Source organism: Melopsittacus undulatus, chromosome 6 (genome assembly GCF_012275295.1).
Source record: "Melopsittacus undulatus isolate bMelUnd1 chromosome 6, bMelUnd1.mat.Z, whole genome shotgun sequence".
Lineage (NCBI taxonomy): Eukaryota > Metazoa > Chordata > Aves > Psittaciformes > Psittaculidae > Melopsittacus > Melopsittacus undulatus.
In genome coordinates, this window is record NC_047532.1 from 11,031,256 (window position 1) to 11,174,949 (window position 143,694).

At 43.9% G+C, this 143,694-nt stretch overlaps 5 protein-coding genes across 8 annotated transcripts; 1 reads left to right on the plus strand and 4 right to left on the minus strand.

Annotated features, from left to right (window-relative positions):
* Positions 1-2,163: 2,163 nt before the first annotated feature.
* On the minus strand, positions 2,164-30,628 carry PGM1 (phosphoglucomutase 1). Its single transcript, XM_005151179.4, has 11 exons — positions 30,274-30,628; positions 15,487-15,649; positions 14,686-14,832; positions 12,952-13,077; positions 11,817-12,007; positions 11,244-11,398; positions 10,684-10,799; positions 6,800-6,935; positions 5,256-5,439; positions 3,887-4,021; positions 2,164-2,855 (listed from the first exon to the last, which is right to left on the minus strand). The coding sequence occupies exons 1-11, from the start codon at positions 30,517-30,519 to the stop codon at positions 2,766-2,768; spliced, it is 1,689 nt and encodes a 562-aa protein (XP_005151236.1). The 5' UTR covers positions 30,520-30,628; the 3' UTR covers positions 2,164-2,765.
* A 2,182-nt stretch (positions 30,629-32,810) lies between these two features.
* On the minus strand, positions 32,811-62,582 carry EFCAB7 (EF-hand calcium binding domain 7). Its single transcript, XM_005151177.3, has 15 exons — positions 62,258-62,582; positions 61,926-62,029; positions 59,803-59,990; positions 55,300-55,511; positions 52,448-52,534; positions 51,511-51,706; positions 50,295-50,419; positions 45,500-45,641; positions 44,674-44,783; positions 43,516-43,673; positions 43,031-43,164; positions 40,711-40,859; positions 38,903-39,112; positions 35,134-35,241; positions 32,811-33,539 (listed from the first exon to the last, which is right to left on the minus strand). Exons 3-15 carry the CDS (start codon positions 59,987-59,989, stop codon positions 33,465-33,467), a joined length of 1,893 nt encoding a protein of 630 aa, XP_005151234.2. The 5' UTR covers position 59,990; positions 61,926-62,029; positions 62,258-62,582; the 3' UTR covers positions 32,811-33,464.
* ITGB3BP (integrin subunit beta 3 binding protein) lies at positions 62,211-95,120 on the plus strand. Its single transcript, XM_034063512.1, has 10 exons — positions 62,211-62,439; positions 66,497-66,539; positions 70,157-70,288; positions 71,085-71,094; positions 77,135-77,207; positions 80,568-80,646; positions 81,796-81,886; positions 84,314-84,370; positions 92,981-93,034; positions 94,928-95,120. The coding sequence occupies exons 1-9, from the start codon at positions 62,435-62,437 to the stop codon at positions 93,031-93,033; spliced, it is 543 nt and encodes a 180-aa protein (XP_033919403.1). The 5' UTR covers positions 62,211-62,434; the 3' UTR covers position 93,034; positions 94,928-95,120.
* Positions 95,121-98,081: 2,961 nt separating this feature from the next.
* ALG6 (ALG6 alpha-1,3-glucosyltransferase) lies at positions 98,082-121,354 on the minus strand. Of its 4 annotated transcripts, none has more exons than XM_031050789.2 (15): positions 121,301-121,354; positions 118,339-118,450; positions 114,780-114,864; positions 111,343-111,432; positions 110,328-110,416; positions 108,046-108,128; positions 107,343-107,407; positions 104,947-105,132; positions 104,345-104,480; positions 102,027-102,112; positions 101,132-101,216; positions 99,985-100,055; positions 99,380-99,448; positions 99,035-99,233; positions 98,082-98,570 (listed from the first exon to the last, which is right to left on the minus strand). In XM_031050789.2, the coding sequence occupies exons 2-15, from the start codon at positions 118,418-118,420 to the stop codon at positions 98,373-98,375; spliced, it is 1,524 nt and encodes a 507-aa protein (XP_030906649.2). In that variant the 5' UTR covers positions 118,421-118,450; positions 121,301-121,354; the 3' UTR covers positions 98,082-98,372. The 4 variants fall into 4 exon arrangements, with proteins under 4 accessions (XP_030906649.2, XP_030906650.2, XP_005151233.2 ...); XM_031050790.2 differs by lacking the exon at positions 121,301-121,354 and adding an exon at positions 121,197-121,245; XM_005151176.4 differs by lacking the exon at positions 121,301-121,354 and adding an exon at positions 121,051-121,242.
* Positions 121,355-128,737: 7,383 nt separating this feature from the next.
* Positions 128,738-130,609, minus strand: FOXD3 (forkhead box D3). The gene has a single exon (XM_034064003.1). It carries the CDS (start codon positions 130,570-130,572, stop codon positions 129,364-129,366), a length of 1,209 nt encoding a protein of 402 aa, XP_033919894.1. The 5' UTR covers positions 130,573-130,609; the 3' UTR covers positions 128,738-129,363.
* Between the last annotated feature and the right edge of the window lie 13,085 nt (positions 130,610-143,694).

A 143,694-nucleotide genomic window follows, 5' to 3' on the forward strand; every position in this document is an offset into this window, starting at 1 on the left:
TCAAGTAGATTTAGGCTTGGTCTTCAAGTGCTCAGAAGAAAGGAGACTCCCCGGATCAATTTGGAAGCTTCCCCTTCCTGCCCATGCAGCTCATGCTTCCAGAGGGATTCGTTTGGCAGAAGTCATTGGAGCATCTATGCTAACACTGCCTGACATGCAGTGTGGAAATGGAGTCGTGGCTGCAGCCCCAACTATGCCAAACAGTTTCTCCATAACAATTACAAACCTTCTCTGCAGCTTAAAAAGGGAAGAGTGAGCCGGGAAGCAGCAGCAAAGAGGAGTTTTAATCATAGCCCAGCACCCAGTACTCTCAGGGAACAAGGGCTTCGATTAGAGACTGAAACCTGAACTTGCCAGTAACAATGTAAGCAAGGAATCACAGAATCCCAGCCTGGTTTGGGTTTTGGAAGGGACCTTAAAGCTCATCCAGCTCCAACCCCTGCCATGGGCAGGGACCCCTTCCACTGGAGCAGCTTGCTCCAAGCCCCTGTGTCCAACCTGGCCTTGAACACTGCCAGGGATGGGGCAGCCACAGCTTCTCGGAGAGGAGGTTTCACAGCAGTGACTTGCTTGAAAATGGGGGTTTAGCCCTTTGTCCCCTTGGTGTTTGCTGGGACTTTGGATTTCTTCTGTTGTGTTTTACTCAGTGATGTGGCATGGCTCACTCGGGGCAAGGCTCTGTGCGCCCTGGGAACAGCAGCCTCCTGGAGCTCTTGGCACCTGCGCTGCCTCCAGGGGTTTTCCTTTCACTCGGCAGATTGTGAGTGGCAGGAATTGGCAGCGCCATGGCAGGAAGGAGCTGCAGGAGCCCAGCACTGGCACACAGCGGTTTGGTGATGGCCCTTGGCACTGTCAATACATGGACTTCGGAGACTGACCTTGGGCATCTGGTTTTGTGAAGCACTCACCACCACATGCTGGGGTGGAAGCTTGTCTGTCTCCACACACATGACTTGTTTGGGTTTGGTTTTCCCTTTTTCCTCTGAGTGGGAGGAACCCACACTCCACCCCTGCTATTTTTCACTGTCAAGAGGAATCCTTGTTGCCATGGTCTGTGGCCAGACTCCAAGCACAAGCATTGCTTCCTCAGACAACTGACACAGCATTTATCCAGATAAACTCCTGGTGTTCTCCTGCGTTGTTGGCCTGAGTCCATCCAGCACAAAGGCCGTGGCTGGTCCAAAACCAAAGCACAAGGAGGACAGGGCTGCAGTGGAAAGGACACGGTGGTGGCTTTCCCCACCCATTTGGGTGACAAAGGCATACCGAAAGAGGAAAGTCACCTGCATTCATTCCCACTAACACTTTACTAACATAACTTAAGCTATAACAGCCTTGAGATGCAGAGAGTAAACCAAAGACATCTTGTGGCTTTATCGGGGGTTGTTTTCCAAGACCCCCTGTTGCTGGAAGGTCTCACCTCCAGGGATGAAGAGCACTGTATCAGCAGGTCTGGTCCTCTGCAGGGCAAAGTCAGCCAGTTGGACCAGGAGCAGGAACGCAGCTCAGCTCCAAGGGGATGGCTTCCTAGAACAGGGTTGGAAGGTGCAGCTGCAAGGTGTTAACATCGGAGCATGACAACTGTATCCAAAGTGACCCTCCTCTGTGCCCTTGGGAAAGATAGTGAGCATTAATGCCATCAAATCTGATTATTCCAAGGAGAGCTGGGCTGGTTCAGCCTGGAGAAGGCTCCTTAAGAGGAGACCTTAGAGCAGCTCCAGTGACTAAAAGGGCTGCAGGAAACCTGGAGAGGGGCTTGGGACAAGGGCCTGTAGGGACAGGCCAAGGGGAATGGCTTGAACCTGCCAGAACAGGGGAGACTCAGATGAGCTCTTAGGCAGAAGCTCTTCCCTGTGAGGGTGCTGAGGCGCTGGCACAGGGTGCCCAGAGAAGCTGTGGCTGCCCTATCCCTGGCAGTGTTCAAGGCCAGGCTGGACACAGGAGTTTGGGGCAAGCTGCTCCAGTGGAAGGGGTCCCTGCCCGTGGCAGGGGTTGGAGCTGGATGGGCTTTAAGGTCCCTTCCAGCACAAACCAGGCTGGGATTCTGTGATCTTGCCATCCACATTCAACCAGATGAGCTCATCAAAACAACCTTTTGTTCTTCCAAAAAGAGCCTTTCAAGACATAAGGGAGGAAAAAGACTAATAGAGCACTGCACAGTAATTGTGGCCTATATCACTTTAATAACCTGCAACGCTTGTTATTGCTCATTTCTGTGTGGAAGGTTCGTTGTGACTTTTTCTTATAGAGCAGGCAAAAAGAAAGCAATTTATATAATTTGTTTTGAAAGAGAAAAATCCACTTGAGTGAAAAATACTCAGCCCTAATAGACAGCCTTCACTGGCTCAGAGACATCACAGTTAAAAGACTCTATTAACAGGGGTAGCGCTTGTGTTTCTTCTCCAGAAAGTTTCCAAGACAAAAAAAAGTCTCTGTATTATTGAGGAATTTTGTGTCTTTGTGATTTCTAGAACCTTTTGTTGAAGCAGAAGAAAGAGAAGTGCATCTGCTAAAGCAAAAGGCTGGGCTAAGTAGCACCACACAAGCTGCCAGCGGTGCTGTGCGGCGCGGAACAGCAGCACAGCCATGTGCGCAACAAGCGTTGACAGGGGCAGGGCTTTATTGGCTATTCTCAGCAGTTCAATAGTGTTCTTACATATAGAGATAAGACTAATATTCCTCTTTTAGTGACAGATGTGACAATAGAATGGGACAGGCTGACTTCCTTCACTCGTGAGCATCCAGCGCAGTGTCTGACCAAGCCTTTAGGTGATGACAGTCGGACCGGTGCGGCCAGTTCTTTCATGGAGCTGGGAGAGTTTCAGTGCAATAGAAATGAGAGGTGCCAACATGACCTGCAGAAAGGAAAGAGGTGGCTCAGAACCATGGAACAGAGTGCACATCGTGTCCACCCTTCCCTCAAGGGCATCTGGTGTCAGCCAAGGACACCCCAAGCCTGGCACTGCTGGTCAAAGGACTGCTTTAGGTTCACAATGGGAGCTGTGGGACCACCACAGTGAGGGATGTGGTGTTACCACCACGTACAGGTTCAGAGAGAAAACCCCAGCACAGCTCCAGTGCTGCTGGTGCCACCCTCACTGTGCCATACTCCAAACTCTGCTGCACCATTAGCACCATTAAATCCTGAGTTCAGTTTGTGCCTCTCAGAACATGGGGTTCTGAGTCCTTTGTCAATAACAGCACAGTATGCAAAAAGAGCTCGAGGACTGCTTGCTGGGGAATAGAAAATGAGAATTCTTTTCCTCTTGTGCCTACAAGAGAGGTCAGCAGCATTTCTAAAGGATGCTGTAAAGAATGTGCATTATTCAGGTCTGGGGCAGTAGCACAAGAGGGACGTGGAGCTGCTGGAGTGAATCCAGAGGAGGCCATGGAGATGCTGCGAGGGCTGGAGCAGCTCTGCTCTGGAGCCAGGCTGAGAGAGCTGGGCTGGGGCAGCCTGGACAAGAGAAGGCTCCTGAAGGGGAGAGCTGAGAGCAGCTCCAGTGCCTAAAGGGGCTGACAATTCCCACATTCTGTATCGGAACGAGCTGATTTTATCCCCAGTAATGCAACATTTCAACTACAAGGTGAGTTCAGGACTGAAACGGTGTCTTCCCACACCTGCAACCAGCCACAGCTGTAACATAAACAAACAGGAATTCTCATGTGGGATTGCAGGAGCAGCTGTGAGGGATTCCGAGTAACACAGGAGGTTTTTAAATACATCTATTGTATAAATAGATGAAAGATTGGGATTAAAGGTACTAAAGCCAAAACACCTCACACCTCCACATCGCTCTAAGCAATGCAGTGCTAAGCAAAGGTTTAAGCTTGCTGGGGAGGCTGAAGGGAGCCAACGGTGCCATGGCTGAAGCTCAGCGCTCACCTGAGGGTCCTCATGGATCTTCTGAGGGTCCTTCTCGTAGCTGTCGATGTAGAGCCGCACGGTGGCCCCCGCGCTGCCGGTACCGCTGAGTCTGAAGATGATGCGGGAGCCATCAGAGAAGATGAGCCGCAAGCCCTGGTACGAGAGGAGGGGAGGAAAGAAGCCTCTGAGCCTTGAGCTTCTTGGGAACCCAAGGCGTTTTCCATAAGGTCCAGCATGGCTGTGCCTGAGCTGCATGATCCCTAAGCTCCTCCTTAGGGAGCCACAGAAAACTCCATTATCCTCTCCCCACTTCCAGAGGAGCTTGTGTCCCTCCTAATCCACCCTGGAGAACTTGCTAGAGCTCCTGAGCACAAAGTATGTTGCCGCTCTAAGATCCCTCACCCCAGCACTTGCTTGGATGGAAATGAGCCAGGTGCTGCCAGCCATTGGAGTAACCTCCCCAGGGGAGTGTTGCGCTCCCCAGCATTGGACACTGTTAAGATTTGGCTGGGCAGAGTACTGGGGCATCCAGTCTAGGTCTTACTTTGCCAGGAAAGGTTGGACCAGATGATCCTTGAGGTCCTTTCCAAGGATGGTGTGATTCTATGATTCTCTGTCACACACAGCATTACCAACCCACCGCTCTTCCACAAAAATTGGACATAAAGAAAATGCTCCTGTCATCCCACAGGCAGGGGAATCATTCCTGCAGGATTTCTCCATTATTCCTTCCCACTTACTATGCTTCCACATTATGCTGCTGAACCAGTCCATCTACAGGACATTTTTATGTCAATCTCTGGTCACAGGTTACTCTTCTCACATGTATTTAATAGTCCAGTGACTTCTGGAGCCTGGAATTCCATCCCCATTACAGCCTTTCTGCACAGGACAAGCACATGGGAGTGGCACCAGCTTGGGGACAAATACATTGAGGGGATTTGCTTGCAGCAACCTGGGGGTCTGGTGCTAGAGACAAGATGACACTTGAACAGGGGGGAGTTGTTCCTCGTGCTCCAGTGGGGTTTCAACCCTTCATTCAGCACAACCTATTCCTCAGATGGTGGCCCATGACCCGAAGGACCCCCCTTCAACTCAGCTCCATCATTCCTTCCCCTTCAGGGTGGCTGTATAGAAGCTCTGCTCCCCTTCCAAGCCCTGCTAGGGCTGGAGCAGCCTCCAGACCCTTCCCTTTCCAAGGCAGCAATTTCCCTCACTTGGAGAAGGAATCACACCAGCAAACACAGGGCAGAAACAACATTCCAAGGGACAAATGCAGTGTTTGACTTTGTCCATTGCATTTGTGTTGCTTTAAAGATAAGCCCAAAATCCACAGCACAACCCCCCCCTCTGAGGCCACGTTCAGCCCAGGCCAGGCTGTGCCCACCTGGTTTTTGGAGACGCTTCCATCCACGGGATCATTGTACTCAAAGTTATCAGCTTTCTCAACCGTGTAGACTTTGTCACCACACGAGAGCTGCTTCCCCACAAAGGAGCGGTCAAACATCACCGCCTCCAAATCCTTCATCATTTTGTTAGCTGCATCTGCATCCACCTCCTCATAGTCGTATCTACAAGCAGGCACCACAAAAGAAAGGTTAGGAAGGGGAGGCTGCCATGAGCAGGAATGTGCTGTGATGTCCTTGTTGTAACACTGTGGTCTGCCCCATGGATGTGCTCTACTTCTTTATTGGAGGAGAGGACAGGCAGAAAAGAGAGGAGGATCTGTGTGCAGCAACATGGCTATGATCCAACACAAATCCATGGGATACACCACAACACATCCCCAAGCATTCAGTGCCAGGAGAGATGAAAGTGCAGGTTGTGTTGTGCTATTGTACATTGTGGTGGTGTACTCCAGCAATACTGACTGCACAGAATTTATCCATGTCAGGATCTCAGCAGGTTCCTCAGGATAAAACCTTTGCCTGAACATCCTCCTGTGCATCCACAGCAAACTGCAGGAGTGACTGCAGCCAGGATAACGTGCCAGTGCCAGCTTTGATCTCTCTAACCCAGGAAAGAGAGGCAGCAGAGAGCGGCTGAGGTGCACATCAGAATGTGAGACTTTGCATTCTGATTCCCAGCATGATCTCGCCTGCTTTTATTCCCCAGCTGGTTGGCTGGAGCACGCATGGGCTTGCTAACCTGCTACTACTGCACTGCTCGCTCTGCAGACGTACCTCTGGTGCTGAAAGACTGCCTTTTTATTCAAGGCTTTGGCATTTTTTCCACATTCAGCTGTGTGCTGGCTTTGTGGTGTTGGGGGGAAGAGAAGGAAAAGGCAAATTCCTTCATTTGGCAATCTGAGACACAATTTTCAGGCAGGTATTCCCAGCTGAAAGATTTCTGCCTAATGCGTTCACCCCATACAGCATTCCCACCTCTGCTTGGTGCAGGCTGGTTCTCCCTTCCCTTTCCATCTTCCATATCTACTGCAGTTGAAATTAAGGGTATTTTGGGACTGGACAGAAATTCAACCAGGTGAATAACAGGCTAGGAGCCATGCATCCATTCAATAAGACATCACTGAAGACATTACAGGTTAACTTGGGATTTGTAGTCTCCAGAAACATCCTGTTCCAATGGCAAAAAAGACTCTTGCAAGGAAAAAATATCCATTAAAAGAACAAAAAAAAAGGACACTTTCATATATAAAAGGCACAGCCTTTGATACTGATTAGATTTATGTTTAGAATAACAAATCCTAAACCAGATACTGGGACAGGTTAAGGTGAGTACCTGCTGGCTTATTTAACCCAGTTATGGGTCCATACAGCAACAACCTGTTGGGGGGGGGGGGGTTAAATCACTGCAATCAGCACGTGTAAGGAGGCAGGAACTGTGCTGTGGTGGTGCCAGCAGTGCGTGGGGCTCTGACCTTGGAAGGCTGACCACAGGACAGAGGTGAGCACGTGGTGTCTGCCCCACCTGGTGAAGAAGTTCCTGCCGTACTTCTGCCAGTGATCCTTCATGATGTCCTCCACGCTCTGCTTGCGGGTGGCCAGGATGGAGAGCCAGGCCAGGACAGCCCACAGCCCGTCCTTCTCACGGATGTGGTCAGAGCCTGCAGAGAGCCGCAGCACAAACACGTTTCCCACCTCTTTTCATGCAAGAGCCTGTGCTACAGCCCTACCTTGTCTTCCCCATCCAACTGGCAGCCGTACAGACACACAAGTGGAAGCCATTCCATGAGCTTGATCCCTGCTGTATTGTTAAAATGGTTCAAGATATCATCTGCTTTTAGCTATAGCCCAAATAAAACATTCAGCCTCTTTTAACGCACACACACTCATTGTTCACAGATCCTTAATTCTGTTCCCAAGGAAGCAATGGGGATAAAACGGTCATCAAAAGAAAGAAGTTAAAAACAGAGGGAAATGCAAAGGAACAGCTCAGGAAGGACTAACATCAACCTCCTCAAGCAGCTGTCATGAGCTGTCTGCCAAATCAGCATACCCTGAACAGCACATATTCTGGCTGAGCACCAAGAAAAATGTCTGCCCTTGCTGAGGAAGCCAAACTCTAACGACTCCGAAATTAGCATCCCAGAATCCTTGAATGGTTTGGGTTGGAAAGGACCTTAAAGCTCCTCCAGTTCCAACCCCTGCCACAGACAGGGACACCTTCCACTGGAGCAGCTTGCTCCAAGCCCCTGTGTCCAACCTGGCCTTGAACACTGCCAGGGATGGGGCAGCCACAGCTTCTCTGGGCACCCTGTGCCAGTGCCTCAGCACCCTCACAGGGAAGATATCACCCCACAACAGAGAGAAAAGCCCAGACAACACCGGGTCTGGCAAACAGCAGTGCAAGGAAACACTCCATCACATGTGGAGACCCCAAGGAGAGCCCTGTGCCCCCTCTCACCCATCCCATAACGGCTGTCAAAGACCCTGATGTGGCTGGAAGAGGGCTCCTCCAGAGCAAGCACTGCACAGAGAGCAGGAATCCACCAGAGGCTGGCCCAGCCTTGCCCTGGGAGCACACTGGACAGGGATCTCACGGCACCAGGGCCCTTGGGAAACCAGAGAGGGTGTTGCAACTTATCCAGCACTCTGAGCACCTAAATTAAACAAGGATCAAATGGCAGCCGAGAATACACCCAGGCCAGACCCCAGCCTTTTAGCTTGCGAGTGCTCCACAGATGCACAGCTTCTGGCTTTCATCGTTTATGCTCAGGAAAACCTCCAACCAGGTATTAATTAATCCCAAGGAGCCGGGGTATGCAGAGAGCACTCTGGAGCTCCCACTCTGCCCTCTCAAGGGTAGCCAGAGTGGGCAATCACCTGGGGAAAAGGCAGGGGCACGGGTTATGTGGGGCTTTGCATAAATCCCACTACTGTGGACACAGTGATAAATGATCTTCAGGGTCCTTTACAGCAGAGAGAGCTGTGCAGAGGTGATGGAGAGGAATGCTACATAAACACAAGTCCCATGTGATGTATCAACTTATTGCTGGAATCAAATACTCAAGGAAGCAAGCAGGAATTCTGTCATGTCGCATTACTCTAATTGCTCCTGGACTCCAGTCCCACCGGGGCACAGTTTGTTTCAATTTTTACTGGGTCTATTTGCCTGCTCCTTCACCTCTCTCCCCTTCAGCACTCACATTCTGGCCGGCTCCAAACAGCTCCTCATTAACTTGCTATCAAACAACCTTCCTTGCCCTTTTCATTCCTGAGAGTGTATGTGCCAGATGGACAAACCCCTTTTGCATTGCAGGGGGAGGGTCCAGCACTCCTGGGCCCTTTCTGTCCCCCCCCAGACTGATTCAGTTCCTGCCCACTCGTGCTGCTGCATGGCCAAAATCTCAGCCCTTGCTGCAACTGGAGTCACTTTAGTTTGTAATGCAGAGTCACTCAGCTACTGGGGGAGGGAGAGAAGCTATGAGCTCATGGCTCATACAGTAAAAGATGGAAACAATTTTAGAGAGCTGCTCATTAGAGACCATCTCCTATCAGCAGCTGCATGAATCATTTGGTGCTTTTTGTTGTTATTTATTTACTGAAATGCTGGTGCCCTCTCATTAGCCAAAGTTCAGAATGTAAACTTAATGCAGGCTGAAATCAGTCAGGGCAAAGCTCCAAAATCTGTCTTTGCTCATACTTCAAGATTTCTTTACACAGATACCATGTTTTGTGAAACTCCCCCTTTCTTCCTGAGGCCATATCCCATGTATCAGAACAGCATTTGATTGCAATAGCATTGCCACTGAAGACTGCTTCAGCCCGGTAGCAAACTGTGGGCACCCAGTGGTGCCATTTCCTCAGCTACAGAAAAGCTGGGGTAGTCCTTTCTTGTCAAGTCCTGCACCCCAGTTCCACACAGCACAGTCATAGCATGGTTTGTATTGGAAGGGACCTTAGAGCTCATCCAGCTCCAACCCCCTGCCACAGGCAGGGACCCCTTCCACTGGAGCAGCTTGCTCCAAGCCCCTGTGTCCAACCTGGCCTTGAACACTGCCAGGGATGGGGCAGCCACAGCTTCTCTGGGCACCCTGTGCCAGCGCCTCAGCACCCTCCCAGGGAAGAGCTTCTGCCTAAGAGCTCAGCTCAGTCTCCCCTGTTCGGGCAGGTTCAAGCCATTCCCCTTGGCCTGTCCCTACAGGCCCTTGTCCCAAGCCCCTCTCCAGGTTTCTTTCCTGCAGCCCCTTTAGGCCCTGGAGCTGCTCTCAGGTCTCCCCTTCAGGAGCCTTCTCTTGTCCAGGCTGCCCCAGCTCAGCTCTCTCAGCCTGGCTCCAGAGCAGAGCTGCTCCAGCCCTCGCAGCAGCTCCATGGCCTCCTCTGGCCTCGCTCCAACAGCTCCAGTCCCTCTTGTGTTGGGATTTGAGACCATCCCTTTTCTGTGAGACACCCCCACACAGGCTGAAATGTTTTTGTGAAATACGGGATGATGGAATGAAAACACGCAAGGTTTGAGCCTGAAATCATCCAACCTTAATTCCCTCAGGACCCTGTGCCTTGTGTGTCCTACCAACTGCCCCTGGTCTTCAGAGGTCTTTAGGGAACAGGAAAAACAAGACCTTGGGGGGTATTCAGACCTGATAAAACTCAGCCTTTGTGCATGAATTAGGTGCTGACCTAATGGGAAGGTTGCATTTCCACAGTCAGGACATTAAAACCATGTGGTAGATGCCACAGGAGAGCTCAGGAAGAGCTGAGGCCTCACAGGAACACTGCGTGTTTTGAACACGCCGCGCCGACGCAGAGCAAAACCTGCTCACTTCTACTTCCCTGCACAAATAATGGCTGTGTCACGTGCACACCCCTAGTAAATTCCTTAAGATGTTCACTTTGTTTCTCAGTAACCCAATAACTTGCTCCGACTGTTCAAAGGCAAGTGTTAATTTAAACTTTATAAATCATACCTTGTTTTTCGAACAGGAAAATGAGGGCCCTATTAAGCTCAGAGATTTAATAGTGACCTGAAACCTTCCCTAATAAAACTGCATGCTCCAAACCATATTTCTTTCCAGAAATGAAAACATTTAGAAGGTTTTCCTGGCCACCAAGAGTTGAAAAATACATTTAACATTGCACTTAATCCCCATAGACTCAATGACCGGGCTAGTAAAGAGGCCCTCAAACTTCCTGCATATCTACATATGCCTTCCTAACTAACTGAAAGGAGAGCTAGCTCCTGCCTGACCAAACTTGGTGTTTGTTTCCACCAAGGATTCTTGCAAGCTTTTTTAAGATGTAATTAATTAGAAGCATTAATAACTATATATGAAAGATATATCCCAAGCTACCCACCACAACAAAGAATTAGGAGGAATAATAGCATCCTTGGTGAGATCAGGAATGCTGACTTACCAGTACCAAAGCTTTCCTCTCCACACAGAGACAGCTTGTTTGCATCCATCAAGTTTCCAAAGAACTTCCAGCCAGTTGGAGTTTCATACAAAGCAATCTTTGTAGCTTGGGCCACCCTTCAAAGGTGAGAAAGGCTAAAGTCACATCATAGCTGGAGTCTCAGCACTCCCATGTGTAATACTGCAGCAGGAGCTTCAGCTGGTACCAAGCATTGCTTTTGGTGTAGCACTGAATGCCAGTCATGCCACTGGCTTGGTTTTTTATAATGAACAATTCTTTGTCCAATAAACCCATTTCATCCTGGTATGAGGCTTGGAAATAGGTGGGATCATGCAATCTCAGCCTGGTTTGGGTTGGAAGGGACCTTAATGATCATCTAGTTCCAACCCCTTGCACAATTAAAGAGTAGATATAAACATAACAGCTCTGGCTCTGCTTCACCCCTCAGATGGACCACGAGATGGTCCCATGAGATGCACTCATTCCCACTGAAGACAAAAGGACAGTCCCTCTCCTTGGCTGGGCTCCCCTCTCCCACCATGCACAGAGGTGGATGTTACCTATCCAGAGCCCCGCTGGTGGGCATGCTCCGGGCAAAGCCACGCACTCCAGTCTGCTGGAAGTACGGGATGCTGAAGATGTTGGCAGCAATGACAGCAACGGAGTCGGAGGGGTTCACAAAGAAGCCGTGTTTCCCAAGAATCATGTTGCGATCCTGGGGAAGACAAGAGAGGAACAGCTCTGATCCATGCTTAGTATGGAGCGACTGCAGAGGCAGAAGTTGTTCTGCTTGGCAGACACAGCCCATAAAGCCAGCGACTCACAGAGGGTTTCTTGACTGCACTGAAATAAATGCAGAGTTTTGACACAGTTAAATAGCACCTGGATAGGATTTCACTTTCCTGCTGATTTTTCACAGCCTTTAAAGCTATTTAAACACAGTTTGGACTTCAGCATCGACATAGGAGCCAGCTATTGCTGTGGTGGCAAATTGCAGCAAGCAGTTCACCTCCATTCACAACTGGAAAGAGGAAAAATAAAAGGTCTTTGCCCTCATTCTCCTCTGCTCCTGAGCAGTCACTCCCCATAGCTGATTAGAGGGCAAAAAGGTGAATAAGGAACAGCCTATTTACCCCATCTCCATCAAAGGCAGCTCCAAAGTCGTACTCTCCTGTCTTCATGGTCTGAACCAGGTCAGCAGCATAGGTTAAGTTGGGGTCAGGATGGTGGCCACCAAAGTCCTCCAGTGGGGTGCAGTTCACAGCTGAGTTTGCTGGGGCTCCAAGCTCCTCACACAGGATCTTTTTTACATAAGGGCCCACAACTATCACAGCAAAACATGGAAACAAGTCAGCCTCTGCCCCTCGCTTTGCACCAGCCACATAACCACCCAGCTCACCAGTAACCACTACATAACCACCAGTCTGGTCAGTTTGGGTGGGTTTATGTAGTTTATGGAGTAAAGCACAAATGATTACATCAAAGACCCAAGCAGCACATAGGTGTGTTTAACCCTGATCCACGCAGGCACACAGGCTCTTGCCAAAGCAGCTTCTCAGCTGGGGGGTTGTCCCACTAAATAAGGCAAACCATTCATGGGTTTAGAAGAGAGGATGAGCCTATGCCAGGGGTTCAGTGTGTGAGCCAGGACCCCACTGTGAAGGGCTTATGCCACGAGGGCACCAAGGTATTAGTATCACCACATAATAGACCAAAATGCACACGTGCTTCACAGATATCCAGCAGTACAATAGAATTTACTGCTCTCAAACACTAATAATGTAGGCAATAAAAAATAAGTGAGCATTGGAATGGGAATGATCTAGAGACAAGAGAAACAAGATGCAGGAAAGCAAGGGTGCTCCTGAAAATGTCTATTGAAAGAGACTCACAAGCTTGGCTTCTATATTCAATCATATAAAACAGTCTAATGGTATTATTGCTGTACTCAGACACCTATGGGAAGCTCTTTGCCTAACTGCTGTGACCTCAATGGGACGCTGACTGATGTGGGGTCCTCCAGGACAGCTCTGATGACAGCACCAGTGCTAACCTCTTCCACCTCTCAAGTGTGGATAGATATGTGTGAGCCATTCAGCATCCCCTCCAATCTCTGCCTAGGTCAATTCCTAAATCCAAACATAACAAAACCCAGATTTACAAGTGATGGATAGAAATTCCAGAAGATAACCTTGCTCTCTGAAGTAGGTGGTAAAGCCCTAGGGATATCTGCCCCCAACAATGTCTCAAACCCAAGTCCACCCCTACCTCCATGCATAGCATCTATGCGAATCTTGAGTTGGTTCTTCCCTGAAAGCAGTTCCTTTAACGCATGGAAGTCAAAGATGTTCCTCAGCATATTCGCATAAGCTTCTACCGAGTCCACAATCTCCACTGGAAGGAAAAAAGACAAAGTAAATGGAGACCAGTTCTCACAGTTCAAAATCTTTGGACAAAAGCAACTGTCCAGACTGTTCAGCCTGGAGAAGAGAAGCTGCGTGGAGACCTCAGAGCAGCTTCCAGTATCTGAAGGGGGCCAAAAGGATGCCAGAGAGGGACTCTTCATCAGGGACTGTAGTGATAGGACAAGGGGTGTTGGGTTCAAACTGAAACAGGGGAGATTTAGGTTCTAGATAAGGAAAAAGTTCTTTAGTGTGAGGGTGCTGAGGCACTGGCACAGGGTGCCCAGAGAAGTTGTGGCTGCCCCATCCCTGGCAGTGTTCAAGGCCAGGTTGGACACAGGGGCTTGGAGCAAGCTGCTCCAGTGGAAGGGGTCCCTGCTCGTGGCAGTGGTTGGAGCTGGAGGAGCTTTCAGGTCCCTTCCAACACAAACCACTCTAGGACTCAATGCTAATTTTGCTACACATGGCACTGTGCTGGCAGTCCTTGGTACAAAGGACCAAGGCTCACCATAAAGCCTTTAAACATCCCATAGAATCATTTCATAAAGACAGTAATAATGGTCCTGTATTTAGAATTTAATCACAGGCTGTCACTGCTAATCAGGTTACAGACCAAACAGACCAACAAAATCCTTAAGACAAACACTGTTACAGCTATGGCTCCCTGGACTTCTTTCCAGAGGGCTCAGTCCCACTCTGCTTACCTGAAGAGTGGGATTAAAGGAAAAAGGGAAGCAAATATTATATATATATAAACAGATATATACAAATATTAAAAATATATTAATATGTATATTTATACTTTTTAATATATACATATAAAAATATAAATAGATCTCAGATTTCCACCAAACTCAATGAGAACTGAGCACCTAATAGTTGGAAAACATTGCACCTTTACAACTAACAGGCAGTATAAAGACAGAGCCATGAAAACCCCATTAACATAAAAATTCCACTACACAGAGATGGGAACTGAGAGAAATACCAACTGTTAGAATCTCTGAATTTACTTTTTTCCATTCCAAGCACATGGCACCAGGAGATGGGAAATAAATCCTCACAGCAAGTGTTCTTCAAAAGCCTTTTTAATGCATTTCGGGTTTCACTGCTGACTGACAAAAGTCATGTGTGAAATATAACGGCTTTCCCACTCACAGAGACAGCTTTTATATGTGAAATTATGGGAAAAGAAATCAGTTACACAGATTACACACTGTGATTTTTAATCAGGAAAATGCACATTAACTGCGGAGTTGTCTGATTTTCAAGCACAGGTTAATGCTAGATTTACAGACAAAACAGTGTCTGGGGAAGTTTGGGGGAGCAAATTTACCTGCTGAAGTCCAACCTTCTCTAGGACAGAAACAGTAATGTAATTAAAGTATCTACATAAGATAAGATGCAGGCCAAAAAAAAAAGGATAGGAATAAATGCCAGGGAGAGCAGGAGCAATGTCCCTGTCTGACTTATCCAACAACTGAGGAGGATAGGTCAGAATGGCCACATCTGTCCTCCAGAAACATCAAATGCCCTTATGGCAGGCTCACACTAAATCCACCTGAAAAGAAACTTTCCAAAAGGAAGACCTGTCATTTACCTGTAAATGGTTTAAATTTGTTTTCCAAGTCAAACTGCTGTTTCCCAATGGTGCTCAGGTCCACCTGGAGATCCGGGCAGATTGCATACTCCTCGATTTTCTTGCTGATTTGGAAGATTTTATCGGTGATACCTTCAGGAGCAGGACCTGCAGGATGTAATGGGCAAGGGAGAAGATGTTAAAGAATCAGAATGCAAGAGGAGAGTGCTTCAGAAGCACAGCAAAAGATCTGGGCCTGGGAATACCTCCCTAGGAGAGGAATGTCTCACAGAGCAGGGATGGCCTTAAATCCCAACATGAGGGGTGTGGAGCTGTTGGAGTGAGTGCAGAGGAGGCCATGGAGATGCTGCGAGGGCTGGAGCAGCTCTGCTCTGGAGCCAGGCTGAGAGAGCTGGGCTGGGGCAGCCTGGACAAGAGAAGGCTCCTGAAGGGGAGAGCTGAGAGCAGCTCCAGTGCCTAAAGGGGCTGCAGGAAAGAAACCTGGAGAGGGGCTTGGGACAAGGGCCTGTAGGGACAGGCCAAGGGGAATGGCTTGAACCTGCCAGAACAGGGGAGACTGAGATGAGCTCTTAGGCAGAAGCTCTTCCTTGTGAGGGTGCTGAGGCGCTGGCACAGGGTGCCCAGAGAAGCTGTTGCTGCCCCATCCCTGGCAGTGTTCAAGGCCAGGTTGGACACAGGGGCTTGGAGCAAGCTGCTCCAGTGGAAGGGGTCCCTGCCTGTGGCAGGGGTTGGAGCTGGAGGAGCTTTAAGCTCCCTTCCAACACAAACCACTCTGGGATTTTATGGACAAAGCAAACTTACCTCCATTGGCAATATTGAACTTAATGCCAAAATCTCCATTGGGGCCACCAGGGTTGTGGCTGGCTGTCAGAATGATGCCACCAATGGCTTTGATTTTTCTGATGATGCAGGACACTGCTGGGGTGGAGAGAATGCCATTCTGCCCAATGACCAAGCGGCCAATCTGAAAATGAAAGAGCAAAAGAAACTTCCGTGAACTCCAAAAACTAAACCCAGCAAACCCACGAAACCCCACTGGTGACTGGTAAAGCAGAGCCCCAGGAGCATGCTGATGGCACAGGTGCTGCTTCTCTGCAAACAAACAGCTTGTTCTGGGAGGCTGCTGCTCCTCACTGCTGTGTACAGTGAAGGGCAGCATCTGACCCTGCCAGCATCTGAAGGGGGCCTACAAGGATAAGGGAGAGGGGCTCTTCATCAGGGACTGTAGCGATAGGACAAGGAGTGATGGGTTAAAACTTGAACAGGGGAAGTTCAGGCTAGATATAAGGAAGTTCTTTACTATGAGGGTGCTGAGGCCCTGGCACAGGGTTCCCAGAGAACCTGTGGCTGCCCCATCCCTGGCAGTGCTCAAAGCCAGGTTGGACAGAGCCTTGGGTGACCTGGTTTAGTGTGAGGTGTCCCTGCCCATGGCAGGGGAGTTGGAAATGGATGATTTTTAGGTCCTTTCCAACCCCAACTATTCTGTGATTCTTTGATTCTGTTGTGCTTTTTTAGCATTTTCCTTTACAAGCACTGCAGCCAGGCTGGAAATGGCAGCTTGCACTGGAGAGCTGAACTTTCCAGGGGCAGCTCAGCAACAACTAAACAAAGCCCCAGCAAAGCAACCCTTTGGCTGTGGTACTGAACTTTGCTTTCAAAAGACACAATGGAGCTGAGAGAAGCCAAAACAGAACAAAACTTGAATATCATCTCTATTCCCTTGGGAGCAGCTGCAGATTGTCTGACTCACAGTGGGTAACTCATCTCCTTCCCATGAATTCAGTTCTATCACCACTATTAAATCCAGAACAATGTGCTAAGCAGTACAACGTGATCAGGATCTGGTTGCTGGAGTTGATGTAGTAAAGCAGAAGATGAATATTTATCTGGAAGAATGTGTTCCTTAACATAAGCCATGTTCCTTAACATAGTCTTTGTTAATGAGGTGACAGATGTAAGAGAATACCAGGCTACTCTCCGTCAACCACAGAGATTAAACTCTATAGATGACTCAGGAAAGAGGAGGAATTTCATCCAAACACAGAATAAAGCAGCAGAGAAAAGCAGCATTCCCAGACTGAAGGCCCAGGTCCAGTGCTAAGCCAAGGGCACTGGATGACTGTGATTCCTCTCCCATGGCACTGCCCAGTGCTAAGCCCCAGCTTCACTGCCAACAGGTTCTTACATGCTACAGCTGTCACAACAGGGGATGGGTGAGCAAGGTGCTGCTGAAAGAGCTGCATCCCCACCAATGAGCATAAACATCAAACAGCAGCTTAAAAACCCAAAGTGAAAACTTTCCCCGAGGTCCCTTCCAACATGGGATTCTGTGATTCTTTTGTTTCCCAGCTTCCCTTTGCAGGTCACATTGAGCCACAAGACCCCTCTGCATCAGTGCTCTTCCAGGCCTCATGTGCAGCTCAAGCGATGCTGGAAGGACTGGAAAAACAAGGGAGTTTCCCTCCCAAACAACACATCAGCTGCAGAAGAGCTGGTGAACACATCACATCCTTTGGCCTTACCCAACCTGACCTCCCCATGCACCTGAACTGCAGCTTTTGCCAGTGCATTGCAGTTATGAGGAAAGAAAAGAATGAAAACTTGTCTCTGGATGTGCTACTTGCTGATTTGGGGTCCTCCTTTGCTTTCAGAGGTTTCCAGATGTTATTCCCACCCATCCAGTGCTAAATCCTTTGTGGAAAAGGTTGCTCAGGATAGCAGCATACTGACCAATTCACACTCGATCTTTTTCAATTCTCTGGAAATTCTCAGAAGAAAAAACTAAGGATGAAATAATGGAATCCCAGATCAGTTTGTGTTGGAAGGGAGCTTAAAGCTCATCCAGCTCCAACCCCTGCCACAGGCAGGGACACCTTCCACTGGAGCAGCTTGCTCCAGGCCCCTGTGTCCAACCTGGCCTTGAACACTGCCAGGGATGGGGCAGCCACAGCTTCTCTGGGCACCCTGTGCCAGCGCCTCAGCACCCTCACAGGGAACAGCTTCTGCCTAAGAGCTTAGCTCAGTCTCCCCTCTTCTGGCAGGTTCAAGCCATTCCCCTTGGCCTGTCCCTACAGGCCCTTGTCCCAAGCCCCTCTCCAGCTTTCCTGGAGCCCTTTTAGACACTGGAGCTGCTCTCAGGTCTCCCGGGAGCCTTCTCTTCTCCTGTTCACAAACAGACCCACTTTGTGCAGTGATTCTGAGCCACAGCACTCTGAAGCAATCCAGGCAACACTTCTACCCCATTTTTTCTGAAAGCCCCACTAATATGCACACAAGCAAGATACCTCCTGCAGCCTACCTCCTCCCCCAGTAACACAGACTGATGCTTTCACATCAAAAACATGTTTTCCAGGCCAGGGAAACTGGTGTCCACAGCTTCACTGGGCCATCAGCACACTCTTCCCATCCTCTTGCTGTAAACCAGATGCATCACAAGATGCACCAATCCTATACACTGTGGTACAGTTACAGCCTCTGAATAGAGACACTTCTCTTTATGCAAGTCAGGTTAAGTGAACAAACTACCTTGACAATTTCCTGTAACCAAATAATCATCATTAAAAACGTGGAATGTGATGCTATCAATATGCTTGGTGCAATTAGGAAACCCTGTTGATCCCACAGTTGTAGACTTAACAGTACCTGTCTCTGGTACACACCTCCAAGGAGATTTTCACATACTCAAAACACAATACACATGCCCTCCTTATGGGTTTTTTTTATACTGGAAAGAATCCTTGGACTCATGCCTTCTATTCTATAAAGCACAGTGCTGATAGTCACAGGTATTAACCAGACTGTAGAAAACCAACAAAAAATACCAGAACCAGCAGTGAAACTAGATTTTAGCCAGACAAGAGCCACATTGCTGGAACGAAACACATGAGAAAAGCCTCAGCTGGTGAAGATCAGTGTAATCTCACCTATACCAGCAGATCTGTCCTAGCGTCATGCACTCCAAGCAGCAGGCCTGGCTCTCTGTGCACATTTCCGAGCTCTTCTGCTCAGCCCATACACTGACTTTAGAGCTATACATTAATTTGCAATGCCAAAGGATATTTTCCCCCAAAAAGGTTGAAAATATCTTGATTTAAGAAGCAAAATAATTCTCTCCTATTCTCCCAGTCACTCCTTATTACCCTGCTGTGATCAGATAGGTTTTTCTGTCAAATACCTAAGAGCCAGGTCTCTCAGCATAAAGCTTACTCTGCCCTAAGAGATCCAGGACAGACAGCAGAGTCTTTTCTTCTTAAAAAGCAGAAGGAAACAAAGAGAACCCCCCAGTGCCCAAGAGTCTGCTGCAAACAGACAAGCCTTCTGTTCTGCTCCCAAGACACAGTTTTCCACACAGAGAACACTGTAAAGGTTGCCACTCGGTTCCTAACTCTCATCTTATTTCAGTTTTCAAAGGCTCCCAGTGTATTTTATCACACAGCCACAACTTAACCACTGGGAAAGAAACCACCTTGGTTTACCTTTCATTTTGCTGAGCAGCTCAGACCCATGCTGAACAACCTTCTGCCAAGCTGCACGGAACAGTGAGCCATGGCTCCACCAGATACCTAACTTCTGAACAGGATCTGATGGGGAGGCTATGAACTCCACAGGTGCCAATAGCTTGTGGCATGTCAAAACACAAAGCAAGAGCACACAAACCCCAAGCAGCGTTTCTCTTCTTTGCTGCACGTGTATTCTCACATGCTTCTATCCAACCACATCACTTCAAAGTGAAAAAACAGCAATTTCTGTACTACCAAGCTGATTTCCCATTAAAAAGTTAACTATTACCACTTGAGTAAAGTCTTTGGGGAAATTAAATCATGCAGTGACTAATTTACTATGGTTTTCTGCATTTATCAGCTACACAACTATAGGAATTTAGGCATTTAACATTTACCAACCCCATTGGCAGCAGCCATTTGGACTATGAGTTCCACTGCAGACTTATTAAGGTATCTCCCATCACCTCCAACTACCATAGAAGATCCTTGTCGATCTCTTAGGTCTATGGAATAAAATATACTCTGGATAAAATTCTGCAAATAATTCATCTTGGATTCAAAATAAAAGGTCTTCTTCCGTAATCCACTGGTTCCTGGTTTCTGGTCATTGTAAGGAGCTGTTGGCACAGTCAACAGAGGCAGAGGAGCATCTTCCATGTTCTTTTTCCACACAAACGCATTTAAAAAGCCAATTATGACACAATACAAAAATCAATCTTGACACCAGCAATGGCCCACCTATTAAACAGAAGTTCAGTGAAGTCGTTGAGCTTCCAAAAATAACTCCCTGAACCTCCAGCTGAATGTGGTTTCTGTAACTGAAGACGTTTTCTTGCACTTGTTGTGGAGGATCAATGTCACGGAGAATACACAATTCCACGCTGCCATCCCTCACTGGGAAAGGAGTTTTGCCTCCTTTATCATCTTCTGGCTTCCGCAGGCACAGCTCCTCGTCCTTCTGTGCTATCATCCACTGAGCCCAGCACTGTCAACCCATCCTGTTCTCCCTTAGGACAGGGGAAGGGGAAGGAAAGCAGCTCAGCCCTCAGCTCAGATGCACTGATCATTGCCCTGGCACGGTCACCACCAGCCAGGCAGAGCTGCAGGGCAGTGCCAAGCTGCTGGCCAGGGCCACTGTCACGCTGCACCCGTGAGGTGAGCCTCCAGTGGGCACTGCAGCACCCAGCCCAAGGCATCTTGCTAAGTCTGGTGAGTTAAAGGTCACTCTTAAAATGGAAGGCAACAGATCTGTTACCTACAGTTTGCTCATACAACCCCTGCTCTGACAAGACAACTTTTCCATGGGTTCCCCCTCAGACACAGGGGTATTATCCACAATGAATAGTGGAGAAATCTTCATATGACCAAGAAAACCCCAGAGTAGCTAAAAAGCCATGATCAATGGTTTCAACTGAATATCCACACAAGTCTCACCAAGGGCAGTATAAGCACCCAGAGTTACTAAAACCACAAAAAACAATTACATCTGTTAAAGCTATTTGTTTTGGAGCAGCCTCAACACATACAGAAGAGACTCGTACACCAAGAAACTTTTACGAAGCATCACCTTCCTAAACATGGGGAAGGTAACCCTGAATGCTAGACTGACATCAGAGTTTCCTCAAAACATCTTCAATAACATTAGACTCCTCTGCCTGAGCTGCTGGAAGCAATTTATAGACATTACTGGAGCAATTAAAGAACACATACTTGGTAATGACTCAGCTTGTCCTATTAGTAAAAAGCAGGGGGGAAAAGGAGATGTGTACACAGCTGAACAGTGGCAAATTAACTCCTAAGGAAGAAGCATTTCATTCAGGCTTACTCTCAGAACACAAAGCCATTTAAGGCATCTGTTGGAACCCCAAAGATTGCTGCCCCACCACAGCCCATGGGGCAAGCACTGGCTTAGACAAAAGCTGGGACGCTGCAGGATGCTGACCAGACCACAGCACACATGAACCAAGCTGCCTGATCCACCCAGAACCCCTTATCTCAGAGCCTCAGAAGCAATTTATGTGCTCAGAATTTGATTCCTTAATTCCTCTCTTTTCCCCACCAAACCACACGGAGGTATGACAACATACATTTTACACCAGCAGCGGCATTGCCTGGGATATGCAGCGTCCTGAGTTTGGCTGGGTTTGTACACATCCCTACAAGCTCAGCATCCTGAAACTGAGACGCCCTTTCTTCTCATACAAAGGCACAGGTTTCCCTCTAGCGGCAGAGAAAACAAACTCCAGCTCTCAAGCCTCACACCAGACAGTTCCCCTGGCAGGAAAGGCGCCTAAGCAAGCTCTTTCCCCTGTTATTCCCAGCGAGATAACTTACTGCTCGCGAAATGCCCCGGCATTAAGCGACAGGAGGAAGGCACAGGCCACCTACCGACTTCCATGGCTACACAGAGGAGATGCACATGGACTTCCTGCTAAGGAAAAGGCCTTTGGAGGGTTAGGAATTTGTTTAAGTGTACATGTACTGGACAGAGGAATCAAGGTAAATAAGGCTGGAGAGGAAGGTGTTGGTCATTGGACTTCACAACTTCTCTTGTCCAGAGAAGCTGTGGCTGCCCCATCCCTGGCAGTGTTCAAGGCCAGGTTGGACACAGGGGCTTGGAGCAGCTGCTCCAGTGGAAGGTGTCCCTGCCCATGGCAGGTGTGGGAACTGGATGATCTTAAGGTTCTTTCCAGCACAAACCATTCTATGTTTCTGTGATTCTATGATCTGTGATCTGGGAGGCTTTGCTTGGGTGACTGATCATTACAGATCACTTACAGGCTGGAAAGGAATTCAACAGATCACCTGCTCCCTGCAGAAGCAGTGCAGGATCAAATACACCTAGAGCATCCTCCAGAAAGTTGATAGGACTTGTTCTTGCAAGCCTCCTCACCAGGAAGCCATGCCAGTACATAGTTAACCTAGCAGTTAGAAGAGTCTTTCTACAATCTGCTGTGCATCTTCCTTGCTGTGGTTTAAGTCCTTCTGAGCTGTCACAGAAAACAAATTGATCATAACCCCCTTCTGACAACTTCTCACACATTAAAAAGCCCTTTAGTTTACAGACTGCATGCCCTCTCTTTGCTACAGTAAACAGCCCCAATCTCCTTAACTTTTCCCTGTGGAGATATTTCCGGGTCTCTTATTCCTCATGGCAGTCAGAGGCTGGTGAGGGTATTTCCCTACCAAACAGCCCATCTGCCACAGGCAGGGGACATCTGCTAGCTTAGGTCCCCTTTTACCATCTTGTGCTTCAGACATGCAAGAATAGAACTAAGACTATGAACTAGCTGTTGAATTTTATGTTTTAAAGACAAGACTATTTAGAGAGAACTTAAACTTCAGTAAAACACTGCAGCTCCTCCCTTGCCTCCATCACTGCCCCATCTCCTCTCCCACTGTGTAAGCTCTGCCACCTTACCTCATTGCACTGTGGCCTATGGCTCTCTGGAGCCTTCCCTAAGCCTGGGACCAGGCAGCCAGGCTCTCCTGGCTTCACACTCTGATGTTAACTCATCCTTAGCACAGCCTTACTCCAAGCTACAGTGCTTCATTTTGACATACAGGCAAGCCAAGTATTTGATGGGGGAACTCCCTGTGCAAAAGCCAGTCTGAACAGTAATTCTCTCTTCTCATCCCTTGCAAACACTCCTGGGGGGGTCAGGCTTCTCCAAAGTCCAGGACGCCTTCTCCATCATGAGCAGCCCTTCTTCTCCTTTCAGCTTCTTCCCATTCCTCTTCTCTCCCACATTCAGTGGGCTGATAAAGCCAATGTACCCTACCTACCATGGAGTTGGGTTCAGCTGCAGTCTTCCTTTTCCAGCTACACAGGAATTTTTCTGACAGCAACTGGCATTATCTCTTTATGCTCTTTTCCTGTGATTAGTCACAAAGGTGCACAGCATGAAATCCCAGGGAACAGGTAGAATCAGGTATTTTACACTTATTTTGTGACTGTTTAAGACAGAAATCACATTCCCTCAACTTCTGCCCTCAGAACAGTCCCTGCACTGCTGCCTACACACTCACCATAAGAGGGTGCCAAAAGCCCTAAGGAACCTGCTGTTCAGCTGCCAGAAAGAGGCACTTTCTGCCTTTGGTCCAGGCAGCCACTTGCTGTGTGTGACATTTGTAATTCCAGGACAAGTGGAGCCAAAGCAAAATAAATAGACCAACTGCAAGCCTATCAGCCATACAAGGAGTGCTGCTCCACCTGCAAAACTCTGTTTCCATACTAATTAATTCAAAACTAGGGTTTGAAGTTGCTGTAGAGATGACAGAAAGGCAAAATATGTGGCACCATCTCGAAAGCATGGGGGCACATAAGTGCAACCACATACATAAGAGTCATTCCAGGATTAAGAGACACTGTTCTACACCTACATTGCACCCTAGTTAAAGTTAAGACACAAGCTAGATGGGTGGCCTGAAAGGGCTCTGCAGAGCTGGGAGTGAAGCCACCATCTGCAAGATTGCTGTAGGTGAGCAATGGGCCCCAGGTCTGTCACACTTGTAGGGGCTGATCCTCCCTTTGCCTTGAGAGAAGCACACACCAACACCCATTACTGAGAAACACTGTTCAAAGGTCAGCTGCTCAAAGCACACCCATTTTACCTTGAACTGCCAGGGCATTTGCTGTCCTGCTGCTGCAGCGTGGACATGAGAGAGATTCCACGTGGTTTACCTTGAGCAAACCCAGGAATGGTCCAGGATTTCTGGCCCAGCCTGCTGAGAGATAGCCCCTGACCCTAGATACTATTATTAAAACCAGCACCTGAACCCAAACACTTTGGAACTACAAAATGCAGACTATGCTGTGGAGCAGAGGGAGGGCACTGACTGGCTCAGCCTGATGCTAGTGTGAGGTGCACAGATTTATCTGGTTAAACCTTGTAGGATCAGGGATAGAAGCTGTGGTTTGAGGTGTACAGAGCTAAGCTGCTGTCTGGAACCCACAGTATGTATATGTGATGGCATGGTGGCTATACAGAGCCAAGAAAAGTGCACATAAAGGAGAGGAGAAGACATACACGAGTGTTTTCTCACAGAATTGAATGTGCTTGAGAAGCTTTGTCTGTGGCCCAGGAGTAAAAAGTGGCTCAAGTACATTAGCAGGAAAGAGGGCTGGAAGGGCTGTAGAGAGGTCACTCAGCCTCTGCCCAAGGCAGGGTCAGCCCAGCCCAAACCCTTCTCAGTAGAGGTTTTTCCAGACAAGAGACTCAATGACCTCCCCAGGCAATTCACTCCTTTCATTAGCCTTAAGCTTCCAAAATGCTTTCTAATGTCTAACCTAAACCTTTGCTGTTGCAATTTTAATTCTTGCCCTATCGCCATCAAGCCAGAGAACAATTTGTTACCTTCCTCCCTGCAGCATCATTGCAGACATATGCAGACTCCCAGCATGCTTCCACATCTCTAGACTAAGTTCATTCCTGTCTCACTGGCCACATCTTCCCACCCTCAGGTCATTCCCGCTGGAGTCTGCCCCAGGCAGATTGCATCCTCTCTGAGGGCTAGGATCCCAGATCAGATTCCTGGTGACACTTTATTTCCTGGGTTTCTTACAACAACCTTACTTGAAAATCTAGGAATGACATTTGTTTTCCTGAGTACCTTTGCGGTTACTCATCAGATCTGTGGCTTAGTATGTTATTCTCCAACTTGTACTACAATTATAAATGTATGTATTACATTCATATTTCATTACTTCTGCCTATACAACCTTTGCATTTCTTCTTACTGAAATCCTGTGTTATGTCTCTATTTTTAAGATATGTTCCAGTTCATCATTTGAAACAGTAATCAATATATTGGTTAGCTCATAGAGAAGCACAACAGGATGTCAAGGACCACCATAGTGGATTTCTTGATCCTAGTGCAGCTCAGTCATGGCACAAGACATATGGGTAGCACCTATTCAGTCCAGCTCACCCATCCCAAACTTTGCCTTGACAAAGACATTAGACCCCATCCTGCTACCCTACCAGCACAGCCAGAGCTGAGGCTTCTGGTTAGAGGGAGTCATTGTTGCAGGAGATTACAGTTAAACCCCTGTTAGTACGGATTTCAACTCTGGCTGCTGGATTTGCAGAGATTAACCCTAAAACAACTTAGCCCTTCCTTTCAGCTGGAGTTTCATTAGTGCAGAGCTTAAAATTCCAAAAAGGAATTGTAACTGGATGCCCTGATCACTGCCTTAATAACCCTCAGTTGTAAACTGATATAAGCCTATTCACTTCACAGGCAAAAAGAAGCTAAAGTAGTGTTAAAGCAGTCTCAAAGCTGCAAGAGCTGCTGCATGCATGGTTGTCTTCTAAAACTCACCATAATCTGAAGCCAGGATATATCTGCATGGGAATGCTCATGGCACAATTGGTATCTATTTCCTTACTTCAGATGGCACAGCTCAATTTCCACTTCTGCTTCTGAGAAAACCAGTAAGGTAAGAAAGATCAGAAATTGAGGTTTTTCTTAATGCCCATAGCATCTAGTTCTGGTACATAGGGATTGCTTTTTGGAAGAACTTTCTTTGTGATCACTTTAGTTCGATGGTTTTAATACCAAGAGCTTTTAGTTAAAGGCAAGATCTGACCCTGAGGATTGAAGGAGACTATTCTTCGGGATAATGATGCCAATTGCTGAATGGATTAAAGTCTGTAAACAACAAGGCTAAGGCTGACTACACAGTGCTGTGCAGAGATAAGAACAAGAAGGGACATTGGTAACAGGTTTCTTTAAAAACTACGTAAGAAAAACAAGGCTCAGATAGCGATAACAAATGCTTCCCATCAGCAGGCCTAAAGCAGATCACAGATGTGCAAATCCCACTATGCCCCTTCCACAGCTGGGATGCTGAGACTCGGAAGGTGAGCACGCTCTAACTGGGACCAGAATGTAGCTCTGCAAGCCTGTGCCACATCGTACTGCTTATTATGGGCTCGGTGACACTGTCAGAATGGAAACTGGTCTGGAGGCTATGGCAGAACAACACAAACAAAAAGAGAGCAGAGATACAAAGTGGCAAATAAAGAGCTGCTGAGCAATGCAACACAGCTTAGAAGCCTGGTTTCCCTGGAATAATTTAGCAGGGAAAAAAGTTAACAGCAGCCAAGCCAGGAAACCAAAACTTTCTGGGGTTGAGAGCACTGTTTGTCCTGCAGCAGTAAAACAAAACCAGGCTAGTATTTAACATGCAAAGTGCTGCCTAGCATTCAAAACACCTTCAAGCTATTTTCTTTAATGTAGCTACTTTGCAGCACTTTGAAACCTGTTTATTTAAGAAGGAACCAGGAGCACAGTAAATCAATTGACTAGCAGGTGACAATGTTACTGAATCAACCTGGTGCACAAAGCAGAGCTAGATTTAAGCCTTCCATTCTGTAATTTTAGTATGCTTCTGACATAAAGCTATTGTCCAGCCACATAAAGCTACTGCACAGCCACAATTCTCCTTTTACAGGAGCTTTTAAGCTTTTCTTCCTGTAATTAAAGAGTCAGAATCCCTGTTTGGGAATAACATCAAGGAAACCTGGCACAACAGTACAAAACAAACTAGGTAGGATACACTGGTTGCCAACTGAGAAAGGCAAATCCAACAACCTCCCTTTTAGTTTACTTATACAAATGCAAGTTTATAAACAGGATAAAAACTCTTTAATCATGCAAGTACAAATTGGGTTGTTGCTAGACAGTTGCAACTACTCAGTTATATATTAACCATTCCAGATGCAGACAAAACTAAACCTGACTTCAGCATCCTTTCCTTTCATGTTGTAAAACTAACAATCAAACTGCGGTCCTCAGGCTCCAGAGGACCATGAAAACAGATCTTAAACCCACAGGATTTTTAAGTAACAATCCAATCACCTTTTAATCCCTAGGACCAGAAATACAGTTTTCCAGCCCTTGCTTTGGCACACCTGGGTGGCTGGCTGACTTTAGATGAGTGAATACAGCCTGGTACAACATACCTGTCAATCAAGAATCAAAAGAGCTATGTTAGGAAGATTGTAGCCCAAACTTACCTTCATTATCTCCTTACTCCTTCCTTCTTGTTTTCAGTTTTACCACATTCAGGTTATAACTATATACCCTCCTCATATGCATTGTAATGATCTCTTCCCTACAGACAAAACAGCACTGTGGGTGGATTCAGGTGTCCAGACAGAGCAGTGCAGCCACATCTGGAGTCTTCCCTGTATTACTCAGTGTTTCTCAGCATGACATTACAGAGTCTTTCTCTGAGACCTGGCTGCTGGAATCAGGAGAACCCCAGCACTCAGACAAAACCACAGCCTCCTGGAGCAAGTTACCATGTGTTCTGCAGTACACTTCCTTACCCATTAACAGAATCAGTCCATCCTTCCCTTTGCAGGGTAGGTGACTTCCAGTTACTTCATATTTATTATGAAGAAACAGGATTTTCATCGGTTCTTACTCAACCACACTGTGGTAACCATCAGGGAACTAACACTTTAGTTCCAGAGAAAAACCACAAAGCAAGCATTTCCTCACCATTCCAAAACAGGAAAGCAAGTAGATAGAAATTTACTCAAAACCAGCGTTTTGTATTCCCTAAAGAAACTACTTTCAGTCACCTCATTTCTCGGGACCTGATGGTTTTGCCATTCTTGAGTTTGGCAATGCAATACTTGCACTTATACAAGCCAGTGCCAGTCAAACTTAGCCAGCAGCTATGGATCAGGTTTTCAGTGACTGTATCCTGTAGATCACCCCACTGTTCCTCCTTGTGGTTACTTAATTAGGCTTTATCTGCAGTGCATTTAATGAAAAATCTGGGGGACATTTGCTCTTCTCAGTGCTCCCTTACGAGGTTTTTTCCTCCTCATTTCTAAATGGGATACTTACATCTACAGTTTTGCAGGGCTTTTGACCTACCAGCTCTTTGAATCTCTAGGGAAGAGAAAGGGGTAATTTCATGGCACTCTACAGCACTGTGGCAAGCCTGTAACACTACCTCTGTCCTGAGACAAGGGTATAGAGAGCCTGCATCAGTAGATGACTCGTAGTGCTGTAATATTGCCAAATTTGTACTTGAAATGGTCTTACCATTCTGTCTCAGGCCATGCCAGTATCTTGTTTTATAAATTAATGATTCAGAATGAAAAGCTTTTGAAGTAAAGGTTCTCACTTCAGGTACTGGTGTCCTGGCTCTTCATCCATGTATTCTTTCACCTGCTTTCCTCCTCTATCTCCTATTTCCTCTCTTGCCTTCCCAGAACATTTTTCTGACTTTAGAGCTAATTCTGTTCTAGTACTTAGAATTCACAGACTACTACAAGGCAAATGCCTGTGAGAAAGCACATCCATTGGGATCTGCTTATGCAACTGTGACAGAAAGCTCAAAGCCGTAGTGCTGCACATACGTGAGTGTCTGCCTGACCAGGGTGGAGGATTTGAGCAGTGACTGGTCCTCAACCCACTCCAAGAAGACACCTAAATCAGACCCCAACACAGTTTTACCTTCAGGCCCTTGCTTATTTCTGGGATTCAGTTGAGGTGCAGATGACTGAGAACTCCTCAGCACCTGGAAGGCTGCCACATCCCACCAGGCCCTGGGTGAACATCCAAAAATCTGCACAAACTACAGCTTTATTCTGGGGAACAAGACTCCCAGTCTGCTTATTCATAGGGATCCAAGGTGCTGTCTGTGTGTGCAGTCAGGCATGAACACTTCAGCTCCAACCCCTTCTGAGAACAAATAAATAAACCAGTGCCTGCTGCTTTTCCCATCAGGGAAGGCAGCACTATCCATCATTTCCATAGGAGCACACAACAAGGCTGGTGCTGGGATGCTGAGACAGGGACTGACAGTTGAGGAACTACCACAAATCAAAAAAGATGAATTTCCATATGGCTTAAAAAGAAACCATTATTTCCTTCTTTCACAGAATCCCAGCCTGGTTTGAGCTGGAAGGGACCTTAAAGCTCATCCAGCTACAACCACCTGCCACAGGCAGGGACACCTTCCACTGGAGCAGCTTGCTCCAAGCCCCTGTGTCCAACCTGGCCTTGAACACTGCCAGGGATGGGGCAGCCACAGCTTCTCTGGGCACCCTGTGCCAGTGCCTCAGCACCCTCACAGGGAAGAGCTTCTGCCTAAGAGCTCAGCTCAGTCTCCCCTCTGGCAGTTTTTTTATGCTATTAGAAGGCAGTGATCTCTAGGTTTACTTTTTTCTTAAGAAGCCAGACACCTAACGGCACTGAGGCACCTGATTGCTACTGAGAAGCTGAAATAGGCAATGCTAGGTTATTACCCTAATGTCCAAACCTAACCACCAAGCCCACTCTCCTTTTTTGACTAGGAGGAAGAAAGCTTGCTGCTGCTGAGGATGAGTCAGGTGTCCCAGGAGAAGTGAATGTTTTTCCTTTGGAGAAAACACTAAATGTAGGGAAAAGCCTCCCATTGCAAACTCAGTTTCACCACAGTGATCCCCACTTACATCACACTCCCTGCTGGGCTCCTCTTGGCCTGACGAAGTGACAGGACCAAGATGAACTGGTGGGGATGGGCGTCTCCAACAGTGAGACACAGTCCAGCATCATGAAATCACAGAATCCTAGAATGGTTTGGGTTGGAAGGGGCCTTAAAGCTTATCCAGTTTCAACCCCTGGCACGGGCAAGAACACCTTCCACTAGAGCAGGTTGCTCCAAGCCCTGTCCAACCTGGCCTTGAACACTGCCAGAGATGACACGGTGCTCCACACACTGTGCCACTTGTGTGTGCTGGAAAACACAACTATTGCCTGAAGACAGAAAAAGCTGGAACAGGGAAACCGCACGCACTTCCCCACCGCTGCACTCGCTGATTCTACAAGCGATTGCTGCTGCACGTACCCACGGGAGGTAAAGATTTCCAGGTGATTTTTAGCGCCTGAAAGGCGAGCTGTCCCCACGCTGAGCCTCACCAGCTCTCCTGTCATTCACCATTAACACGCAGACACGACACAGAGCTCCTGCCACCGCCAGTCCGGCAGGGCCCTGCCTCCCCCCCGGGGCTATACGATGCCGCTTTCCCGAAAGGAAGCTCCATTCAGCTGAGGCCGGCTCCCCCCCTCGACTTACCCCGTTGGCAGCAGCGATGCGGACGATGAGGTGGATGGCGTCCCTCATGTAGAAGCGGCCGTCCCCCCCCACCACCAGCGTGGCCTCCTGCCGCTCTCCCGGCGGCACAGTGTCCAGGATGCTCTGGATGAAGTTCTCGGTGTAGTGTGCATTGCTCTGGAAGACCGTCACCCGCTTGCGCAGCCCGCTAGTGCCGGGCTTCTGGTCGCCGTACGGTTTGCTCTTCACGGTCTCGATCCGCACCATGGCCGGACGCCGCTCGTAGTTCCGGGCGGCCGAGGGAGGCGGGGGGGAACCGGAGCCACCGCCGGAGCCGGCCCCGCCAGCGCTCCCGCCCCTTAAAGGCGCCGCCCGGCCCGGGAGAGGCGGGGATCGCTTCGGGGGATTCCTCCGGTTGTGCCCTCGCAGCCCCGGACCGGTGCGAGGAGGCCGGGGCCCGAGCCTCAGCCCAACACCGCTCGGCGCCCGGGCACCTCGGGGCTCCGCTGAGCAACCGGAACAACGGTGAGAGCCGGCGAGGGCCCCGAGGGTCCTCGGTGTGGGCAACAGCGCGGAGAAGCTGCATTATAGCTCCGGTTGTCCAAAGAAACATGCCCCATCCCTGGCAGTGTTCAAGGCCAGGTTGGACACAGGGGCTTGGAGCAAGCTGCTCCAGTGGAAGGTGTCCCTGCCCGTGGCAGGGGTTGGGGCTGGATGAGCTTTAAGCTCCCTTCCAACCCAAATCAGTCTGGGATGCTGTGATTTCAGAAATTCAAATTACACCTGCTAACAGACACATTTCTCCCAAAGGTCTCCCAATGAAGAGGCTAGCATGTGTGTCCAGCCCCAAAAAGAGAAGCTAGAATGTTTTTCCATCATTATAATGCCTGGCTCCTCATAGCAGCCTTCCAGTATCTGAAGGGTGCCTGGGGAGGGACTCTTCAATAGGGACTGTAGTGACAGGACAAGGGGTAACGGATTGAAACTTAAACAGAGGAGGTTTAAACTGGGTGTAAAGAAGAAATTCTTTACTGTGAGGGTGCTGAGGCACTGGAATGGGTTGCCCAGGGAAGCTGTGAATGCACCATCCCTGGCATTGTCCAAGGCCAGACCGGATGAAGCTTTGGGTGACCTGGTTTAGTGTGAGGTGTCCCTGCCCATGGCAGGGGAGTTGGAACTGGATGATCTTCAGGTCCTTTCCAACCCAAACTATTCTATGACTTGGAGCAAACTGGGAAAGATGCTGTAGATAACAATCAAAATCTCTATTCTTATCCCCTCCAGGGGCAGGAAAAGTAGAACCATGGAGAACTCCATTCCCACCTAAAAAGTTAAAATAATGAAACTCTTCCCAGCAGCAACAGGATCAGAGAAGAAAACAGGTTTCATGGTGTATCACTGTGTGATGTTAAACTAGACCCTACCTGCAGCAAACCCAAGTCTTCTCATGTGCAATAATTTCTCAGCTAAGCGCTTCTTTCAGGTTTAACCATTCCTTTCCTAAAAGGCAGAAGGAGCAGTATATGAATTCCTGCCACATCTAATAGGGCTGATTTTATAGACAAAAGTAATGCAGGTATCAGAGTGCTCACTTTGTACTGTCTACTGCACACAGAGTGCCTCATCATTTCCCAGCTCCTCCTTTGACAGACAGCAAGGAACTTCATACACCTAGCCTGAAGCAGCATTTCCAGAGCTCAGACATTTGCTAGAAACCACCAAATATCTGTGGGGCCTCTCAACTCTCCACTAGTTTTTTATAAGAGCATGTAGTGATAGGACATGAGGAAATGGCTTTAAACTGATTGATAGAGGGGAGACTGAGATGAGCTCTTAGGCAGAAGCTCTTCCCTGTGAGGGTGTTGAGGCGCTGGTACAGGGTGCCCAGAGAAGCTGTGTTTGCCCCATCCCTGGCAGTGCTCAAGGCCAGACTGGATGGGGATTGAAGCAAACTGCTCCAGTGGAAGGTGTCCGAGTCTGTGGCAGGCAGTTGGAACTGCTTTAAGCTCTTTTCCAACATAAACCAGGCTGGGATTCTTTAAAGCAATTCTGAAAATGAAAATACTATCTGCTGTATCTGCTAAGAAAAATAAGCCCTGAACACTAAAGATCCCAGCAAAACTGCCTGAGCACCAATTGCAGAGTGTGTAAATCACAGCCAGCCTCCAGCCCAGTTCTTGTTTAGTAACTGACATTTACTCACCCAGTGTACGATTACAGAGGAGGAAGAGCAGAGTGCAGGAGTTGCTGGCAGATAAATATAGCTTTACCAGACTACTTGCTGCCCTTGCAGATGAGGTCACATACATTTAATGTCTATTTTAAACACAGACACTTTTTAAGCATCCACTGGCCAGGGTCATTACTTTTTTCCACATTAACAGACATTTAGAGGAATCAGAAAAACATAAAAGTTGAGTATTTTTAGTACCTCAGAGCTCGTTTTCATTGCTATTGCAGCATAAACTTGAGGGGACTTCAGTGTTCTTATTTCAGCTACCCTGGAAATAATAAATTGCTGTTAAAAGTCAAGAGCCCAAGACAAAACTTCATATTCCTCAAATGTTATTTCCTTAACATATGAAAAGGCAGACTTTATTTTATATAGAAGAATATAAAATCAGACAGGGATTACTCAGAACAAGTCTAAGATGGCCATACAACATGATGAACCTCACTTCTTCATACCTATTGCATCAAAACAAGAGTATTTAATTAGGAATCCATCAGACCCATTAAACAAAGCTTTTCTTCAGTTCCACCATGTGATGGAACTATGTTACGTTATAGAAGACAAAGGCATGTTTAGGGAATTTAGCCTTTATAAAACACAGTTAACATTAGAACTGTCAGCTCTATTACTGAACAGCACTAATTTTTACTGTGTCTTAATATTTTAATGCCGATTTATTTTGTTAGACTGTATCTCATGAACACTATTCTGTCAAAGGATTTTACATACTTACAGTTACTCCATCCATTTTACCTACTCACAGTTATCAAACTATCACTATACACATTTCTTAAAGCCATAACCAGAAATCTGATAGCAGAAATAAGTACTTAGATGATTCATTGGTTTTAACAAATCAAACTCAAAGTATAAATGACAGCTTTTTGAGAAGGACAAGACTATAAATTGTCTAAAAGCTGCCAAAGCAATCTGCTGACTTAGTCTGAATGCTACCAAGAAGCAGCTCTAACTGGAATGTTTAACGTAGAAGGGAATGCACACAATTATAAAGCCATTCTTCCTGCTCGTTCAGTGGCATCACATGCTGAGAAACCTGCAGAAAAGAGAGAAAACAAAGGTGAAATAGTTGTTTATTGGAGAACTGCATGTTAACTGAAGTGCTAGTAAGCAAAATGAACTGTTTCAGTACTTATACCACAAAGATTTAAATTATGAACATTGATTTCTGTCACAACTGGTGTTCAAAACTTAATACTGGCTTTAATTGTATGACAGAAAACATCCAAGGGGCACTAAGCCTACAGCTTATACTGAATAAAACTGAAATTTAAATAGATTCATAGAATAGTTAGGGTTGGAAAGGACCTTAAGATCATCCAGTTCCAACCCCCTGCCATGGGCAGGGATACCTCACACTAAACCAGGTCACCCAAGGCTTCATCCAGCCTGGTCTTGAACACTGCCAGGGATGGAGCATTCACAACCTTCCTGGGCAACCCATTCCAGTGCCTCACCACCCTCACAGTAAAGAATTTCTTCCTTATACCCAATCTAAATTTCCCCTGTTTAAGTTTGAACCCATCACCCCTTGTCCTGTCGCTACAGTCCCTAGTGAAGAGTCCGTCTCCATCATCCTTATAGGCCCCCTTCAGATACTGGAAGGCTGCTCTGAAGTCTCCACGCAGCCTTCTCTTCTCCAGGCTGAACAGCCCCAACTTTCTCAGCCTGTCTTCATACAGGAGGTGCTCCAGTCCCTGATCATCCTCATGGCCTCCTCTGGACTTGTTCCAACAGTTCCATGTCCTTTTTATGTTGAGGACACCAGAACTGCACACAATGCTCCAGGTGAGGTCTCACAAGAGCAGAGTAGAGGGGCAGGATGAAATAAGTAAAACACTATAGGATCAGGCTATGGATATCTGAAATGCCAGCAGCAATATTGGAACAGGCCCCAGTCCTGCCTCTGTCATGGGACTGTACCTGTTCAGAACAGCTTTGAATGCATCTACACTGGGAAGCAGTGATATGAAATAGTTTGGATGCCTCTGCTTTTAGAGATCATAGTTTTAGAATAATAAAAACTGGATTTTCTTCATTCATTCATGAAGAAAAATACCATTTCATGCGTTTTCAATCTCATTCTATGCCTTAGAACCCTCATGTAGGTTTTCACTAAAGCGTGCCTGGCTCTGGAACAGGGATCAGCAGATCAAATTGCTGCATAGGTACATACGATCTGTAAGTCAAGCCTGCAAATCACATTGTGCATAAGGGCAGCAACACATACATTTTTGCGTCTGAGTAGTGCATGCTTGGTCTATATCTCATAGACATCAAAATACCTGGTTAAAATTCACTAAGTAGAGAAAATACAGCCTCAAAAAAAGTATTAAAAATGAAAGAATATTAAAAACATTAGTAAAGGATACATGTATTGAATGGATAACTGAAACAGGCATACATATGAAAACCCAAATAACTATGGACTTGTATAGCAATCTGCACAGGAAAACATGGATACATCAAGTACAGTTCAGCTTTGAAATATCTGATCTGTGCTGGTGATGAAGATGCCACTATCCACATTCTCACTATCACGGTAAAAGACCTGCAGAAGGAAACTGTAAAGATATCATGTGATTTTGTCTTTTGCTTTGATTTCAAGCTGGCTCAAGTACCAATCTTACCATCATAGATTTTGGTGCCACTTCTACAGCAAAAACAGTAAGTCCCCTATTACTTAGGCAGTTCTTGCTCTGCTCATTGTTGACATGAATGATCACTTTGTTTTCAGACTGCAAGTGAAAAAACATGAGGGAACCCATTAGTCTCAGCGGTTAAGTGAGTATTCTTTTCGTTACAACTACACATCCTTCTGGCTCGCTCCAGCTTTGTTATTTCATGGGACAGAAATGCTTTAAGAATGCTGGCAACTACTCTCTTCGAAGAGTATCAAAATGTACGTTGGCATCACCAGAGCCCATATTCATTGCCAAAGTAATTTAAGACTCATTGATACAATTTAAGCACTTGTGAATATACAACTTGAGAACACTATTGAGTAAGAAAACTCTTTGCCACAGAACATTACTGACACTAATGGTTTACCTAACTTCAAAAGGTGACTGGAGAAAGTCATGCTGGAAAAAAATACATTAAGGGATTTTAAGAATTTAAAGGACAGGGATTTTAAGTTTCTGGCTCAAGTAGTCTGTGAACTGCAAATAACTAGAGGCTAGGACAGTGCCTGGAGAAGCATCACTGGATGCTTGCCCAGTGTTTGTACTTGCAACATCACCTACAGGGCATTTATGGAGGCAGGATACAGACCTAGAAGAAGTTTTACCTGTCATTGTACAGCCATTTTGATTTTCCCGAATCCTGTCCCTCCAGCAAAAGGCCACTTCCTCCAGAGCTTATACTACATGTTCTTAAATTCTCACCAACTATGTAGGATTCAATGGAGACCAGGCTCCACACAAGTGAAGTTAAATGCCCAGTGTAAGCAGTAGGAGCATCCTTCATATTTAGTTTCCTTTCATGTTTCCTTAGCAAACTTCATATTTGGTTTCCTTTCATAATAAGTGACCAGGATTGACTATTTCTTCGCTGCCACAAATCAAAGATGCTTGTAAGAAACACTCATCAGGAGGTGACCCATCCCAGTATAATCACTTAAAGAACAGACATTCTTGCTGTGTAAATACTTCCAAGAAGGATCCAGTATATCCAAGATAGAAAACTGAAAGGTTGGGTAATGGAAAATTCATCAGCCACCAGTTTATCCCATGCAATACTCAGACATAAGACACAAGGACATGCTATACTCCCTACTATTCAGCTGCCTCTAGATAAATTTCAGTTTGACAGAGACACTAGAAAACATCTGATTCTTAGGCAATGCTACCCAACATTCTCTGGGCACTGAGACATTGAAGAGAAACACAGTTACACCACACAGTCAGCCTTACACAGCAAAGAAGCTACTATTAGACTGGTAAGGACCAACTAAAAAAGTTCTCTGGTGCTCACAGTACAAAGGGTTTCTGGCCAGCAGAGTGTAATAGTCATTTCTGAAATATGGTACTGTTGCAGATATGTAAACACAATTTAAGCTGCTTTCTGACTTCGATGCATCTGCTCTGGCACCACTTCAGTGAAGTCCTCATTTTTACATAGCGAACAAAAGAATTAGCCATGCCCTAAGTATCCTCCTGTAACAGGAACAAGGTCACAAAGATTCACCTAGCACAGAGGGTCTATTGTAATAAGTTTGTGTTTTGAATGACAGGACTATTTCTTTTGGCACCCAAATGGGCAGACAATAGATTGGGTACTGCTCACTCCCGAGAAATGTGAAGCTCTGTGCACAAAGTCTTTTCATTTCCCCAGCTCACACCCTGGCTATACCCTACACTCTCAAGACAGACACCTTTCTCTGCCCACTGATTCAATACATATGCAAGACTAAAACAGAATCCCTGGGACACTTGAGTGTTTCCTTAATTCAATTACAGAAATAACAAAGAAACAATTATTTCCATTGAAATCCACAGCACAGTAACTGAAGATACAATCAGGCCGCCTGCACTGTGGGAAGCTTAGAAGACAGATGCATAAAATTTCCTTACTTTCTTTCACAGAATAGAATCATGGAATCATTTATGCTGGAAAAGACCTTTAAGATCATCAAGTCCAACTATTAACTCAGCACTACCATGGCCACCACTAAACCATGTCCCGAGTGCCAGATTTACACATCTTTTCAACACCTTCAGGGATGGTGACTCCCTGGCCAGCCTGTTCCAGTGCTTGACAACACTTCTGGGGAACAATTTTTCCCTAATCTCCAATCTAAACCTGCTCTGGTGCAGCTTGAAGCTGTTTCCTCTTGTCCTGTCACTTGTTCCTTGGGAGCAGAGCCCAGCCCCTCCTGGCTCCATCCTCCTCTCAGGCACTTGGAAGGAGCCATCAGGTCCCCCATGAGCCTTCTCTTCGCCACATTGAACCCCCCAGCTCCCTCAGCCCTTCCCCATCTCTCTTGTGCTCCAGGCCCTGCACCAGCTCCATTCCCTTCTCTGGCCCCACTCCAGCACCTCAAGGTCTCTCTTGTAGTGAGGGACCCAGAACTGAACAAAGGATTCAAGGTGCAGCCTCACCAGTGCCAAGTACAGGGGGACAATTACGGCCCTGGTCCTGCTGCCACACTGGTGTTGATACAGGCCAGGATGCCTTTGGCCTCCTTGGCTGCCTGGGCACAGGCTGCCCATGTTCAACCACTGTTGACCAACATCCCCAGATCCTTTTCTGCTGAGCAGCTTCCCAGCCACTCTTGCCTCAAGCCTGTAGCATTGCATGAGGTTATGGTGACCCAAGTGCAGGACCCAACACTGAGCCTTGTTGAACCTCATACAACTGGCCTCAGCCCATTGATTCAGCATGTCCAGATCCCTCTGCAGAGCCTTCCAACCTCCAGCTCCACATGGTGTCATCCACAAATGAAACCCAAATGGTATACATGGCAGTGGTCAGTGATTTTTATTAGACAGCATCCAGCTGCCTCAGTACAGACCTCATCTTCTCTGCCATGTACTGGAGTTATTTATATGTTTGAAGATAGCCACCCTAAAGGGCGAAGTGCAGATCTAAACCGGTAGTTCCAAGGAGACTTGGCATTCAGTGGACTAATATTAGGTCCACAAACCCACCCCCTTGTGCATGTTTGTACATTTAAAAATATACTTCTTGCTGTGATCTTTTAGGATCTAAAGCACCTTAAGTTCAACATCTTACTGCACTGTATTTATTTACTCACAGTTCCTGATATAAATGAAACTGAGAATGAACAGTATATTCATTATGATCTATGCAGAAAGGTTTTAAATCTCTGCTTCTCACCAAGCACTTCTGCTTGGATTTACAGTTCTTAGCTTGGGTAAGTAATAAAGCAGACCAGTAAGACTGGCCAGTTAACAAGTCACCCATAATATGCTTCTAAACCACAGTCAATGCATATCAGTGCTCTTTTCCTGTCCTATTTGCACTGTAAATGTTAAATAGGGTAAATGCTGTAGTCTTTGGTCTTTCTATAACTGTGCTTCCTGTTCTCAGTACTGGTTTTCCGGTACTATGAAGATATTATGTCTCCAGTAATTATTACCATATTGAAAAACTGGAATGTGAACACAGATATTCATATTCTGTATGATACTTGAAAGTGCTTGCCTCATTATAACAAGCTATACCTTCAAGAGCACTGATCCAGACTCTTTTAGAGCCCGAGTCATCTGTTAAAATCATCTTTGCATCTTCTTTTTTCTAATTTTATTAACTAGATACAGAAACTTTACAACAGAAATATTAGAAAATATAATTCTCAAAAGTGAAGCAAGGAGGGAAGAGGAAAATAACAACAGACATTAACCCAAAGTATCTTACAGAAGTCTCATGCCATACCTTGTTCTCAATAACAGACGTGATTCTCCCACCCGTGCTGTAGGTATAGATGATGATGTTTTCATAGCCATCCAGTACTTTGGCCTCTCCTTTACTAACAACAGACTTGCAAACAGCCCTGTTGAGTTGTGAGCTCCCCGCCTCTAGATACATGGCTTTAATCCTGGGTTTGCACTTTTCTGCATAGATGTCAATGACAAAGGGGCATGCCTGCAATGGACAAAAGGAGGTTTACCATCACTTTAATCTGCAGTTTTTTCCCCTCGGATTTTCATCTACAGCTCCTAAATATTTTCATTGATGCTCTGAAGTAGGAATACCCAAATACAAATATGTCACTGAATATTAAATATTCAAAACCTGAGAGATGTGGCCATCTTCTAAACCAAATGAAAGCTCAGGACAAATGAATGTTTTTCATACACTCTATATGCAGTTTGGTACATTTGGCTCCAACATAGCAAACCCTTCCTTGGATAGCAAAATGTACAGGAATTAAGATGAAGTATGAATGTATTTCAGGGTCTGAAATAAACCTGTCTCCTTTACCTGTTACACTCTTGCTACTTGTGCCACTTCTTACAGAGTTAAAATATCTACAGTGCTGCATTAAGCACTCTGCTGTTACACTCTCTTGACTAAGATTAGTACATGGAACAAACAGGAGTTCACATACTCTCACTACTAGCAGCTCAAGTTTTTTCAAATGGCTGTTGGAATCCATAAGGATTTCTCAGGTTCTGTCCTTAATTTGTTAGAGGCTCAAAGCTCCTGAAATACCAGTTTCTTAAGTCATCTGAAATCAAGGAATTCAAGGGGTAAGTTACAGCACAAGTTAAGTAGGGTTAGATTTACTAGATGGATGATTAAAGCATTCAGACAGCTACGTTGTCCTTTGTGGCAAAGACTACAAGCAAGGAACCACAGCAAGTGTAAGGCACAAAAATACCTTTTTGAAATTCCTAACTTGATGAAAACCTCCCCAAAATCTTGTTAGAGGAGAGCTCCCTCTTACGTCCGAAATGCAGAAAGACACTTAAGTAGTTGCTCTGGCCAACCATACTCACAGGAAAGGGGGAAAGTGCTCAGCATTAAGAGATCAGCCCACAGTGATCTCAGGATTTTCACTGAGACAACTGATGTCTCTCAACGATACTGAGGATTTTTGGGTCTACATGTATTTGCTTCACACAAATCTATTTGATACTGTGGCTACGCAGACCTGTTTTTGTTTAACAAAAGTTAAATAATCAGACAATTATTTTTAAAAATCATATTTTCTCAGGAATGATCTTTAAAATGTTAAATTGTCTGCATCTTTAATGTTTTATTTTCCATATTTAGGTTCTCTTTATTAAAGAAATCCTCTTTCCTAAGTGAGAACTATTAATACCAGCACAATTTTATTGTGGCTTGGGCCAGGAAAGTGACCTTTATAAGCAGAGCAAGTCCTGTATTTTGAAGGTTTGTTGACAGGTCACAGTTCACCATCACTGTCTCCTTATGATTTCCCACCTGCAAGGTGCCTGAATTCTTTCAATAGGTACAACCCAGGATTCCTTCCTCTACAACCCCACAAAATACCAGCTTTCCCTAAAGTGAAAGGCAAAATTCTTCTTTTAAGAATGTCTTAATGAATAGGATACCATAATGACTGAAAGTCATAGCGTAAACCCTATAGTAACAGTGTTTGGACTGGATCACTGACCTACTGAAATCAATTTACAACAGACAGAAACACTCCTGCAGTTAAGTATGTGCACCAACTTATAAGTGAAGCAGTTATTTCTGCTATATGGCTGTCATACCTCTGTCATTTCTAATGCTTTATTGTAGCCCAGAGACAATAAAGTGACCCAAAGGTCACTAGGATCCCCTTCACAGTCATTGGCTTCCATGAGATTCAAATCCATAAATCCTTGTCTTGTTAGTTCATTCTTTCTCATATCAAAATTCTCTGTTTAAAAAGAAACATAAGGTAGCACTTAAATATCTGTTCTCTTTACAAACACCCTTTATCCTTCCAAAACCAAACTCACACTTATGTTAACAAGGTTTAAAAGATGGAGCCATCCTGCAGCCTCAGACTCTCCAATATTATTTGGGAAAGAGTATCCTCAACCAACTCTTTCCAGAGCTTCCCTGTGGATTTTAGATAACAACTAGAAACAGCTGCCCTCTGTATAACCCAGAAGAGGGTGAGATTTCAAAACAGAAAGAGTTGACACTGGGTTTTGGTTTTCTTTTTTATTAGCAGTATTTGTTATGGTTGAGATTTGGAGAATGGGATATATTAGGAACGGGAAATGAAAGTCTGCTGGAGCCAACATCCTTACTGCTTGAGGTCCTCAATACAGAAATGATTTACTTAGTTCCCAAAAAGCAATAAAATGCCAGTAATCCTAACACCCTTCTTTAGAGAGGATATCATAGATCGAGCACTCTAATGTCAGCAAACACATAATTGAAATGTCCTTGTGTCAGAGACTTTTAAAAATGGTTTTTCCATCTTCATAACAATGCTAAATCTTTACTATATATTATTAAAAAGGGATTACCAATTTCATAAATCTATCTCAGGGCACAGATGCTATAATAAATGGCTTGAACTTTGGTGTCAAGATTTATGACAGTCATCTGAACCCTTCCACTGATTAATGACCTGGTAAAAGATTCACCATATTCTCTTTTTCCTCTCCTATACATTTCACACACAGCCCTCCTACTCATGTTGAGACCAGTGCTCAGAGATATAACGCTGACAAAGTCATCAAGTGTGGAAAAGCATGTACAGGGATGAAACAGGAAAAACTGAGTTATAGCAAAGTATGTTTGTATGAGTTTTGCATCCTATATCTTTGGGGAGAAATAATTAGCAGGACATGTTGAATCTGAACTATCTTGCAACATGTCATAGCTTACAAAGGAATTCCATCAAACACGAACTGAGCTGATACACAATGATATGTCACGCTAACATGTCACGTATGAGCTGCAGAAGAACTGCATTTCTTATGGAAACTTTAATTTTCATACAATGGCTTCTAAATTTCCAGCTGCTCACTCACTGCAGTTCAACTGCCTGTGCTCTGAACCCACTGTTTTCATGCACTGCATTATTAGAGCAGCCTACATTCACTGGTAGTTCTATTACAAGGTAAATACCTGCATTCTCAAGGCCTTTGCAAGCTTAAAGCAATGCCACAGAGCTCCTTTTTTTATTCAAAACTGACATTTGCAGCCCCACACTGCTCCTGCAAGGTGGTAATCCAGTAACACTGTGGAGCTGTATTGGCACACAGAAAACAATGCTGGAAGAGTCTTAACTCCCTATCAGCTTCCTCCCCTCACTCACGGAAGTCTCAGTATCTCAGCATGGACAAACTGACACGCCATATCTGAACCTTCAAAAGACAGATTTTTAATGAAAACCTGCTTACATCTGAAGAAAATATATAGTTGCAATAGGTATTTTCTAATGTCTAATTTTCTGAACAATCATCATAAGCTCTAGATGCCATTTTTAAAGCATCATATACGCACTAACTGAATATCCCTTCAATGCTTTCTTAGATCTGAAAGTAGCATCAGCTCAATCTGAAGAATGGAGACTAATGAAACAATTACCTGTTACGGTTTAATTTACCATATGATCCATGCCCCATTCCTGGCACTGTTCAAGGCCAGGTTGGATGGAGCTTGGAACAACCTGTTATAGTGGAAGATATCCCTGCCCGTGCATGCAACTGGATGAGCTTTAAGGTTTCTTCCAACCCAAACCATTCTAGGATTTTATGGTAAGAAAACCTGCAGTTTTTCACAGTTACAACCTTTTACCTACAAAACTTTGTAATTAGCAACGGGAAGAGATTTCTCAGTAGAAAGTCAGTGGCATGGAAAACCAGAATGAAGCAAAACAAAGGACAGGAGACTGGGGAAGGAAAAAAAAGAAAACCAAAGGGGGAAGAGAACAGTATCTACATGTGCTCTTGGTATAGGCTACAAAATACTAGTAGTTCCACACTAGATACATAGTAGCATGCTATTAACAACAGCTTTTAAGTAGATTATAGCCTGTAAGTAGATTATAGCCCTGATTATTTGTATCAAGCACAGCAACAAACTTACCCTTACATACAGCCCATGCTTCCTCATCACACTTCTCACCACTAGTTCTCAGCTCAAAGAAATTGTATTCCTCCAAACACAGAAGGCCATTTCCATCCAAATCAATTGTTTCAAATATATCCAGTAAAGCAGCTCTAAAAGATTAAAAAGGCAGAACTATTTCTGAGTACTTCTGTTCTCTTTGCTGTTTCTTGATATTGTTGATACCTAGTCAATCTATTTGAGAATATTCTGCACAAACAGTATTTTGTGCCTGCCCCATCTCTGGCAGTATTTAAGGTGAGGTTGGATGGGGCTTGGAGCTACCCAGTCTAGTGGAAGGTGTCCATGGCTATGGCAGGGGGTTGGAACTGAATGAGCTTTAAGGTCCCTTTCAAACCATTCTGGGATTCTACTTTAGTAACATACAGCTTTAAAAAGCTAGATATTATTTGGAACACACACTTTTACAATGGAGACCATGCCTATTAGGGAATACAGCTCACCGGAACTCTGGAGTCAGAGCCAGCTCTCCATCTTCATCTCTATACACCAGTTCTGCTTCTTCAGTAATTTGTGTTTTTACCTTCTTCAACCTACATCCAGTTGTGAATGGGAGCAGCCAATAAACGCCTGATCCAAGCTCCCCTTTCCAGCTAGACACCTACTCTTAAAGGAAGAGAGACAAGTTTGTAAGTTACTTCTCACATGATACCCTTCTTTATTACTAGTAATATAGTATGATACTAACATGATTAATGACTTGAAAGCACTGGCAATGCTAGGTTCTTCACTTAAAGAAATGTCACAGCAAGATGCTGTGTAATGTCACTTTAAAGACACAAAAACTGGTGAAACTCTTAGTTATAATAAAATCTACAAAAACATACATGACCAGAAATGAGGGGAGAAGAGGCATTACTAGAAGTGTCTACTAACAGTGCTATCATTTTTCAGATTTGTAACACTAATTGTTAAACCTTAGAACAAAAGCAGGCTGACAAAAACCACTGAGATTTTTATTTCCTCCCTGATTATACAGCTTAGTTCAAACTAACAACAAAAACTTCCTATGTAATAAGTCATGGAAGTCAATGCTGCCATTTATCTTTCCTTATTTCTGCCACAGGATAAGGATATTCCCTGCACTGTGAAGTTCAAAATCATACATAAGGCAAGGAGAAAGAAAATTAAAGGGATTTTTAACAAATTATATCTTTGAAATTTTGGTTTTGAAGGTGCAGGAATACAAGCAAGTTTCCACGGAGTATCTACACAGCTATATATAGATATATATATATCTATATGTGGAAGTATAGAGACCTTCCACAGAGTATCTATACAGATAACCAGCAACTCAACAACACTTGCCAACACACCACATGGTAATATGGACCTCAGAAGAATTTCACTAAACTTCTGAACATGTGGCTTGCAATTCAGCCCACCCAAAGGGCAAAACTGAGATAGTATTACATGTTACCTTGCACGAGTGCTGTCAGTTTTGAAAAGGAACATACACAGAACAAGTGTCCCTTCCCTTCTCTAGTCTGATGAAGTACAGTTTGAATTCCCTCAAAACATGGGGAAACTCACCCATGCACCATTAACACATACACTAGAGAAATAACAAGTAAAATAGGAATACAACAAAACTATCTAACCTCTTGGTTTTGTTGTTCAGTAAAGCTCACAAGCTGCAGATTTTCTTGGGTTTCATTTTCCTTCAGAATATACAAAGCCGTATCCACTGACAACCAGTGACAAGATATTCCTAAAAAGAAAAACATTCCCAACACAAATGCTTAATAATGACACAAAATCCTTTTTCTTTGAACTCCAGAGTACATATTTCCAAGGTATTTATACTATTGATCCCTTCCAATGTAAGCTAAAAAAGAAGCCATTATATACTATCTGGATTTCCTTCCTATTTAGGCTGCTCAGATAAATTGTTCCAAATCTTCTGATTCTCTTACAGATAATGATTACTAATAATAGTTCTCATATTAAAACCTCTGATCGTGTCTGATTTGTTTGGCTTTGGTTGGACTGGAATGGAGGCCTGGTCATACGTATGTTGATTCTATGCCATTTGAATCTCTCTCATTTCTTGTAGCTGCTCAGCTCCTGACAGCAATCAAACAATGAGCTACTGAGTGGTCTTGAAGTTGATCAGACCACAGCAAAACAGTGATTGCAGAGGCTCAGTTCTACAGTTAGGAGTCAAGAACATCAAGAAGTGGCTACACACCACACAACTCTGTTAAAAAGTTGAAGATGTTTTTGATGTCTCATAAGAAGGTAATTGCTCTGCTATCATGAATCTTTTCCTTACATCCCAGTATAATGCCTTCATCTTCACAACAAAACACAAAGAGATTTCTATGTACAAAACAATAATGTGCAAAAGTAGTATTTGCTTTACAGCAAATACAATTTGCTTTACAAATTGTAAGTAAGTGCTCCTTTGGTTACACAGACACTTACCTTCTTCCTGATGAATGTTTAAAGGCTTGATGGTAATACACACTGTAGACCTTTGAGGTACGTGCAACCTGTACTTGTGACTAATGATTTCACCATCTTCTTCTAAGTAGAAGCATCCTTTGGACTGTGCGCAGTGCCACTCCTGGAAACAAAGCAAACATCAGATGTTGCCTTCATCTTTGATCAAGATAAAGTTTTCTCTCTGAAATATTAATTTGATGATTTAAAAAAATCCTACATAAATACACCCCAAAATACAGCACTGATCTTTTACTTAAAATACATATTTATTCAAATAGTCCTTTTTGTAGTCCATTTTGCAAAGCTTTGCTCCACTTGTGAAAATCCTTGACAAACAATTACCCCAGTGCTCAAATAGCTGAAATTTGAATTGCCACAAAGAATCAAACTGAATCCATGGAATTCTCTGAACTGTATGAATTACTGGCATTTTGCTACATTAGTTCCATCAGGCCAATCAAGCAAAGAAGATAAGTGATGAGCTGAACAATGAGGAGTTACTTAGACAGATCACAAACACAGGTACTGGTCAAATTAACTGACTCTGCCTGATTGCTGTCAAAGCTATTGGAAAGACAATCTGAAAAGTGCTGTTTGTGAATAATGGGTTTTTTAGAGAATCTATAACAGCTACATGATTCAGTCTGATTCTTTTTTTTTAATAGCAGGTCCCAATTTTCAATTTCAAATATAATTTGACTGATATTAGCAAACTAAAACTGAAGTCTATATAGACATATCATACGTTTGAGGAATGGAAGACACTCTTGGTTTGCCTTCTCTGCTCTAGATTAAGTTCATGAGTTCCAGTCATTTCCCTAGCAATGGAAGATAATGTTTCTGAGTGGAGCCTAGAAGAAGGAACCTTTCAGTGTAACTTTAGCAGAGAGCTCTGTGCAGGCAGCTGTACCTATGCTCAGTCTTCAGTGCCACAGGTAAGCTAACACTGATTTGGGAAGAGAGATGGTAAAAATCAGAGAAGCTCTGCATGTAACTCCCAGTTATGAGGCTGACGACTAACTCCACCTATGGTCAGTCTTATCAAAGTGCTGTGTTTCACTTCTCCTCTTAAAGACCCACTTGTCCTTACAACATGCTCACATTTGATGGTACTTTACAGTCAGTGACCTAAAGGTGTCAGGCAAGAACTGGACTTTACTCGTGTACATCCACTCGGGATGCTGAGTAACATTTGGAATGTATGCAGCTCTGACCCTGAATTTGGACTTCTCCACTCAGAACTCTAGATTTCTTAAGAATACGAATTACTCAGGGACTCCTGGATTTGAAAGCTTTCAGTCCTGTGCCAGTTTTGCAGCTGATTTTTATGGCAACAGAATCAACTCCTCTATACTAAATATTTATCTTTCAAACATTACCAAATTCATCTTCATTACAATCCTTTCTGCTTGAAGAACTTTTATAAATTAATCAGAACAAAGAGAGATGTACTTTGAGCAAATTCACCCCGTGTTGACATAGACAGACTGCAGAATCTAATACTATCTCTCACTTCATTTTCTGCCTCTGAATATACAGTACATTGAGATTTTTCCTTAAAGCCTGACACAGCTGAGGAAACTGGTTGTCAGCTCATTTAGACCCTAAACTTAATACCTTACAAAACTGTTTAAAAACTAAACATTTCCAAAAGATCAAAAAGTCTGCTCAAGGAGCACTATGGCTGGTTTTTGAGACATAACAGTGCGTAATACAAGTTTTAACAGCAGTCCAACTGTGCTACAACTATTCAAAAAGATTCTGTGACAGCTTTTATGTTAAAAAATTACCAACAGCCATGTTCTATCACCCCTTTTCCACTATGGCAGTGGTCTTCAAACCATCACTTCAAGATAGCTTTGCCCTGTTTGCTCACATATTTTTCTAGCTGTCCTTTCAGATGGAAGACTATCTCTTTTGCTGTTTGCATTCAGATAGACATTGCTACAACAGGGACATCAAACAATTCAAGCAAGCAGGGAAAATACCTCAAGGAACAATGTGTAGGTTAAAATGTGAACAACAGTAAGGAAAAGTTTGGCAATGCTCTGGGAATCAAATACTAAACTGTTATTCTTGCAGACACCATAAGGTGGTGCTATGCTCTGCAAATTATCCATGTCAAATTACAAAGGGATGTAAATTTGGGAAGCTAAAAGATGATTTTCTGTTCTGATTTTAGTATGTCACTTCAAAACATAACAAGAGTTGTCAAAGAATAGCTATAACAGTGGGAAATGGTAGCATTAGAAATGTTTACCATGAAGAAATTCTATACTGAAATAGCAACAGAATGAAAACACTATCTGCTGCCGCCAGCGCTGGTCACTGCCCAAATAATGAATTCTACTGCCGTTACATTTAGTTATTATTGGAATTGTCCACAGTCATGCATAACTCCAAATAAAAAGCAATGTTTGTGAGAGGAATCGTTCCTCTAACTAAAGCAAAGAATTTCAACGCTTTGTCTTACACAAACCTGTTCATACACAGAAATTCTTGCTAGTTCAATTGCATGAGGCTACTTCACACGTAGGAGTGGGGTCATGGAAGTGCTTCTTTCAGGAAAAAGACTTTTTTCAGGTACTCCTTCTGCTACCCTCTGTGTGTACAGGTCTTTCAATGACTTAAACAGCACAGAATGCAAAAGTGAGACTCCTTAGCAGGGATAATTTGGCTACCCAATGCAGACAGATTTCATATCATAATACACTGCTTGGGATTTGGTTTTCATGTCTTTCAAGCTTCACTGAAACCAACACAAAGAAAACTTGGTAGAAATTTAAGATCTCCACTAGGCTTCTTTTAATGAATTGTGACTCAACTCAATTGAAGTCCAACAGGCCAATGTGGTTTACGCATATCTGCAGCACTTCTGTAACTGATCTTTTTTCTCCCCAAATTTACATATACGGTTTTGAACATTCATTTTGAACTCCACTAGCTAAAACACATGGAGAATGTACTATGAATACATTCTTGTTTTCAAGGGATTCTGAATCTAGACTTTCACAATGTTTTGACTTCCACTATTTTGCTCTGTCAGAAATTTGTTCCACTGATCTCTTCCATCAGTAGTGACAGTACAAGGGGCTTTAACCTGCCAGAACAGGGGAGACTGAGATGAGCTCTTAGGCAGAAGCTCTTCCCTGTGATGGTGCTGAGGTGCTCACACAGGGTGCCCAGAGAAGCTGTGGCTGCCCCATCCCCCGCAGTGTTCAAGGCCAGGCTGGACACAGGGGCTTGGAGCAAGCTGCTCCAGTGGAAGGGAGCTGCACTGGAGCAGGGGCTGGAACTGGATGAGCTTTAAGATCCCTTCCAACACAAACCATTCCATGATTCTATGAAATCTAAGCTGGCAACAGTCCAACTTCACAATGGCAATATTTTGTCACTGTCCCAAAAAGACAGGTAAACTGCAGAAAAAGAAAAGGTAAATATTTCTGAATATAAGATGAATAAGAACTTTGGGGTGTTACATTCTGATCCACACCACAAATGAATCACTGTATATTCATTCATTGATTCTGACATTGAGTTTGCATTGTGGCCTTAACAGTTAGGCTTTAAAACATTACTAGTTCTGCTTACATATTTTCCTGTTTATTGATTGATTTCAGGTTTGTATGATGTTAATTAACAATAATCAATATCTGCCGCTGCTTTTTTTCAGTCAGGTTTTACTAGCTTGTACAAAGAAAGAGGAATCCAATATTGGGGAAGTGTGCGATGGTTTTATATACCACATATCATGTTTGAACAAGGTGAAACTGCAGGTTAAATTGCATGGAAGTCCAGATACCTAAACAGACTGCAAAGAATTCCTTTGAGATTCTGGTTTGAAATTTTAATATAAAGCAAATGTCACTGTATAGCAATGTGGAAGATATAAAGGACTTCAGAGTTCAATAACAAATACAGAGTTGTTATTTGAAAGAAAATGTAACTCATGAGAACAATCAGTTCAGTTTTCTAGCAGCAGTTATAACTATGTGGTCATAACCATTTTTCCCCCTTTGTACAGGAGTCTCAAGGTGCACATTTTTAATGTACCCTAGCAGTTTCCAGTTAATGTTTTATATTTCTACAGCTATTATATTCTGGTGAAAGAAAACTAGTAAAGGTTCAGTCAAGAAAGGGAAAACAAAGGAAAAAGATCAATATTAACACTCTACAAATATTGACTTAGCAAAGTGACTTTGTTGTCTTTCTCCCACAGGGATTTATATTGAATGAGTGATTTATTTAAAAGAAAATCCTGATAGAGCATATTAGTCTAACTAAAAATCTATATTTTCAGGCTACAGTATATATTTACAAAGTAATGCCCAACAAACTGAATATGCTCTCAGCTCTGTTATTTATTTCCAATTACCTTTCATCTAAAGGTTTATGATACACAATCTTTCAGGCTATTTAAACCTTTAAAGTTCTCACCAATCTAATCAATTATTAACTTTTAAATTTCTCAAAAAGTCATTAAATGTTTTATCCAGCCGTGGTTTCATTTATAAAACACACACTTTGTTCTATTAAACCTTCACACCTGAAAAATTATTGTCAATAACTAAGTGTCAGCAAAACCAACAATATATAAAAATGTTGATAACAACATGGATCAGGAAACTGCTCAGTAGTTTATAGCTGCCCTTGACAAACTATTAATAAAACATAAGCTAAAAATTGGAGAAAAATGGTTTCTTATTTAAAATGCAATAACATATCTGCCTACAGGAAAACAGCATAATTCCAATAGGACTGGCTGACATTATACCTTCATTGTGTCTGGCTCAATTAGCTTTGTGTTTCTGTTGCTCCTGGCAGCCATGCTGATAGTGGTAGAGATAGATGCTTTGAAACTTTGAGCTGATGACGGTCTTGAAGGAGTTCTGCTATCACCTGTAAACATAGATATTTAGTTACAATTACATTACTTCATCCCACTTCTACTGCTATTTAGCATAAAGCCTTACATTTATAGGCACACAGAGAAAAACTGGATGACAAGAAATTCAATCAGAGAAGCTGACTTCCCTTATAATTATATAACAATTAACAATTTATTAGTCAAACCTCTTCTCTGAATGTACATCCCAATGAATGGGAATACAAATGGCAAAACCTTGGAATCAAATCTGCCTGAAGGATGAGACATTGTTACCACATGATTCCATTTACCTTGGAATCAATGTAAACCTCTCCTAAGTGGATAGATTTTACCTGCTTCTAATTTCAAATTATTTCTTTTCAGAACAATGAAGTTTCCCTGACAGATAGTGCATCATTTACACAGAGCTGCCCAAAGCAATTACTTCCAAGGATTTACTTTCTGGCTCCTTATTTTGGGGCAACTCTACTAGTACAGTTGTTGATCTAACCACATGAACTCAGTCTTCATCACTGTTCTGTCATTTCTATACTTCTTCAGTATTGCCTAGAATTGAAGCAACTTAAAAGGCACACACTACATGCAGTATTTCACACAAGGTAACAGACCACAGTCTGTTAGCCTGTGGTCTTTTTCCAGTTTGGAAAAGTTTTAGATATCTTTGTAACTTCAGGAAGAACATTAAACTCTCATATTCATTGTGCTTGAAAAGGGGCCTCAGTAACTGAAACAGACTGCTCATTGATAAATGTTTAAGGTTTCATCTCTCACCTGGGAAGGAAATAAATAACCTGCATGTATTACAATATCTGAGCATTCATTTTCTCTCTTCCCTCTGGACTGTATCATATGAGTCACAAAATTCACCCTTTACAATTCGAGAGCTTGAGAACATCGAAGTAGCCAAAGTCCATGTGAACATGGAGGTTAGATACTCTACTGAGACATTTATGTGATTGCCACAGCAGAAATTAACTTTAGTCAAGACATTAGTCAAGAACATCCTCACTAATCTGAGAACATTAAACAAATACCCAAACGTTCATTGACCCAGAGCATGATCTCCAACAGAAACACAACTCCCAACATGAAATATAAATACCTTTTGAAGTTAACAGTTTGTGATCAGTTTTCCTCAAGGCTCTTGGTGATGGTTTTGACACAGGCAGTGTGACCTCTTCGGAGGAAGGCTCAATTTGATTACCAAACTGCTGCTGCTTCAATCGACTATCAAGTTCCAGTCTCTCTCGTGCAGCCTTGCAGCACTGCTCTCTGGTTGTCATGTATAAATCACAAAACTTTGGATAAAGAAAAATAATCTGGTAAGTGAAACATTCTTTCTCTTTAAGGATTAAAATGTAAAGAAAGGACAGGTCAATAGATGCAATGCTTTTTTTCTTAAAGCACAATACTCATTTCACTCCAATTGAGTGACACAGAAAAACAGAGCCATGATTCAACAAGGAAGTTCAAATCCTGAATAGAAATTTAGTGCAGCTTTCAACCCAAGAGGTGATTTATATTTCTTTATGTATTCTTAAGATTCTTAATAGGGGGTTGGTTTATTCAGTTCAAAACTTAATCATTTAGCAGTTATGTCAAAAAAAAACCCCAATGAGATGCTGCACCTTGAAAATAGGATGTTTAACACATACATTATGTCCCCCACATAAGAACTTATGAAAAGTCAGACATATCAACTCTCACTGATCAGTTAAGTCTGCTGTCAGTTGTCATCTTTGCTCTGCCATTCTTTTAACTCTTGACTTCACACAGGCTGTTAGGCTTCATGCTGGCTATTCATCTTTGCTTAATGCATTAAGTTCACTTGCAGCAAGTGACCTTTTCAAGGATAACAGCCAGATAAAGTAAGTGAAACAGAACTATACAACAGCCTGTGTTTCAGTATGTAGGCAGCTGGGGGTGGCCTAGGCCAAGGTAATAAACAGATGGAGGTGGTATGTATTGTGTTTGATATGTCAGTACTGTCAGTAACATCAAGCCAACAAAACAAGAACAAATATCACTGTTTGCCATACCTTGTTGTAGTCAAGTCTGCCACCACAGTTAAAATCAGCTTGTTCAATAATGGCATTCACTTCATCCTCAGTCATTTTTTCACCTCTCTGCAATGAAAAACACCACCTCAGGCTGGGTTCCTAATCAAGACTGGTGTTCGTCTACAGAGGACATTTAATGAAACCACAACGATTCTTTTAATATCTTTTTAGGGAATCTTATCTTGCAAAAGATCTAAATGCACTTTAATGTGAATCATCAAAATAGAGGTTCACCCTGTAAAAAATTATTGTCCCTACAATTCTCAACAGACACACTGCATCAGTTTATGAAGTTCTGTTAGTGTCTTCTGGAAACCTACCATGGATGATATATCAATCTCAGAAAAATCTTCCACAACAGTTCTTAATCTTACTTACATTATAGCATGCTAACAACCAAGAGCTAACTTCACAATGGTTTCACTTACTTGAGCTATCCTATTATACAAGGCTACATCTGAAACTCAGTTCACTAGAAAGGTTACTCCAGGCATGAGCTTGCCTTGCACCTATCTCTGCTTGGAATAATTAGTGTGAAGCCAAAGCAGTTTCTCTTCTTTAGGCACCAAGTCTGAAGCTGCACCATCTCAAGTGCCCAACCTGCAATGGGGACACAAGGTACATCTCTCAGGAAGAAAGCATGTCTTCCACAAGGTCCTCCAGCAATGTCCTCTACACAGATTCACAGGGCTGTTAGCAATGACAAGGCAATATACGTTTGCTGTACAGAAATCTGCATCACATCATGTTTCGGCTATAGATCCATGGTGTAAATTTGGGACTGAAAACTAATGCCAACTTCATTGTTGGTGAACACATAGTGTGGACATACTGTACCAGAGCCAGAGTGGATTGTAACAAATCAAACCCTGATCCTCCCCTCTTTGAGCAGCACCAGTTGCTACTGCAAGTAAAAATCCCTCAGTCTAGGTCTATATAAAGCAAAGCCCTGATGTTGTCTGACAATACAGTGTTTATAACTCTTTATGGCATAACTACAGTAGCACTCAACATCTGTACTTCTATCTTTCATTATATAAGGAGTATTTCCTTACCACTGCATCTTTTGGTTCATGCAGAATGAGGATTGAAGGCTCTGCCCCAATGTTTGAAGTAAACAAGTAATTCTATTTTATCAGGTCAAGCACAACAAATACAGTATGTGAACTCTCAGTTCCTTCTGTCCCAGTTTGCTCTCTACATTTCCTTAAAATTGTTTTAGTCTCACCTTTGAGCACTCCACTGGAACACCACTACTAGTTTTTAATTGTTACTGCTCCTTAGTGTTTGTGCTATGCACAGTGGTTGGCTTTTACAATGAAGGAGGTGGGTTTCATCATGTGTGATGTACATCTGTCTAGTTTAAAGGCATAGCATCAGCTCTACAGCAGCTTGGAAGACTTCTATATCAGGGGTTGTTTGATTGCTTTGCAGATCCCCAGAGGACCTGGTATCTTTTTAGATTATACAATGAAGCCTAAAACTACAGTGGCAGCTCAGCAGCTAAATAAGAAGTTTCAGGTGATTTTTAATGTCATTATTTTAAGCCACATTAATAACACGTACAGGTAAGCCTTATGATATTTGCATCCTTTAGGTCAATAATGCATAAACTCCAACCAAAGTATTCACTTACCCCAGTACAGTTTACTTTCAGAGCCTGATGAACTATCTATAAGATCCAGTGAAGTCACTGGCATGATAAAACATCAAATAAAATGAAAGCACTGACGTTAATATTTTATGTGTAACATAAAATATTATTAAACTTTGTATCTGAACCTGCATAGATACAGCTTGTGAGGGGAGAATAGCAAAAGCACGTAATTAATTCTCATGGTAAAAGCCTGTAAACCCCAAAGGGATGAATAGAGGGTTTGCACTAACTGAAGCAAGGGAGAGACGCAGGCTTCCCTTTCTGCTGCTGCACTCCATTATAAACAGGGTTTCAACAAGCATTCTCCCAAACTATGCAAAGCAGTTTTTCTGGCAGCTTCTACCTTCAAGGCACAGACTGGTTATCAACTGCATGGCTGTAAAGGGAAAAAGTGGAAGAAAGATCAGCTAACCACAGAAAATTAGACATAAAATTTGGGAGAAAACAAAATCAAATCCAAAGACCATGCATCAGGTTTTGATCTTTTGATTCTTCTGATCAGGAAGATGTGTGTACACATATAGAACAGTTTTACCACCTCATTTCCAAAATCATAGATTGGGCTAGGTTGGAAAGGACCTTAGGAACATCCAGTTCCAACCCCTGCAACGGGCAGGGACACCTCACACTAAAACATATCACCCAAGGCTCTATCCAACCTAGCCTTGAACACTGCCAGGGTTGGGGCATTCACAGCTTCTCTGGGCACCCTGTGCCAGCACCTCAGCACCCTCACAGTAAAGAATTTCTTCCTTGTATCCAATCTAAACTTCCCCTGTTTAAGTTTAAACCCGTTACCTCTTGTCCTATTGCTACAGTCCCTGATGAAGGGTCCCACTCCAGCATCCTTGTAGGCCCCTTCAGACACTGGAAGCTGCTTTGAGATCTCCACGCAACCTTCTCCTCTCCAGGCTGAACAGTCCCAACTTTCTCAGCCTGTCTTCACACGGGAGCTGCTCCAGCCCCCTGATCATCCCTGTGGTCTCCTCTGGGCTTGCTCCAACAGTTCTATGTCCTACTTATGTTGAGGACACCAGAACCGCACATAGTGCTTCAAGTGGGGTCTCACAAGAGCAGAGCAAAGCAAAGCAAAGGAGCATGATCACCTCCTTTGAGCTACTGGTCACACTACTAATGGTTAAAGATGGGTAATTAAGTTTCCACTGATACTTACTGTTGTGAGAATTCTATAAAGTTCATCATGTAAAATATATCCAGTCTTATCTTTGTCTATTTTTCCAAATGCTTCTAGCAGTTCAGTTTTGGTAGCTGGTTTTTCTTCTTTTAAAATCGTACAAAAATCATCAAAATTCAGCATAGTTGTTTGTGAAGTCCAGTATTTATCAACTGTCTTCTGAGATGGATTTCTTCCAGCCTGTTGAAGCACTGAACAACAGAACACAATATTAACTATATAATCCAGCTGTGAGTAAAGGAGTTTGCTCAAAACATCCTTTAATCACTTTCCATGTTAAGACTTTCTATTTAAGCCCCATCAATCCAAGGGGAAAGTGAGTATGAAGGACTCAATCCTCTACTGATACAGTTTGACCTTCCCCAGCCTTGAATTCTGTGGTTTGCACTAGAGAGGATCAAGCTGCCTGAGGGGCAAAGGAGCTCACTTACACCTTCTTTTGAAAGGAGACATCAAACAGGCAGTGCCTGCCACTCCACATCATCCCTTGTGAACTCTGATCCCGCACAGAGGTAGTACTGCTGAGAATCACACTCACTTATCTTCTACAGAAAAAGGAAGAAGCTAAAGAGCAGTTTGTGACTTGCTATAACACAACAATATCACAGTAATTGTTTTGCTCAGGCTCTGAGCTGCAGCTTCCACTTACTCATGTGCACTGTTGTACTAAACTCAATGGGATGTCTTCCTTAAAGAAAGTTAATGGGTTTAAACCCTTAATTAAGCAAAATATCCATTAATTCAAAGACACTCACCTTAAGTGACAAGTATAAAATTCAGCCTAGTGTCTATATTTCCCTTGCCTTAATATCAAGAACCCATTATTTGTACGCTACTACATTATAGAATCCTAGAATAATTTGGGTTGGAAGGGACCCTAAAGCTCACCCAGTTCCAAGTCCCTGCCACAGGCAGGGCCACCTTGTGCTAAAGCAGATTGCTCCAAGCCGTGTCCAGCCCAGTCGAACACTGCCAGAGATGGGGCAGCCACAGCTTCTCCGGACACCCTGTGCCAGCACCTCAGCACCCTCACAAGGAAGAGCTGCCTAAGAGCTCATCTCAATCTCCCCTCTCTCAGGACCACCTTGTCCTGTCCCTACAGGCCCTTGCCAAAGCCCTTCTCCAGGTTTCTTGTAGCACCTTAAGGCACTAGGAGATGCTCTAAGGCCTTTCCTTAAGAAGCCTGTTCTTTTCCAGGCTGAACCAGCCCAACTGTCTCAGCCTGCCTTCATAGGAGAGGTGCACCAAGATTATTAGATACTGCTTCTACTGAGATACACATAAGCTTTTCACCCTTATTTTTTCAAGAACTGGGATCTAGCACAGAATTTATCTTTAACAATATTTTATGTCAAATCTATGCATCTGAATTCATCAATTCAAATTACACAATGTGTATTTCAAGAGTAAAAGAAAAATGATACCTACAGCCAATATTGTACAAGCAAACAGTATGCAGTATGCAACCAGACCTGGCATTCTTAAAAAACCATTTGCTGGATCTAGTTAGCCTCTTAAAATCTTTACTGAAAACATCCTTTCATCAGCTGCCAGTGTGAAGAAGGTATTATGTTAAATTGAAACTAAATCCAAAGGCACAGTCTATCTGGAACTGGAGGGATGTTTTTGTATCTTCCCATATAACCAAGTTTGTAGGGAAATACAAATGATCCTTCATCTCTTCCTAGGCTGGCAGTTGGATTTTCAGCCAGCTGACCAACAACCAAGTCTATATAGGCTGAGAGCAGATCAGTAGCATCTGTGAAATGAGGTGGTGGCATCGTTACAATTCTCTGTAGGCAACTGTGTCACCATCAAGAACAAACACAACCAGCCACCTTTGTTGTTAATCTCTGATTGAATGCCAAGGACTAAATAAAGATTTCTGCCCTGTCACCTCTACAAACAGAGTCGGGAGAATACAGCAAAGCTCATGTCTTTATCCATGCAGTGCCTGGGCATGCAGCAATTGTTTAAGGATTTCAATGTCAAGGTCAGCCAAGGAAGGGCAGTTTCTCTCTGTGTTTGTGTACATGGATAGCTGAGCTCCCTGGGATGTCAATATAGCTCAGTATTCACTTACTTTAACAGAGTATCCTTCAAATATATGATAATTCTGTATTTTTATATATCCAGGGAGATCAGCGCTTGCTTCCCAAGTCTGTATATCTGGAAGTTCAAATAGACTGCACCTTTTATATATACTTCTTTACAGACTGATCCTGCTAAATACCTTCAGTAATATTACAACACATGAAATGAAGTTACATTCCATGAATAAGTCAAACTCCTACAAATAACATTTTGCAAGGCCAGTCTCTAGTTAATATTTTAGTTTAGAATTTAGGCAAACATCATATAGCAAGAGATGCTTAAACACTGGCACCAGCAATTTGATAAATGCCAGAATTTAATTAAGATGCAATAAAAGTCTGTAATAACTGAATACTTTCAAATTTTAAAGTTCTTAAATATCTCTAAAGAGACTGGGAGCTTGAGCAATTAACTGCCCTTTCTGAGTTGACCTTGAAACCGAAATGCTCAAACACATGCTACATGGCAAAGGGGCATATGGATAGAGATGAAAGCCAAAGCATATATAAAAGAGATGACATTTGTTCACACCACTCCTATCTTAAAATCCAGATTATCCAAAACTATCATTAGGATGCTATAAAGGCACTTTTATTACATCTGAGAAAGCCTGGATAACACTAAGTCACATGAGGAAAGAATGTGCTTTTTAATGGGTAGAACTTCATGTACTGGTATAGGGAAGAAGCTATGCTCAGCTTTTATAGTGGAGTCTCCACATGGAGACCTCACATATTTTAGGCATGCACAATGCAGCCATTCATGAGAAATATTTCCTCACATATGCAAATAAAACCTGGTCATTAGAATTACAATACAACTAAATTATTTGACAGCTCGGCACGGTTTTGCCTTTAGCTGTTGCTTGGGGTTTTATTAGAAACAACTGAAATGCCATAATATACACACATACCTTTTCCTGGCATCATAACCTATGAGGAAGACTTGAGAAACCACAATCCCAAATGCATTCTGAGCTGCACCCCAAACCCCACAAACCAAAAATAATTAGATTTTTAGTGACACATTTCAGTTCTCTTTATCTAACTGAAGATTTATGTTCTCAAGATTTCTTGTCAACCACATGAGCTGGAAACATGTTTCCAATAAAGCAAGATAAGATATTCACATCACAGAACTCCAGGCAGAAAATAAGAGAGAAAGACACTTTCCTGAGTTTCCCAGCACAATCCCATGCTATTATATACAGCCATGAATAAACTTCTTCATGAAAAGACAAAAATGCTCTAAGAAAGAAAATGAACAAAAAATAAACAACAAAAGACCTCAAACACAACGCTACAATACCAAGAGGTAGCAAAATTGGATTATATTTGCTTGAAAAGTTTTATCTGGGAGAGTAAAACCTATTTCAAAATTGAAAGAGGTTTTCACTCAGTCTTATTTTACTCAGTCACTGAGATATCTTATAAGGAAATCAATTTCCAACACACAGTCCTAACTACCATTTTTGGAGTAAATTTTTGTAACTTTCCTAATAACTCCATGCAAAGAACTTTGAAAGTCCATAGGTTTTCAAAACAAATATGATCTACTAACACCTTTATCCAGCAAGCTAAAGCAGGTATTTTTTTCCTGTCGCACTGCTGACAGCAGTACCACGTATCCACAAATATTAGAGGGATGAAAAAATGGAAACTTTTTATTTTAGTCTATGGGAACACTGTAATTCAGTAGGAGGTTAAATAAGAGTAAGATTTTTTTATGAAACACCAGTGCCTGAAACAGTCCATTTGATCACATAAATTGGGAGAGGAAAGGCAGTATGTTCACTTACTCAAACTGCTCTGAGGGTAAATTCCTGTATCTGCACCTCCAGTACCAACCTATTCTCTGAGTCTGCAAACCTCTGTGCCAATTCACACCAGTTCATGGCGATTTTCTGGGTCACGGCTATTGCCCACACTTATTAACTGAACTGAGACTAACTCAATCATTTGACAGGGAGAGGGAAAAACTTACTATAGAAGTGTCACAATCACAAAGCAGTAAACAGGCCCACCTCAGGTAAGCAACAACACTACTATCAAATTTGGTGCTTTTAAACAACTCACTTGGGTCCCTGTAAGCTGACAGCTAGCATTGACTGCTGGTGATTTACAGATGAAAAGCTCTGTCTACTATTCTCACTTCCATGAGTCTTCCAACACTTAGCAGCAAAGATTAAGGATGAAAATGTCTTCAAACATGCAGCTACCAACACTTGAAATCTGAACTCTATCTTAACCTACTGTAAATTCCTTGAAACACTTACTGAGTTTATGCATTGGGTTGCACACTACTGAATTGCTGAGTGCTGCTTCTAAAGTACCCGCTGTAATCATCACACACAGTAGTTATAGGGAAAAGAAATAATCTATTCATTACCTAATCTGAGTTGTTCCTTTGACTTAATATTTTCTAAACTGCTTTTTAGAACAGCTAGATAAGCTGCTCGGCAGTTCATGTAAAAGGTGGCTTCTTCTGCATGCTGAGACTTCTTTGCTTGGGAACTTTCTGGGTGCACAACTTTCTCACTGGAGAGAGAAGTATTATCCTCAGGACTGCTGGCCATTCTGTGAAGGATACAATTACAGTTAGAATTCCTTCCTACACACTTCCACCAGAATTTCTATTCTTGCCACATTAGCTAAATTCTCACAATGACAGAAACACTGGGATAATTTGTACAGAAGCACACTTGTTGGCTCTGAGGACTTTACTACCACCATCTATACTTTGCATGATCTGTTACAATGCTGACATTATTAATTGACATAATATTATTACAGTATATTCATATTAATAAATTAATATACCATACCTACCACTGTTTTGCTCCTCAGTGCCACTCTCACTGATGTTAGAGCTCATCAGCAGCAGAAAGGTTGGAGTGTTTTTAGGGAAAAAAAGCCAATTTAAACATGGCCACAGGTGTGAGAGGCACAGAATTATCTAAAAGACTTTTTCACCAAACAGCAACAATAGTAAAGTAAATACTACCAAGAATGGATGCAGTGCTTATCTCATTGGAGACAGCTCTGTGGCTGCATGAGTGCGACTGACTTTTGTTGGATTCTCTGTTATATTTCTTGGTGTTAACAGCAGAGTAAAAGCCTCCTTTGTCCTCCAGTGGAAACTGTATGTGAGCATGTTTATGCTGAACTGCGTATTTGTCAGGATTTTCACTCTCACTCAAAAGCTGACTTTCATATTTCCAAGACTGATACAGCTGGAAAACCGAGTAGCTTTACACAGCTTCAGCAGACACACTGTTAATGTCATAAATGCCATATAACACCCAGTGTTATATAATTGATATGATTATTAAATAGATTACATTTTTTTATGGTCCCAACCCACAGTAGACTGGGCTTCTGTTTTCTGATTTTAGTTGTAACCCAATAAAACATTTAGCTAATAGTAAAATTTGTCAAAATTATAACCCTTAATCCTTCAAGTATGTGAAATAAAGCACACTATTCTACTTTAAACAGTTATCTGAATATAATGTGCGTAAAACTGTGCCACTCAGGCCTTTGAAGTACAAGAACACTATCCATATAATTGTAACTATATGGTTAAATGTATAAAATGTGTTTTTTCTACAATATTACAGCCACTCAAACCAGTAACTAATACTGTTTGCTCACCAATGACCAGTAAACTTTAACAGCAGCTCTCTGCTTTTACCAAGGGTGATTAAGGTTTTTAGAAGGCCATCACAGAAGGCCACTAAATCCTGTTGGTCTAACAGCCTCTCCTATTATTTTACCCAATGTTGACTTCAGAAAATATATTCCAGTATAATAAATTAAATATCTCAAGTTCAGCAACAAGACAACATCGTAGGGTCCCCTTCAGGACTCATTGTATTTTTACTCAGAAGGCCTAAATCACTTGCACCTTGTTGAGTTATATAGGTCTTTTACACTTGGGAAAGAAAGATAATAATTGCTTATCATGGATGAAGTACCCTATTTATAATACACAGACTGCCTGCCTGACACTTTAATATTACACCGGCATTAGAAAGACCCCATAGGGACACTGTGATACAGTCTGGTTACTGCAAACGGGTGTCACTATAATTAAGCACCAGCATTACACACACAAAATGGAAGTGGGTTAAAGTCGAGGAGGAAAAGAAGACTAAATGTTAATTTTCCAGAAACTAGTTTATAAAACGTGAACTCTTGTTTATACTCCTCAGACTTCCCATTACCGAGATATTTCTTACGTGGGCCACAATTCTGACCAGAAGTGCTGCCAATGCATTGCTCAGAAATCCAGCGAGCAATAGCTTAGTGACAGCTCTGCCAGCAGCCCCATGGTACGTTTTTACTGCACAAACGACACTTCAGACAAAATAGATGGGGGGGAACGATCCAGCCTTGGCTTGAAGTGGGAAGACAACAACTACCTATTACATTCAGTTTTAGCTGCTATGATTCTAATAAAAACGATGTTCTACCTACGAATTAAACCATACCCATCCCTGACACACTGACCTTTCCCACCACGGTCCCACACCTCCATCCACAGCAAACACACACCAGCTGCGAGCTTCCAACTGCTACTTCCAAGCTTCCGAGCCCAAGCACCGAGGCCTCACCTGAAACACGGAAACTTTTACCACACAAATCTCCTTATCTCCTTCCCCAGTGGGCGCAGGAGTTTTCTCGGGTTACATTTACCACGCAAAACGCACAGAAGTCATCACGAACCCTTTCCCCCAGCCCCTCAAACGGGAACCGTCCCACCCACCGCTCACCCTCCATCCTGCTCGGAGGGGACGCGTTGGCCGCCCCTCACCTCCCGTCCAAGCTGGGCTCGCACCAACCTTCCTGAGGGGAGGAAGCCGCCACCGGCCTGGCTCCTACTGCTGCACGGCACCGGGGCCCCAGGAGCCGCCCCGCCCCTCAGCGCCGTTTCCAGCCGGAGGCCTTTGGCCGGTGCACGGCGGCAGCGGCGGGAGATCCACAGAGGCGGCGGGATCGGTTCGGCTCCAGGCGTTGCGATGTCGTAGGTACCGGGGCGGGCGGCGGAGCTCGGCTCTGGGAGCCCCTTTCCCCCCATCCGCAGCGGGAGCCTGAGGAGCGGAGCGGGGCTGGGCGGGCACGGAGCCGGGGACTGTGGGGGACGCTGAGGCGGAGCGCCCCTGCTCGGCGGGTCACGGGCTTCGGATCCGGCAGCGAGCTCCTTCCCTCAGGAGAAGCGCGCACCTCGGGCTGTCCGGGGAGGGGAGGAGCGCTCTGCTGTGCGGGAAGGGCGGGTTTTATTCCCGGGCGCTGGATTTAACTGGGAAGTACCTAAGATGGTGGCTGCTTGGGGCAGAGCCCTTGGCCAGGCGGAGTCTGGGGGGACGATGCCTGCTGGTATGGGGAACTTTAAGTTACATGCTCGTGCCCGGCTTCCCCAGCCGAGGGCGGGGGTAGTTTATCTCTGCCCTCGCCATGAATATACATGTCTCTTAATCAGAGACTGTAGCAATAGGAAAAGGGGTAATAGGTTAAAACTTAAATAGGGGAAGTTTAGGTTAGGTATAGGGAAGAAGCTCTTCCTTGGGAGGGTGCTGAGGCGCTGGCACAGGGTGCCCAGAGAAGCTGTGGCTGCCCCATCCCTGGCAGTGTTCAAGGCCAGGTTGGACACAGGGGCTTGGAGCAAACTGCTCCAGTGGAAGGTGTCCCTGCCTGTGGCAGGGGTTGGAGCTGGAGGAGCTTTAAGGTCCCTTCCAACCCAAACCATTTCATGATTCTGTGATTCAAAGCCTGGTGCTGTTCTTGTGTATCTTTGCTAATCGTGGGCTTCTGAAGAACAATAATGCATAGGATGTTGCTAACTTCAACAGTAGTTAAGGTGAGGCCATGAGGCTCATGTTGCCTTTATACAGGCTTTTGGGATATTATCCCAGTTTACAGCTCCTTACTCAACTTCAGAAATAGCTTATGTTAGCTCTAACTTAGGTTCCACCATCTGCCATTCTTGAACACTTGAAGTAATCGTGCCAGACAGTAGTAATACAAAGAAAACACCAATACACAAACTTTGATATCATTTTGGTGCTTAAGTCCCTGATTGCACACTGAGTTTAGCTACCATTTAAGCCAAACATAGAAAATTATTCAAGGTGATTTCTTCTGCTTTTTGTATTAATAAGACATTTTTGCTGGCAGGTTTTGAAGATGAAGCAAATATGATGAATATGTAAATAGCATAGAGGTACTTTCTTTTTTTTCCCCAGGAAAAGCAGAACCTTCAGTGGAAGCTAACTGAAATGGCCTCAAAATGCACTACAGTACTCCCTAGGGTATTTTTAATGAAATAATATGATCAGGTCCCTGATTCTCTATGTTCCTTTTTGTGCATTCAATCTGTATGTGGCTGTTGCCATTGCATTTATTCATAAATGAATTGTGGAGAGAACGTTAAGTGTATGTGGAATTAAAAACAATATAAATAATTTATCTCTTTATGGAAATTTAAATTGCATGCCTAAGACTCTCACTGTTAAACAGTTCCTCATCTAAGTGGTTTCATCAAAGCATTCTTCAAATGACTGAAGGTATTAGCAGGAAACTGACAATATGACCTGGCATGATGGATGAACAATATGCTATAGAAGTAATATGTAGTTCTTTAACCTGATTAAGTCCTATGGACAAAATAATCGTTGCAGGATGGTCATTAGCCATAAACAGGTGCCATCATGCTCTGCATAGATAAGTTGTCAGGCCAACAATTCAAAGGTAGAATTAAAACTCAGGTAAATAAGTGTATTGTCATTTCATATGCCTCATTTTTCTATCTCCTTTTCTTGTTCACACTCTGACGTTTGATTCTACACCTTAGCCAAAGGAAGGCTTTTATAGACTCGCAGAGTAGTTTGGTTTGGAAGGGACCTTTTCCAGCCATATAAAAAAGATAAACCAAACCAGAGTTGGTGCTCTTTCTCCATAGTGCTTCCTAACATACTTCAGGATTTTGTTTGCACTTAGATGCATGTATGGGGTTTTCTCCGTGTTCATCTTTAGTACAAGAAGGCACTTTGGCCATCTGGGTCTTCATGTTAGATGTCTGGATGAATTTTGTTTCAGTTGTCCTAGCCCCACATTTTAACTTAATATGAGTGAATTGCAGTTGCCCAGATATTTACCTTCTCACATTATGGCATCAGAAAGACAATCACTAAAAACAAGCAAACCAAGCTGCTGGGTAGGGTAGATTGGGAAAAGCAATTCAAAGTTGAACTCCTGGAACCAAAATTGTATCTCCCTATACGATATGCCAGCTCCTTCCAACATTGAAGTGTTTGCCTGGAATGAGGCTGCCTCTTCGCCTTCGCTCAAGGTGTTTGCAGAGGTTTTACAGACCAGCAAAGAGAAATCTGGGCTGTCTGCATGTCTACTGCTGCACACAATATTTGACAGACTTTAAAGAACATAGCCTTGACCAGTTCACAACTTTCACCATAGAAATTTTCTAAATGTTTATAATTTACTGGGATTTTCATGTCATTTCTCATTTATCTGCATCCTACAGCTATGTTGAGTCCAGATTCTGCTTTGCTTTGGCTTCCAGCTTCTTTTGAAGTCCATCATAAAAACTTCCATCATAACATGCCTTAGTATAACATGCAAATGCATTGGCCCCTGGAGCATCCTTTCAGAGTAGATGTATTAATAAATATAATGTTTCTCTGCTGCCACCGGGGTGAAAGATGGAATGGAGTCTGCATTCCTTAAGCAATATGGGCTTTTATTAAAAAAAAAGAAATACATTGTAAAGAATTCCATCAAACTGTTACAGCTTTGACTGCCCTTTGGCAAGAATTTCACTCGCTTTTTTAATTTAACTGTTACCTGTTTACTTGGCTTTTTTAAGGTAGAATACTTCTCTTCCCTTTCTTGTAATAGAGATAGTTGTAGAACACTATTCATATCACACTGTTACCAGAGATATATTTCAAAGATGTGTTTTCATTCTGTTTTTCCAATCCTTTAATTTACAGTTTTGGAATAGTAACATAAATGTTAAAAGGATACGTTTGGAATGAGGTCATCTTCAAAGTCAAAACGTTCTTTTCCAAGATGAGAACTGAACTAAGTCCTTGAAATATGATGCATTTTCCAAATCTTGTTTGATATAATAAATATATTTTTATATAATAAATGTTTCTTGGGGATTGTTCTTAAAAATATTTTAATTCACCCGCCCTCCCCCCCCATTGTTTTATATCATGCTTTAAACTATTGTTAAGATTTAGGAGTGTGCTTAAAAAGTTCCAGTTGTCTCTGGGAAAAATAGTCTTAATTTATGTTGACCTTTCTTTCCTTGGAGCATTTAGTCTGCATTCAATAAAATTTTGATGACTGCTCTTTAGAAGACAGCTGTACGATATAAAGTATTATAAATATTCAGCTTTCCTCTTCTAGTGTTGCCATTAACAGCTGGGCATCCAGTTCAGCAGAGCAGATTTTGCAGAGAGAGCTTGGCATGTTCCTGAATCAGTATAGTGAAGAAGACTAGCAGATAGTTTCGTATGGTTTGGGGACCTGTAAAGACATAGAGCATCTGTTCCCTGGTTAAGTCATAGTCTGGTAGCACTGAATCATGTTAAGGGCTAAAATGATGGGAAGAACTACTTTTTTCACCTTGGCTGTACCTCTGTTTTAAATACCTAATACATTATTTCTACTAACGGCAAAATAATTTCAACCCTTGCTCAGAAGGTATGTAAATGATAATGCTTTTGCATTCTTTACTTGATTTAATCTTTGAAAAAGACAAATATATGGTGTGATTTCACTTCACTGTCTTGATTTTTATCTCTAGTATAAAATGGAGAAGTGGATTTTCTTATGCAAATACTTTATCCTTCTAAATAAGCAATGTTTTTGGTACACAGTATTTTAATCAGTTAAATTATTTTCTTTGGATGACATTAGTTTTCTTGCATAGTATTAAAAAAAGTGAAACAGAAGAAAGAAAAATGTCTATAAAATTACCAGTTATAGACCTTACTAAGAGAAATCTTTGCATCTAGATGACCATAAAACTTGTCTCTATTTTTCTCTTGCAGAGCTAAGAGAGCATTAATTCTGGACAGTGTTAAAAAAAATATTGTAAGTATTTGTTGGTGTATGGAATCATCTGGGCTGTATATATGTGTATGTTGTATACATATATTTATATCCACACATGTGTATATAAACATGGTATTTCATTAGAGCTTCATTTCTGTTGTTGCAGATTGGATGTTGTCTAGGAAAATCTTAAGGCACAAAACTACTGCTGAAAATATTAGTATAAAATTTATTATATTCCATTTGTCATGGAACTGCCTGGCATTAAGTAATGTAAATCTGCATGAATCACTGGAAAATAATGGAGAAAGAGGCATATTTTTATTGCCATCACTATTTACCCAAGAGCTGAACGAGTTAAGATCCTTGGTGAAATCATTTATTAGATATTAGCTCCATTATCCTGGAAGCAAATGTTCTGCCATGTAATTGTACCTGGAACAATATGGAATTATGATCATGCTGTAATCTGCATATTATAAACTGCAAAATTGAAATGAAAACATTAAAGGCATTTTCATGTCAAGGATATAATTACCTCCCTCAGCTAATCTGGCAGAATGAAACACTAAAGTACTAACACTGCAATAAATTTCACCACAGTTATCACAATAAAAATAAAATTGTACTGTTGCTATTATTTTCTGTAAATGCAGCTATAGTATACTCCGAGTACCAGCATGTCATGACATATGTCAGTTTATTATCTGCTCCTACCAACAGTGGGTGTTGCTGCAGGCATCAATCCAGAGGAGATGGTGAGGATGGCAGTGTTTAAAGGAAGGAAAATTTTGGAGAAGTAAATAGAAATAGCTGGTCAGCAAATGAGCTCCCAATAAATCTCAGTGTCATTTTGCAGAGATTTGCTTATATGCAGCACATATTTGGAGCTCCCACTACTATTTAGTGAGACAGAAATTTGCCATTTTTTAAATTTTCTAGATACTTTTTCTTTTGAATTTAAACAAAGGTGGCAAAATACTGCAGTGGCACTAAAAAAAATCATTAGCAATTTAATTAGCAGCTTAGTGTACCATTACCCAACTTGTTCTGCTCAGAATGCAGCTGTGACTGTAATTTTGCATCTGTTTCTTGGGCTTTAGGAATGTTTTTGTAGATGAGTGGTCCAGCTGAAATTACATTGAGTTCTTTTCCTGCCCTAAAGCTATTCCTTCCCTGCTCCCTCCCCATAAGATAGTTACTTGATGGTTACTTGCATTCAGGTTCTGGAGCTGCAAAAGCTTAATGAAAGCCCATCTGAATGATAAAAACTTCTACTGGAATCTCAGTAATGTAGGTTTATGTTATGATTTTTAGTTCATATGATGCCTCTAATGGGTACATGGGCAACGATTTAAAGTGTACTTGCTGGACAGTAGGGACTTTAAGTCACCTTTGTATCTGTAGCTATCTGATCTGGCTGACATCCTGACATGATCTGTGGCTTTCACATGTGTTACCTGATAAACCTGTTTTTTGACCTTAAAAGTACTGCAGAGCCCTTTTGAGATCTAAAACTGCTTTCCAGGGGTTATTTGTGAGACCTTAAACCTGTGAGGTTCAGGCCTTTTCAGAGTTGTCTTTCCATGCTGTCCCATGCTCCCAGCTCAGCTGCCTTTGCCCTCAATCATGTCCCCAAACACCCTTTTCCCAGAGCATGCAGGAGATTCCTGTGCTGAGGAATCCTTATTGAACTCAAAGATTTGTATGTCTGCTGTTTCTTATGGTTTAAAAAGGGGTAGTGTGAGGGTCTTATTCCAGCAAAACAGGACAATATATGATTAAGTATATATAAATGAGTTATTAATTTGAAATCGGAGTGGATAGGTCGGTTACCAGAGTGAAATATAAGGTTGACTGATATCCCCCCTAACTTGCCTTAAGCACTTTGTATTCTTTAATGAATATAAATCCCAGATCCTCTATTTCATTCATGGTGTTGAAATGGAGTAATATGCTTACCTATTATACTTTCTAACATTAATAAGTGGAATAATAAATGGAACTTAAAGAGATTATAGAATAATCATGTACAATAAAGCTTTGATTGAAGAAATACTGTAGGAAATTGAAGGACTGTTATGAGTGACATGGAGACAAATGATAGATACTCAGTTTTACGGATGCAATGAGGCTCAAGTTGGTAGAAAAGGATGGTTATTTGAGAAGTGGGTTAGTCAATCTTTTGCTTACTACATAGGGATAAATTAATTTGCTCCTCTAACTCAAAGCCTCAGGACTGTAACAAATTAAACAATTAAGAAATTGATTATTCCATTTTAATGTGAGATTTGTTTTGATTATACTGTGTTTCCAAGGGAAACTAACATACTAACCAGTATAAAAAATTGTCTATTTCACTGCATTGGACAGCCCATCTTTAAGCCCATGAAAGAATTTTGAAAGGAACTGGTAAAAGTGACGTTGCCAAAAATATCCCTTTATTCTTTGTGCAGCTGATGCTAATACAGTACAAGGGATTTGGACTAGATGACTTTTGAAGGTCTAACCCAGACCATTCTATGATTCTATGAAATCAGTTGTTCACTGCTTGGACTCTCCTCTTCAGAGGTGGCTAGTCTTGTTTGGAAACAGTAGTTTACATGCCTGCAGACTTGATCTCCTTGAAACAAAAGTCCGGCAGGACTAGAAAGCTGTCATTCTGCAGCTTGCTACATGGAGTACCTGCCAGCTCTTTTGTTGAATGGTTGGATCAGCAGGTCATCAAAGTGAAGTATTGTAGGTCTGGTAGTATGCACATTGGTTAATACTCCAAATTCAGCTACCTGGGAAATCCTGTAGCCAGTTATCAGTGGTTTCTAAGAGTGTAACACGACATTAAGATGCTGCTGGTGCTATTGGAACCTCTTCAAAGTCCTATATGTGTTCTGTTACTGCATATGTCTCATTTGTGACAGTTGTTGATGGTGTTATTTAAAACTGCTAGACTTAGTTGGAAACAAGTTGTTACTAGAGCTAAAGCCCTTTATGTGCAAATCAAGTGTGGATTTGTTTTTTTCCTCTGTATGTTAGTTTTGCAGTAAAATCCTGGTTTCTCAGAGTTGCAATTCAGCATTAGAAATAACCATGTTTTTATAGAATTAAAATAATATTAAATAGATAGAATGAGAACTAGTTGTTTATAGTTCATGTGTCTTAAACTCTCAGTACTCTAGGAGAAATAATACCAGGGTTTAACTGCTTAAAAAAAGCCCAAACAATCAAATGTTCATGCCAGAATAACTAAATGTCTGGAAACTACATACTTTTTGTATGTGAGAATTAGTAGGTTAGTATTTGAAGGGCTTTTTATTTGAGTAAAACTAATGTTACTGAGGATGGGGAGTGATAGAGCAGCTCAGTGGGAACTTGGCAGCCAGCAAAGGTCAACCCACCACAACCTAGAACATGGACTTTCCATAAAAGGGAGTACATAAAGTTGGGAATTACTAAGACAAATCTATTAGCAGATAATAAGTCTCAAAGAGGCTTTCTCTAGTTTGAAGGCCAATATGTAACTACTGATAGGAAGGGTAGAGGTGACAATGTCTTTATTTTGCGGAAGTTTGCAACAGTTGTAGGTTTAGACACACATAGATACTTATTTATCTTTAGCCAAAATTCATCTGGATTCTTTGTCTTTTGCTATGTTTTAGGGATATGATACAACACCTTTGAAGACCAATGTGAAAAATCTAAGCACTTACTCACCAACAACAGGAACATGTGAAATGAGTCCATTCTCATCTCCCATGAGTCATGATGCACAAAATCTCAAGAATCACCTATAAAATGGTTAGTTTAACATTCTGTCTTTCTTAATGCAACATTTTCCTTGTTATTGACTTGATTTAGTAACTTATCTGGTATGTTTGAATTCTTTTTCATCTTAAAAGAATTTTGATCTCTTCTGGAAAAGCTGATGCTGGTATTTAAAGCTTGAATCTTTTCAGTGTAAATCTTGAGGGTGTTTATGAAACAACTTGGTTATGCAACAAGTTCTGCTTTTTTTTGATCAGTATTGAAATTGCTGGCTCAGCAAAAAAAAAAACAACCAAACCCAAACACCTGTATTGCATTTTTCTCAAGAATTCCAGTATAACTCCATTGGTTGGATATGTTTGTGCTAACAATGTCCTTTGTTTGCTTTCTTTCTAAGTCACAGCTGTCACTGGTGCATGCTACTGACAGTGACTGTTCTTCGGATTATATGGGAGATGTTCTGAGGTTGCTGGGTGCAAAATTATTGTAAGGAAGTCATAGAATCCCAGACTGGTTTGGGTTGGAAGTGAGCTTAAAGCTCATCCAGTTCCAACCCCCTGCCATGGGTAGGAACATCTTCCACTAGAGCAGCTTGCTCAAGACCTCTTCCAACCTGGCCTTGCACACTTCGCTCTGGTTGAACACAAAGTCCTGGTTCACTCTAGCAAGGCAGTGTTTGTAGGCACACAGGTGAGGTCTGAACTCTCATGCTCAGGAGAGCTGAAAAGAAACGGTGTTTGCAGCTGGTGCATGTTTAATTTTGTGGCCTTTTGAGAACTACATTGAGATTTACAGTGCAAGTCCTGGTTTACGTACTTCCAGGTTTCTGGAGGTAAATTCTTGCATGGATGTGTGCATACATGCATACAAGATTTCTCAGCTCTGATTTTTTCTTTATGAATATTGAAAGTTACGTAGATTTTATCAAATCAGAGCTAGAAGGGAAGTTCAGTTTTAACTCTTCCACTTTGCATTTGTTTATGTAAGTTTTTACTATTGATTTTCATAGTAAGGCACTTCAAGGCAACTTTTAATTAATCTAATATAACACTGAATGTCACTAGCTCTCAGAAAATTTCCAGTTGACTTTAGGATATGTACCCACTTACTAACAAAGTCACAAGTTTTGATGCAAACTATGATTGCTTAAGAAGTATATTTTCATAGACTAACCTACCTTTATAGCTATATAGATTGTGTTCTTTTTAAGCGTTAATGAACCATTAGATCACCTGATGTTACTTTTTAATATGAAATAAAATAACAAAGAGACTTTTTTGTCATCTTTCCCTTACAGAGCCCAAGCGCTTTTATTTCTTGCAATACAACTCCTGGAAAAATGCTGAAGTCTTGAGGACTTCAAATTATTTAAATAATATAATTTAAATAATTATCATTTTAATAATAGTAATATCTATCACTTCCCTTTTTTAGCAAATTCCTTGTTCAATTACCTTTGCTATTAAAGGAACAAAATTCTCCTGTCTGATTTTGAATGTGTCTGGCTTTAATTTTGAGCCATCACTTCTTGTTATGCCTTTTTGTTGGGTTAAAGAGCTCTTTATGCCCCATATATTTTGGAATTTATGTGCAGTAATTGAGGCCTCACTAACATTCATGAATTATGATGAGCAGAAATATTCTGAGCAGGATAGAATAACCACTGTTAGAAATTTATCTAGATGTCTGCAGATTTTTGTGCTGGTTATCACAGCATGTGCTCTTATGGTGGAACTGAAAAAGTGGGGTTTTCCTCCAGGAAAAAAAGGGCATTTTATTTTTTAAAGGAATGTGATGAAGAAATTTTTGTCAGAGGTGGCTGGCCAAAAAATGGAAATTACTGGAAGCCTTCAAGCTGAAAATAGTACAATTTGTGAGCATTACCTCCCTTTTCCTTATTAAATTAGCAGAGTACTTGAGGAAGCATGGAAGCATGGGGTGTTTTGGTGACAGGATAGCTCTGCTTAGTTACAGTGCAGAGGTTTGGTTTTGGTTTTTACTTTTCCTAATTCATAGTCATTCTAGGAAACTAAATAGAAGCAGCTATATCCTAATTCTTTAATGTGCTGTCAGTCTTCATTATGACCTAGCTTTATGTCCTTATTACCTGTCTGTCAAACAGCTTTAACACAGTTGAGCACTTGCTGCCAGTTGGAATGTTCACAACTCTCCTACTAACTTCTCTGCTGATTCCAGTTCTTCCCAGAGTAGCTGTTCTCCTCTGCCAATGCTATGTTTTTGAATTGGGCACCTGGAACTAGTACAAAAATGACTCTATCAACCATTGACATTCCAAGAAGCCTTTGGAGGAAGAAGTACCCTAATTTCTACCCATTCTTTCAGTGAGTGATGGCGTGCCTCAACTAGTTATGCAAACCTGGTACATAGAATCAATCATAGAATAGTTAGGGTTGGAAAGGACCTTAAGAACATCTAGTTCCAACTACCTTGTATTGAAAGGAACATCTTTGCCTTTAAAAATTTTAACATATGTGTAGTTGGTGTGTGTTTAATTTTGTGGCCTTCTGAGAGCTATGTTGACATGTGCAATGAAAGGCTTGGTTTATTCCTGGGTTGGGATGGAAGGAAGTTGCTGTCTGCCAGAAAGTAAGTATCTTTGCCACAGTGCCCACCCTGTCTTGTGAACAATTTCTCTTCTCAAAACTAATGGCTCCTTGATTCCTAAAAAGATGTTTATTTTGGGTATCTCCACATTCTCACTTTTTTTAGACCCAGAAATCTTTAGTGACATTTAATCAGCCCTTCAGACTATTGACCCCTATATTCTTAAAACACCATAAGCAGTTTCTCTTTAGGGTTGTTTTCCTCTTCAGCAAAGTTGCTTAAAACACTGTGTGTTTCAACAGATATCCCTAGTTACGTGTTGAATTTCCTCCTTGGAGCTTAAACCAAGTTAGGTAGCAGTCTAACCCCACTGTTTTCCAACTGTGAAAAATAACTCTTCTGGTGAGCAGCATTCTGACTTAGTTTCTTGGGAACTTATGTCTTTGATATGTAAATTTATCTACTCTGCCTTTCTGTAGAGAGAAAGGTATTTTCAAAGTATTCCCAGGACAAATTTCTATGGCAGTGGTATCTGCTTTCATCAGTAAGAAGGAAATACTGTGTTTGTATGTATTAACTCCTTTAGCAGTCTCAGGATTTGATGGTGCTTCCTGGATGGAATGAAGAGCCTATGTCTTTTTTTTTTTCCATCCTCGTGGTAAATATGAATCTCTTCATCCTGTACAACAAAACCTTTCAATGAGAAAGGTTGTCAGTAGGTGTTTTCCATCACATCAGAGAGATGGCTGTTGTTAGTGCAATCAGTGCCTGTCCTGGCATCTGTCATGTCCTGGAAAGGTCAGCTCATACCATGCTCCAATTAATTGTTTTGTCATGATGTGGCATCCTGTGTTCTCACCCAGAATGGAGCAGTAAGTATTCAGAATCAAGCAAAGTGACTGCATGTCACACCTAGCTGCTGCTTTTGGCTGTATCAATATCAGATTAGAACAATCTGTGTCTCCACTGACTCCAGTGTGAGGCACTGGCAGCAGTAAGCTTGCTCTTAGCGTTAGCACATCACATATTTTTTAATATATAAATAGAGATTTCCATGTTACGGATGTCTGCAGAGTATGAAACTATACCTCAACCTGGCTGGAGATCTACCTGCACTTAAGCACTTCGAAAAAGGCTTTTAAAATTGTATGTTATGATAGCAGTCAGATACAAAATTAAAAATGCTGTGGCTCTTTAGATATGTTCTCTTCAATATCCCTCCATGTTTGTAATTCCCTACTGTAAGAACCTCTTTAGTTTTAGTCGATGCCTTTTTGGTGACACAACACATGATAATACACAAACATTTAAATCTACTACAAGTAGTAAAACATCTTCATCATCTCTGCATTTACATTAAATGCCTTATCTCTTAGGTTAAAGAAAAAAGAAGGCAAAATGTCTTGTACTAAAATGCCTGTATATTAGGATGTCAATGGGAAAGGTGAGCCTGTCCTGGATTTCCATACTGATATTAAGTATGGACATAGGGGAATGTTCTTTTTGCCTATAAAAAGACTGAGCACATGCTCATAGCTGACATTTAGATGGATAATTATTCAGTAATGTAGTACCAGACATCTTTTTTTTCCTTATGTTCATACAGCTACAAGGTGGTGGTACATGAGACTTCCTCTTATATCCCAGGTTTCAGGCTGGCCTTGTAAACCCACGATTTCTTTCCTCCTTCTGAAAAGACGCTTTTATTTTAAGTGTAATAGGTTACATATTTAATCTGTGAGGCCTTGAGTGTAACCTATATCTTATTTTTCCATTATTAACATGTACGAAAACAACAGAATGAAAATTATTGCAAATGAATGCTGTTAGCTACGAAAATGTATTTTGCATTGTGTGAAGTACAAAAAGTAGCATGAATATATCTCACTGAGAGGACAGACAGATGGGAATTACTTGTCTTATGAATATGGCTTTCTTTTGAACACCAGTATGGAGGGGTGCCTTAAAAAAGACTAAATACCTACAGAATGCCAAAATTGCTCAAAAACAACATTTATGTTAGGAAAAGACATGAACCAACCCAACTATAAGATAGTGGGTCTTTATGATGTTGTCCTATGTATGTCCTGTAGGGCTCCCTGATAATTCGTATATTGCCCAACTACCCAAAATCTCGCAACCCATTTATGACAGAAAATTCTAAAATAACAGAATATTAATTCTTCATTGGTTTCTCATCATTATGGGTTAATATATATTTTAAGATTTATTTTAAAACAACCTATTTTTAATCAAATCAAACCAGTATTCCATTATTCCACAGCATTTGTCTGAAAGTAGTATCTGTCTGATAACTGATGACTGATTTAAGTGCAAGTTCTATGAGTGCTTAGAGTTAAAATGAAATCCTTTGGGGTCTTAACCTTTAGCTACTGTAGTGGAACAGCTTAAAGTTTCATAGCAGCCTGTCATTCTGAGGTCTTTGTAAATATTTTACAAAATATTAAAATTAAAAGTTAATTTATCCTTTAGTGCTGATACTTGCATGTAATAATTTAGGTCTAGCAAGAAGAAATCAGTGTTTCATGCATAGTGTGGCCTCTCTTTTCACATCTGATGTCAGAAAGGAGATGTATTACAGTGAACTGAGAATTGCAGAGCGTCTGTTCTAGGATCAGTGTTAAGGCCACAGTAAAGATCTGTTGGATTTTTCTCCAAATCTTTCCCTTAAAGGTGAATTACACCTTACAATAACAGCTGTTGAATAGGAAACATTTTTAAGATGTGTATGTATCTGTTGGAGGGACAGTAGATAAGAACTCATTTTAAACACCTTGTGAACTTCTTTGGCACAAGAAAAGGAGATCTTTCTTGGGTATTGGATAGATAAGCAGAGTCCGAATGGCTACAAGTCCAGGGAGACTGAGCTGAGCTCTTAGGCAGAAGCTCTTCCCTGTGAGGGTGCTGAGGCGCTGGCACAAGGTGCCTGGAGAAGCCGTGGCTGCCCCATCCCTGGCAGTGTTCAGGGTTGGATGGGGCTTGAACCTGCTGTTGTGGAAGGTGCCCCTGCCTGTGGCAGGCAGCTAGAGCTGGATGAACTTTAAGGTCCCTTCAACACAAACCAGTCTGGGATTCCATGATTCCAAGTCACCAACTGTCAAATGCAGTAGTCATCTCATTGTTCTCCTTATGTAAGGGAAAGCTGTTACCAGAAAAAAAAAAAAGAATGAATGCATGGTTATACCTCTCCTCCTTCCTAATTATGCATACACCTCACTGTTTTGTTTTTAATGACTATCAGATCCAAAAGAAATCCATTGCATAGGAGAACAGAACTGTGTCCAAAACCAGAAGCTTTTACATTGTAGTAGAAAATGAAAGACTGATACTGTTAAGGGGGGAAATTCTTAAGGTGACAGTTACAAAAACTCCACATTATATGGTATCTTCAATTTCATCTGCAGTGAAACAGAGATCATTCCTACTGTTCAGACGTGACCTCTGTGTTGCTGGAGCCTCAACAGATAAAATACTTCAAGCACTGGAAGGTGACCATCTGGATTGTGTGGAGCACAATACCATGAATAGTTACAGCCTCACTAGTTTCAGTAGTAACCAGGCAGTTTACCGATTTACCAACACCACATGTGAGCCTAGGAAGTTTTATCAAATCCATGGGAATGAGCTTTTGGGGTAATACATTCCTGTTTCCTCCCAGAAACATGCAACTGCTCAAAATATCAGTACACTGAAATGAAGAAACGTGACTTGCCATGCAGAATAATGGCAACTGGCATATGATTTCTCATACCCCATCAGAGGACAAGCTAGAATATTGTACCGGTATAGAATGTCAGAGCCTTTGGAAATAATTTGCAGCATCTCTTTGTAGTTGTTTACAAGATGCAGTTGGGGGCCAGGCACTTTTTATTGAAGGAAAGCAGAGGTTTTGTTGCTCAGTCATGACAGTATTTTCATGATAATGCTCTCTGCTAATAAGCTGTGTTGAGGCAGTTAATAGGATAAAAAGCTTCTGAGCAGAACATGTAACATTCTGTCAGAATTATCCTAAATTCCAGTAACTAATACTATAATCCCAAGATTCCCACAAATATAAATGTCATGTGAACTGATGAGAGGTCAAATTATGAAAGAATAAATATAGTGAACTTGGTGTGTTTCATTGCAAGGGAATCTCTCCTGCTTTGTGAGTGAGTTTTGGTTCTTCTCCTCTTCTTAAAAGATCGTACAGCAGTCAAGGTTCATACTAAAGCTTTTTTTAAGTGCTTTAAATGCTCAATATCTTATTTTCATCTTCTTTTTTTCCTTCCTTGTGAACCTCTTAGGAAACAGAGTGAAGCAGGATGGTTCAGCAAGCAGATTACCCAGAAGAGGGCAGTCTCAAGCAGAGAAGGATGTGTAAGTGTGTGAAGTGCAATACTGTGATTTTTACCTATGGAAATTACTATTTCATGCAGAATTAAAATAGCAATTATTTTAAATACTTTTAATTCCACAGGATTGGATATTGGAAGGCACTGAATTGGCAGCCTTGCAGTTATAGGCACAGGGTTTGCAATGCAACTGTCCAGCCAGTTCTGCCTTTCGTTGAAGTGTGGGGCGTATGACACTGCCAATTACAGGAGCAACTCTCACAGTACTACACAGTGAGGTGTCATAAGTCAGCTACTGAAAAGAAGATATGTTTTGGCTTTTCAGACTTCTGGAAGTGTACATTCCTTCACCTTATTTTTGGAAGCATTAACTGTCAAAGTTAAAGGGCCGGGAACACAGGACACTTTGATTAAAAACTAGCCACAGATGGTCCTGGTGAAACTTCATGTTTACTTTGCAGAATCTTTTAAAATTCTTGTCTTTTCTTCCACAATCTTATTTTAAGCTGTGAGTTTCGTGACATTAATGGGGTTTGGACAGTCCACAGTTAGTAAAGCACTTAAATAAGTGTTTCAGGTGAAGTATCCAATAAGCTGTTTTCCTAAACCTGCTAGATATGAGGAGGGAGAAGCAATAAAATGTTTTATTAGAGGTAAGGCTGTTGTTAGCATTGCTTGATCTTTTCTGTTATGCAAAACACATGTAATTATTTTTAACATTTCCAAATCTCTGCTGAAAAGTGAACTGAACTTTTCTGCACCAACAGTGAAGTGTCAGGCTAAATGTTTTATGCATTTCAGCCAAAACAAACACATTCATTCATGAGAGCTAGATAAAGGAAATATGTGGTTTGTGTTGGGGGAGAAGTGGAAAACTGACTCTCTGTAAGTTGAATTGTATCAGGGATGTCTTTAATCTTTGCCATTCAGTAATCCTGCAAGTTATGAGATTTCTTAATACACAAGTTGTAAATGTTCAGTAAAACTACTTTGAGTTAAACTTTAGACCAGCTAAAAATCTGCAAGTTTCTTCCGTCAGTGAGCACAATCATATTTCTTGCTGGTAATACAGTATTATCCCAGGTAGTCCCCCATCCATTTCCATCCTTTTTACTCAACTGGAATTGCATTCACGAGACCTTTGTGATCTTTTCTTAGGAAAATTGGTTTAAAAATTCTTTATTCTCATTCTTCAATAATCTACATTTTTGTTCTTGAGGTCTTAACTATCATGTTGTGTTGACCCGCTTTTTTGTTTGATACTTCAACTTGTCCTCTGATGGCATCTTGACATATATCTTTGACATCTATCCCAGGAAGTCTAGTTCCCAGCTCAGCATTGACCTGTCTATACCACATCTCCTCTCTCCTACATTATAACTTCTTTTATTATTCTATGTAATGTGACTGCCCTGGATGGCATGTTAGATAGTAAAAACTGAAATCTTACAGTTATAACAGTGGAAAGCTGTAAACTGATTAACTGAGGGGTTTTGTGGTTCAGTAAATCCCTTCTTCAACACATCCAGACTAATTTCTTAGTGATAGAAACCTTGAATTGCAGAACAATGTGAGTTACCCTAGTCTTCACTGATATGTAAATGTTTGCATTCAGTAATTCAGTATGTTTTTAGAAACTGCAAGAGTTACAGAAGGTTATGTTGGTTGATTAGAAGAAAACTCCAGGAACAAACTTGCCAACAAAGTTTTCAAGCTGACAAGCAGGTATTCCTTATTGCAGCCCCGGGAGACACGGGGGATAGCTCCTCCTAACATGTCTCCAGATTGCTACACAGGCCATCCTTATATAGTCCCTGGGCATACATACATATGCACGAGGCTATGTATGGATTGTGTTATTTTCCAGAAAGTTCCCTGCATGCGTACAAAAATGTGGTGGTGGTCTCTGAGGGTCGTTTAGTTCTTCCAACAATCTTCATCACTTCTGGCAGCCTTTGAAGCAGCACAGTAGATGCTTATACCAGTTTAATTGGTTCGTTAGCACCAGAGATACAATAACCCTCTTATCCTCCTACTTATCAGTTAGTTTAACTGTAGCCCATCCTGGACATCTGCCATTCCCAGATACTCCTTAACCCTGTGTCCTGTTCTTCTAGACTGTTTTTCTTAAAACTACATCAACTATAATGATTTATCTTGTGCCAGTATGTTCTCTAGCTGTACTTTATTTTTTTTCTATGTACCTGCACCTCAGTTATTTTCCATTGCTACTTTTACAAAGCCATCGAACTTAACATTGCTTAAAACTAATTCTAAAGGTTTATATATTCCATTTTCTGATTTTGTGTTTCTCTTGTTTCATGGTAAAACACATTTATAAACACAGTAATATATATGTGAACTTCCATATACTTTAAGTTTACAGGTGGAAAATACACTGTACAATGCACTGACTTTAGCATTTTCTTTTGTGCGTAACATTCTGTTCCCATGTTGAGATGCAGCAGTGAGAAGTTTTTCTCATACTATACTCATATATACATCATACTGTAGTTCTGTTTCTAAATTTAAGTTTCTTATAAGGGTGATCCTCTCTTCTGTAGGAGGAAGCAGTAAATAATAGATTATTTCTCCATTGTCTCCATTTGCCTTACATATTTAAGTGGTTGAAAGAGAAAATAAGCCTAAACATTCATTGCAGGAATGACTTCAATACATATTCAGTGCAAATCCTTAATTATATGTTAAAGCCTGCCATTTAGATCTAATCTGATTGTGTATTACTTTAAATTTTATTGCAAAACCCATCAAACTCTGAAAGCTGACCATCTTTATACTGGTAGTAAAATATTTGGACTTAGAAACTGAGGCAGTAGGACAAAGCTGAACAAATTACATCTTGCAGTGTTAAAATCATAGAATCAACTAGGTTGGAAAAGACCTTTAAGACCATCAAGTCCAACCATTACCCCAGGAAATTGGGAATGTTGTCCCTGTTGGGCTCAGTTTTAACTTCCTGTGTCTCCTACAGCTACAAGCAGTGTTGTACGGCATTAACCATGGCTTTGGGGAGCTCATCCTCTTCACCGAATTCCAGTTCTTAGGAACAAATGAGTTAAATTCCTTCTTTTACCATTGTCTTCTGGCACAATCCTTAGAAAATCCTCTAATACTGCTGAACCTGAGCTCCTATCCTTAAAATTACATATATATTTGGCAGTCTGCATGTAAATCCTACCCAAAGGCAAGTTATATTTGGTGTTCTATGACACAGTCAGGTTGCACAACCCATCTGTTCACAGCTTATCTACATCCATCCTCATTACAATGTGAAAAAACTCAAGGCAACATTGTAAACACTGATTTTCAGCAGCAAGTGGGGATGTGACTAATGGAAATGGTTTGATTTTACCTTTTGATGCAGGTTCATGGAGTTGCAGTGCAAAGTGAAAAGGTCACTGAACAGAATCCTGAATATAAGAGCAAATCTGACAAGCCTCCAGGTCTGCTTTACACTGATTTACTTCTTGAATCTACTTTTAATATAGGTTTTAAAATAAAAATTAAAATCCCATGGGCAATGTTTGAGTTTTAATGAATAAGGAAGCAAACAAAATACTTTAAAGCTGGGAAGTTTGACTTGGAAATCCAGAAAGTGCAAAAAAAACCAAAAACACCCACCCAGAATTTAGTAGATTATTTTTTTTAACTAGTAGAAGTACTTTTCCAAGTGCACCATTTTTATCATTGCTCATTTTCTCCATGAATAAAAGCATATGAAGCAGTTATCAACTGTTATTTCTAACTTGAAGTTAGAATAACTGTGTCCAGTTATTTCTAACTTGAAGTTAGAAATATGACTTATTACTGCATAGATTTTTGTCCATGAAGATTAAATATCCCTTTGTGTTGAAGTGATTGTACAATTTAATTTACCACTAATGCATCATCATGGAGTACTCTGTTTAATACATGCTAAAATGCAAATCACTTTCCTGCTTTATTCACATTTTGTTTCCTGAACAAATTTAAGATGTGGTTCATCGCTGTATATTGTTATTTGTGAAATTATTCAGTGTATTCAAAGAACTCTGTTGGTTTATTTTACCTGCACACATGGCCTGAGAGTGTTTTACTTACAAAAAAAGCTTGGTTATAATTTAAAATATTTGAATTTTAAAGTTTATTTGGAAAACTATTTAAAAAACCTTTCCATCTCTCATTAAAACATAGTTGTATGTTCTTAGGTCTGCCACAGTGCTGAGGAGTGTGTTCAAGTATCTTAAATGCCTGTAGATTTCCATTTTACTGACATATTATAGCTTGTCCATGTGCCAAGATTGCTTTTCTGGGGATCAAGTGCTAATCTGTTTAGACAGCTGAAGACTTACGGATGAAGCCTAAATAACAGGAGATTTTTAAGCAACACTTTCCAAGTCACCTGAATGCCATTTTCAGAAGAAGGATTTATTCCTATGTCCTTAAAATTTACATCCCCTTAAGTCTCTGTGAGGTGGAGCCTCGAGCATCATATAGAGCTTATGAAAGCAATCCAAAAGTTCCTTCTTTCCGGTGTTTTTAAAAGACTGTAGACCTCGAAAGAAACACTTTGGGATTGAGATTTAACAATGTCTTTGGTTATTTCTTTCCAGGCTTTAGAGGGCAGTAGAGAGCTTGAAAATGTTGGTGTCTCAGCCTCATCTGGAAACTTGACGGATGAAGTGCAGAAAACCGGAGAGCTAAGTAAGAAGGATTTTCAGTAATGTTTATTCCCTTTATAATAGTTTATCTGTGATCTCTCCTAGAGTCCTACCCCACTCTGTGTCATAATGGAGTGTTATACCCCAAGCCTCTGCCCTGAGTCTTTTAGCTGGGACAAATGCACCTCCATGCGCATACAACCAGGGATGTAACAGAAAGGCAACCCCAGCATCCCACTCTTCTAACTCCCAATCACAGGTGGGGAGGGAAAATTTGCAAGAGCAACACCTTTTCTAATGTAAATAGTTAGATACTTAGTGGGTAGTTAGCTCGTGATTAGGCTAAACGTTTGCACTTTGATTGCATTGCCTTTCTGCTCCTTCTGCAAGGAAGTTGTTTTGTTTGTTTGCCTGTTCAGAGGATTATGCTGAATATAGGTTTCCAGGCTTTAAAAATTGTTATTCATGTGTCTTTAAATGATTGACATACCAGATGCTTATTGTGTTGGGGTAAAGGGACTTTACAAATGACACATCTGTATTGCTTTTCCAAAGGAATCCAGAGAAAGCAAAGATTTTCATTTATATGTGTCCGTGTTTAGGAAACTCCTTATACTCACTCCAAGTCAGAGGTTCTTGGGACGCATAATCCTCAGCAGCAAAAAGTGCATTCATGCTTCTCATCCCAGCTGCCTCTGCAGATACATGGGAAATATGTGATAGGGAAATACTCCAATGGAAAAACCTTGCATTATGGATCACTGCAGAACAAAATAGGCATTGGCTTTCAGGGAGAAAAATTAAAGATCTCCCTTACCAGGTAATTCCTTTAAAAGTGGTGAAAGGCAACCATAGACACCCAAGGAGCTCCAGTATTTATCGTAGAATCCTAGAATGGTTTGAGTTGGAAAGGACCTTAAACCTCATCCAGCTCCAACCCCCTGCCATGGGCAGGGACCCCTTCCACTGGAGCAGCTTGCTCCAAGCCCCTGTGTCCAACCTGGCCTTGAACACTGCCAGGGATGGGGCAGCCACAGCTTCTCTAGGCAATTTATGCCTCAGCACAGGTTGGTTGTTTGTTTTCACAATAGCAGCACCTTTTATTTGTACCCATTACGTGTTTGTGGGACAGGTGTGTCTCTAAGACTGCATTCACCTACCACTACTTCTCGAAGGTCTGTATAAGTAAAAGTGTTCTTGTAGACTTTTCATACCAACCTCTGGTTATCTAGTTTCCAGCTGAATAGGGCGTATGAAATACAGGACCATACATGTATTCCCTGCGTCCAGGCTCTGGACGAGCATCTGCATGAATGAAACAGTTTCTTAACCTGCAGCAAACAGGATGTTTTGTTGGTTTACATTATTCTGCAACCTCTGAGGTTGCTTTGTTGCCTGCAGAGTGTAAAAACACTGAACTCTAGCTATAGGAAGTCAAAACCTGGAGTGACTGCAACTGCTACTTTGTTTGCAGCTGGAAAGAGGTGGACAATAAAGGCCCAAGTGCTAGAGAATTTCTCTTAGCAAAGAGCCCTGTAACCCTTCCAATTCATTAGCTGAATGGACCCCAGCAGTGGAATTTATGCACCACACAATTCCAGCAACTACTGTTGTTTAAATTACCATTTCTTTCCTGACTCCTATTCCCATGCTCATTCCGTTTCCATTTTGCATGTGTATACACTGTACTGTTCCCAGTGTAATGCACTTAACCAGATGCTTTCTTATACAAAATGAAGTTTTCTGAATATAGTCTGTGTTTACATTACTACCCTACACCAGGGATAGGGCAGTGACTTCCCAAATGAGCCACCAGGCCTGTTGTTAACACTTGCTGTTAGCTTCTTATTGCCTTCCAAATGGCAAAGAATCATCTTTTCCTCCCACCTCTGAATTAGGAACAATGCACCGTGTCAGTGCTAGAAAACAGAAATAGGAACAAAATATGTGTACGGGGCTTGTAAGCACAACTCCTCTAAATGGTGTTGATTTTGAAATGATTTTGTTAGTTTTTTGAGTACAATTACACTGGGGTGTTTTTTTTATCGTCACCTAAAGAAAAATCCAAATCAGATTCCCAGACTGGTTTGTGTTGGGAGAGACCTTAAAGCTCATCCAGCTCCAACCCCTGTCACGGGCAGGGACCCCTTCTACTGGAGCAGCTTGCTCCAAGCCCCTGTGTCCAACCTGACCTTGAACACTGCCAGGGATGGGGCAGCCACAGCTTCTCTGGGCACCCTGTGCCAGCACCTCAGCACCCTCACAGGGAAGAGCTTCTGCCTAAGAGCTCATCTCAGTCTCCCCTCTGTCAGGTTCAAGCCATTCCCCTTGGCCTGTCCCTACAGGCCCTTGTCCAAAGCCCCTCTCCAGATTTCTGGTGTGCTTTGAAAATGTGAAAAAGGCAGCACAGATAATTTTTTTTAAATCTCTGGGGCAGCATTTACTGATTGCAGATTTCTTTCTTCACTAGTGAGTCAAGCAGAAGAAATGCAGCTGCTGGAGAGAGACCATGGAAAACTTGCCCGAAGTAAGAAGTGTGATAACTCCTACCTAACAGAGATTTTGGTGGTTCCTGTTAGGTGATTAGTTCTTTCCACTTGCAGTTGGGTAACCTTTAATATGTGAAAATGATGATCATCAAATGTGTTTCCTCTGTAAACTTCGGAATTACTCAAATGTAAATTTCATCTTTTCTGCTATTTTCTTTGGATTGTGTAGTTCTCTATGAAACTGAGCAAGGAAAAGAAATCATTAATGGTGTCACACTTGAGGCATAGTCTAGAAATACATGAAGTCAGGTCCTAGAGAGCTTACATATCTTTCATATATGACAGTTATCCTTGTTATTCTCCTCCCTCCCCTTGCATTTTTAGTGTATAAGCCAGGTAGCAAACAGCCTTTGCAGCAGAATCTTTTTCACCTCATATGTATTGTGAGGTATTTAGCACGTTTCAGGGGACTGTGAAATCCTAACTATTGGGTTTCTTCATAACTAGTGCTGTGAAAACATTTGAAGTTGGTGGCATTTCATAGAGTGTGGCTCATGTAGTCACCATAGTGCCTTGTCTAGCAGGGAATGTGGCGGAGGGATTTATGTTTCCCAATAAAATCAACAGTCACCACTGATATTCTGATGTTTCTGTTATCTTCACATATCTTCACATAGAGCAAAACCAGAACTAAAATAATTGATGGCATCTCTGCTGCCCTATTTGCCAGCTGCCCCAGTCAGCAGCACTGTTTTGCTGACAACACTAAGTTATGTGGTTCAATTGGTACGCTGGAGGGAAGGGATGCCATCCAGAGGGACTTTGACACACTTGTGAGGTGGGACAATGCCAACTTTACGAAGCTAAACCAAGCCAAGTGCAAGGTCCTACACCTGGGTCGGAGCAATCCCAGGCACAGCTACAGGTTGGGCAGAGAAGAGATTCAGAGCAGCCCTGTGGAGAAGGACTTGGAGGTGGTAGTTGCTGAGAAAATGAACATGAGCCAGCTTCAGTGTGTGCTCACAGCCCAGAAAGCAACCGTATTCTGGGCTGCATCAAAAGGAGCGTGACCAGCAAGTCAAAGGAGGTGATCCTGCCCCTCTACTCTGCTCTCGTGAGACCTCACCTGGAGCATTGTGTGCAGTTCTGGTGTCCTCAACATAAAAAGGACATGGAACTGTTGGAACAAGTCCAGAGGAGGCCACGAGGATGATCAGGGGCTGGAGCACCTCCTGTATGAAGACAGGCTGAGAAAGTTGGGGCTGTTCAGCTTGGAGAAGAAAAGACTGCGTGGAGACCTCAGAGCAGCCTTCCAGTATCTGAAGGGGGCCTACAGGGATGCTGCAGAGGGACTCTTCATTAGGGACTGTAGTGATAGGACAAGAGGTAACGGGTTGAAACTTAAACAGGGGAAGTTTAGATTGGATCTAAGGAAGAAATTCTTTACTGTGAGGGTGGTGAGGTACTGGAATGGGTTTCCCAAAGGATTTGTGACTGTTCCATCTCTGGTGGTATTCAAGGCCAGGCTGGATAGAGTCTTGGGTAATATGGTTTAGTGTGAGGTGTCCCTGCCCATGGCAGGGGGTTGGAACTGGGTGATCTTAAGGTCCTTTCCAACCCTAACTATTCTATGATTCTTTGATTCTATGTCACAAGCAGCCCCTTAGATTTTGGTTGTATCTGCTCTTCCATGTGCCTAAATTCATTCTGCTCTGAGGAATTCTCTTAAGGGAAAGAAAACTGATCAAAATGAAGTATCCTCAGCTCTAGATTACCAAACAGTTATAATGGTGGATGCTGTGGGCCATTGCAGATGTAAACAGTCATTGCTTGCTTTGTGCAGTGCTTTTGAATGGCCACCAGGGTATACATTTATACTTCTGCCTTTGCTCCCAGCACTAAATGTACTTCCAGTCTTGTTAGATGAGAAATGAGATATTCTATGAAACTGGGCTGGAAAATAGAATTACGAGTTTAAGTTGACCAATTTTGATGAAGTTTCAGTGTCAATTTTGCTTTAATAAAGCATAAATTTGCTTTTGCAGTCTTGCAAATGCAATAGTAGGAGAGGCAAAGAAGTGTGTAATACAAGAAGAGCACTTGGAGATGTTTTACTTTGCCTTTTAGTTTTGGATGTGGTTTTCCATAATTATTTTTAATTAGTTATGCTCAAGACTTAAAACTTATGACTGTTCAGTGGCTTGATACAGATGGAATGTCACATTATCATCACATGGTGAGGCATGAAATTTATTTACTTTACATAAAACAACCTCTACTTAAAACAACTTAATACAAAACATTCCTTGCTCAATGGGCACCATTATATAGAACTCAATATATCATTTTGTGTGGCCAGCATAACAAATGGCATCTTTGTCTGTCCATGACTAGCATTTACAGTAAACAAAATGTTTTTGAATAGAATGTAAGCAAACTGCAAAGCAGCTGCCAGGAGATGAAATCTGGTTGGTATGTCACAGTCCAAACCATGCTTTGTGCCTCTTGAGAAGAAATGTGTAGGTTGTGATATGCATATTTTAAAGGAGAATTTAATAGGTTCAGAATCTCAAGGAGTCAAAATAACATTCTAAACAGGAAAGCTGGTTCTTAAAAATCATCCTAATGCTTTGCTTACCAGAAACACTGACATTGATCATGGCCATGCCTCTGTCTGCTGTCCAAGTAAGGAACAACAAGAGAGCATTACAGGAGATCAAATAGCTGCAGTGGCAAGGAAAAATACTTTCAGCCTATGTCTTGTAATGAAATAATAAATACTTTCTTTTCATGTTGTTCATCCTGCCAAGCCCAGGGGCAGATAGGTTCACCCCTATTAAGGTTAGTTCTAAACATTTCTAACTTTCATGTTTATAATGAGAGACTGAAGCTTGCACTATTTACAGCCATAGTGGTGGCTTTCCAAAAGACTAGATCAGGGTTAACTTGATGGATTTCCATTGAATCCCACTTGAAATCCTTAATGAAATCAAAACTGGAGGGATCAGAGACTTAAGTAATACCGAGTTCCCACTCACCAGTCCAAACTCTGTATATATGGCAAAACATTAACTCCCATTTCAGAAACACTGTAAAATATGGACTTCTCCTTAAAAAGCAGAAATCCTTCTCAAAATAGATAAAATAGTAAGGATTTTATTACAATATTCCATTACTTATCCCTATTCCTGTCAGTTTGAGTTTGGACTTTGTATTGGATGCTCGTGTACAAGCAACTGAATAGCTTGGGCCTGGACTGCTGGTGGCTTGCTGTGAGTGAGGGTAAATCAAGTTTACAACATATTTCTACATCATTCTCAAACAAAGTAGAATAGATTTGTTGACCTTTAGATATACTCAGGTGTCTGTCTCCCACCCATCCTTCCTTATCCTCCTTTGTATTCTTCTGTGGAAAAGGGAATACACTAGACTCCAGATGTACATTTTCAGGAACATATCTGTGGAGTTTCCTGGCTGTTTCTCAGCCCAACTTTGTATTTCCTTGCAGGGAGGGAATGTCATGGCCCTTTCTGGTCTTGTGAACTAGCTAAGCAGAAATATGTTAAGTGAACTGAATGAATTCGCAGGTAAAATTATGCAGAAACTGAGTTTCTTTCCAGAGTTTCCATTCCTTGAGAGCAAACAGAACAAGTATCAGGATTGACTTTGCTTACGGCAAATGCTTTCTAGGGAAGTGATGAGGTGGATATTGAGGTCAGACCTAGGGTCTGGGAAAGGCCTTTTTACCCAACGGATCTGTAGGCCTTTTCTTAAGAACCAGTACCTGAGCTGACTAGGGATGAACCACATGCTCTTGTTTTTGCAAGCTCCACTTCCAGGCATTTGTGATAGAGGTTCGTCTGAGATTCAGTTCTTCCACGTTTTTAATCTGTTTGGGAAAAGCTGCTAATGCTGACACAACAATTCCTTCCTTCTCCTAAGGTCCTTTCAGTTAAATCCTAAGCTGCTTTCCAGCAAAAGTTTGACAAGGTCTCTCCAGCAGCTTTCTTTGTGGTGTACATCATCTCTAAAAGCAACAAAGATGATGCTGAAGAACTTTTTTTCCCAAATAGATTATTATTAGATGGAGATTTGGAGCTTGTGTTTGCAAATTATAAGTTTACTTCGATTCTTAATGCTAAAGGCCAGGTTTGATGTTTTGTCCCACATCAGAAACATCTGCTTGGAGTTAATGTCCCTACACAGTGTTTGGAAGAGAGATGGGGTCATCACTACTCTTTCACTTGAGTCCTGCATCCCACCAAGGTATGAGCTGCCCCGTTGCCCTCACCAGAGAGGCTGTTGAAGTGAGGCAGAAATTGCATTATGCCAACAGTGAGGCTGCTTCCAGAAATCATAACTTGGTTTATGTGATGCTGGAGGGAATCTGGCCTTGTTCACCTGCTCTCTCAGGTGGAAGATGTGTCTGTATTTCTGCTCATAAGGCTTTTCTACCATTAAACATGGGGAAAAAAGTTAATGACAGTTACATTTTCAAGTTATATCTCAGTGTGAACACTTTTAAATGGGACTGCGTTCAGCAAAGCTGAATCAAGAGTATGCTGAGTGTGCGTGTGCACACACGGACTTGGTGCACCTTCAAATGTCCCCATGCAGAGACCCAGAGAAACTTTTCTGCCCTCCTGCATTTGCAGTCAAAACTGACTGTGAGATTTGCCCCAAGAGCATCGAGAGAAGGAGTGTGTTTTGGTGGTGTGTTCTAGTTCGTATTGTGTGGGCTAAAAGCTGTCATTGCTCGGGCTAAATCTGACTGTACATCTCTCATTCTGTGCAAGCAGGTCTAGTTTGGAACCATGCAAAGTCCTTTACAGTCTAGAAGAGGTAACAAAAGCACATTTTGGTGCAATGCTGTTGGTTATCCTAGGACAAGTGAGTAACCTCATTTACCAAGAGGTGAAGGAGCTGGTGGACATGTTTCTGTCTGACCTCAAACAAACAGATGTGGGTCTGTCAGATCGTACCCACAGCTTATATTTTAAAATCCAGCCTGAGATTGGAGAAGTACCTGGCCCTGAGGTCATTGGCATGATGAGCTCTTTGGATGGAGGGAAGGGGGCAAATTACAAACCTCTCCAATGATTTAACATCCTCTGCTATGTAGATGAAATATTAAGCTATTAACTTCTGTGGCAGATACAGAAATGCACATGAGAGATATGACTATAGGCCTCAGACGTATGTACATAGAGAACTGTCAACCTGCATTTTGTATTTGGGTGTCAGCCCCATTTATTCATGAATTCCACACTTGTGTTTATTCTTTCTTTTCCTGCGTACCTTTTTATGGATACAATAACTGTTAATTTTTAATTCTAGTGGATTTAGAGTGTGAGTATTAAGCTTAATGAAAAATTAAAAGGGACTGTAGTTCTTTCAACAGCTCCATGTAGCAGCTCCTCCATGAGAATAAATACTGCTTTCTCCCATGAATATAATTATTTAAACTAGAAAAGAAACATTAGTTTGGGCTCACTTAGTAGCAATTATATGTTTAAGAGGTGTAAATAACTCGCTACCCAGACATTACAAATATCCAGGTGCTCCGTATGTGCTGATGACAACAAAATGGAAAAGAAAGACTGTAATAATTCTGACTGGTTTTCTCTGCAGAAGATATTGATTATTTGTGTGTGGTGAGAGATTTGGAAAATTCAATTAAAGGAGTTGTGCAAAGGTTTCATAAATTCCCCTCGTACAGCGTGTACACAGACATTGGTGCGTATTAAATCAATGCAGCACTTCACAATATATTTTCTTTGAAACATAAAAATAAATAACATTTAAACAGTTCTGCTTACTACAGAAACAAATTTTATTTTCTGTGAAGCATTTAGTCATGTGCTCCCCCTGACTCATACACATTTGCCAGCTGTAACAAATTTTATAGACGTTTTCTCCCGAGACATAGCTCATATACTATGAATTTTTAAATGAGCAAATGGTGAAGAAGGGATGTCAGCAATATAAAAATTGATCAGTTAAAAGATAAAAGCATAAGTAAAGAGATTTGTATGGTAGTCTTAATAGGTTTTATTAAATAAAAATACTATAAAACGACAGTAATGAATAGACTGAAGGTTTTAAGTGTGGTTGAGGTGGAGAAAAATTATTCTGGCACATTTAGGAGAAGATTGGTTTTATATCACCTGACAGGTGAACATTTTTTTCCTCTCTGCTTTTCAGATCTGTAAATGTTTTAGAACAGTCAAACTTGGGGAAGAACGGCGCTGGGAACAGCAGGGGAAAGAAACTTGGGAAGATGCTGCCCTTCTAAGGCCAGGTTGGGCAGAGCCTTGGCTGACCTGGTTTAGTGTGAGGTGTCCCTGCCCATGGTAGGGGGATTGGAACTGGATGATCTTAAGATCCTTTCCAACCCTGACTATTCTATGATTCTAATGCTTTTGTGGGACAGGAGACACCATGCCAAGGGGGAGGCTGAGGTTCCTGCCTGGCCCTACTCACCCCCAAAGTGTTTGAGCTGATGAAGGAGCATGAGCTGGGCCAGCATCCACTGATTAAGCCAATGTCCTTCTGGTCACCTCCACAGACCCTGACCTTCCTCAATGCACTGGGCACAAGAGGTTTTCATACTGAAGTTTTGCTCATGTTCTCTTTGGGTTTTTTTGGTGTTGGAACAGGATGATCTTAAGGCCCTTTCCAACACAAACCCTTCTAATATTCCATGTAGTTTACCTTCCTAAGGAGTTCTACATAGAATCATAGAACCAACTAGGTTGGAAAAGACCTTAAAGATCAAGTCCAACCATTCCCCAGCACTTCCAAGGCCACCACTAAACCATATCACATACATAAAATATCGAGAGACGGGTTGTTGCTAGGGGATGTCTGTTCTGTTACGGTTAAGAGGAACTCAGTAGCTTCACACACCCCTCAAAAATATATATATAAAACTCTGAAACTGCTACAACAGGCACTGAAAGTTACTGGAGCACATGAGTAGTAAATCATAGTTTGAATAGCTGAATCTCAATGACATCTGTATAAATATTATATAACTAAGGCTTTGGTCACAAGGTGTTGTCGTGATATATGTGTGGAAAGAGGGACAAATTAATGGTGTTTGATATGAATCTGGGCAACTTACATTTTTTAAGAGGGTTTCGTGGAGTGAGATGCAGATCTTGACATGGTCACAGGTTCTGTAAGTACAGAATAGTCTGAATGGTGCAATCAGTGCAAATCAGGTTTGTAAAGATTCAATTAGGGACTTGCATTCAGTATTTGTACCATCTTGTAATTAAATCTGTCTTTTTCTGTTACTGGACAGTTTCCTGTTGTAAGCAGTAGCGGTATCTGTGTAAATAAATGGTGTTTATTAGGTGTGATGCTGGGGAGCTGTGTCTGAGGCTAAGTTGAATGGGATGCCTTTACCTGGAGTAACTTCTGGAGACCCAGTGTAGGGCAGGATTTCTGGCTTGGTCAGCTCCAGCTCATGTCAGATCCACAGGCAGGTCTGTGCCGCATCCTGTATGTGACACCTAAGGAGTCACTGCCTGCTAGAAGAGGAGAACTGAGGAGAGCCTTCCCACTGACCCTATGGCATTGATTCCTCTCCATCTAAGTTTACATGCAGCCCCCTTCCTCACAGTAGCAATCTTTTTAGCTATAAACCACTGTAAACATCTGTTTGTTGATCTTGGTATGTTTAACATAAAACCAGTAATTCTGAATTCTCTCTTCACCCTTTGATGCTGGTGGAATCCAAATGCAGCATGACCCACCAGCAGGCACTCAGGGTACAGGGACCAGAGCTGATCCTCTGCTGCAGTAATCCATGTGGGGGAAACCTTGGCTCTCAGGCGCACCTGCTCCCAGAGCCTTTCCCTGTGTTCTCATTCCCTGAATTCCTTTCTGCACTTGCACGCTTTTCCTCTACTTCTTCCAGCCATCTGCTCAGCCCTTCACCCTGGCCCTGCCCTCATTGAGCACAGGACTCAGGTGCTGTTCCCTCTCGTTTTGCTGTCCCCTCTGAGATGGTTGTTCCTCACACAGCCCTTGACTGAATCTGCTCATTTGGTCCTTACAGACTTTTATTTATTCTTTTATTATTAATAGCAAAATAGAAAGAGCAGCTCCTCATACTCATAACACATCCTGTTCTGCTTTGTCATCATTGGTGGTCATGTGGCCTGTGTACACATACAAGTAATTAAAACAACCTCCTCAATTACTGTTGAGACACCGTAACTGTAGGAAGTAAAAGGGGTTCTGTTGAACACTGCAGTAACTTTGTTAACTTCTATTGGGGGGGGGGGGTCACAAGTTGATAACACTATTGTTATGTTTAGGTTTTATATTTTTGTTCTGTTTCCGAGGAACTTTTTGCAAGGGCTTGTAGTAATAGGACAAGGGGGGGTGGTTTTAAACTGACAGAGGATAGATTTAGATGAGACTTTAGGAAGAAGGTGCTGAAGTGCTGGCACAGGTTGCCCAGAGAAGCTGTGGCTGCCCCATCCCTGGCAGTGTTCAAGGCCAGGTTGGACACAGGGGCTTGGAGCAAGCTGCTCCAGTGGAAGGGGTCCCTGCCTGTGGCAGGGGGAGCTTTAAGGTCCCTTCTGACCCAAAACATTCTGTGATTTATCAAAACTTATTTTTCTTCTCCACAGGGTATGTTCAGACCACCGGTAGCTCTGTGTTCCTGAAGTCTCTCCTTGACTGAGGTGAGTAGCTCCTCAATCCACTCTGTGCCTTCTCCAGCCACCACATACAGGTCAGGTTATCAGAAGGGCTGAGGTACTTCATTTTACAACACTTGCAGGGTGCCCCAGTGTATAGGCCTGCAGTGAGGACTGGAATAGGGTGGGGGGGACAAACAGTTGTTACTCTGCATGTGGTATTTCCTGTTTCTGGCTTGTTAAGCAAAATGAGGTACTCAATCTGTAGAAACTCTGTCCTCTGCTAAATCCAGTATCATTTCTCCTCATCAAGACTGTCAGTTTCTAACTGCATGTTTTTTTTCAAGAATGGCAATTCAGCCATAATACATGTAACAAAAGCAAGAAAAATTGTGTACTTGAGATTATCCCTTCTTAAATGCCATGGTGATGCCCTGGTTGCCACTTCCAGCCCTCCACTTCCTCAGGAGCATTTCCCACCCCTATTCCATTCATCTCTGTTCACACAGCTCGGGCACTTTGGGGTCACTGCTGTCCAATTGGCTTCATAAAGTTTCAACATAGTCTTTAGAGATGAGAATATAATAAAATCATCGAAGGGTTTGGGTTGGAAGGGACCTTAAAGATTATCCGCAGATTATATCAATTGCCCATGTGGTGTGAGAATATCTTTCCTCTGGAAACTTAAAGTATTCCAGTTCCTGTAATTGAGGAATATGAGACAGTAGATCTATAAGGTGTGTAACTGAGTGAGTGCAGGGCTGAGCTCAGACACATGCATTTTGCTTCTCAATGAAGGCTTTAGCCCTTTTATCTTACACTCACAAGTAACCTAGTAGCAAAAAAGCTTTAAACCCCTGCTTGTCCCCAAACTAGTGCCACCCTAATACTTCCCAGCTGCTTATGCCAGAGATCCTTTCTCCTCTTTACTCCTTCCAAACCAGCTACCACACCAGAGTAATGGAGGGTTGGGAAGCCCTGCAGGAGAGCAGCACTAGTGGCCTGTTTAGCAGCTCATTTTCCATTCAGCAGAATTTCAGAGTCACAAAGAACATAGAGTGACCTTTCTATGGTACAATAATCACTTTAAGCGTTACACTGGCTTATTAGCCTGAAGTAAACTCAGGCTGACAACTACAAGGTTTCAAGTCAAAGCTAGCTCAGAAAGTGCTCATCCCTACTTTAAGTCCAGGACTAGTGTTTAGTCAGTGAACTGTGGTTTTGGACCCTATGGTCAAAAAAGAGACACATTCACTCTTCCTGGTTCTCTCTACCCCTTGCGTAAGTGGAACCATCACTATAAAGCCCTTTGTTTTCTTATTATTTAAAAGAATTCAGTGGTGGCAGTTAAATGATCTTTTAGCAATTACTTCTCAACTTCTACAGATAAAATGACAGTGGCTCCTTACAACATCTGAAATGTGGCTGCAGTGACCATCTGTTGCTCTGCTTTGCCTTAGGCTGTCTGTGTGTCTGTCTGTCCTTTCTTACACAGCGAGGCTAGTTCTGGCTGTAGGACAGCCATGTAATGCCAAGCAGATCACATGAATGATGCTGCTGCTGCTGCCTAATTGCTATTTATTTTAGTCATTCCTCCTCTCCACACAGGCATTATGTGAAAAATGCATTCCACAGCAACCCAAAGTTCTACATCTGTGTGGCTGTACTTAAAAGGAGAGAAGAAATGAGTGTAAACCAATCTCCTCAGCAAATACCAGTTTGGGATTGTTCCCTGTGATGGGCAGGTGCACATCTAGATACAATTTCTGGCATCTATTTAAACTGAACAATGTGCACAACCAGATGATCCCAATGTAAATAATACATCCTGGTTGGTTTATGCAAGCAGAAGTGCAAAATGCTCATTCAGCTTGGCTGCTGCATGGAAAATGTATGTTCTTATAGCAAACGGAGATTTATGCTGCCTTGTTTTTACAGCAGACCAACCAATCCCCCACCTCTAACCCTCCCTCCAAGGAACAGGCAAGAAGAAATTCTGTTCAGAGATGACCTTTGCATCCCAGGCCTTCTGTGGGAAACGGCTGCATCCTGCCCTGCTCCTGTCATCATGCCACCAGCCCCCAAAAGCCAGTTAACTGTGACTGAAATAAATGCACCCAGCTTTGCAACAGCCTGTCTGGAAATGTATGGCTTCTGCTAATGAGGAGTTGGATCAAAACTAGAGGAAGCTCTAGTGTGCAAGATATTATTCCAAGTGCTGACCACACTGAAGTTGTTTGCAAACAACTTCCCTGTCTATGGCTGCCACAGTTACAGATGTCATCCACGGTCGTGTCTCCTCTAACAGCATAGAATGGTTTGTGTCGGAAGGGACCTTAAAGCTCCTCCAGCTCCAACCCCTGCCACAGGCAGGGACCCCTTCCACTGGAGCAGCTTGCTCCAAGCTCCTGTGTCCAACCTGGCCTTGAACACTGCCAAGAATGGGGCAGCCACAGCTTCTCTGGGCACCCTGTGCCAGCGCCTCTCCCTCATAGTGGAGAACATCAGCTCAAGACACACAATATAAAGGTGTCACCTTCAAGCCCCCAGTGTTAAAACACGTGTCTCTAATACCATTCATTTTTTATGTCAAGATTTTACTTTAGTTCTGGCATTTACTGATGTATGGGGAGAGTTGTTACAAACCACTATCCTCAAATGCACCCCTCCAGCCTACTGCATCTCCTGCACCTCAAATCACTGTTAGGTGCAGCCTGTCTCATATTGAAAGAGCGGGATGATTCTTTTTATTTTATATTCCATTTTTTGCTATTCTTCCAGCAAGATCAATGTAAGTATGAATAACCCTTTCTACTGCTGCAAAGAACTGATTTTTACAACAAAAATACCAAGGACCAATGCTGTGTTGTTATAGTGTGGTTAAACACATCCACACTCAAGCTTTGGGCCGTTTTGGTGGGCTTTATAGGGTAGTGGAAGGTGAGCCCAAACCAGCTCTAGCTTATATATATCTAGTTTATATAACCTGACTGTAACCTTTGTAGCTGGACATACTTTTGATTTCAAAAGCATCTGGAACCCAACCACACACTCATCTAAATCAATCCCTTCTGTCTAGTCTTAGAAGAACAAAAGAAAACATGCATACAATAAAGTAACAGTAAAGGTGATGGATAACATGAGTTGTTGGTGCCTCACACCGTGGCAATTACTAAATATCATGAAATTTAGTATTTAATAATGTTTTAGGGAAGCAGAAAGCTCTATACTGAGATTCTGCTGCAAATGCTCCTCATTACATTCCTGTGCTAGTTGAGCAGTTACTGTTCCTTTGACCCCTTTGCTGTACCAGGCTGCTGCCTTTCAGAAACAGCTGGGGCTGTTAAGAACCATTTCCAGTTCCACACAAGGTGGATCGTATGACTCGCACTTTATCACCCCTTGAAGCCATCTCAAGGACAAAGAAAAGAGATACACACAAAACTAATGTTTTTATACGGGGGGAAGGATCTCGCCATCATCTCGTGTTGAACACGAGACTAAGCTCATTAGAACCTGAAGCCCTTCTGCTTCCTTCCATCTGAATTTGCTGTTTCAGATGTTGTCTGGGTGGAAGGAGATGTTCTCCAGATGGCCTCAAGGGCTGGTGGCTCCTCACCCCATCACACGTGGAGGGAACACTGCGGGTTTTGGCTTTCACAGACTCTGGAGACAAAGATCCCTATTTACACGTCCTGATACACATCTCTGCCCCTCAGCCTACGCTCCTCCAAGGAAAGGCCACGCTGTGGGCAGAGCTCTTGTGTGCCACCACCAGGGTCACACCCTCACAGAAGCTCTACATACTTGTGGAAATACTTAAGTCGCATTGCTTTATAGTGAACTGTTACAGGGCAGGCACACCACTAACCTCTATTTGCCCCCAACACCACCACACCGACTACCCCAGAGCACCTTTTGTGTTCTTGCTGAGCTGCCACAGGTATAACCTTGTGGAAAATGTAACTGCAGCCAACAAGTGAGGCTAGAAAAGCAGGACAAACACACTCAGCTTGTAGACACTTCATTTACAGCATTCAGAGCTGACACAGGTGGAAGTTCCCAGAACAGCTGATTCACACACTCACCATAACACTGCCGATGTCAGCAGCAGTCTGGAATGTGACAGTGCATAGAAAAGCCTTAAAGGAGGATGGGTTTGCTTTTTATATGTGGAGGAAAAGGACAGACTAGTCCTAGTTGAACTATACTACCAGGAATGGCTTTATGATTTATTTTCTATGTGCTTTTACATCTATATAATTATTGAGTCCATTTTTATTCTCTCATTTATTTGCAGCAGAGGCTGTGCAGAGGGAGAAATTGCAGAGTTTAGTTCCATTTACACCTGCAAATTACTACGCAGTAAGTGGGTGGTTTACTGGGGTTTTTTATCCCTGAAGCACCCAGTACCTACTTTAAAAGCACAGTGTGGTATCCTCAGCTTTAAGCAGAACCAAGAGCTTTGGGCTTTTCAGCCCTGTTAGAAACAGTTGAGAGTCAAAAGGCTACAACCATGTTAAAACCTCATCACAGCTGATGACTACAGTGAAGGAAGATGCATCTTCCAACCTGCTGCACACACAAGAGCCTTCCCCTTCCCAAACATCAGAGCCTCTACCCCTGCACCCAGCATTAGCTTGTGTGTGTCTGTGGCTTAGACATTCTTCAGCATTCCAAAAGTGCTGGTACTGAGGAAAGTAACACGTAACACAAGAAAACCAAAAGCCTGTGGGTGAACCAAAGCTGCTATTGAATTGCTGTGCTGATGGGCTGCAGCACTTGGGTCTGTGCTGGGGCTGAGCTTTAGATCCCATCTGCTGGAGGCCACATGTCCTCCCATCCAACACCAGAGGAGGAACCAAGAGCAGAGCATGCCTCTCACTTGGGCAGATAAAGAGTGACTGGGGACAGAAACTGACACAAGAAGAGAGTTTTAGGTCATAAAACAACTCAGTGAGACAGCTTCAGAGCTACCAGTGAGGAGTTTCTACTCAATACTTAACCCACTTGCTCATGCTTTTTATGCTGGGAAACCTGTAAACTCGATGCCATCAAGCTGCTTTGCTAATACAGCTGGGGGACTTCAGCCTTAACGCAAAATTTGGTCCTTTATTAGGGAGTTTAAGTTTACAAATGGTAACAAAAAGTATTACACTTCTGCAGACAACACCAAATCACATTTCCAAATGCTCTTCCAAACAGTCCTTCTTTTGAAAGTCCTTGATTACTTTGTGTTTCAATACTCATGATGTGTTTCCTGATTTTCATTAGGATACAGGAATTGTATTACAGCACGAGCAGGTTTACCTGCAGTGCCAAACACTGCTCATGGAGAATACTCTGTCCTTTCACAGTTTAGTCCTCAATCTTCACAGGTTCATTAACTGATTTTCTTCTGACTTTTACTGTTCTTTGAGTCCCAGAGAATAACAACATTAAAATACACCAAAAATAGTATAAAATGTAAGCAAGAAATAACAGACACAGCTAAAGGGAATAAATCCGGTAACCTCTGTGGGGGATGCACCATGGCACTCATCACAGACAAGACAGCCATCAGGGTTATGGACACAAGGAACTGTAAAAGAAGGAATGATGCATTAGCTTATGGTGATTCAAAACCTCAAACAAATAAGCTGTTGCTTTACTACTTGGCTGCTCTGTATTCTTCAATCTATACTTGCAGAAAAACATTCCAGCACATCTCTACACAGATACAGTGTGGCTTTCCCTGTTTGGGCTCTATCATAGAATCCCAGACTAGCTTATGTTGGAAGGGACCTTAAAGCTCATCCAGCTCCAACCCCTGCCATGGGCAGGGACACCTTCCACTGGAGCAGCTTGCTCCAAGCCCCTGTGTCCAACCTGGCCTTGAACACTGCCAGGGATGGGGCAGCCACAGCTTCTCTGGGCACCCTGTGCCAGCACCTCAGCACCCTCACCAGCAATGATGTGCAGTTATGGACATAAAACTGGTTTATTCAACTACTTCAGTACCAGGAAGAGCTGCAGGGAAGAGTTGTGGGAATTAAAATAACTCACCAGCATCCTGACAATCTTGGGAAAGGACTTGAACCAAGAAACGTAGCCCTTCAGGGAAAGGGAGAACTGCTTCAGCTGCAGGTCCTCTGCTGAAGTCTTCTCAAATATGGAAAAGGAAGTGGTGCAGACTGACAGGAAAGCCAGCATGGTCACGGTGTAGGCCAGCAGCAGGCCATCTTTCAGCAGCAGAGGCAGCATGCTGTAAAAACAGAATTACCCACAGAAATGAGGGCACATTCCAAGTTATATTTCAATGAATGTAAAGAGAAAGGGAAAAAGGAGACATTTACACTGGAACTGGGGAAAGAACATGTATTTAAACAGGATTATTAACGTCCAACTCACCTGAAAGTTGACACGAGTAAAAACCACGTGGCCATAAAAGGGATTTCATTTATGATTAAGCAGACTGGTCTAGAATGAAGAGAGGAGAAACAGATAAGCAAACTCTGAGTGACAACACTTCCCCCTCCACCTGGATGCTGTGCTCCCAGTCCTCCAGGGGGCCAGGCAGAGCTCTATTCCACACTTGCACGGGCTTGGAAAACCCAGGAACAGGCAGCACCTGAAGCGCATCCTCTGCCAGAGCCTCTCAAAATCCTCCTTTATCAAACGTTACTTTCAGTTACACACAGAACATCCAGCTCAACCTGCAGCTGTGCTGGGCAGCTGAGTGACACCTCTGCTCCCTGTGGACCACCACCTCAACAGCCCCAGGCAGGCAGCTCTGGCCTGCACCTCTCTGTGCTCTAGGACACACGGCCCAGAGATGGGTGAAGGAGGAGAGAGCAGCATGGCTCCATTTGCATGCTTTCACTTATGAGGTATTCAGAAAAGCAAATGTGTGGAGTTTTTACAATCAGATGTATTTGTAAGTGAGGAAGCAGCATGCAATAACAAAGTGAGGAAAAGAAGATCAAAATATATCCCCAGAAAAATCATTTACTTACACTGACACTAGAAGAATAGATTTTTCATGTACTTGGAAGGAGAACAGGAAAAATGACAATGCACAACTAACCTTAGGAAAGCAAATCAGAGACACATTAGTCTATGTGACTGCAATGCAAAGGGAGGCTTTAGTTTCTCTGCTGGCACAGACTTTACAGGAATCTCTGAGCTAAATGATGTAGTTTTCTAATTAACAGCTACATTTACTCCAGTGCCATTTCCAAGTGTACAGAGGTGCTTCTGTCACCACCTCTACACACTGAGAAACACACTGAAAGTTCACTCAGTGTAGTCACAAAGCACTTAACATAAAGAGCCCTTGCTCTGCTTTACTGCCAAGAGCATCCTCAAACTGTGGGATGCTGCTGTGTGGCAAACATTCACATACACAAACACTGGCAAAGCTCAGTCCTGATGAGAGCTACCCACCTCTGACAGAGGATTTTGGTCATCATCATGACCAGCCAACACCCCAAAGTAAAACACAGTCCTTTTTCCTCCCACCAAATGAAACGTACACACTAAAAAGTAAACCAGTTCTTAGAAAGGATGTTAATTTTAAGGCAATGCTGTGATGAACTTTCAAAGCTTTACTTGCATAAAATTAGAAGTATAAATTATCTTTTAACTCTTGAAACCTTAGGACCAGCTCCATAGGATTTTGATTTCAAACACTGATTTTTGCATGTAAGTCAGGTTCATGTGCTTAAATTCAGTGATACAACTAAGGAAAGGCAAACATTTGGGAAAACAGTATCATTTTCAAACCACCAAGAGCTCACATGTCTATCTTCAGACATTTGTTACTGATTTTCGCAGCTGATAGAGTAAGAAAAACTAGTACTTTGGCAGCTAAACAGTAACAGAAGACATTCCAACCCTGTGTAAAGCTTTAATGTGTATGGAATCTTCTAGAGACTCTTCAGAGGAAGATAATAAAAATACACACTAAATAACTGAGGCTCAGGGAGAAAATCTGGATTTAAAAGACAGGTCAGAGCCCTGGACACATGATAACAAAGCACTTCAAGTGATCTCTTCAGCAGCAGCACAATTACATTGACTGGTACCACACTTTACATCACAGTGAGTGGAACTACTCAGTGGTTGATCTAAGCCAAGGAGCAGTTAAAAACATGCACTTACCAAAGCAAACTTAAATCCTCGCAGAGAAGGCTGGGCTGTGAGCTTTACACAAGCAGGCAGCAGGCTCAGGAACGTTACAGCAAAACTAAGGAGTTGGGTAAGAAAACCAGTTTCAATACACGAGGAGCTACATCCACGCTCTCATATGATCCCTTGTGAAGATTATCTAAGGTTGGAATTCAGTTTTCATTTTCAGAAGTACAAAATGACCCAAGGAGGCTCCATCACAAGAGCGCTGAATGCTCTTCACTGATAGACATGCTTTTGAACAAGGAATAAAGCATTTATTAATGGCAGTCCTAGGGTAATGGTTGGACTCAATAAATTTAAGAGTCTTTTCCAACCCAGCTGGTTCTATGATTTCCATTAATAGTTCTGACTCTGCAGACCTAGACTTGAATCCTGCCATTTAGTCAGAAAACCAGACCTGGGAACTCTTAACTTCCAAGAGCACTATGGGAGGTAGTTCTTTAAGAGGAAAGCATGGAAGTTTTATCTGAGTTTTAACCAACCAAGTAGCTTAAATCACTGTATAACCAAGCAGGAATTTTTTCAGTCATCGGTATTCCTAACAGCACCTGGGGAGCAGAATCACAGAATGGTTTGGGTTGGAAGGGACCTTAAGATCATCCAGTTCCAACCCTCTGCCATGGGCAGGGACACCTCACACTAGACCATGTCACCCAAGGCTCTGTCCAACCTGGCCTTGTACACTGCCAGGGATGGAGCATTATCACTTGGAGCAAGCATCGCTTGGGAGGAAGGTACAATAAAGGAAAGAAAACATTTATTCAAGACTTTAAACACCATTTCTCATTCTTTGACCAAAATCAGTCATTTTGCAGAAAATTAACACCAACAATAAACTATGTAAAACACTTTGGTTAAGTCTTACCTGAGTTTTAGTTGAGTTTGAGGTGATATTATGTTCTTTATCTTTATAAGGACACTTAGACTGTACCAAATATTGGCTACTTTATCCTGGAAAGGGAGGGGGGAAAGGTAATTAGTGATAATAACACTCATTTAAAGTAATATTTGTGACAAGAATGGGGCTTGGGAAGTGGGAGATTGTTGGGTTTTACCATGATAGTGCAAAGAGACAATTGCAGATACGCTTGGATGTACTTTATATTGTTCTGATCTTCCAAAACCGGAACTTTAGAAAGACTCAAACAGAATCCCAGACTGGCTCAGGTTGGAAAGCACCTTAAGATCATCCACTTCCAACCCCCCTGCTATGGGCAGGGACACCTGACACCAGATTATGGTGCCCAAGACTCTGTCCAGCCTAGCTTTGAACACTGCAAGGATGGAGCATACTTTAAAGTCACAGAGAATAGTTCTCCAGCACAAAAGACTGCCCCTGAACTCAGGAGATCACACACTTTGTGAGAATAAGGCTCTGAACCTACCTGTCCCTGAGTAAACACTGGTGTAATACGAATCTTTGTTCGAATGTGAAGACATTCACTACACTGCCACGTCATGACGTACCTGCGTGTGTTCAGCCATGCTTACTGCCTGCTAGCAATGACAGAGTTAACCTCTAATAAATCAAGAGCTCTAAAGACATTAGCAGTTGTGCTAGGATCACTTTCAAAATTAAATCTGTAACCACAGCTCTCATGCTCCTGAAACTCATCCCGAAACAGCTGCTGGGGGCACAGCTGTGTAGACATAACACCACGAAAGCTGCTCGCACCAACAACTGAGCCATCTTCCTCACATGCTCAGCAGCAATACAGAGTATGTGCTTCGAACCTGCTCAGGATTACAAGCCAACAGAGGGTTTGGCAGCACCAGCACACACACACACACGGGACGCCTACTTAGTAGCCAATACGGTTTTACAACCAGCAGCATTTGTTACGGCTGCTGTAAATGGGAACTGATTCAAAGAACCTGTTCCAGGCACCCCGGTGTAAATTTACTGCGCGTTGCTTACGTGGACAATTCCTCGGTTTATCTCGATCAGCATCCAGCAACTCACTCCCTGATCAGCTAGGAAATATCTGGGCTAATATTAGACTAAAATCCTTCAGCTCTTTCTGACCCCTTGGTTATTGTCATTTACACGTTTTAAACTTGTTACTGAATGAAAAGTGTGACGACCAAATTATCCATTTCTAAACTCCAAATAATTCCTAAGAAATAGCGTTTTGTTGGGGTTTTTTTTGGACATGGTCTTTTTGGAGGGGTTGTTGGGGGTTTTGTTTTGTTACTGGGTTGGTTTTTGGGTTGTTTGTTTTTAACTAACGTAGTAGAGAATACACTGAGAACACTTCAATAGCACTGCCTAAATACAAAGCTGCCTTTGGCCCTTCAGCATTAACTTCTGAAGGGAGAAAAGTGCCATTTGTGATATTTGTATCTAAAGAAGACAAAAAACAATATTTAAGATGAATCAAACTATGTAAATATTTGCTTAAATCCCCAAGATATCAAACCCTGGAAATTCCGAGCTTCATTTTATTGCTTGAACTAGAAGCTGAGAAGCTGCTTTTTAAAGTGTAATATTAAGGTTCACGCCCTAACTAAGCAAAACAACAGCAACAACTGCGTGTTGCTGAGGAAAGGAATCCCCTTTCCTCTATCAGCAGGACTCCCTGGTGCTGTGTTAGCATTAGGTGAAAGAGGAATTGCTTTCCTGGATTAAGGCTGTGGTACTCAGCACCCTGCAGCACACAAATCTCCATAATCTGGGAAAAGGGAAAAGCAGAACTGGCCTAAAACCTCTGGAAAATAGTGGATTTTCAGTGCAAATTTCCACAAAGTGGGACAAAAAAATGAAGTTGTAAAATGCACTCAAACCACTAGTTTTAATTATTTGATAATGAATCCTGTCCTAAAGAAGCTGAGCAGGACTAAAGACAGAGATTGAAGCTGTTGACTTTCAAGGTTACATCTTCTGACACTGTCAATTACTATGGAATCTATTTCAATGGAAAAATGTATGGATTGAAGTATGGGTTTGATGATGGGATAAGTGTTGTCTACTCGTATAATATCCTGGAAGATGCCAGCTGAGCTGGGGTTAAATACTGGATTAAATAACTGGCAAGAAATGACTGCTGAAGAAGGCAGCTCAGATTACGAGTTCTGTGGTGTGTCTCCCACATGAAATCCCTAAAGGTCACGCTGAAGGTTTCTCAAGGGATCTAAGAATACAGAACATTTACAGTGGGGTGGGGGAGAAGAAAACATGCATGCCTCAAACAAGCCTCGGTCAATGGGAAAGAGTCTTCTGAGTACTTGCATGATTTGTTCCATGTCGGTACAGAACGGGAGCCAGCAGATAGCGAAGGAAACCACCACTGTCCCTGCTATCTTAGTTAGCAATACTAATCTGCAAGCAAGAGAAACACATCAGAAAAGAGTAATCCACCTACTGGTAACAAAAGTCAGCTCTTAGTTTACAGCATAAACCTCTTACAACACAGGATACAGAACTGAAGGCAACAAATCCAAACCAGGGGCCACAAACACCACAGGAAGAGCTCATTGTCCCCAGGTTAATGAGAACAACCCCAGGAGAGCCATAGAGCTACTGCTATCAATCTAATCTGCTTGCCTGCTGCAGCCCATATTTAAGTCAGTTTACAGCACGAAGAATGCTAAACACACCTGAACAGATTTTGCTGTTTGTTCAAGGGAAATACTTCAGGTAGAGCTCCACAAGATATATTTATCTTGCAGGAGAGGGATACATTACAAGAAGTATCTTCCACTAGAAATCAATGCAGAAGTGCCCACATACAAACAAGGAGAATGATACAAACAAGGAAATAGATACAATGGTTTAGGTCACTTACCCCTTTCCTTTCAGTCCCTTCTTGAAGCACTTGCCAAGCAAATAGCAGAAAAAGGGCAGAGAATGGTAGAGTTCCATTTGCTTGTAATTTAAAGCCAAGCAAAAGGCCACTGAGCCCAACAGGTCCCAGTCATAAGACAAACAAAGTACACCCCACAGGGCAAGGCCCAGGCTCACTGAGTTGTATATGGTTTTTTGTGTCAAGGACAAGATACACATCTTCATACTGGAAGGCAGCAATGAATGTCCAGAGGGATGAGGGTAAAAATGGCACACAAGAGTTCTTTCAAGTTAGTTTTAAAAGCACACTGCCCATTTTAACTGTGCTGGTCACACAGAGAAGTAACTGTACTGCTATTTAAGATTTCCAAAGCTTGATTCAAAGTTTGCACAGGCAGATTTGAGGCTAAATAGTGTGTGTATTCATTATACAAGTAACATGTATTAAGTCAACTGAGATTTTGGGGACTATATTGTCAAATACATCAGGATAAACAGGTTTTACTTGGTATTTACATGATTAAAGATAAACATTTCAAGAGTGTCTCCTCCCAGCTCTCAAAAGGTACATACAGAACATTCAAATATACCAGTATTTAAACTATATATTACTTAGATCAAGGACTCCTGAGGGTTTTGTGATATATTATACTGACACCACACTCTCATCCACACACAGTCCCCTTAGCTACTAATACTGTACAAACAAGGAATAAGTTGCTAAAACCTGTGCCAGCGCCTCAGCACCCTCCCAAGGAAGAGCTTCTGCCTAAGAGCTCATCTCAGTCTCCCCTGTTCTGGCAGGTTCAAGCCATTCCCCTTGGCCTGTCCCTGCAGGCCCTTGCCCAAACCCCTCTCCAGGCTTTTTGTAGCCCCTTTAGGTACTGAAGACTACCATGTATTTTACTGCCATGTATATTTGAGATCTCAATTTCACAACAACAAATTGTTACACCAAAAGGCTCTGTCCTTGCAGAGACGTGCAGCAGCAGTTCAGGTTAAGTAAATCTATTGACTTCTTGAAAGCTGGTCACAGCTAGTGAAGTTATCCATGCAACAGGGCTGGAACAGAGCACAGCAGACCCTGCACTGCATCTGTCTGCTTCGACACAGCATCCACTACACCTGCATCACCCAGACATGAGGTTTATGGAACCTTTTCTTAAGGATTTGATGCTCAGATTCCACAGTATCTGGGATCTATTCCAGCATTCCACTGTAGTTATGGTTCAGAGATTTTTCCACGTATTTAAAAAACCACCCAAGTATTTCCTATGGTCACTTAGGGATGTTACTTCTTGCCCTATCCAACGTCGAACATGCAGAGCAGAAAACTGCTTTCCTCTTTATACATACTAGAAAGTGTAACCCTGTGCCACTTCCTGACCATCACCTTCTCTCTAAAAAGAGCTGCATCCATTCCCATCTCTATCCTTGTAAGTGATGTCTCCAGACTTCAAAGTCTCTATCTTTAAAGAGTCAGGCCACAAATACCATTTCAGATGCCCTGAACTGTAAGTCAAATACTCAGTAGCATTATGAACTTTTCTCCTTTGAAATCTACATTCTAAGATATGCTGTCTTCCAAGTTCACCAGGCACTCTCTTAGAAAACCACAAATCAGTATTTGATCGTCAAGACTTGATTTAGTGGGCACACAGATTCAGCATCTCCTTGGAACAGTTAAATACCTACATTTATTACAGCTCCAGAACTGTGTCCCACTGGCTCAATGGCACTACATAGCGCAGCCTGGAGGAGCCAACTAATAGCATTTGTTTTATGATGTGCAAAACCAGTGTAAAACCAGCACTCTTATTCAAATCTTACCAGTCTTATTCCATCTTGTGAAGCTTTCTGCCACCATCATTGACCAGCCAGCCTGACAGCCTAACTCATCTTAGGTGCCCAGCTGGTAAATGGTTAGGCATTATGTGAAGTGAATCCAGTCTCATGTAATGGTAAAGGTAAGACAGGATGGCGTATTTTATAGAAGTGAACATTTTACATGCCCCATCTGACTCACTCCTCAGCCACCTCAGAAAGATCTAAGGTGGTTCTCTCTCCAAACACAAAGCACAGGAGCACAAGCCATCATTCTTTCCTCTCTGTAGTGTTGTCACTGCCATAGCAGTGATGTTTTCTGCAGTAAGGTGACTGACGAACATGAGCTCAAGGCACAGGAAGAATGCTGTTCATGTCTGATTTGTCCCAATCTCAATTATTTATCCCCAACATATTCCAGACTTACAGTTTTCTCTACAATCTCTGCTTTGGGGTAGGCAGAAGGCCCCAGATGACTTTGTACACAGAAATAACCTCCCGCCCAGCTAAAGGCAACTACTAAAGAACAGTGTTACTTTGTAAATCAAAAGGAATTTCACTGCAGAAGGATACTGGAAGTGTCCATGGTCAATAAGAATGAGGCCCGGATAAAGCAGTATGCAGAGAGCACTGGAAACCTGGGAAGAAGGATCAAAAAATTATTACTAAGTTAGAGGAACTTACAGTACTACTCCAGTACAAAAATTTGCCCCTCCATGGTGCATCCTATACGTAGGAATCTTATTTTCTACAATATTCTCCCAGCAATATTCTGAGGAACAAAGAAGGACCAAGATTTTCCACCGCTGAGAAAACATGGATTAGAGATCAGGCTTCCCTTTGCCAACCAGCTGAGATCACCCACACCCATCTTAAGCCTTGGAACCACTCCAAAAACCATAGGACTTATTCCAGAATGCATGGGTTCTGCCATAAGGCCTGTGCAAGACAAAGCAGTTCCTGGCTTCCCCCATCTTGGGTTTACTATCCAAGTAATAAGTTCATAAAGAGACATAATTCAGAGTTCATGGCCTCTAAACTTCAGAGCATCTTGTTATTGAATGCATTATATTAATTGCTGTCAGATAATAAATGGCTTTATCTTTTTAAGTGAAAAGCCTTTAATACAAGATACAATGATTGACAACAGTTCTATGTCAACTAAAACCATCACAGTGTTCTACACATTAACCCCCATACTGTTACATTCCTCCCCTGTTTTAAGAGGATGTTCTCTTTATTTCTTCATTTACACACACACACACCAGATACTCGCCTTCTTTTTAGTAGATGTTTCTTTCAAGGAAAAACAATATAAAATAACTGCAGGAATATAAACCAGCAAATCAGCAACAAGCACTGAAAAACAAAGAGTAACTTTATGTTAGAAGCCTCACGTGTACCTCATTTAATGCTGCTCGAGTCACACATTTTCATGTGGATTGTGAATTGTTGACTCTTCCTTGCAGTTTTAACTTCTGAATGCTCCACGCCTTGGTTGTGTTTGGTGTTAAAAAACACTCAGATGATAACTAGACAGTGTTGGGGTGAGACTAACTCCTTGCCTTTTGAACGTGGGGTTGACCTCTGTACTTCACTCTATTCATTCAATTCAACTGGATTTCACAAGTCCCAGGGCTACAGCGTCAGCTGAATAAGTTTTTCTATTATCTTACATTGTGTTACAGTATGTTTCATTGTTTTAAACATAGCTCCAGTTGGCAGCTACACCAAAGCTCATTTTTTCAGTGGTTTTGAAAAAAACAAGGAAAAAATATAGGGAAATATACATTAAAATATCAGAAAGTTCTTCATCAGAATAAACTGGGGAGTTCCATTTCAAAGGACAGAAAGAAATGGGTGTACAGAATTTGATCTTGTTAATGTTTCAAACGCTATCATTTCTGATGTCCAGAAGCTGCTGCTTCCATGCCTTCAGCTGTTTTGGCTTCTGGCACAGCCTCAGTCAATAAGGGAGCACACTCTAGTTCCTCACATGCCAAAATGAGAGAAGGCATTCTTCCTTCTCCAAAGAAATCAACTACAACCAGATCCAGTCAAGTTGTTTGATGAAACAGATAGTCTGCAGACACAACTACAAAGCTCTAGGTTATAACTGTCCCTAGTTTGTGTGATGTGGATAAATAATCTAAAACTAGTTATTTGGCTTTCATCATCTGCCTGCAGCAAGTATTTGTACGAGGGTGGACAACAGAACAAGCAGATTCACCTGACTGGAATTGTGTCAACTCCTGCTCATGCTTAAACCACCAGGTGAAGTGAGTGTTGTCTTAAGAGCCCGAGAAAGAGAGTCAGTGTATTCCTATACACCAGTTTCAGTTATTGCAAGAGGGAAAGTGTAATAGCATTTGGAAGAGAATGTTCAAAGACATCAGTTATTCAGTGCTGAAGCCACAATTAAACAAATAAACCCAAGGCATTAGCAAAACAAATCCACTGACTCTTCAAACAAAGGTGCGATGCCAAGAGCTGACACCAACCACCCTCAATTATTTGAATGCATTCTTCTAATGGCTATTGTTAAAAAGTGTTTATCAGCTCTGCTCGAGCCATCAGTGGTTTGTCAAGTGAGCTGATTTCAAAACTAATAAAGCCCATTTCAAGGGTAATTAAGTTCTAGTGATTTTTATTTCTTTCCAATTCAATCAATTCCTAAGACCAGACGGACATTTGTGAAGTACTGAAAAGCTACCGAGGACCAACAGATTCTGCTGTTGCAATCAGAAAGCATTCTGTGCCATTCCAGTGCTACACAAAGCAAGAGGAAACCCTTCAAATGAAAGCAAATAGTAACAGGATAACACAGTATCTACCATTGCATAGAGAACAAGAGCTCACAGGCCACATTGTTTGCAGAGCCACCAACACAGCTACTGAATTAAGTTATCCACATGTATTTTTTCAGCACTTATTTTAACCTTCTCTTTCTAGCTCAGAACAATCAAATCATCAGAAAAGTGACCCTAAAATGAAGTTTAGGGTAAAAGTGGTAAAATACAATTTTACCTTTTTGCTAACAGTTTATCTCTAGAAAGTGGTGACTCTGAAAGTGGTATCTTTAAAAATATCAAATACCTCTTCCTTTAAGATAAAGCACACAGCTCATAATGAACCTCTCCAAGACCTCAGGAGGTTGTTAATGCCTGTCTATATATGAAATAATTCCACAACTAAGACCAAGCCAAGTTGTAAATGAAAAGCATGTTTATGAGAATGGAAGGGAAGGCAACAAAACGATTTTCAATTCAAAAATGCTATAAATATATATATATATGCTATAAAAAAGTGGCTTTTTCTTAAGAGTTTTTACTGAATCAATGGGGTTAAGAAGTTATTTATGTATTTCATCAGCTTCACAAGTATGGTAGAAGAGAAAAGAACACAGGAGTTTGGTTCATAAACGGAGCTGCAAGGCTACCCAAGTCCAAGAAATGGGAATAAACTGGTAAAGCCGGAGAAGCTGCATGACATTAAACATGCTAAATTAGTACGCAAGACAATCTGTACCTTCATCCTGAGGAAATATAATTTTCCTACCTGTTGTACGCATAAATAACTTATGTGGCTGACTCTCATACCCCCGAGATGTGTGCAGGGCAATCCAATCAGGATTTATTAACTTTGCACTGTAAAACAAAGTACAGACACATCAAAACGTAGACAGTTCTCATTTCCCTTTACACTCCTCTCAGCAATAAAGATGACACACACAGGAGCATATTCCAAGAATTAAGATGAATGGAGAAGGAATATTTCTAAGAGCAATAGTGATCAATGAGAGATTTCCCTCCCGGCTACATCTGTTTATGCTGTAGACTTAGCTGCTATTTCACAATTAAAAAGGAATCATCTTTGCAAACAGGGCGCCTGGAATACAATATTTATTAGGACAAGGTAACCACCTTCAGTGTAGTTCCACTGACTTTTAGAAAAACAATTGTAAATACCTTTCATGCTTAAGTATTAAATATAAACCATTTACAGTTCACATAGATGCCCCACATAACTCAGCCGGTGCACTTTAACCTACATTCTTATTCCATAAGTCTCATTCCAACAGCAGTAAAGCCCTTGTGGAAAAAGTATTCCAATAACAGAATTCTATTTACATGATATCCAGTCATCAAATGTCACTTGGGCTCTCAACACACGAGAGCTTTCCCATGAGATATGCCCAATTCCTACGGCACTTTTCTCTGTGCATCACTGATCCAACGGTAGCTTCTCTGGAAACATAAATGTCTAAGTCACGTCTAACTCTGCTAAAGTTTACAGACCTGGCAAAATGAATGTAACCCTTCAGTCCCCCTCGAGGTAATTTCAAGGCAGAAAACCAGCAGTATTAGTTTTAAGCAATAGGGATACACATAAAATCTATTCCCTAGCTTTAAGGAAGCAAACAAAACTCTCCATTTCATCAGCTGTCCAGATTGGTAGGTTTTAGCTACTGGTTTCTCTCCTCAGGAGAGACAGACACAGAAAAGGGGAGGGGAAAGGAGGGAAAGAGAGATGAATTTGGTATTTCGTAAAGTACTTTAAATCATGAACTTACATGTAAGCACATACAAGACTGTGGTAGGCAGTAAGAGGCGGATAATCCAGGCCCCAGTACAGCAGGTTGTTATCAGTTGTATTGAAGTACCTAGAATAATAACAATTAAAACCTTAATAAGGACCTACATCTCCAGCTTTGTTTCAGCCCAAGGAAAAGGCTGAATATTAACCCAAATATTTGTATTAACACATTCAAAATCCAACACAGGAGTCAGTGACTTCTACATGTGCTTTATTTTACTGCACACCAAAATATCTCAACCAAGCAAAAGCAAAAGTGATCCAGAGCACTCTCATTTATGTTTGCAAAGTATGTTTAAAAACACTGCTAAAGCTACTTATCTGGAGAGGGAAAAACCTTGATGTGAACAGAGCCTGACAAAAATCCAAAGACTAAACCAAAGCCTGCACAAGAATCGCTATACACATCTGCTACAGCTCTAGGCTTCTGCCTGTGCTGGGCTTTGCATGTCCTCACCTCCATCTCCAAACCAAACCTACATTTGTCACCCATGTCAGTAATTCCAGGAAACAGCAGTTTGCCAAAACAGAAATAAACCCAATGGAAATTACCAATGAAATTTAATTCACTGGTTGTTATTTTTTTTTTTTGGCCTTATATTTAATCCTATTCCTTTCTTTCCTGGACTTGGACAGCACACACAGTATGTGACAATGACTTTGGAACAGCTAAACTTTCCCTGCTCCTCTTTCAGACTGTAATGTAGCACACTGTGAACTGCTTCTGCTCAACAGAAAACCTGAAAGTGCTGGAAAACCACCTGCTGAACTTACACTGCTGGAAAGCAACTGAACAGAAGTGGAAAAGGGCGGCATTAAGATATTACACAAACAGAAAGCAGCATACATCTGGAAGAGAACTATGGCACAGCAGGTGAACCTAGGCAACAGCATCGGCATGAACGCAGGAGGCTAAAAAGTTCCTTAGAAGGCAGCACCAAGTTATCAGAGTAACCTCAATAGCCACACAAGGGCACAAACCTCAATCAGATACATCAGCCACAACCACTTTACCTCGTTCTGCCTCAAAACTCAGGTGGAACACGTGAAAGAAAGGAAAAGGATTTGCCCATTTGGAATTACGTTGTGTCACGTGTATGGAAGACTGGCAGCAGTTAGAATTAAGTCACCTCTTCCAAATGAGAAACAGATCTTATCCAAGGAAAACAGAAGTCATAAAAATAAGGCATTTGACCCTTTATATCTGTGACAGTGAAACAGACTAACCTAACTGCCATGGGGCAATCCTGTGGCTCTTTCAGTCTCTCTTGTCAAATGCAGCCAATTTTTGACATCTATTATAGTAAATGACATTTCTTGAATTCTTCATGAGCTGCCTGAAGAATCTGATGAGTTGATGATAAATGACATTTCTTTGAGTTGTATATCTGCTTTTTATCCTACAATTCCAGACTGTTCATGCCAAAGCAGTTCAGACTCTACATGCAGATTGTCTGTCATAAACTTTCTGGGTTTGTCTTAGGTTTGGGGTTTTTGTTTGGTTTTCTTTAATTTTATTCTCCATAAACTCATTGTTTCAACAGAAAAAATAACCCCTCTACCCAGTAATACTTAGCAAAAAAGCTGTCACAGTTTTAACTAACAGTGTAATAAGGAAGGATGTTCTCAGAGTAACCTTTAATAAATAATATCAAGAATATAAAGAGTAATATAGAAGAAATACTGAAGTACTGGCCTCTGGCTCAGAAATGTCACACAAGGAAACTAATACTGTATACCCTTATACATCTTTGGTTTGGATCAAAGAAAATAAGCATGGAACATGCAGCTATATAACCTATAGCTGCCTGTTTAACAGTTAGCATGACAACTCTCCTCCCAAGAGCTTCTCTCTGTACATACAGAGCCAAGTTTACAGAGGAACACTTGCAGCATAGACAGCTCTTCTAATACTAAACAAGAAACAGCATGAGAAGTGATTAGAATCTCAGCCTCAAATTTGAATACTATTTTTACACCCTGAAGTATAATGTCTTCTCTGCTTATCTCTATACTACAGGAAGAGAAAGACAGCTTAGCTTACGTTTTCTAGAATGTAATCCCTTCCATGTCAGCCAAAATGTTCTTTTCCACCACCCAAAACTGGATATGACTTTGCTGTGTTAGGAATTCAATTCCCAAAGCAGACCTAATCCAAAAAACTTCTGTTATAAATAAAGAGCAAATACAACAAGGCTGAGATGCCCAGCTGGCAGCCCAGAGGCGAAACCCAGCCTGCAATATAGTTTCACCTGCCCTTGGGGAATGCCTATAAGTAATGCCTGCTATAACTCTTAATTTTAAGCACATATAGTTCCACATATAGCAGAGTGGATCAAAGCTGCCAACTCCATAATTATGTCAGCTCTCCATTATCCCAACTCTGGCACAATAAGGGTTTGGATATCCCAGAAACACATAGAAGAGAAATGATAATATAGATACAACAGGATGATCCTAAGTCCCAATATAAAGTCATCTACAGAGTTTCAGTGTCGTACTTTCAGAACTGACCCCATATAAATTTACAGCAATACAACTGAATTAATATTCTATTCTGTCATATTAATCTTTTCCCCAACAGACAGCTGAAGAAAAAAATCATAGCAAACAGAATGCAATTATCCCTATTGGAAAATGCCCTGAAGTTCCAAAGTGTGCCAATTTACATTGTAGCATGTATAGGGACAAAATAACATTTACCATTCCACGCAAGCTCTAAGAAATATTAGGAACAATATAAAAAGAAATAAAACATTTGGAATCATCTTCCTACTGGTTTAAGTGATCTGTACAAATGAAGCTCACTCTCATTACAGCTAGAGTCCAGGCACCCACATTTTAAATGCTATACTAAGAACATGGGTATGAACAACAAATTTGCACGTGTAAAAACCAACCGGTGCCTCCAGCACAAGAATTCAAATCTCTGCCTTTACTGGCAGGCCTCTGCCTTTCAGCTTAGGGGAGATGAGCAGAGCTTGGTTTGGTTTTGTCAGTGCTGGTAATCCTGCAGGTTTTAGTGCATTAGAGATCTGGAACTCAGGAAGCTGAACTGATTTTTTTGAACCCAAGAGAACAAGCTTCTCTAAGATCTCATATAAACCTGGTAAGAAATTGCTTCTGAATCTTTCCATTCAATCTGAAACAAAGCTGGAGCTTCACAACAGAGAAGTCAGAAGAGTTTGTTACAGAAACTCGTAGCTAGCAAGTCAAAATTGCAAATTTTAGCTTTTTTGAGAAGAAAACAGTGTCTCAGCTTAAGAGCAGGGTGATATTGCATTAATGCAAAAGGGATTTTAGCATAGTTCAAGGAACGGTAGAGATGTTGCAGAGACCTTAAAGATATATTAAAGAAAGGTACAACCCAAAGTTTCATTACATTAACCCCTTTGTAACCCACACACTACGTACCACTGCCTGACGGGCAAATTGTAAGTAACTTCTTGCCAGTGCCTCTGAGCTTCGTAGTCTCCATACATAGGTGGTTTTCCTGCACCTAAAAAGAAATGACAGTACTTGGGGCTTTATTAAGTTTATGGAGAATGCTTTTCCTCTAGATATGCATTTGCATATTAATATGTCACTAATTTTATTCTCCATTCCCTTCTGATATTTGAGAACGAAATAGAGACCTCATCAGCTATGCAGTCTAACAGGGAAGGGAAAAAAGAAAGTTACACATTCTTTTGGCCTTCTGGATATTTCTGCAACAAGCATTTATCAAGATATTCCACCATGAAGAATTGCTTCCTCATCTGACAAAAAAATCATTTCCAAGTGTAGATGAAAAATGGGGCACTTTCTCTGAAATAAGAAAATGCACGTAACAGACACCTCATACTGATTCTGTGTGAGCTACTACGTGTCCTTAGTATATAACAACTGACAGTGTTCTCACTTGTGTTTCAGCCACGTTGTGGTGCTTTGCTTTTAAAAGTAACAACCACCCTTACCTTTAAATTTCCTTCGGACTAGGACCGGCTGCAAGTCCCCTAGATCCCTTCCCTCTGCTGCCTGCCTAGCAAGCATAGTGCCTCTGTCCCTTAATAAGGAGTTCAGATGAGCCGTTTACCGAATGAGGTCATTCAGCACACAGAAGAGGTCTGGAAGGATTTTTTCTTATGATCTCCAAAGCCTTCTAAATAATAACTGCTCCATTTCGGTTTACAGGAATTCTCCCTCACACATTTTTCAACTGAGTGATTGTTATGTAGCAATTCTGCAGAGTGAATTACGTTAAAGGACACTTTTCACGCATGCATACGTAAGTCTCTCAGGAAACCAAGATATTCCTTTTATTTCCACAGGAAAAAAAGCTTTATTAATGCAAATACTTCAGAGGTCTACTCATAAACAATTGCCTCAACATAAGCCTAACTCTGATAACGGCAGTATATTAAGCATCTTCATCACAGAATTTATTTACTTCTATTAACCTGTGCTTATTGAGAACAGGAACTGGACTGAAAACACTTCCAGTAAAATATTGACACGAGCCAGACAGAGATTTAAGAGTTTCTTTAAAATACAGGAAAGCCATCTATAATTTTTCACATGATCTATGTCTGTGGGAGTCACACAAGCTCCAATATGTACTGCTTGTTCCTGGGTAGCGGAGAGAACATTATCGCTGCTATTTTAACCCTGGGTAGTAAAGAGATTATCTCCATGGTATGGCACATGCAACCGAAATTCTCCCAAACAAGTGAGGTCACTGGAGAATGGGAGGTTTAGCAGTGACTGTTCTATAATTATAAATCTAGAGGAACAAAGAAACTGACATAGGGTTACTGAAATACAAGAAAAAGTATTATGCAAATTACAGTGTTTGTGTGTGTTCATATGCACATAGGTACATATATAAAACCACACATTTTATTTTGGCTCTCAAAAGAAAAACCACCACAGGAAGAGAAATTAATTCCTTCAGAAAGACCAAGAGAGATCTTAATCCTAAAGTTCAATTACTGAAAGCCAAATGGATCACACATCCGTCTTAATCTGAGAACACATGCACAGCTTCCACCTGCAGCAAGCATCAAGTATGCAGCTGAACAGAATTCAGGATTCATAAAAATTTAGTGTTTTATTTGAAAAGGGTCACAAATACTTTAAATTTAGAGTGGTCTTACTGAGTTCTATTGTTACCTGGAAGCAGACGTTTTTAAGGGTCAGAAGCTGCCTTTCCACGATGGTGTTTAGCTTAATTTAGCAGGAATTTAGCAATGCAAAAAAAAGGATGCATTAATATATGAAGCCAAGTTTTTCCTCAATAATTCTCCAAGATCAGCCAATCAAAGGTCATCATAAATGGTGACCTTTCAAAACTAGGTTTTAGTTATGGGCTTCCAGAAGGCAGATCCAAAAAACACGGTGGATGGCCAGCAGCAACAGAATGGAACTGAGATGGCAATCCAAGACTCTACAGTAAATAAGGGCAGAATTAACCCCCTTGCTTCTGGCCACCTACACCACTTCGGAGCATGCTGAATCAGCACTTCTACCAGAGCCCCCTTCAGAGAACGATGACTGCTTCTAATCCTTTGCTCAACTTCACTGCAGTGAGCGGCAAAACAAAATCACAGCCGTTTAAACAATACCCTGACCATTTTTTGCCTTGCTCCTGTCATTAAATGTATATTACAACTGAAGGAAGTCAAAGAGGAAAAAAACACCCCACTGTAGATATGCATGACAGCTCTAACATTCAGGTTTGCCTTTTTTTTCAGCCAGCCAATACACAAAGTTAAGCACATGCTTTAATAATTTGCTGGATTGGATCAGACTCAGCTTTTCCTATTCCAGAAAGTTACACAATCATTGCATAGGAAACAAAACTAGAAAAGATTAAATTTTAGCTCAGGCATCACTTTAAGCCTCTCAAAATCTGGACAGGTTTGAAATTAAAATGACTTTAAAAAGATCTACTTAGCAAAGTAATTGTAAATACTTGCAATGCAACAAATATTTAGCATTGTGTGCCAAAAGACAGGGTGTTTAGTTTGCTGTCTATGGATGGGTAAAAAAACCTCTGTTACCTACAGAGCAATTTCTTACAGTGGCATCTTCAGAAATCAAACAGCTGTGCAAGGTGTGCATGCAATTTCTCCTCAAGCAAATGCCTTCAAGGAAGTGAAACCCAGGAGCTACCAGTTTAAAAATCACTCAAATGCTACAGAACAACTCCAGCTACTCGGGAATGAAGCTCCCAATTGCTTTAACAGAGAACTAGAGTTGAATTTGACTGAGCTTGTGATTCTTTTAGTTGATGGGGATTAAAAGTTGATGGGGAGTTTAATTTGCAGTGAGCAAGCTTTGTGCAAGCTCATCCTAAGTGTAGGAATGGCACTGAGAGGTCTGGAAAAAACAGCTTGCTAGTTCGATCAAGCATACTGAGATGGGGAGGAGAAAACCTCATCTATTAAAAGATTATAGCTCTAGTTTATGCTGTAAACAACTTTAAGGAAGTACAGCTACAAGGCAGAGTGTAATCGCTCACTCCACATCAACTTCACACTATCTTCATTACCACCAGTACAGTTTTAGCTAAATACAAATTAAGGCTATATCTGTTATAGAACTTAAAGAACAAGATTAAACAAATGTACAATTGGATTGCAATAACATTCTGCACGTACTGGAACAACAAAGGCATGGGGTGAACTGACAGCTGTTCTTCGGCTCCTAAAACCTTACTGACCATCACACACGTAGAAAAACACATTGTGGTGTTTTTTCCTCAGCATTTTATTTCAAGCAGGTGTGATGTTAATCACTGCGCACTTCAGAAACACAGGGATAAGGTATTACACAAACCCCAGGGAAACAGAGAGGCACTAAAATATGACAATACTTGAAATAACACATTGCTTCCTATTTATGATTTCACATGCAAGTTTATTTTAATTTATCACAAGCTCCATAATTCACCTTCATGTAGGTTGCTTTACAGACCATGAACATGTATTACCTGAGTAAGAACTGAGCGACACAGTCCAGCGTACAGTAAGTGCCAGTAAAACAGTGATTGTCATTAAGCTCCACTTCTCCATAGCTGCTCTTCGTAACAAGCCGAAAGGTACCTGAAAAGAAACCACCATAAACATTGCTACAGCACTGTCTGTGGGTTTGTTCCTTGGGCATTTAAGAGCACAACAGCTAGTCCCAGCTTTCTCTCCACCCAGAAGCATTTGGTTACTGTCTCGTGTCTGGAAGCGCACTGCAATCAGGAGGGGTTTCAGTACTGGAGAATTTCTAACCATGAAGCCCAAAGCTGCCCAGAAGCAATTTCCTCCACTGCTGAGCTAGAAGCTGAAAAGGCATCTGATAAAATGCATAAAAACAGCAGCAAGAGGGGTAAAAGATTTCAAACCACATGAGAGAATTCAGTTACCAGATCAACACTGCACCTTATATATACATACAAACTTCAGCACCCTCTCAATAAGCTCCACAATTTGTTCTGCAAACATATAGCATGTTTTTACCTGTGCCAAGAGAAGATTCTACAAGAGACCAATAGGGAAGATTGTAGCAGTAGTCAAAATACTCATCCCAACTATGTGCATTAAGTAGCTCACACACTACTATTTGTCACTGAACAAGAAAAACCTCTTCTGGGAAGTCTGTAAGAATTACTATATTAATAACTCACTAGGAAAAAAGCTATAATTAACAAGCAAAGTTTTAACAAGTAAGTGTCCCAGTATTAAGTATTTGCTTGATTAGGAAAACCACTGCCAAATTACACAAAGTGCAGCCTTCTCTGTTGATTTACACATATACTAAAGTGATTTAGAAGTTAACCATGTGCTGGCAGGTGTTAGGCTGTTCTCCTGCTGCCATTATAAAAGCACAGAGCCCACTATAATCTCTGTAACAAGTGTCCCAACTAATTCCACAGGAATATGGTCCAGTGCATAATAAAAGAAATGACCTGCGTACCACCAGCCTAGGAATGCAAACGTCTGGCATTAGTGACCAAATACAAATCCCTGATCTAAATCTTACTTCAGTCTCCCCAGCATGCAAAAAGGGGTTTAAAATTCTACCTCCCCCTTTCCCAGCACCAGCAACGTCTCCCTAGAAGATACATCAAATAAAACCTACCCAGCTCGAGAGCTCATCTTTCTACTCAACAAGGCAGGAAGACCGCTCTCCCACCAAACCTGCTCACCACAGTTAGGATCCAGTAGGATACATTGCTGTATCTCTCAAATTAAAGACCACATGCATCAAACTCAGAAATCAAGAAAATAATGATCTTGCCCTAAGCACACACCCCCCCACACCCTCCCCCCAGTATAAAAATACACAAACTTTGACCCAGAGAATCAAAACTACTTTAGCCTGAGTTAGGAAAGGTTGAAAAAGAAACTGCTCCAGTGTTGACAGGCAGAGGCAGCAGTAAATCCAAAGCTGCATTTTGCCAGATCAGCAGCCACACCATTCCCTCCAGTCAGCAACAGATACGTTACAGATGAGTGGATGAGCCTGGGTACAACTGTAAAGACTTTCCTTGCAGAAGAGGCATCATCCAATTTAAGTGAGTTTAATACACTTGCCACTGCCAAAAATAAGGCAACAAAACCCAACCCACACAGCAATAGCCCTGAACTGCTGCTTTATTAACAAACAACATCAAGACATGATTTTCTGCTCAAACTAAATCCGTGTTTATCTAGCATTCACAGAAAGGTGTGACCCAACGCCACTACCAAGGGTAAAATCAATGTTACTTTAACAGCATAACTGGATGACAGCAGCAGATCACCATCTATAGGTAGAAAGGTGAATACTGGTATCGGCAATGCTGGCAGCACTACAGCTGTGCCCAAACCACAGGTGAGGCACCTGGATCTAAATAACAGATACTGAGATTGACTTTGTGGATCATCTTACCCTAAATGAATTCTCCTGCTTCCTGAACTTGGGTCAAGGAAGCCCAGAATCCTACCTGACTTCCCAAATCAGTGTCACAAAGACTGCCCTTTCTCTTCTATAAAACAGTTATGTCTGCTCTTCCTTTGTATTTGCACTTAGAACAATTACTAATTACAGCTTCTTAATTCCTATGTAAGGCCAGTCTCACACGGAAACTCCCTCATCTCTGCTCCTCCCTGTATCTCTGCCATTCCCTGCATTTGAAGTAATATTTTCTTGGGTACCGAGTTTTTTCTCTCTGCTCAAAAGTGATTCTTCAAATATTGTTTTCTCCTCCTTAATAATTATTCCATACCCCCTGAAACAAAAGCAATGCCTTCATTAGATTCTAAAGCACAGATCCTCAGTGTTTGCTATACCGTTGGGTAACAATGCTGAACAGTTTTCAGGGTAAGATAAAGCTGGTTTGGTCAGTCCCAAACTCTACCTCTGGACGAGCAACACCAGAGGGTCCATCAACGAGCTGCCACCCTCTACGGAGTGAATCACAGCCCCGGACACCCCTGTGCTTCCACGCTGCCCGCTATAAAGATGCAGATAAACAACACGGATGCAAGTACCCCCTCCCTGCACAGGGAACCTCAAGACCTCGGTCACAGATGCTGCTGTAAGAGGTGCCAGCACTCAGCACCACCGCAGCCTGTCCCTCCTCAGGAACACAACCACCCGTTAACAGCGTGGTTTGTGGACCCAATCCCCACTCCATGAGCCCGCTATCCCACCACCCCCCGCCACAAACCGCGTTTAACTCCCGGATCTCCCGCTCAGCCTCTCCGGAGGGACACGAGGGGTGAGTGCTGCGGGGCACCGGGGCCTCCCCTTCCCCTCAGCCCCGTCAGCGGCCGCCCGCACCGCGGGGTACGGCGGCACAAGCGCCCCACGCACCGACACACCGGATGCTCCAGGCCCTGCGGGACCAAGGGAAAGAGGGAAAACCGGCTCCCTGCCTCCCGCCCCATCCCACCCCACCCGCTCCCGCCGCTCCTTACTGGCCACGTCCCGCGCGCACGCGCTTCCGCCTCACAACGGGCTTCCGGCCTCCACCGCCGCCGGGAGCGCGCGCGTGCGCGCGAGCGGGAAGGAGGGGGGGGAGGAAGGATGCACTGCGCCTGCGCAGTTGTGCCCGCGGGCGGGAACGGGACTGAGGGGGGAAAGAGAGCCATGGTGCGCCCGGGGGACCGGGAATGGCGGCGGGCAGCGGCTTTACCTCAGGGATGCGGGAGCCGTGAGCAGCCCCGCTGCAAACGGGCAGGGGTGGGCCCGCAGTGCGCAGCTGCCCTCGGAGGAGGAAGGTGCGGCTGTGTCCCGGCTGTGGCTGGCGTAGAACCATCGAATGGTTTGGGCTGGAAGGGACCTTAAAGCTCCTCCAGCTCCAACCCCTGCCACAGGCAGGGACACACCTTCCACTGGAGCAGCTTGCTCCAAGCCCCTGTGTCCAACCTGGCCTTGAGCACTGCCAGGGATGGGGCAGCCACAGCTTCTCTGGGCACCCTGTGCCAGCGCCTCAGCACCCTCACAGGGAAGAGCTTCTGCCTAAGAGCTCAGCTCAGTCTCCCCTGTTCTGGCAGGTTCAAGCCATTCCCCTTGGCCTGTCCCTACAGGTCCTTGTCCCAAGCCCCTCTCCAGCTTTCCTGCAGCCCCTTTAGGCACTGGAGCTGCTCTCAGCTCTCCCCTTCAGGAGCCTTCTCTTGTCCAGGCTGCCCCAGCCCAGCTCTCTCAACCTGGCTCCATGGGCTGAGAACTTTATTAGCTGAGATCATGAGGTTAAATCAGAGGAAATGGTTTAAAACCATTCCCCCTTGTCAGAAGTGGATGCTCACTCACGTTTTATTATGCCCACATGCATCCTTCATGGCACAGGTAGTGCTTAGCTCCTATGCAGCAGTGCAGGGAAATGGGATAATGGGTGTCAGTGGTGAAAAGCACAGTCCTGACTTGTGGGAAGATTCAGGCCATGAATCCAAGTGTTTGTTTTAGCAGTGGAAGGGAGCAGCTAGAAAGCTTGTTCTTTAACGCTTCCAGAGAGCTGGGGAGCAGCTCCTCAGCCTTTGTGTCAGGGAGCCATTGTACAGGAGCCAACCTGGAGAAGAAAGATCCTGTACACCACAGGCCTCTTTCTTACAGGCTTCAGTTCCCTTTAAGTACATAGCAGAACATGGTGTCCATCCCTGGCAGTGCTCAAGGCCAGGTTGGACACAGGGGTTTGGAGCAACCTGCTCTAGTGGAAGGTGTCCCTGCCCATGGCAGGGATTGGAACTGGAGGAGGTTTAAGGTCCTTTCCAACACAAACCATTCCATGAGTCTATGTACAATCCTGGATCGTCTTTGTACAACCCTTACCACTATTTAGAAGTACATTCTCATTTTCTTTATATTGCTGTGTTTTTCTTCTGGTTGTGTGTCTGACTGAGGCTGGTGTATGAAACTCAGCAGAAAACACATTGGTTTTAAACAAACACCACATACTGAGGGCTTCATGGCCAGACTCCCAGACGAACTGTCATCAGTGCTCTCCTTGGGAATGGTATCCCAGGAAAGTTGTGAAGGGTTTAAACCCAACTGCCACAAATGGAAGTATGGTCAAGAAGTATTTGATCACTTATAATAGAGACATTCAAGTGACCAGAGGTGGCAGGAAAACAAATCTCATCCTAGATGAGATGTTTTAGATGTTCAGGTTTAGGTGTTTAGTTTTAGATGTTCAGGTTGTGTTTAAAATACATGAACACTTGGCAATATACAGTATTTCATACTACCAGAGCTGACTTTCCTTCCTTGATGTTCTTCCAGTACAATACTATACGGAATACCAATTTCCACTCTCCCAGCCATTTTTCAGTTGAGTTCAGTTGAGTTTTCAGTTGATGTCCTGGTCCCAACTCAGATCCACTGGAATTTCAGGAACTGCCATTTGTGAGTGTTGCTCCAGGCAGGATGGTGTGAAGAGGCTGGAAGTTTGTAGCCTTCTACAGGTGAACATTCAAGTCATACTGTTCTGTTGGCCTGTGGAGGTGCTTGGAGTCATTATCCTGTTGAAAATGGTAGATTATGATCATCAAATATGTATAGTTTGCCTAAATCTGTTAGACTCAATCACTCAGGTTGCTGTGAAGTAAAACAGGTCCATTTTAGGGTGTTAATGAGATCCTAAGGGAGGTCTGGAGATATCTGTCAGATAAGCAGAGTCCTAACAACCCATCAACACCAAACTGGAAGAGGGGAAGTGGTTACAGCTCCAGAACCCTGCTGCAGCTGCAGTCTCACTGAAAACACACGATGAAAAGTGAACTCCCAGCCTGAACAGGGAGGGGAAATCACCAGGGCAGGTTCCTGTTTGGATTTCTTCTCTCCCAACCCCTCTCTCCAGTCCTTCCACCCCTCCCTCCAGGATTTTCCATGCCTGGAATTCCCTAATCGCTAGGCTGGGGAACCCCAGGTCTATGAGCGTTGCCTGTGGGCTCCTACTGCAAACTAAACCATGGATCCTTAGGCTTTGCCTGGGAGGTTATGGATAGCTCGGTCCCGGGGCCGGTGTAGGAGCGGGACTGGGGCTGCCCGTTCCAGTGCGTTATTAGGATCAGCTCCTTGTTGGAGGGTGAAATAATTCACTTCCCTGAAAAGCTTTTTATTGAGTGCTTTCTAAACACCCGCCTCTGTCCCATCGCCTGGAATCGAGTCCCTGTCACCAGTGTTCCCGAGGTGACTTTGACCAGATCAATGACTGGAAAAGGCGTTAAGGACACATCGACGCGGCGGGGCTCGGGTTTAGCGCTCGGTGGTAAATAGAAACAGGGGACGAGCAGCTAAACGGCTTTCCTTAACCCTTGGCGTCCTCGGGAGGCTCCCGCTGCCTCTCCTGATGGAAAGCTGAGCGGTGGCGAGGGAAACAGCTCCCGGGTATTCCAGAAATCTGGAGTGAAATGCGGTCGCAATAAAGAGGCAGCCCCAGGGAGGGCAGCGGGAGCGCTGGGAGAGCCTGCGGCCATCCCAAGTTCCAACCCTTCTCCTTTAGGATTTAGTTTCGGAGCGGAGCAGGCGGGATAACAAACTCTGGAGACGTTTTTAATTGCAGATTCATGATTTGAGCTTTTCCCGGGTTCCCGAGGCTCTCCCTGGCAAGAACGGGGGGAAACGCGTTTGAAACCTCTGCCCTTACCGGCAGGGAGTCTGGATTTGTTGTTGCTGTTACTATTATTATTACAGTTGTTGGTGGTCTTATTATTATATACTACTAATATTTACTGTTAATATTATTTGCTATTTTTATTTATTACTCCTGTTATTATTTTCCCTGAAATATTAGCACTCAATGAAGTAAGACTCGAGTTTTGGGGTTCTTTTCTTAAATCCCTGCCGTTCTCTGACGCCCTCGGCCCCCGGCTCTTCCCATTTAGCTAAAGCTCCAGAAAACTGGGATTTTCCTGAACCGGGAACCGAAGGACACGTCCTTTTTCATGTCGCCACCTTACAAAAGCAGCGAAGCGCCTGGTTCCTCGCCTTGCTTACCAAATCCTGCCTTCATAAAGTTTACTTAGTTATAGCAATAGATTAAATGTCACGTTTAAAATGGAAGGGGAAGGCTCTCCCTTACTGCCCTGTTTTCCATTTCTGATTTAGAAAAAGGCAGGATTAGCATGGATATTGCATTCTCAAGGACCTCGCCACTATTAAATAGACTGTTAAGTGCATTTTATGGCTGAAGAGCTTGTTCCCAGCTCAGTCGGGAAGACGTGCTAAGTTCATCTCTACCTGCTACATTGAACACTCACTGACTACAACTCTTCCTGCGGATGGAATTCCTCCGCTCTGGAGCTGCTCGGTGCATAACGCTTCCTGGTTTAGGGTTAGTTAAAGGTAATTCAATAAAACCCCCTAGAATAGAGGTGTTGCCATTGGAGAAATCCTCTCCGCGGGGTGCGGCCAATTGCACGGCAGAGATTTAAGCGGGCGCGTATCAAACGGGATGCGCTGAGCGCTCGGGCCGAGCCCCGTCCGCAGTAGCGGCTCCGCGGGGTTGTGCTGCGTAACTTCCGCGCCTCCAACACCTCCCTACACCCCCGAAATGGCGAGGAGGCTTTTCCGTCGTCCCCCTCACCCAACCGCTCCGACCTCCCACAGCCGGACCCCGCAGCGCACACGGGAGCGTCTTCTAAACCGCCCCAAGAGCGAAAATCCCATCGAATTCCCGGTCCCCCGGGAACAGGCCGAGAAGAACCCGCCCCCCACGTAAATCAGAGTCTCTGGTGGGCTTTTCCCGGAGTGGAAGACCCTCACGGAGGATGAGAACGGCGATTCCCAACCGGAGATTCGCCCCCACCACCCGGTGTGTTCCCGGCCTCGAACATGGGGAATGGCTCGGGCAGCGCAGGGGGTTTGCGGGGCGGTCTCCGGGCAATCTGCCCGCGGCTCCCCCGGCAGGGACGCAAGGCAGCGGGGAGCCCTGAGCCGCCCGTGGGCACTGCCTCCGGTGCCGGGTTCCTCCCTCACCCCTCCGTGGGACAGCCCGAGGAGAGGTCCCTGAGCGGCGTCTGCCCCGGGGACGCTCCCACCGGTGCCGCCGGCCTCAGCTCTCCCCTCCCGCAGCACCCGGGCTCTGGGGCCCACACGGGTGCTGCCCAGGGGCTGCCTGCGGGGCTCGGGGGCCGAAGGGAGGACACAGCCGAACTGTGGGGCTCCGTCCTGAGAAACAGCCTCCGTGTGCAGTGAACACATTGGTGTTAATAACTACAAAAGACGTTTTCCTGCCTTTTCCAGTGCTCCCCCCGATATTCCAACACCCCTTAGCCCGTAACTTTCCGTCCTGCCCTCTGCCTAGAGGGGCATTGATTATAAACTGGGTGGGGAAGCGCAATTTACGCGGCCGCGCAAACGAGAAGGTGCCCCGGGAGAGCCGCAGCAGTCGAGGACACGGCCCTGCTGAGCCCGATTCGTTCCTTTTTCAAACAAAAAAAAGTGGGGTTTAGATTAGAGCCAGATCCTGTCTCCATAAATAATGGAGAGTCAGGGGGTGTCTGGCTGCAGACGGTCATTTCCATACAATCATAGGGCCTCATAATAGTTTGTGCTGGAAGGGATGTTAAAGCTCATCCAGTTCCAACACCCCTGCCACGGGCAGGGACACCTTCCACTGGAGCAGCTCGCTCCAAGCCGCTGTGTCCAACCTGGCCTTGAGCAGTGCCAGGGATGGGGAACGTTTTCCCGGTGTTTAGGATCCGGTTACTTTCAATACACCCCCGGGACCGACATGACACCTCTTATACTAATGGGCATCTGTCACCGACCGTGTCGGGTTGTGCCATATGCGTCGGGCACAAGTTTGTGGAAGAAGAAAGAGCAAGAAAACGGCTGCGGAAACTTCTCCGGGAGACGGTGTCTCCGGTTTCCCCGGCCCTGCCCGCCCCGCTGTGCCGCCCCACGCCGTGGAAGCCGGTTGTGAGCCCTCCCCGCTTCGGGAACCGGCTTCTCGCTCCCTCGTTCCGCCGTGCGGGAGCGCGCCCATCCCGGGCACCGGCCGAGCTCTGGGCCCCAGGGGTGAGGGGTCCCGCTCCCCGCGGGAGCCGCCGCGCCCCCTGCAGGCCCCGATGCGCCACTGCAGCCCCCCCGGCTGCGGCCGCCACCGGGAGCCCTCACCTGCCCGCAGGGCCCCGCTGCCGCGCCCGGCCCCGCCGCTCCTGCGGAGAAGCAGCGGCTCCCGCGGGAGGCGGCCGCCCTGAGGGGGTCCACGGCTGCTGCGTCCCTCCGGAGCCCCGTGCCCTCCCGGTGCTGCCCGTCTCCGGGAGCCGCCGCCGCCCCTTCCCTGGGAAAGGCTTCCCCAGCGCCGCAGGGTCCTGCTGGAAACGGGGCCGTTGGAAACAGGGGGTGAGGAAGAGAGAACGGAGGTAACGGGGAGGTTGGGAAGGGAGAGGCGCTTCCCGGGGCCGCGGCATGGGGGGGGGAAAGTTGCCTGCGCGGCGCAGATGCCGAGCCCGAGGTATTGCTGCTATGCGGGGAAACATGAGCGAGTAATTTTATAAGTAACAAAGGCTGGGGTGGAATGAGCCCCGGTCACCCGGTGTCCTCTGGAAGCCCCGGGCCAACGGCTTCCCGAGCCGAAACGCGAACTCCGCGGCGGCTCCTTCCCCTTTTCCCAGGGGTATCCGGCCCTAAATATAGAAATAACCGCGGCGGCTGCCCGACCCCCCCCGACCATTTGCTGTTTGTGCAAACTCGATGAGGCACAACTGGGAAACTACTTGTTACCCATGGAGCCGCCCCCAGTAAGACCCAATTCGGGGGGACACCCCCCCTTGAACCCTCAGGTGAGGGCCCCCCCTTCCCTTCCAGCCCATCACCGTGGCCTTATTAAAGTTCAACGTCCCCCCTCGCAGGGCTGCTCCTTTTATTCTAGTCTCTGTCTGCCGAGGTCTAAATATTTCCTTAGGATGAAATAATATTTACCGCTTACCGGGGCGCGCTTTTATTTACTATTGGGTTCAATCCGCGGCTCCCGGCGTGAAACGAGCGCCTCGGCCGGTTCCTCAGCCCGCCGCATCCCGCCGCAGCCGGTTTTCCTAACAAAGACAGCGGATTATTTGGGCGGAAAAAAATTGAATATCTATTAAAAACCCCCAAATCCAGCAAGGTTTTAAACCCCCAACGTTTTACGAGGAAGAGAATAGCGTCAAACACCGTCCGAGGGAAACGGTGCCCGAGACTAAACCCCTCAACGCGCGTTCGGAATCCTACAGAGCTATTTCATTTTCGTTTCAATCCTAGCGCTATCTCTATTTTACCCCAGCAAACGCAGAGAAACACACACAAATACACCTCGTTCTGAATGTTCGCAGCAGGTTTAAAACTCGGTTAGGAGGAATTCGCTGGGAAAGGCCGTTCCCACCCGTGGGAAAGCGGAGCCGCTTCCTTAACCGCGCTTATTTTCCCGATTTAAACGAAAGATCCGCTCTCGGACACGGCTCGAATTTCATTTTATCGCCTCCCACCCTGCAGAATAAATTCTAAACGCTGCTTAAATCGCCCAAACGGCTTTTATTTTCCATCATTTCCCTTATAATCGGCCCCAAAAGCCAACCGGAGCGTACCTATTCCGGCTGAAAGGGGCAGATCCCGCAGCGCCGGGATACGGAGCCAAAGCCAGGCTGGGAAAAAATGAATATACCTAAGGAAAAATCCCGGCACGGCGCAGGGGGCCGCGGATCCACCGCGGAAGTTTGAATTCGGGAAGAATCGGGGCGAAGCCGATGCCGCTGCGCGGCCGCGGATGGAGCATCGGGACCGGTGGGAGGTGGGAAGCTCGACCGCATCGCTAAAGCTCGGCGGGCAGGGGAGAGCCCGGCGCTACGCGGATGCGCGTTTCCATCCTCCGCGGGTGCGGAGCCGGTCCCGCGGGTGGGTGCGGAAAGATACGCGCTCACACAAAGGCGGGCAGAGCAGTTTAAAAATTTATTTACAAAGTTGTGTACAACACGAAGGGATAACATTTAGAATACATATATCCATCCATATATAAACAGGCTTTATAATAGAGTGACAGCGATTTCCTCCTGGCTTCCTTATTTTTCTCTCAAATTTTTTCCTTGTTCGTTCAATATTTAAAATTTCTCCCGTTTATTATTAATATTTTTATACATTTTTTCTCTCTTTTTTTTCTCCCTCGTTTGTTTTTTTTTCCGTTTTATTTCGGATAAAACCGCTCGGAGCGCCGGAACCTTCAAAAAAAGTGAAAGTTCGCAGCTCCTAATGGCGACCCTCATCCGCCTCTTTAGAAAAATAAAAACCCCGAAAGCAACCTCAGTGATTTTTGATACAAATATGTACAAGCGGCGGGGCCGGCAAACGGGGGGGACAAGGAGGGACGGTGCCCACTGCTCCCCAGCGGCCGCGGAGCCCCGAAGGGGCGGCCGGTGGCGGCGGAAGCTGCCCGGGGCTACGGGGATCTCCCTCCCCGCGGCTGCGGGATGTCCCTCCCCGGGGCTACCGGTTCTCCTTCCTCAGCGCTACCGGCTGTCCGTGCCCGGGGTTACCGAATCTCCCTCCCCGGGGCTACCGGCCGGGGCTACTGCGCCGGCCACTTGGTCTGCACGGCGGCGGCGGGGGCCGCGGGCTGCAGGAACTGCCCCGCGATGATGTTGGTAGGCACGCTGAGGATAGGGGCGATGGCAGCGGTGGTCCTGGCCAGCGCCAGCGGTTGGTGGGCCATCAGGGCCGACTGCACGGTGACGGGCGGCCGTAGGAAAGTCTGGGCGCTGGCGGCCGAGCTGGCGGCCGGGACGCCGATGATGTTCTCGATGCTGAAGGACGGGCGGCTGCTGGGCTCGGATTTGACGATGGAGCCGGCGGCGCCCAAGCTGTTGAGCTGGAGCTGGAGGCTGGGGCTGAGCTGGGAGTTGAAGGCTTTGCGGCTGAGCTCGCCCGACGGCAGCAGCGGCACGGCCGGCGGCAGCATGGGCCCCACGGGGGGGATGTAGGGGTACTGCAGCGCGGCGGCGGCGGCAGCGGGGTGCGTGTAGGCGCTGGGGTGCAGCCCGTAGGGGCGGCCGTAGGGCCCGGCGAGGCCGTAGGCGCCGAAGCCCTGCATCATGAGTGCCGTCTGGTCCCGCAGGTGCTCCTGCTGGTGCCTTTTGAAGCGCTTCCTGCGGCGGAGGAAGCTGCCGTTATCGAACATGTCCTCGGACTGCGGGTCCAGCGTCCAGTAGTTGCCCTTGCCCGGGTTGCCGGGCTCCCGAGGGATCTTGACGAAGCAGTCGTTGAGGGAGAGGTTGTGGCGGATGCTGTTCTGCCAAGCGGGGAACTTCTCCCGGTAGTAAGGGAAGCGGTTGCTGATGAACTCGCAGATGCCGCTGAGCGTCAGCTTCTTCTGCGGGCTCTGCAGGATGGCCATGGTGATGAGGGCGATGTACGAGTACGGCGGCTTCACCAGGCTGCTCTTGGGCTTGCTCTGCCCCGCCACCGCCCCGCCGCCACTCGCCCCCTCCTCGCCGCCCCCCTTGCCGCCCTCGGCCGCGCCGCCGGGGGCCGCCCCGGCCGGGCTAACGCTGCCGCTGCTGCCGCTCTCCGCGCCCGCGCCCACCTCCGCGGGCAGCGCCAGCTCCGCCGCCTCGTCCAGCGGCAGGCGCGGCAGGGCGGCGGGGCTGCCGGCCTCGCCGTCGCTGTCCTTGCCCGGCCCCTCGTCGCCTTCTCCCACCACGTCGATATCCACATCCTCGGCCGCCGGGACGGCGGGGCCGGACATGTCGCTGGCGCTGCCGCCTCCCGACAGGGTCATCCCCGCTCGGCGGACGGGGCGCGGCGGCGGCGGCGGCTGCGGGGCCTCCCTCCCGCACCCGGCGGCGGGGCGGGCAGCCCCCGCGCCCCCCTCCCGCCGCTGCTCCGACCGGCCCCTGCGGCTACCCCCGAGCGGCCCGGCTGCCCGCCGCCGCGCCGGCCCCGCGGGGCATGGGGCGGCCGCGCCCGCTCCTCTCCCGTCCGGTCACCTCCGGCTGCGCACCCCGCTGCCGCCGCCGGGCATCGGGCGTCAGGCGGCGATGCTGGCTCCTGCCCTCCGCGATGGGCACCTGCGGGCGCCGGGCATGGGGCGGCCGCCGCCGCCGCGGCTCCGCGGGCACCCTCCGCTCCACCGCTCCGCTCCGCGGGCCGCGGCCCCGCCGCGCTCGGCCCGGCGGGGTTCTGGTTTCTTTGCTCTTTTCACCCCTTTTCCCTGCGCTGTTTTTATTCCGCCCCCCCTTTGGCGGAGGGAGGGGACGGAGCCGCCGGCGCCGGGCGGGGCGGAGGGGGCAGGAGGCCGGGGCGTCGCGGGGCCGCGCTCGGCACTTGAGAAGCGCGGCGGGGTCCGCTCTGCTGATAGATTTACTTTCCCGTTAAAGATATACTCGGAGGCGGCGCCACGTGACCGCGTGACGTCAGGCGCCCCGCCGTGAAGTCATGCAAAAACTCGGGTTGCTTCGTGCGCTGTCAACAAAGAGCGCGGAGGTTCCGCTCCCCTCCGCCCGCCCCGTCCAGCGGCCACCGGGGCACCCCGAGCCCCCCTCCCCGCACCCCGAGCGGGTGCGGCGCTGAGTTAGGGTTTGACACCCCCCCCTCCCCACAGATTTGGGCTCCGAAATGAGTTTTTGTTGTTTTTCTCGATATATTTTGTTTTATCCCGACAGCAGCAGCTGGGAACCGCTGTTTGATCGATCTATCCTGTTAGTCGAGAGGAGAAATAAAAAAGACGGAAAATATCAAAGGGAAACTATAAATAAAGAAGCTTTGAGCCGGTTCCTTTATTTTGTTCCCACTTTTTTTCTTTTTTCTCCCTCTTTTTCTTTCTTTTTTTCCTTTCCTCCAGAGGTGTTAACGACTTAATCATTGCGGGCCTTAGCATATGAAAAAGTAGGAAATGAGGGAGTGTGTGGGAATGTGAGCACCGTATTGCCGCGGCCCCAGGTAAGCCCCGAACCGGGGAGAGGGGCCCACCGGGGCCGCAGGGGCCGGGCCCTGCCGCCCTCCTCTACCCCGGGAGGGGAACCCCCCCGACTGCCAGCTTCGCCGTTCAGTTCCTGCCGTCACCCCTCTTGCAGTGCTCGTACGTGTCGTCGGGTTTCGGGAAATACAACTACATTGGGAAAATGCCCCGCGAGCGAACGGTCTCGCACCGTTCTGGGATAGGAAAGGCAAATCCACCCCTCTCCTCTCCCCAAATCCATGGGAGACTCGAAATACCGGTGCCCCCGAGCTAATACCCGGCCTCGACGGGGCCTCTCCGACCCCTTTTAACGCGTTTGCCTGCAGATCTCTGCTGCCCGTGGCCCTGCCCTCCGCACCCGCGTACCGCCCGCTCACGCTCTCTCAGCCCCCCTCGTTACACGGCAAAGTCTCTCCCAAGGAAAAGGAAGGGAAAAATAAAAGACCAACTCCTCACCCCCCCCTTCATTTGTTGCGCTTTTGTTCGACACAATAAAAGTCAAATTAATTGATTCATACCATTAATGACGGTGCTTAGCGTGAAAAGAAACGTTTCCCCTCGATTAGGGCTCGATTGTACTAAGCCCATGTTCAATGACGGCTCCGCGCTCCTCCGCGGGCCTGCGGCCGGCCAAGTTTAAGGAAGTATTTAGAAGCCCACCCGGCTGAATAATATTAGGAGGCCACCAGGGAAAATGGGAAAAGCTTTCCTAAAAACCAGGGAACTTATTCCTCAATATCCCGGACCCGCGGAAGTCCAAGGGCTGAGCGGGAGCTGCGCTCTGCGGAGCACTGAAACAATTAAAAGAGCTTCGGTAATAACGCCTCCAGAAATGGAAAGTGGGCGCCCATACGGATAGATAGATTTAGCAACAGGAGCAAAAACAAACTGTACCGTCCGGATCGATACGGAGTCAAATAGAGACGCGGCAAGCGGCGGGGAAGGGAGGACGGGCACAAGTTATGAGAGAGAGGGAGAAATTAATTACAACTCAATTTGATTCTAATATGGCAAAGCAAGATCCCGGCTGCGGAGCAAGTTAAAAATAAACCCGGAGGCTGAAGGCTCTGGGGCTGGGGCGATTTCTGCTTCTGTAATCGTTTTAAAGGAAGGAGAAACCCAAGGTGTCCCCTTTCATCTCCTTAAGCTTATTACTTTCACTAATGAGTTATATAAATCGTTGACCTGACCTGGATTAAACCAGCATTGTGGTTCGTTATCAACGCGAAGGGGACGGCAGGAGAGGGGCTGCGGGGGAAGAAAACCCCATCAAATAACATATTTCCCCGTAAAATAACACAGCCAAAGGAAGGGGGACGCGACAGAAGCATCCCCCAGCCGGGACCGGGGCTGCGCACACGACGGGGTCCGAGGCCTGGACCCCCCCCCCCCCCCCCGGCCAGCTCTTCCCTAAAGACGCGGCTTTCCAAATAGATATATGTCTATTTCTCCTTTATATATATATTGGGTTTAGGCCTCTATTTGCAAGTGTTTCCTTTCTTTTTTCTGTTCCTTTTTTTCCTGTTTTCCTTTTTACCTTTCCCACCCCCCCCCCCCCCTTATCTATTTCTTTTTTCATCGTAATAAATCGCCTCTAAACCCGGCAGACCTCAGGACAAAACGAAATCGCTCATGTTTCCAAAACGGGTTCGGATTTATTTGTATTGGAAACGTCTAAATATCCATTCTGTAAAAGGCAACACGTTTAATTAACGATGAGAGAGCAGTTAGGGGCAGAAAGCTAGTAAAATTGTGTGATAAATTTATGGCATTGTTAGCGTGCTTTTAATTATGGCTATTATGTTAATTATTTCACATTAGCATGGAGTTATCAGCAGCATGTCAGATTTAATCAAAACCAGCCTTTCTCTCGAAAATTGTGCTTTCCATTCGCCGGGAGGAGGACGGGGGGTCCCGACCGAAACCGCTGCGTCCCCCCCATCCCTTTTTCTTTATTTATTTAAGATAAATAAATGAAGGCTTTTAAAAGAGGACTTCCCGTAGCAAAGAAGTGGCTGGACGTGATTCGGGCTGGTGCAGGCGGCAGATCCCTTTAGGCTACTGCGAGCAGAGCAGGGAGGCGGAGGAGAGAAACGACGCTCTTGTTTTTTAGGAATTCACCATTTTCACCCCCTCCGGAGAAGGCATTTTATCATTTCGGATCCTTCTGTCAAACAATGTGATGTTGCTCATTTTTATCTGTCCCGTTTTACAAAAGCCCCCGTTCAACGCTGCTGGCCAGGACAACGCGCCTGAGTACAAAAGAATAAAAGAGACAAGCCGGGAGGATACAGGATCGCTGCCGGGATCAGACAGGAGGGAAGAGGAGGAGTGTGAGTGAGTGAGTGAGTGTGCGTGTGTGTGCAAAGGGGGGGTGCCGAGGGGCTCGCAGCGGGCCGGGGCCGGCTCTTTGCCCGGCGCTGCCCCGCAGGAGCGCGGCGGTGGCCCCCGCACAAGCTCCGCAGCCCCCAGGGGGTCGGGGATGTCGGGGAGGCGACCCACCGGTTCCCGGAGCGCCTTCGGTGCCGCCCTGCGAAATGACAACAGAAATTAGACATTTACAGTTATAACGATAGGAATAAATACGTTAGGAATAAATGCATCGCAGCGGACAAGTTTTGGGGGGCTCCGTCCGCGCCGAGATGCGGAGCTGCCACCGCGCCCGCGGACAGCAGAGGAAATCACGGCCGGCCTCACAGCAGCGCTCCCGCGGACCGGCCGCTCCGCGCAGCCCGTCCGGCCCCGTCTGCGCGGTGCTGAGCCCCCTCCTCCGGGCGGCCCCGCTCCCCCTTCCCCACGGGAGCGGGGGGCTGCGACCACGGCAGCTGCTGGCTTATTTTTAGAGCATTTCCATTCCTCCGGTTAATTTTAGATCGATTCATTATTTAGCCCCAGTTCGCCTTTAGGGAAACCCAAGCTGGGGGCGGCCGGCACTGCGCGGCCGCGGAACTGTCCCACCGTGCGGGGTGCGCGGCCGCGGAAGGTAACTTCGGGACCCCCCTAATAAGAGGACAACAAGAGAAAAGGCCATAAGATAGTCTATAACTTAGCAAAGTGTTTCTACAAAGTGCATCTAGCTCAGGGCTTATGTTTTCAGTACTCTGCATCCCAAATGGAGATGAGTTAGCAAATCTTTATGACCATAATGAATAAAACTATGCATGCACTCACTGCATGCACCCAAAAGGATGCCTCTTTTGTGACTTCCTCCGATTTAAAAGTTTGAGGGGAACTTCAGAAAGGGAGACTTTATACAGGTGGAAACAAGCAGATGATGTCCTGCCTTCTTCCCCCTTAGCTGAAAAAAGAAAAAAATAGGCTTTGAGACATGATCCTATATGTGGAGGAGAAGGTAAATAGGATGCTTCCCTGCTGCTCTTAATCCTCTCTATGATGGAACCCCCCAGGATTAGCATCAGTGCCCTGCTGAGCATCAGTACATCACCACTCAGGAGACACCTTTTCTGTGCAGATGGACAAGAAAAGGGTGATGTCTCCATAGCGTCACAGAGTGTCTGGGAGTTTTGAGCAGCTTCCCTCTTAATTTCACTGTGCATGACCTGCCCCGCTCACCGTCTGTATGCACAGCAGCATGGATTTCATCCCTTTGGAAAGAGCTTGGAATAGGTGTTCCCAAGGAGGAGGTCAAGAAGGCTTTCAGGTCTCATATATAACATGGGGACTCTCATGCTTTCTGTTGCCAGTTGTGGGTTGGGTCATTTTGTGACCATGTCTTCCTTCCAGAGTGCTAGGAAGAAGTTCTTGCAACCTCCCTTTTTGGTTTTGCACTTGTGCATTGGGAACACACAATGTCCAGGGTTTATGCTCCTTCCCTGCAGTTGTATAGCTATGCTGAAACCACAGCATCTCATGGATGTAAATCAGCCCCTCAATGCTAAGTTTATAGGTCCTGCAAAGTGATGGCTTTGCTGCAGGTGTAGGAAAGAGAACTGTAAAGAGAGAGCCGTGTATTGGGGAGGATTGAAAGAGCATCCCTGAACCCAGGGAACTGCTCAAATGGAAAAAGAAAGGAGTGAAGAGTTTTAGTTGCCTCCTGCCTGTTAGGCTGGGTAATGCTGCTATTCCCCCCCCCTCCCCCCCCCCCCCTAAAAGCTCAGTTTCCTTTCTGCCCATGACAAATACTCCAATCACTCACACAGTTTAATAGTATCCACGGATGCAAACACTGGGGGAACAGTGTATGCCAATTTACTTGATCATAGAGAAAAAAGCTGTGTTTTGTCAGACATCTTTGAGGCAGAGCTGTTAAAATTGAATGCATAATTTGTAAAACAGCAGTATTTATAACTTTGCTTATTAAAGCTGTAGTAGTTGGTTTAGGATTTTATCAAAAGGATTTAAAAATTCACCATTGACCTCTTACAGGTTTTGCCTTGCCTGGCCTGGCCCAGGACAGCCTAGCCCAGCCTAGCCTGGGTTAGCGTAGCCTAGCCTATCCTAGCCTGGTTTAGCCTAGCCTTGTTTAGTCTGGGTGAGCCTTACCTAGCCCATCCTATCCTGGGTTACCCTGGCCTAGCCTAGCATAGCCTGGGTTAGTTTACCATGGCCAGGTGGTTTAGCCTAGCCTGGGTAAGCTAGCCTGGGGAAGCCTAGCATAGCCTCCATCCAGGGTGAGATTAGCTGGGGTGAGATTAAACTGAGTGAAATTAAGCTGAGTGAGATTGACCCGGGGGAGACTGACTTGGGTCAGATTAGCCTTTGTCAGATCTATCCCGGGTCAGATTTATCCCTGGTCAGATTTGTCCTGTGTCAGATTAGCCCAGGTCAGATTAGCCCCAGGTCAGATTAGCCCAGGTGACATTAGCTCGGGTGACCCAGTTTGGATCATCCTGGGTCAGATTAGCTCAGATAAGATTTGACAGGTAAAATCGACTCTATCAAGGGAAGGGGATGGGTGGAAGGGGTGACCCTGGACCAGCTGCTGGTACGGGGCAGAGGGAGATGTGTGGCACCCAATAAATTGGCTTCATGCTGGGTGCAATCAGAATCAGAGCATGGTTTGGGCTCATCAAGTTCCAGTCCACTGCCAAGGGCAGGGACACCTTCCGTACACGAGGTTTCCCAAAGCCCTGTCCAGTAGCACAAGCTGTCACTCTCTGGCTTTGCTCCAGGGAATGGCTGGTCAGGGAAGGCATGGTCTTGGGCTATCACTGCTCCTTCAAAATCCAGGGATTTCCCCATGTGTGGAAGGAGGGGAGAGGTTTGGTGGGGATAAAGTGTTCAAGGCCAGGCTGGATAGCTGGTTGGAACTGGGTGAGCTTTAAGGTCCCTTCAAACCCAAACCAGTATGGGATTCTGATTTTATATGAAGATGCCTTTATCTGTCTAAGGAAGGGGAGGAAATCAACATGATGGAATATCTTTCTCATCAGTTACACATGGCCCAAAGGGATGGTGCAAGTGATGCCAACTTGGTGTCAAACATGGGAACATGCCTCAGAAAGAGCGGATGAATCCCAAAAGGAAGGGACACAACTCAAAGGGAGGGTCTGCAGAGAGGCAGCAGTGGGAGCTCCTTTCACCCGCTGCCCCTGTGAGGTTCTATAGTGACTTTGCAGGTAGGTACAAGGTGTGAGGGAGGCACAGCAGGCTTTTCTCTCAGTTATTCCCCTTCCCAGTGAGATGCAAATGGCTGTGAAGACGCTAAGAGGATTTCCAGGGCTGTGAGGAAATCCCTTTGCCAAAAACAGCATCTCCAGGAGCCCTCCATGGGCTGACCTGTCCTCTTCCCAGCATGAAGCCAACTTGTACTGAACTCAGTGACACCCCTTTGAGACTTTGCCCATCATGAGGGTGCCCAAGGAGCACCACAAGCTGCTTCAAGGTTTATTTGTATTAACCAACGCAGGACGTCGGCAGCAGCCAGCTCCATGTGCTCTCATGCTTCCCAGAGCTTCAGTTTGTGTTTTTCCAGGATAGCTTCGTAAGCTGTTCCTCTGGCTCATGTATAACACCCTCGATTCCCTTTATTAAGCATGGAAAGACAAGCAGTGAATGATTGCTGTTGTTAATAAAATCACTCTGCTAATATTTTTCCCCAACACATTGAGTCTTATTGATACATAAGGGCTGAAGCTCCTGATGCCGGCGGCCGGCGCAGGGCCTATGCATCACTGCAGCTCCGCGTGCACCATCCAAATGGTGCCTTGGTGGAGCGTAAGCAGAGCACAGGCCTTTTATGGGCCTTCTGCAGAATGGTGAATTTTACCCAAAATGCAGGTTAAAGCCCATGCTGGGTATTAATGTAATCAGGTCCATAATCTCTCTATCAAAACCTCCCCGAGCACCTCTTCACCTGCTGAACCAGGTAGCTCCTTATCTGGAGAATGCTCTAACGCCTTTTAGGGGACTCGCTGCTTTTTCTGGCTGTGAAGAAAATAGGCAGTTCTAAACTACTCCATGTCCTGGCTCTGTGGCAGGGTAAGGGCAGTCACCAAAGGGCCGTCCTGACCTGCCACGTGTCCTCCTCCACCCTCTAAATCCAGGACTGAGTTACCACTATTTTAATAGGAAAAGTGGGTGACCTCCATAAACTTGTTGTAAGCAGATTTGGCAGCTTCGGAAGGTGAAAAGTTGGTTTTTGTTCCCCCCAATATTATTTTGGGGCAAAAATAATATTATTTGCTATATTTTCTGGGGGTAACGTGGACCATTTCCACCAAAGCGTCTTCCTGCTGTACCCCGTAAAGCTCCTTTGTCAGTTTGGCCATCAGGGTGCTTCTGTGAATTCAATTTAAATCTTTCACCTTATTAGAGGAATCTTTATTAAACATTTTATTAAGGTATTTTAATGCCTTCCAGGGCATGCTGTAAAACCCTACTGATTTCAGAAGTTTCTTTGGGGGATCAAAGGCAGCACAGAGCCTGGATGAGCATTTCCAGCACTCAGGCAATGATGACAGCACACATTGGCAACTCAGCTCATGTATAGGGCAGGATAGATATAACCATTGAGAGTTTTCATTTTGACCAAAGTCCTTAAAGGGTGGTATTTCCAATTGGAAGGGGAGGATGTCAAGAATCAATATTTATTCCTTAAACCACATCAGCATTATTTTTTGGTCAGATTTTCCTGCTTTTGCCCAGGTGAGAAAGGTTTCCAAGAGGAATTCCAGCTAAGGAGATGACAGAATAGTGTATTGAGCTCGTCAAGCAATATTTACAGCCTGTAAATAAAGCTTATTTAGGGGCTCTTGTTAAAATATTACATGATAGAGGAGTTCAACTGGCGTGTTTAAATGGATTCTAAGCAACTGGGCACAGAGAAAATATGTCTGTGGGACCATGGAGCATTTATCTCTCCAGAAGGAGAGGGGGAAAAACCAGCCAGCAATGATCTATCATAAGGGAGGAAATCTGCACCTCAGCATTTGCCAAAACGTCTTAATTGCTTTGTAAACTCATCTAGATAAATAAAACGTGGGGAGCTGTGGTGGCAGCTCTGTGATGGGTGAATGTGGTCTGTGCACAGGGAGGAGTGTTTGGGATAACAGACCCTATTCTATCCTGGGGTTTATTGCAGCCGTGGCCACCCAGTGCTGGTGCGGGAGGGTTGGGAGGTTCCACAGGGCTTGGAGGGGGTTGTGGAGGTGTGTGAGGGCTGTTGTCCCCCTGGTTGGGTGGCTGATGTGGGGAGTGATCCCTGCACCAGCCCTTGGCCATGGGCAGGGGCCACTTGGCTCTGCTGGAAACACAGAATCATCATGGTTCCTCCTTACTCAGCTCTTATATCTCTGCTTGTAAGTTTTCCTGGTGAAAATGGCTCAGTGTGATGCTTGTAGGTCATTCACTTTGAGGGCTCACACAGCACAGGTGTAAGAGGGCTCCTTCTGCTTCTTTAAAACATTCCAGTTTGTATATTTTCCTCTCTGTTTCCCTTGGGAATATATTGCCTATGAGACACTTCTTGTAGTTGGTCTATACAGGCATCTATTAGTTTTACGTCATTACTACTCGTTAACACCTCTTAGCACCAATGCAGAGTTAACATTCATTCATAAGAAGAAGATATTTGTGCTGACGTAAAGCTTTCAAGCTTTATCTCAATACACAGAATAGAAGTGAATGAATTTAAGTTGTGCAGCTCAATGATGGGAAAGCATTGCTGTTCCCCAGTGCAGCAAGGAGAGGCACCGGGGTTCACAGGGAGCAATCCCAGTTAGTGCACAGCACTCGGGTCTGTCCTCATGGGGTTGCACACTCACCTTTCTTTAGGATCTGAATGTCCTTCTTCTCCCCTGCTTACACTCTTTGCCCTGCTCCAAATAAGTGGGTAGGTGGCTTTCCTCCCCCAGATCCAAAAGAGGTGGCTGCTCAGGGCACAAGGACATGCTGCATTTCACCCTGAGGGCACTGGGCTCCTTGAGCTCTGCAGCAATGAATGGATTCGCTTCCAATATGCTCTTATGTAGTCCTTCGTGGGTCTGGGTTTGGAGGTTTGGGTTTGGTTTGTTTCTGGAGTATAACTGGCTTCCATCTGCTCCTACAGCCAGCAGTCACAGGTGCGGCTTTGTTAGATCTGACGCAGTCTTCCTCCAACTAAAGGGATGAGCTTCCTGAGTGTTCTTCCAGTCCTGCACCCTGTGTTTCCGGAATTACTTGGCATAGTATTTAAACCATGTAAATTAATTGCTTCAAGTTAACACTACTCCAAAGCTGAACTTGAGTTTCATTTTCCAGGTGAGTCTAGTGAAAATTCGTAAATTTCCATCTTCATATGTATGAAATATCTTCCATCCTTGCTTTCTCCTGATCGATTTTACCGCTTTATTTTCATTTCTTCATGAACCTGGACCTGAAGCAATGGTCATTCCTGTACGGAAGTCACAGTAAATGCAGCTCCTGGATACCTTCAAGGTGTCCTGCAGGGCTGGTCTCTGTTAACATGTGCTGCTCATGGAGTGGTGATGATCAGAGGAGGAACACGGCTGAGACTTTGTCACAGTATCCTGCATCCCTTATGTGGGCAAAAGGGTCATTTACTTAGAAAGCAATGGCAGATTTTGCACTACTTTACTCATGTGGCTCCTCCTGTGCAGTAATGATTTGAACCTTGAGTTGGGAAGGATTTTTTGGGCTGTTGTTTTGGGAAGGACATATGTCAGGCATAGCTTTGGCTGACGTGTCCTGCATGTTTTACATGTTTCTGATGTGTGTGAAATGTAATATACCTATATGTTTTGGAGTAATGTATTTAGATATGATCTCATTTAAGTCTGGCAGATAAAGACATTCATATCATATAGCACTGGCATACTTGTTTTTACTTAGGATGGCTTGTATTTGAGGGCTTCTTTCTGTGCTGGCTAGGGTCAGTAGGAGCCTCGTTGTTGGCTTTGCTGGATCATCATTAGGTCCAAATTTTCCCTTCAAATCGCAGCATCTCTTTGAAAGAAAAACATTTTAAGCAATGTAACCATTATGTTCAAGTCAAATGTTATTGTTAGATAAGGATTCATCCTGTCAATGGCAAAAAGATTTGTTCCTGTTTGTATGAGAGCTGATAATCCTTTGAAACAAGGGTGATGTTTTGCTTTCTATCTGCCCAAGACACCTCACGCTCTCTTTGGGTGTCTTATTCCTTAGAAGAAAGAGGTGATTGAAGAATGATGCAGCTCTAGCCCAGGTGAATGGCACTTCCCTTTGCAATCAACTTTGTGCAGCTTGCTGGCAGAATTACCTAGATAGAAAACTCTCCTTTATCTTTCTCCTACATTATTTCCCTGAAATCATGACACTAAGGAGGAGGAAAAGGCAGGAAGAGGAACATCCTGATTCCGAAGAAGCGACAGATCTGAAAATGGAGAGGCTGAAAAAATTCCAAGAGGATAAACTAAATAAGTTCTGGGTATCGAAATCAAAACCACATTTCCAGATGGGAGAGGAGCACTTCAGTGGCAAAATTAGTGCACAATCCTGCTGTCAGGTCTCTGTGCTCACTGCCCCTTGCACCTCCCTGTGCTTCCACAGTGTGATATTTGCTCCTGCTTTCTTTGGGTAAAGTTTATAGCTACAACTTTATAAAATGGAGGTGTATTCCCTGTAATTATCCATTACCAACCTGCTGCAGTAAATGATGCCCCAGCCCCTGTGCCTTCCTGTTTAACACTGATCAGATGAGAGCTTCGTGTTTAGTTTAATAAAGGGTAATTTCCGACAAAGGTAACTGTCACCTTTTGTTTCATTCTGTGCGTTTACTTTTCAAGCACCAGAGCTGACCTCCGAACTCAATCTGCACTTGCCTATTGATGCATAAATATCTGTAATATCACAGTAAATTAAATTCAGTTTTAAAGGGTTTCTATTTAACAATCTGTCAGAACTTTCACAGCGTTTGATTTCTGGTTTCCTCTGGCCACTGACAGGTTTATCTCAGTATGGCTTGATGAATGAAACCTTTTATTTGGGGTAAGCATACCTATGCTTACCATAATCTCTTAATGCTTGCTTAGGCAACATTGTACTCTGACAGCAGGGCTCCGAAAACTTCCATCCCCTTCACTCCTTGGCAGAGCAGGCAGCAGGATTTGGGGGCTGGGGACAACACTGTTCTCCCCTGCATTATCAGGTATGCAAAATCAAGCAGCTTCCCAGTTTAGCAGGCTTGGAAATCCTGTTTTCATGGGAGCCGGTGTTAAACATGCCTTATTACAAAGTATTTTTAATTAAGATTAGCAAATGCATATTTAATTTGTGATTACTCTTATACTAGGCGTGTTCTAAGGATGAGTTCTAAAGGGTGGTTCGACGAATAGGGAATAAATACTATAGCACAGCCTAGAGAAGTTTGTATAGATTTAGATATCAGAGTCACTGACTTCTAATGCTTGGTTTTCCTATCATATGGCCCCGGGTAAATCACTTAATCTCTGTGCTGTAATCCCATCTCACTGATGGTCATGTGTAACAGAGTAAATAGAGTTACACCACGTGAGTGGCAGAGTAAAACTGCTCCAGCTGAGAGAAGGGGGAAAACATTTCCATTTTTCTCTGTTGAGTGGGAATAGTAATACTGACTGTTCAGGAGGGTTTGGGAGCTGAAACATGGATTCCACTGCGTTTTCAGCATGTAGCATTGCTGCTGGTACTACGGACTGCTCTGCAACAGTGACTTGGAGGAAGGATGAGGTGCTTTGATGCCCTCAACAAGACAGAAACAAGGAAGTAACCAGCAAGCTGTATCCCTGGGACAGGAAAAGAGAAGGACTGCTCTTTTCATCCCTAAGAAATCTTTATGTTTAGACAAGTTAAGGAGAACTGCACCTTTCCCTGGTCTTCCCAAGGATTTTACTCCTTCCCAGCTTGCATAGGCTGTGCATGAACTTGCAGTCCCACAGAGAGCAATGGGAGCCCTGATACTGACTTCAGCAGGACCAGCGTTCTCTGGGAGTTTAATCCCATTCTTATTCTTGTTTACAGCAGGGGTCTGGGCTTTTTCCCCATTGCCTCTCTGTGTGACTTCGCTGTTTAAAACCCAATTGACAGACCCTATCACGTTCTGCAGAGTCCAGCCCTTCATGAAAATGGAGACCTCACCTCCCATCTTGACCACCTAAAAAGGGATTGAACAAGCTAGGTGGGCTCTGATGGTTGCATTTTCTCCAGCTTTCCAGGGACACCTTTTGCTTCCAGCTCTCCAAGATCTCCAAGAGACTTTCAAATTGAAGCCCATATCCTGCTGGAGTCAGGGTCAAAAGCTGCCACCAGTGTAAGCAAAGATTGAATTGCTGTGCATGCCAGCATAAGGATAGCATGTGGAAAATGTCACGGGTGGTCTGTCACTCCAAATAGTCACAAATCCCTTTTGTGCAGGAATACCAAGAACTACCCTGTCAGCATCATGTAACTGTTAAAGGTGAGAACAGTTTTGAGGTGATTTGTGTGCTTGTTTCTATCGAACAGAAATATTTAAAGGTGTTTATT

Coding starts and splice junctions, on each gene's coding strand:
- FOXD3 (XM_034064003.1), bottom strand. CDS start 130,572: ATGACCCTGTCGGGAGGCGGCAGCGCCAGCGACATGTCCGGCCCCGCC.
- ITGB3BP (XM_034063512.1), top strand. Junction 80,647..81,795: donor CAAATCTGACAAGCCTCCAG/GTCTGCTTTACA, acceptor ATTTCTTTCCAG/GCTTTAGAGGGCAGTAGAGA. Junction 84,371..92,980: donor CCATGGAAAACTTGCCCGAA/GTAAGAAGTGTG, acceptor TCTTCTCCACAG/GGTATGTTCAGACCACCGGT.
- EFCAB7 (XM_005151177.3), bottom strand. CDS start 59,989: ATGGCCAGCAGTCCTGAGGATAATACTTCTCTCTCCAGTGAGAAAGTT. Junction 55,512..59,802: donor AAAGGAACAACTCAGATTAG/GTAATGAATAGA, acceptor TCTGTTGTTCAG/TGCTTCAACAGGCTGGAAGA. Junction 43,165..43,515: donor GCTCTGACTCCAGAGTTCCG/GTGAGCTGTATT, acceptor TTAATCTTTTAG/AGCTGCTTTACTGGATATAT.
- PGM1 (XM_005151179.4), bottom strand. CDS start 30,519: ATGGTGCGGATCGAGACCGTGAAGAGCAAACCGTACGGCGACCAGAAG. Junction 15,650..30,273: donor GCATCGCTGCTGCCAACGGG/GTAAGTCGAGGG, acceptor TTTCATTTTCAG/ATTGGCCGCTTGGTCATTGG. Junction 2,856..3,886: donor AGATCCATGAGGACCCTCAG/GTGAGCGCTGAG, acceptor TCCTTTCTGCAG/GTCATGTTGGCACCTCTCAT.
- ALG6 (XM_034064030.1), bottom strand. CDS start 118,630: ATGGTTAGAAATTCTCCAGTACTGAAACCCCTCCTGATTGCAGTGCGC. Junction 108,129..110,327: donor GTTATTTATGCGTACAACAG/GTAGGAAAATTA, acceptor TTTGTTTTTCAG/TGCTTGTTGCTGATTTGCTG. Junction 99,449..99,984: donor TCTATTCTTCTAGTGTCAGT/GTAAGTAAATGA, acceptor TCTTCATTCTAG/ACCAGTCTGCTTAATCATAA.